Source organism: Jaculus jaculus, chromosome 3, assembly GCF_020740685.1.
Source record: "Jaculus jaculus isolate mJacJac1 chromosome 3, mJacJac1.mat.Y.cur, whole genome shotgun sequence".
NCBI classification, from domain to species: Eukaryota; Metazoa; Chordata; class Mammalia; order Rodentia; family Dipodidae; genus Jaculus; species Jaculus jaculus.
The window spans coordinates 80,959,546-81,103,724 of NC_059104.1; the positions used below are offsets into that span (position 1 = coordinate 80,959,546).

Genomic DNA, 144,179 nt, shown 5'->3' on the forward strand with positions numbered 1-144,179 from the left:
TCAATCTCCCTCCACTAGATCATCCCATACTCACCTTGCTACATTACCGCATCTCAATTATGACCCCTCAAAAATAAATCAGTAACTGAGCTAGCTGCTCCAAGAACCCAGCCTCCCCCGCGTGCCAGTGACCTCCCTCTCCTGAGGACAGTAACAACTCTTCCCTCTCAGGTGGCATCTGCTGAGGCCCATGGCCTGTGCCCAGTGATCCCTGGAAACGTCCTCCAAACATTTGTGGAATCAGATGCTAACTGGTCTCTCCAAATACACACCTTTCCCGCATTTTTACTTCTTTCTGACCCCTAGATGTCAAGGTTACCAACATTCTCTTCAGCATTTCTTTTCTACGCCTTCTTTTTGTTTTTAAGTTACTTTTATTTATTTATTTAAGAGTGATAGAGAGAGAGAGAGAACGGGTGCACCAGGGCCTCCAGCCACTGCAAACAAACTCCAGACGCATGTGCCCCCTTGTGCATCTGGCTAAAGTGGGTCCTGGGAAATCGAGCCTTGAACCAGGGTCCTTAGGCTTCACAGTCAAGCGCTTGACCGCTAAGCCAGCTCTCCCGCCCTTCTACGCCTTCTTTATTGACAACTCATCGAAGTCTATCTTGACTGATGGACCACTCAGGGTTGCCTTGAACTCACAGCGATCCTCCTACCTCTGCTTCCTGAGTGCTGGGATTAAAGGTGTGCACCACCACGCCCAGCTTACATTTTTAAAAATATTTTATTTTTATTTATTTATTTGAGAGACAGAAAGAAAGAGACAGGGAAAAAGAGAATGGACATACCAGGGCCTCCAGCCAGTGCAAATGAACTCCAGACACATGTGCCACCTTGTGTATCTGACTTAGGTGGGTCCTGGGGAATTGAACCTGGGTCCTTTGGCTTTGTACGTAAGTGCCTTAACCACTAGGCCATCTCTCCAGCCCTTTTCACTACATTTCTGCCAGTATCTTACAGATTGTGTCCTCAAAGCCTAACACACTAAATTTTGTCAATGTAATACATAAGAAAACCCACCTTCCATCATCCATCATATAAAACACTCCAAAACCAAATAGAAGATATCAAAACTTAATTTCCTATTTTAAATGGCACAATACCCTTCAATTAGTGAATGAGTGAAAGTAAGCCAGATCCAACATAACAGAAAAGAAATGGTACTGCTATTATGCTGTAAAAGTAATTCATATTCTCTCTGCGGTTCCTAGAGTTTCATCTTTGATCTCAAGAGCTAAATAAGTGTCTTGACCACAGAAAGCGCTAATATGGTCATCTGAATGCATGTGCATTCCACACATTCATTGTACATGTAAAGGAAGAGAAAGATGCTTCCAAGACTCCTTCCTCTGATTACCAAGTCTTGACTATGTAAAGTATATGTGCACTCCTATAACAACTCCATGTGTATTCCTATTCCAGGACAAAGCACAATATACAATGTCAGATGGTTATGAATCTATTGGGGGCCAGGGGCAGAATGTGGTAGCTTAAACGGGTGTCCCCCAAAAGATTCAGGAATTTTATTCAAGTGTGTAACTTGGTCTCATCGTGGGTACATCTAGGTCCAGCCCTAAGGTGCTTAGGGGCAGATCTGGAATTTCCAGCTAAAGATACACAAAGTGCTTGTGCTCTGCCTGGGTTCCTGAAATGTGTTTGCTTGTGCTGCTGGAGGTTGCTTTTCTCCCTGCGTGGACCTGTGGAAGGGGCCAGTTCTTGTGCCATTATGGAACTTCTCCTCAGTCTGTAAGCTGCAATAAATCCCTTCCTGCCATAACTGTGCCTGGTTTGGAAGTTCATCCCAACAATGTGAGACTGTCTAAGACAGAGAGAGAGAGGGAGAGAATGGGCACATGAAGGCCACTGGCTGCTACAAGTGACCTCCAGACACTTGCATCACTCTGTGTCTGGCCTTTTGTGGGTACTGGAGAATCGAACTCAGGCTGCAGGTTTTGCAAGCGACTAACTACTGAGGAATTATCCATGTGTGCCTGGCTATACAACATTGTTTTATGCTATTTTCTACATTTTCACTATACTCATCAGTAAAAAAAAAAAAAAAAAAAAAAATTCTTTTTTAAAAGTAAAGCTTGGCGTGGTTGTGCCTGGCCTAGATTTTTTTTTAGTTTTTCAAGGTGGGGTTTCACTCTGGTCCAGGCTGACCTGGAATTCACTATGTAGTCTCAGGGTGGCCTCTAACTCATAGCAATCCTCCTACCTCTGCCTCCCAAGTACTGGGATTAAAGGTGTGCGCCACCATGCCTAGCTGGCCTAGGTTTTTGTTGTTGTTGTTGTTCAACATTTCTCATGGTAGAACTTTTCAGATCTTAACATGTTAAGTGCATTATAAATTTCTGGATGTGTTGAGAGATGAGAATTGGGAGAAATGAAGCTATGAAATTTGCAGGAAAATGAATAGATCTGGAAAGAATTATACTGAGTGAGGTAACCCGGGCCCAGAAAGCCAAACATCGCATGTTCTCTCTCATATGTGGATCCTAGCTACAAATGACTGGGCTTCTGTGTGAGTAGGAAGAAAACTCAGTAGCATAGGCTAGTAAGCTAGAAAGGAGATAAAAAGGGAATAAAAAAGGAGGGAGGGGGGAACTTAATAGGATGGTATTGTATATATGTAAGTAGAAGAACAGATTAATGAGGCTGAAAAGGTCTAAGTGAGGTCAGGGGAAGAGATTGAGTAAAGGAAAGGTGGGGGGAGGGCTAATCAAAATCTAAAAGGAAAAAGAAACAAAAACTAAAATCTAAAAGGACTGGGCATGGTGGTGCACACCTTTAATCCCAGCACTTGGGAGGCAGAGGTAGGTGGATCGCCATGAGTTCGAGGCCACCCTGAGACTACATAGTGAATTCCAGGTCAGCCTGGGCTAGAGTGAGACCCTATCTCAAAAAAACAAAAAAAAACAAAAAAAAAATCTAAAAGGATATAAATAAGTCACATGGAAACCTAATTTTTTTGACAATTGAACACACATGAGTCATAGATTGTTACTAGAAAATTTTCAGTGCCAGGGATGAGATACCTTTCAGTGAGTTGTTGGCCAGGGAAGTCCCTGATACCCTCCAAAACATTACAGGCCATTGCTGAGGCCATTGGTTTCCCATCAGGAATAGATGGTAAGACCCTATTGCTGAAGACTCCACATACTTGAACTGCAAGGCCACTGAGAAATCCTGCTGGAGCTGAGCTGAGAACCTCCTCCATGTAGACCACCTGACAGAAAGCTGGAAAAAGCTATGCTGTTTGCAGATCAATGGGAGACAGAGAAAAATCACCAGTGAAGATGCTCAACAATGGACACTGCAATCCTTATATTTGGCCAACCAGGCCAAATGAGGCAATGGGTGCAATAGTGGCATGTCTGTTATAGGGGAAACCAACTGCCCTCTAATTTGACTGGAGGCCCACTCCATGGGAGCGACTACATCCCTGATACTGAAAGCCTACAACAGGGGTAGTCATGAGCCCTAGGGGTGTAATGTCTGTGGCTGTCTGGCTAAATATATATACTATACTCACCAAACCACCCAGTAAGCACTTCTCCTAATTTTCATACACATATATTAATGCTACTCTCACTTTCTCACTTTTGGTTAGAGAACCTTCTCTTTTCAGATGGCAGTGACCTTGGGATGACTCAGAAGGTACCATGGTGCTGAGAAGAAGTGACAGAGGAGTGCTCAGCACTGAAATATCTCTATCACACCTTCCAAGGCTCAGGGTCCATTGCACGAGAGGTGGCAGAAAGAATGTAGGGGCCACACATGCTCCTTACAATGTGCTCCTCCAGACATAAAATGGCCTGGATATCCATGATCTCATAGTGCCTGACACTACCTACCATGATAATAGGAGGAAAAGATCACGACATCAAAATACAAGAGTGATTGAGAGGGGGAGGGGATATGATGGACAGTAGAGTTTCAAAGGGGATGTCGGGGGAGGGAGGGAATTAACAGGGGATATTGTTTACAATCATAGAAGTTGTTAATAAAAAAATTAAATAAATAAAATAGTTTAAATAATAGTGATCAATTTTTTTTAAATGAGATAAACCATTTAAACCCTATAACAAGTACAGAAATAAAAGCAGTTATAAAAAATCTCCCAACTAAAGAAATCCAGGCTCGGATGGATTCATTGGTGAATTTTACCAGACTGTCATGGAAGAACTAACACCAAGGCTTTTCAAAGGGGAAAGTGGGGGGAGGAAGGGAATTACCATGGGATATTGTTTACAATTATGGAAGTTGTCAATAAAAAATAAAGAAAAATTTTAAAAAAATTATTTGGGAACTCTAACATATGAATATACAGTAATTTTATCATTTTTTTAACTGACAAACTTTCACAAAAATAGTCCATAAACTTTGTTTACCCCTTTGGAAGTCATGGCAGGTTTAAGTACCAAGTCCATGTCCATTCCTCTAAAACAAAAGTTTCAAAAGATCAAAATCCACATGACCAGATTCATCATGTAGCAACACCCCATTCTTGGTACCAATTCTGTATTAGCCTCATGTTGTTAGGATGAATTTCCAAACCAGGCACAGTTATGGGAGAAAGGGATTTATTGAAGTTTACAGATTGAGGGGATGTTCCATAATGACAAAAGAATCTGGTCCACTTTCACAGGTCCACACAGAGAGGAAAAGCAACCACCACCAGCAAAGCAAGCACGCTCCAGGAACCCAGGCAGAGCTCAAGCACTTTGTATATGTTTAGCTGAAAATTCCAGATCCACCCCCAAACCCCTTATGGTTAGACCTAGGATCCACCCACAATGACACTAAGTTAAAAGCTTGAAAAAAACTGCTGAATCTTTTGGGGGGCATACATTCAAACTACCACATTCACTTTGGCAAATAAATAAACAAATTTTTAAATGTTTTGGATTTTGGATGTTCTTGTATTTTGTAATAGTTGCATTTACACAATGATATCTTCAGGGCAGAACCCATGTCTAATCACAAAATTCATTTCCATTTCATATACAGCATATCCACATAGCTGAAAGAAATTTTATGTGTTGTTTTTCATGTGCCTGCCTTTGGACCATGATACATCTTGGTCAAACTCCAGGTGCATGCATCACTTTCTACATTTTGCTTTACTTGGTCCTGAGGAATCGAACCTGGGTCCTTTGGCTCTGCAGGCTAGTGTCTTAACCGCTAAGCTATCCCCCCAGCCTAATTCTTTCCTTTTTAAAAATATTTATTAATTTGAAAGAGAAAAATATGCTTTCTATCATTATGACAGCTAGGGACCAGGGAAGAGGCTTCCAGTTTATCTACAGCTTGATTTTTCAGTGTCCTATAACTCAAGCATGTGATGTCTTCAGCAATAGGGTCTTACTATTTAGTTCTTGAGGACAATCAAAAGCCTGTAATGGGCTGGGCATGGTGGTGCATGCCTTTAATCCCAGCACTCCAGAGGCAGAGGTAGGAGGATCGTCATGAGTTCAAGGCCACCTGAGATTACATAGTGAATTCCATGTCAGCCTGGGCTAGAGTGAAACCCTACCTCGAAAAAACAAACGGACAAACAAAAGGCCTGTAATGGGGCTAGAGAAATGCTTTAGCGGTTAAGGCATTTGCCTGTGAAGCCTAAGGATCCAGGTTCAATTCCCCAGGACACATGTAAGTGAGATGCACAAGGAGCACATGTATCTGGAGTTCATTTGCAGTGGCTGGAGGCCCTGGAGTGCCCATTATCTCTCTGTCTGCCTCTGCCTCTCTTCTCTCTGTCTCTCTGCTTGCAAATAAATAAATTTTTAAGTCTAATTTTTTTAAATTTTTTTTGTTTATTTTTATTTATTTGAGAGCAACAGACAGAGAGAGGAGGGAGAGAGAGAGAGAGAATGGACGCCCCAGGGCTTCCAGCCACTACAAACGAACTCCAAACACGTGCGCCCCCTTGTGCATCTGGCTAACATGGGTCCTGGGAAATCAAGCCTCGAACCGGAGTCCTGAGGCTTTACAGGCAATTGTTTAACTGCTAAGCCATCTCTCCAGCCCAATAATTTTTTTTAAGCCTGTAATGTTTTAGAGACATTAGTGGCCTCCCTGAAAAACAACTCACTAGATTTTTTTTTTCAATGGGGGCTTGATATGTAGGCCAGGTTAGCCTCAAGTTCATCATTCCACCTTTTAAGTGCTGAGATGATAGGCATGCAGGCATGTAGCACCACATCTGGCCCCACTTCAGCTTTCTCTTTTCCCTTTATCATTTATTTACTGACAATTGCAGATTGTTGTGTGGACTTGTTCTGCTGATTGTGTGCATTCTCATGATGGTGTCTATTTAGTGGGATCCCTGAGCTTCTATATTCCCTGACAACTGTTCTATTGACAAACTTTATCAGAGGAAGGCTTGCTTTCTTTGGGAGGGAACTTACTTTACAGAAGGCAATGGGTTTTTAAGCATGACAAACTATTTCATTTTGTTTTGGCTTTTTTGAGGTTGGGTCGCACTCTAGCCCAGGCTGACCTGGAACTCACTCTGCAGTCCCAGGCTAGCCTTGAACTCATGGCAATCCTCATACCTCCACCTCCAGAGTGTTGGGATTAAAGGCGTGAGCCAACACACCTGACTCAACCTGACAAATTTACCTGGTTGTTTCTTGTTCTATACTGTGATCGCTTTGCTTCAATTCTAAATTCATTAGGGAGTGGAAATAACAGTTCAAATTATCATTCCTTATTTATTTGCTTGATGGAGTCCTAGAAAGTGATATTTCTCATCATCTGTTTGGTTACCTAATGGTAACATTAGTACAAGAAGGAAAAACCAGGGGCTGGAGAGATGACACAGTGGTTAAGGCACTTGCCTGCAATGACTAACCACCTGGGTTCAATTCCTCAGTACCCAAGTAAAGCCAGACACAGAAAGTGGTGCATGAATCTAGAGTTTGCAGTGGCTAGAGACCCTGGCACACCCATTCATATACTCTCTCTCCTTGTAAATAAATAAATTTTATATATATATATATATATATATATATATATATATATATATATATATATATTATACATACATATATCTATATATATATAATTTTTAAAGGCATGTGCCACCATGCCCGAATTTAAAATATATATTTTTTAAATATTAAATTTTAATTAATTTATTTGACAGAGAAAGAGGGAGAGAGGAGAGAGAATGGGTGCGCCAGGGCCTGCAGCCACTGCAAACAAACTCCAGATGCATGTGCCCCCTTGCATCTGGCTAACATGGGTACTGAGGAATCGAACCTAGGTCCTTTGGCTTTGCAGGCAAATACCTCAACCGCTAAGCCATTCCTCAAGCCCCCTAAAATATTTTTTTTAAAAAAAAAGGAGGAAAAGCCGGTCATGTTGGTGCACACTTTTAATCCCAGCATTCGGGAGGCAGAGGTAGGAGGATTGTTGTGAGTTTGAGGCCATCCTGAGACTGCATAGTGAATTCCAGGTCAGCATGGGCTAGATTGAGACCCTACCTTGAAAAATAAATAAATAGGGCTGAAGAGATGGCTTAGCAGTTAAGTCCCTTGCCTGCAAAGCCAAAGGACCTTGGTTCAATTCCCCAAGTCCCACATAAGGCAGATGCACAAGGTAGCGCATGCACCTGGTGTTCCTATGCAGTGGCTGGAATTCCTGGCATGCCCATTCTCTCTCTCTCCCAAATAAATTTTAAAAAACATTAAATAAATAAACCACAACAACAAAACAACAGTCAGTTCTTTCCCTCCATTCAGCTGGTTCCAAAGATAAATTCCTTGACAGCTTCCCAGGGTGTTAAGTCAGTTTCTTGGCACTAGCATATCTGACATACTCAACTGCAAAAGCCAAAGGACCCAAGTCTGATTCCCCAGGACCCACGTTAGCCAGATACACAAGGTGGTGCACGCGTCTGGAGTTCCTTTGTAGTGGCTGGAGGCCCTGGCATGCTCATTCTCTCTATATATATCTGCCCCTCTTTCTTTCTCTCTCTCTCTCAAATAAATAAAAGATGTTTCTCTCAAGTATTTCTCACAGCAACAGAAAGCTGATCCACATAGCTGAAATGTTAATTTGGGAATATGTTGTCAGAGTCTTTTTTCACAAATGTATTTCACCGTGGGCTTATTCATTTGATGCAATCGTTGTGACTTCTTCCCTGTCTACCTCATCAGTATATCTAAATTCCTCTTTCCTTCCAATTAATACGTATAGTTATGGCTCAGCCTACTGTCTGACCCACAGTGCCACGTGGGCTTTTATTAAAATCAAAGTCCACTGACTCATCAGCTTACATGCTGAGCTCAGTGCTCAAGTGAAAACAACAATCATCTGATACAAAGTTAGCCAAGAAAAGTTTAAACTATTAAGACATTGAAATTATCTTTATAATAGACCCCCTCTATGCAGTTTCTCTTTCTTTCCTTTCCTTTCTTTTTTCTTCTTCTTTTGAGGTAGAGTCTCATTCTAGCCCAGGCTGACCTGGAACTCACTCTGTAGTCCCAGGATGCCCTTGAACTTATTGCATTCCTCCTATCTCTGCCTCCCAAGTGCTAGTATTAAAGAAGTGTGCCACCACGCCCAGCACCTTGTTTCTCTTTCTGCAGTTCAGTTATTCTTGGTCAATCATGGTCTGAAATACTAAATGGCAAAAATAAAAATAACTCAAGAAGCCTGTCAAGCAGCCTCTCACGGCTGCCAGGATGCCAGAGGAAGAGGAGAGCAGGAAGGCAGTATGGAGTGGTCTGAGCGGGCAACTGTTTGGAAGGCCCCATCACAAGCTCATAAGAGCTTGAGACAATTTTGACTGCCTTCTGCTCTCATCAGCTGAGAAATAAAAATGATTGAAGCAATCACCCAGGAAAGCTCTTCACTGGTGAGCATCACAAAGAAACCAATGTGAAAGCAGGTTGAATAATGGGGGGTGTTGAAGCTATTTTGATGAAAGATTTTGAAACCAACAAATCAAGACAATTTGCTCATGTCTCCAGTGAAAGTCCAAGAGGTGCTAACGATGCAGCCAGAGGTAAGAGTATCAAGTCCTCAGATGGAGAAGCCATCAAAGTGGAACAAAGCACCAAACCATCATTTGAAAGTACAAGAAGGGGCTGGAGTGATGGCTCACTGGTTAAAAGTGCTTGCTTGCAAAGCCTACAAGCCAGGGTTCAATTCCCCATTACCCATGTAAAGCCAGAGGCAGAAAGTGGCACATGCATCTGGAGTTCATTTGCAATTGCAGGAGGCCACGGAGTATCCATTCATTTCTCTCTCTCTCTCTCTCTTTTACCTTAGTTTTTCTGAGGTCTCACTGGAGCCGAAGCTGACCTGGAACTCAATTTGAAGTCCAAGACTGGCCTCATATTCCCAGGATCCTCTTATTTCCACCTCACTAGTGCTGGGATTAAAGGTGTGTGCCACCATGCCTGACTCTCTCTCTCTTCTGTCAAATAAATAAAAAAATATTTTGGGCTGGAGAGATGGCTTAGTGGTTAAGTGCTGGCCTGTGAAGCCTAAGGACCCCGGTTCAAGGCTCGGTTCCCCAGGTCCCACGTTAGCCAGATGCACAAAGGGGTGCACGCGTCTGGAGGTCGTTTGCAGAGTCTAGAAGCCCTGGCGCGCCCATTCTCTCTCTCTCTCCCTTTATCTGTCTTTCTCTCTGTGTCTGTTGCTCTCAAATAAATAAGTAAATAATTAAAAAAAATATTTTTTCCAAGGAAGGGTCTCACTCTATGCCAGGCTGACCTGAAATTCACTATGTAGTATCAGGGCATCCTTGAATTCATGGCAATCCTATCTCTGCCTCACAAGAATTGGGATTAAAGGTGTGTGCCATCATGCCCAGATTCCAAGAATCTTTTTCTTATTGACAGCTTCCATAATTATAGGCAACAAACCATGGTAACTCCCTCCCCCTCCCACTTTCCCTTTGCAACTCCATTCTCCATCCTATCCTCTCCCCTTTTAATAAATCTCCCTTTCATTTTGATGTCATCATCTTTTCCTCCTATTATGATCGTCTTGTGTAGGTAATGTCAGACACTGTGAGGTCATTGATATCCAGGACATTTTGTGTCTGGAAGAGTGCATTGTAAGCAGTCCTACTCTTCCTTTGGCTCTTACATTCTTCCCACCACCTCCTCCATAATGGACCCTGAGCCTTGGAAGGTGTGATAGAGATGTTTCAGTACTGAACACTCTTCTGTCACTTCTCAGCACTGTGGTGCCTTTTGAGTCATCCCAGAGGTCACCACCAACTGAAAAGAAAAGGTTCTCTAATCCAAAGTGAGAGTAGCATTAATACATGGGTATGGACATTAAGAGAAATACTTACTGGACAGTTTGGTGAGCATAGCATATACATTTAGCCAGTCACCAGCAGACATTACACATTTAGGGCTCATGACTTCCCCACCATAGGTTTTTAGCATTAGGTATGTATTTCCTCCATGGAGTGGGCCTCCAGTCCAATTATAGAGCCATTGGATTCCCCCATAACAGACATGCCCATATTGCACCTGTTGGCTCATTTGGTCTGTGTCCACTGATGACTATCTTCACTGGTGATTTCTCTCTCCCCCATGGAACTGCATGCAGTGTAGTTTTTTCTAGCCTTCTGTCAGCTGGTCTACAGGGAGGAGATTTTCAGCTCAGCTCCAGCAAAATTTCTCAGTGACCTTCAGCAGTAGGGTCTTACCATCTATTCTTGGTGGGAAACCAAGAGCCTTGGCAATGGCCTGTAATAATTTGGGGGCATCAGGGAACTCCCCGGCCACCAACTCACTGGAAGGCATTCCGTCCCTGGCGCTGAAAACTTTCAAGTAACAATCCATGGCTTCTGGGTATTTCATTGTCCAAAATGTAGGTTTGTATATGTTTTATTTGTCCTCTTAGATTTTGATTAACTCTCCCCACCCTTCCTCTACTCAGCCTCTTCCCCTGACCTCACTTAGGCCTTTCCACCCCCATTAATCTGTTCTTCTACACACATAGATGCAATACCATCCTCTTAATCCCCTCCCCCTCCCTTTCTATTCCCTTTATATCCTCTTTCTCGCTTACTGGCCTCTGCTACTTAGTTCTATTCCAACTTACTTACAAATCATATCATTTATAGCTAGGATCCACATGTGACAGAGAAGATGTGATGTTTGGCTTTCTGGGATGGGTTCCCTCCCTAAGTATATTCCTTTCCAGATCCATCCATTTTTCCTGCAAATTTTATAATTTCAATTTTCTTTACCACTGAGTAGAACTCCATTGTGTAAATGTACCACATCTTCATTATACACTCATCAGTTGAGGGACATCTAGGCTGGTTCCATTTCTTAGATATTGTGAATAGAGCAGCAATAAACATGGTTGAGCAACTGTCTTCAAGGTAGTGAGATGAGTCCTTAGGATATATGCCTAGGAGTGCTATAGCTGGGTCATATGGTAAATCTATTTTTAGCTTTCTCAGGAACCTCCAAACTGATTTCCACAATGGCTGGATTAGATCACATTCCCACCAACTGTGTAGAATGGTTCCTCTTTTTCTGCATCCTCACAAGCATTTATTGTTATTTATTTTCATGATGGTAGCCACTCTGACAGGAGTAACATGAAATCTCAAAGTAATTTTAATTTTCATTTCCCTGTGTTTTTTTTAGATGTTTATATGCCCTCTTTATGTCTTCTTTTGAGAACTCTCTATTTCATTCCATAGCCTATGTTTTACCTGGATTGTTTGATTTCTTATTACTTACTCTTTTTAGTTCTTTGTATATCCTGGATATTAGTCCTCTGTCAGATGTATAGCCGGCAAAGATTTTCTCCTATTCCTTAGGTTGCCTCTTTGCTCTATTCACAGTGTCCTCTGCTGTACAAAAGCTTTGTAATTTCATGAGGTCCCAGTGTTGATCTATGGTTTTATTTCCTGAGCAACTGGGGTTATAATCAGAAAGTATTTGCCAAGACCAATATTGGTTTCCCCTACTGTTTCCTATGGCAGTTTCAGATTTTCAGGTCTAATATTAAGGTCTTTGACCCATCTGGACTTAATTCTTGTGCATGGGGAGAGATAAGGACATATTTTCATCCTTCTACAGATACATATCCAATTTTCCCAGCACCATTTGCTGAAGATGCTGTCTTTTCTCCAATGAGTATTTTTTATCATTTTTTATTTTGTTTATTCAAGGTAGGGTCTCACTCTAGCCCAGGCTGAACTGGAATTCACTCTGTAGTCTCAGGGTGGCCTTGAACTCACAGCAATCCTCCTACCTCTGCCTCCCCAGTGCTGGAATTAAAGGTGTGCACTACCATACCCGCTCCAATGAGTATTTTTGTCAAAGATCAGGTGGCTATAGCTACCCAGACTTACATCTAAGTCCTCTATTCTGTTTCATTGATATATATGTCTGTGTTTGAGACATACCAGGTTGATTTTGTTACTATGGCTTTGTATGGCTCTGTTAAAAAAAAAAGTTTAAAATCAGGTATGGTGATACCATCAGTCTTATTTTTGTTGCTCAAAATTGTTTTAGATATTCAAAGTTTTTTGTGTTTCCAAATGAATTTTAGGATTTTTTTTCTATTTCCATGAAGAATGCCATTGGGATTATGATGACGTTTGTATTAAATGTGTAGATTGCTTTTGGTAAGATTGCTATATTCACAATATTGATTCTTCCAATCCAAGAACATGGGATGTCTTTACATTTCCTAGTGTCTTCTGCAATTTATGTCTTGAGTGTTTTAAGGTTTTCTTTTTTAAAAAATATATTTTATTTATTTATTTGAGAGAGAGAGGCAGAAAATAAGAGAAAGAGAGAGAGAGAATGGGCACACCAGGGCCTCTAGCCACTGCAAAGGAACTACAGATGCATGTACCCCCTTGTGCATATGGCTTACATGGGTCCTGGAGAGTAGAATAGGGATCCTTTGGATTTTCAGGCAAACACCTTAACTGCTAAGCCATCTCTCCAGCCCCTGTTTTAAGGTTTTCATTTTAGAGATCCTTCACTTCCTTGGTAGGTTTATTTCAAGTTACTTTGTTTACTTATTTATTTATTTATTTTTGTTTTATTTTTATTTACTTATTTGAGAGCAACAGACAGAGAGAGGAAGAGACGGGGGGTGGGGGGAGAGAAAGAGAGAAAATGGGCACGCCAGGACCTCTAGCCAATGCAAACTCCAGATGCATGCACCCCTTGTGCATCTGGCTAATGTGGGTCCTGGGAAATCGAGCCCTGAACCTGGGTCTTTAGGCTTCACAGGCAAGTGCTTAACCACTAAGCCATCTCTCCAGACCTCTTTACTTATTTATTTTGATGCAGTTGTGAATGGGAGTGACTCTCTGATTTCATCCCTAGCATGTTTGTTGTTAGCATATAGGAAAGATAATGATTTCTGAGTGTTTGTTTTGTATCCTGCTACATTGCTGTAAGTGTTCATCAGCTCTAACAGTGTGCTGGTAGAGTCTTTAGGGTCCTTTATGTATAGAATCATATAATCTGCAAATAACAATTAACTTGATCTCTTTCATTCCAATTTGTATCCCTTTTATGTGTCTCTTGCCTTATTGCTATGGCTAAGATTTCTAGTACTATATTAAATAAGAGAGGGGACAGTGGACACCCTTGTCTTGTTCTTGACTTTAGTGGAAAAGCTTCAAGTTTTTCCACATTTAGTAATATGTTGGCTGTAGGTTTGTCATAAATAGCCTTTATTATGTAAAGATATGTTCCTTCTATTCCCAGATTCTTGTATGACTTTTATCATGAAGGGATGTTGGATTTTGTCGAATGTGTTTTCTGCATCTATTGAGATGATCATGTGATTTTTGTCTTTCAGTACAATTGTATGGTGCATTACATTTATGAATTTATTTATGTTGAACCATTTCTGCATCTCTTGGATAAAACCTACTTGGTCGGATGGATGGACCTGGAAAGTATTATACTAAGTGAGGTAACCCAGGCCCAGAAAGCCAAGTGCCACCTGTTCTCTCATATGTGGATCCTAGCTACAGATGATTGGGCTTCTGCGTGAGAATGAAAATACTTAGTAGCAGAGGCCAGTAAGTTAAAAAGTAGACATAAAGGGAAGAGAAAGGAAGGGAGGAGGTTATTTAATAGGTTGATATTGTATATATGTAGAGCCTGTTACCTTTTGGGATGACTTCCAATGTCACCAATGCTAAGTGCCCACTTTGATCTCTCTCAGTGGTGGGTGCCTGGGGGTGAATGAGTTCTCCAGACCTTCATGGCCCTGACAGTTGGGGGCTGGGAGGCTATTTGATGTGCCTGGAGTCATACTGGAGCTGCTCAGATGGTCCCTGTTGTCTTCTCCATCAGGTTTTTGACTTTGTGAGGAGGCTGACATGAATAGAAAATCCCTTCACCTTGTTTCTGCTTCTGCCACTCTGCACTGCCAGGTGGGTGGGTGGGTAGAGGGGCTCGAATCGGGGCCCTGGAGCCTCTGCAGGATTCAGGCCAGTTTCTTCCTTTCTGGAAGATCGTGGTCTCTCCTCCTTCTCTGGCATGGTTGATAACTTATACACCTTCACTTTTCAGTAGAAGAGTGTATTTTGCTGTATTTCTTTCCCTACCTAGCCTGCTTTAGTGTGGCTAGTATGTTGCCATCTTAACCAGAAGTCCCAAAATTTTTCAACAGTTCTTCCAGGGACTGCTTCCAGTAAAAATGACCTCCCCTCACCGCCAATCTCGTGGAGGAAATCACTAGATTACACTGGTGGAAGTAGAGATATGTCTTTTCTCAAGTGGTCATGAATGCCTTGGCAGACATAAACGAGGGACCCCCTTCTACGGAAAGAAGTATCTTTCTCCACAATTCTTCAGCCACATAGCAAATGAATTCCAGATACATGCACCACATTGTGCAGCTTGCTTTATGTGGATACTGGGGAATTGAACCTGGGCCAGCAGGCTTTTGAAGCTCCTTCAACTGATGAGTCATCTTCTCAGCCCCTTTATTTTTCATAGTTTATTTTTATTTATTTGCAAAAGAGGGAAAAGGAGAGACAGAGAGAATATGCATATAATGGGCATACCAGGGCTTCCAGCCACTACAAAGTAACTAGACACATGTGCCACTTTATGCATCTGGCTTACATGAGTCCTGGGGAACTGAACTGAGGTCCTTTGGCTTTGCAAAGTGCCCTAACTGCTAAGCTATCTCTCCAGCCCTCCCTTTGTTTTTATAGTATAAATTTTGTTGACAATTTTTCATACATCTATACTTTGATCAAAATCCCTTCCCATTATTTTATTTTCTTCTTCTGTTTTATTTTTAGGTAAAGTTTCACTCTAGCCCAGGCTGGCCTTGAATTCACAGCAATCCTCCTATTTTATTTCCATTTCCCGAGGGCTGGGATTAAAGGTGTGTGTGGCACCATGTGCCGCTATAAAATTTAAAAAATAGTTTTGTTTATTTGCAAGGAGGGGAGGGGGGGAAGGGGTGAGAGAGAGAGGATGGGCAGGCACACCAGGAGTTCTTGCCACTGCAAACAGACTTCAGATTCATGAACCACCTTTGTGCCTCTGGCTTTACATGGGTACTGGGGAATTGAACCTGGGCTATGAGGCTTTGCAAGTAAGTGCCTTTAACCACTGAGCCATGTCCTCAGCCACTATAAATTAAACTTCATCATAGGTGTGCCAGTTCCCTTTTCTTTTTATTTTTTATTAACAACTTCCATGATTGTAAACAATATCCCATGGTAATTCCCTCCCTCCTCCCACTTTCCCCTTTGAAACTCCACTCTCCATCACATCACCTCCCCCTCTCAATCAGTCTTTTATTTTGATGTCATGATCTTTTCTTCCTATTATGATGGTCTTGTATAGGTAGTGTCAGGCACTGTGAAGTTATGGATATCCCAGCCATTTTGTGTCTGGAGGAGCAGACTGTAAGGAGTCCTATCCTTCCTTGGGCCCTTACATTCTTTTCACCACCTCTTCTGCAGTGGACCCTGAGCCTTGCAAGGTGTGATAGAGATAGTTCAGTGTGAGCACTCTTCTGTCACTTCTTCTCAGCACCATGGTGCCTTCTGCGTCATCCCAAGGTCACTGCCATCTGAAAAGAGAAGATTCTCTAACCAAAAGTGAGAGTAGCATTAATATATGGCTATGAACATTAAGAGAAGTGCTTACTGGGCAGTTTGATGAGCATGGTATGTACATTTATCCAGACAGCAGCAGACGATACACCCCTAGGGCACATGACTACCCCTGTTGTATGCTCTCAGTATCAGGGATGGATTCCTCCCCACGGATCAGGCCTCCAGTCAAATTACTGGGCAGTCTGTTTCCCATAATAGATATGCCACTATTGCACCTGGCTGGCCAAATATAAGGCTTGCAGTACCCACTGTTGAGTATCTCCAGTTGGCTTTTCATTATTGTAAAATATTGGAGATAAATCAACTTATGAAGAGAAACAAGAAAATTTGGCTCAGTTTTGGAAGTTCCAACTCATGATAGATGGGCAAAGCAGTATAGCATGGCAGAAAGGACACAGCAAAACAACACTGCTCACCTACAGCAGTCAGGGGTTGAAAAGAGGAGGGAGCCAGAGTCCCCATGTCCTTTTCAGGGCATTTTCCAATGACCAAAAGTCTTCCCACTGGACCTCACTTCTTGATGGTCCTACCACCTTCCAACACTGCCAAGCTGGGGTTTAACACATGGGCCATTGGGGGACATAAAAATCCAAATGAAAACAATGGATATGTGTGTACAGGAAAAAACTATACAGGGGCTGGAAAGATGGCTAGCAGTTAAGGTGTTTGCCTGCAAAGCCAAAGGTTCAACTCTCAAGTACCCATGTAAGCCAGATGCACAAGGGAGGGGCACATGCATCTGGAGTTCATTTGCAGTGGCTAGAGGCCCTGGTTCACCCATTCTCCCCCCACCTTCAAATAAATAAAAGATATTTTAAAAAATTAGGTTTGGTGTGATGGTGCATGCCTTTAACCCCAGCACTTGGGAAGCAGAGGTAGGAGAATTGCTATGAGTTTGAGGCCACCTTGAGACTACAGAGTGAATTCCAGGTCAGCCGGGGTTAGAGCAAGACACTGCCTCAAAAAAAAAAAAAAAAAAAAAAAGGGCTGGAGAGATGGCTTAGCGGTTAAGCGCTTGCCTGTGAAGCCTAAGGACCCCGGTTCGAGGCTCGATTCCCCAGGTCCCACGTTAGCCAGATGCACAAGGGGGCGCACGCGTCTGGAGTTCGTTTGCAGAGGCTGGAGGCCCTGGCGCGCCCATTCTCTCTCTCTCCCTCTATCTGTCTTTCTCTCTATGTCTGTCGCTCTCAAATAAATAAATAAATAAAAAATTAAAAAAAAAAAGACCTATCAGAAAGAACAGTCAAAAAGAAAATTGTTAAGATAGTCTGAAAATTTAGTATGTTACAATAAACACAGACAGTGAATCCTACACTCATGCCCTTCCAGTCTATTTTGGGAAACACCTATCTGTTCTTTGCTTTTGTTTTGAGACAGGGTCTCTTGCTCAGGCTGGCCTCAAGCTCTATATAGCCTTTTGCTTCTACCTCCCAGTGCTGGGATTACAGCCATGCAACACCAATCGACTTTATGCAGTGCTGGGGATAGAACTCAGGACTTCATGCAGGCTAGCTAAACATTCTACCAACAGCCACACCCCCAGACCCTCTGGTTGTTTCTTTCTTTCTTTCTTTCTTTCTTTCTTTCTTTCTTTCTTTCTTTCTTTCTTTCTTTCTTTCTTTCTTTCTTTCTTCCTTCCTTCCTTCCTTCCTTCCTTCCTTCCTTCCTTCCTTCCTTCCTTCCTTCCTTTCTCTCTCTCTCTTTCCTTCCTTTCTTTCTTTCTTCTTCCTCCCTCCCTCCCTCTCTTTCTTTCTTTCTTTTTTTGAGAGAGAGAGAATATTGCTGTGTCAGGGCCTCATCCAATGCAATTGAACGCCAGATGCTTGCACCACCTAGTGGGCATGTGAAGCATTGCACTTGCCTCATCTCTGCGGCTGGCTAACATGGAATCTGGAGAAAACATGGGTCCTTCGGCTTTGCAGGCAAGTGCCTTAACCTTAATCATTAAGCCATCTCTCCAGCCCTCAGCTTTTGTTTCTAAATATTTTTATTTATTTGAGAGAGAAGAGAGTGCAAGAGTGAACATGGGCACACCAGGACCTCTAGCCACTGCAAACTTTGTGCACATGGCTTTTATGTGGGTACTGGGAAACTGAACCCTGTCTGGCAGACTTTGCAAGCAAGCACTTGTGACTGCTGAGCCATCTCCTCAGCTGTGTGTGTGTGTGTTTTAAACAGCTTTAAAGGGGGATAGCAGATATACAATAAAATGAATATGCAACCTAAGTTTTGATACATAATGTACTTGTGAAAGTAGTATATCCACACTTAGAACTCTTAAACTCTTTATTTATTTGAGAGAAAGAGGCAGATACATGTCAGATAGGCAGGGGGAGGGAGGGAGGGAGGGAGGGAGGGAGAGAAAGAGAGAGAGGGGGGGGGAGGGAGGGAGGGAGGGCGAGAGAGGAGGGGGGAGGGAGGGAGGGAGGGAGGGATGGAGAATATGAATATGAATGGGTGTGTTAGGGCCTGCAACCATTGCAAACTTTGGCTTTGCAACCACTAAGCCATTTCTCCAGTCCTAAAACTCTCAGTTTTCATAATCAAGTACAGTATTACAACAGTGACTTTAGAACCAGACTACTTGCTCTGTTTCAAGGTTCAAAACACAGCTTAAAAAATAATAAGATACAGCCAGGTGTGGTGGCACACACCTTTAAGCCCAGCACTTGGGAGGCTGAGGTAGGAGGATTGCCATGGGTTCGAGACCACCCCGAGAATACATAGTGAATTCCAGGTCAGCCTGGGCTGCAGTGAGACCCTACCTCAAAAAAAAAAAAAAAAAAAAAGTAAGATAGGGCTGGAGAGATGGCTTAGTAGATAAAGCACTTGCTTATAGAGCCTAAGGACCCAGGTTTGAATCTCCAGTACCCATGTAGCACCTTAACCACTAAACCATCTCTCCAGCCCTGAATTAAATTTTTTTTTTTTTTTTTTTTTGGTTTTTTGAGGTAGGGTCTCACTCTAGCCCAAGCTGACCTGGAATTCACTATGTAGTCTCAGGGTGGCCTCGAACTCACGGTGATCCTCCTACCTCTGCCTCCTAAGTGCTGGGATTAAAGGCGTGCGCCACCACGCCCAGCTAAAAAAAATTTTTTTTTTAATTAATAAGGAGAGAGGGAGAGAAAGGGAGGAGAAAATGGATGTGCCAGGAATGAACTCCAGATACATGCACCACTTTGTGCTCTGGCTTTATGTGGGCACTAGGAAATTGAACCTGGGTTGTTAGGTATTGCAGGCAAGCTCCTTAACCACTGAGCAATCTCTCTACCCCACACATTTATTTTTGTTTATAGTTTCATTTCATGGCCAATTGGTCCTACTGCTTTAGTCCTTTGGTGAGACAGCTCATCATGGTGGGACACATATGGCAAAGGAGTCTGTCCACCTCCTAGAGGCCAAGAAGCAGAGAAGAGGAGGATCTGAATTTCCAAATCTCTCCCAAGGGCACGTATCCAAGTAGGCATTATCTCCTAAAAATACTCTAATATTTCCCAATAGCATCACAAGCTGGAGAACAAGCCTTCAACACATGGGTCTTCGGAGGAATTTAAGATCCAAACCATGGGGCTGAAGAGATGCCACAGGAGTTAACAGCGCTTGATTAAAAGCCTGACTGCCTGGGTTCAATTCTCCAACTACCCATGTAAATAAAGCTGGCACCAATCTTTAGTGGCAAGAGACTCTGGTGTGTATGCACACATCCATCTATCCATGTATAAGCAAGTAAAATAAAAACTAACAGGGAGAGCTTAATTTTCCACTTTATTTTACTTTGAGAGAGAGGGAGGGAGAGAGGGAGAAAACGGATGTGCAGGGGCCTTTAGCAGCTGCAAACAAACACATGTGCCACCTTGTGCATCTGCCTTACATGGGTCCTGGAGAATATAACCTGGGTCCTTTGGCTTCACAAGCAAATGCTTTAATTGCTAAGTACTCCACCCCCCCCCCCCGACCTTTATGAGGTAGGGTCTCACTCTAGCCCAGGATGACCTGGAACTCACTCTGTAGTCCCAGGCTGGCCTTGAACTTACAATGATCCTCCTACCTGTCTCAGTGCTGAGCCTGGCAATTCTGCACTCTTTTAAGTATGGGCCACACATGATACCTTTCCAAGACAGACATCATGGGGGGAGGCAGATTAACTTTAAAGTAGATAAATCTGACGTCACTACTTTAGCAAGGTGATCCAGGTCTCCTATCAACAGTGACCAGTCACTGTTTATTTTGATATCTGATGAGGACAGTTCACTGCACCCTGTAGTCAGGGTTGTAGCTCAGTAGAATATTTGTTTAGCATGTACAAGGCCTTGGGACGTTTTTCCATTTCCAGAACCACAAAATAAAAATTTAATGTCAATAAAGCATAACCCGAGGGGCTTATGAGAAAAATACCAGATATGTTCCAATAGTTGCAAATTCTACAAATTCCTCATCAGTACTTCTTTAAGATAGTCAGGACCATCAAAACAAGGGAGGTTATATTATAGAACAAAAAACAGACATTGGGTAAAAACTGAAGAAATCTAAATCAATAATGAAAAGAGAAAGAAAGAGAATGAGTGCACCGGGGTCTCCTGCCACTGCAAGTGAACTCCAAACACACATGCCACTTTGTGTATCTGGTTTTATGTGGGTACTTGGGAATTGAACCCATGTCACTGAATTTTGCAAGCAAGTGCCTTTTAACAGCTGAGCCATCTCCTCAGCCCTTTCTTTTTGCTGAGATAAGGTCTCCCCGTAGAGTCCAGGCTAACCTTGAGTTCATAATGGTCCTTCCACCTCAGTCTCCAGTATGTTAGCATTACAGGTGTGTGATCATCATCTGACTTCAAAAATTTTTTTTGATTCAACCAGATCGGTTTCTTGGTCACAGCATTCCAGGAGATTCCTCAAGTCATGTCCCATTCACATCAAGGATTCTAGGGGAAAATGCAACTATCTACTCTCTGGCTATCTGGACTAGGCCACAATAGACTGTCTTACAAAGTCTGTGACTAAGAACCCACAGGGCATAGAATAGGTATTACACCCATTTCTTAAGTAATAAAGAGATTGATCTTCATTTTACAAAGGGTCACTGTGCTTTGTCCCAAAGAAAAAGAACCCTTTGCCCATAACCACAGATTGACTCTGCCACTAACAGCAGGTCACCTTGTTGGTCAGGTTTTCAACTAAAGCCATGAAGGTCTATTTCCTTCTATTTAGGACTGAAGAGATGGCTCAGTGGCTAAGGCACTTGCCTACTTCCTATTTGTTTTGTTTATGCCTGTGACTTCTCACATGAAATGTTAACAACAACCTTCTATAAATGGACACCCGGGTCTCCTCAAATCTTAGGGACTCATTACAATCTAGTCTTATCTCCTGAAAATAAAGAGTGGTGTTTAGTTGTCATAGCAACTGAAACCAGAGATCATGTGGATACTGAATCTAGCACAGATCTCAACTGCTGCTGGGCTCGAATTTGCAGCTGAGAGCGGATAAGCAGGTAGGAGGGCCTTCGCACCTGCACAGCTGCCAGCACATCAGGCTCACAGCAAGGAGGGTCATGTTCCCTGGAGGTCACAGTGAGTCACCAAGGGCACAAACCCAGAGATGAGAAAGTTTCTCTTTGCACCCACAAGGGGGCTATGCTGTTAGGGAGCAGAGTGCAGCCAGCTAGGGTGAGGACAAAGGGCAGTTTCTGCCTTACATTTCTTTGGGTGTTTCCTTATAGAACTTAATCAGTACATGGCTGCTATATACACATATTTACTTCTATGGTTTAAGGAGAATGCAATTAAACCAGGTCATGCTCCGCTGAGTGCAAAACAAACTGATCTAGGGTAGAGACACAGGCTGGCTACTAGGATTCCTGCATTCTGATCCAATCCTGGCTGTAGCTGCACCACCCCAGCTGGTCATGCATGTGTCTGTGTAAGTGGAAACCACTACCATCTCACCAATTTTGAGCCACTCGGTGCATCATCATTAGGAGAACCCATAATGAAGAAGTCCAAGGAGCTGTCCAGTTGGAAAGAACTGGACAGATATCAGCTTCTGAAGCAGGCTTCAGGGCCATCATCCAGGGGTTATTGCACATTGGGGGACAGGGACAAATGGGGGACACACTTTGGACAGAGCTGTGTTTGGAAGAGCTCCGGTTTGATAGGAAAACTTAGGGCCTCCAAAGGCTGAGATGACTAAGCTATACACTGCTTATGAAGTAGTGAGCATATGGCAGACATTGAATGAAGCCAGTGTGCTACATTTGGACCAGAACGAATACCAGAACCATTTCCCAGACATTAAGAGTCCAGTGACAACTCTGTATCTCTGATGTGACTGTGCTGTTGGTGTGCCAGACCACTGTGGCAGAAACCACTACAAGAAGTTCCCTCTTGGTGATTCTTGGGCAGCAGGATGTGCTGTTAAAAGAGAACTAGAATGTTGGTGGATCACCACCCCATGTGCTTGCTGACTAAGGCATCATAAAATGGCCACTCCCTATCCCAGTGCCCTAAGACCAATTCCCCACAAGCGTACTTATGAGCACTACACACAGGGACTTGACAGGACTCACATCAGCCCCTGAATTCACTCCCCTACTGGTACATCATTAAAGACCAAGAGCAAACAGCCCTTGGGCAGAGAAGACAGGGCCTCCTAGTGGCAGGCTACTGAAGCTGTAAATAGTTCCCTAAAAATTCAGCCACATACACTACTGTTTCCATTACTGGGGAAGAAGTCTCACATTAGTATTGGCAGCGTGACTTCAATTTTGCCAAATCCCTTGGCAGGCTTTCCTTCATCTTCCTTTTCTCCTGAGATAGAATCTAAGTGAACAATACTGGTTTCAAACAATTCTCCTGCCCTTGGCTCTCAAATGCTAGGATTATAGAGGTTCAACACATGCCCAGGTCCTCCCCTGCTCTTAAAATTTGCAAGCATGGCTTGTGGATGTTTATGTGTAAAGGTCAGGACAATCTTGGGTGCTTCTCCTTGCCTTCCATCTTGTTCAAGGCAGTGTCCTCTTGCTTATGACTGGGTATACACACCAAGCTGCACTTCTAGGAATTCTGTGTCTTCTGCCTTCCATCTTTCCCACAGAGCGCTGTGACTACAGATACTTCCACCCTCTCATCTGGTGTTACAAGTCCTGTGGTAGTCTGAATGTATGGCCCCTTAGACTCAGGACTTCTATTAAAATTGAGATTGCAGCTTCAACCCCTAGCAGGCAGACTCCTATTGAAGATGTGCCACTGGGGGCAGATCTGATTCTAGCCTAAAGGTGTGAGAGAGCAGTTTGAGAGTGAATCATGCTGGCTGCTTTTGGTATTTGCTGGCTGTTTGGTTTTTCTCTCCGCTTGGGTCTGTGAAAGGGAACCAGCTTCTTTTACCATTGATTGAACTTCCTCTGGATCTGCAAGCTTGAAATCAATTCTTTCCTCACATAAACTGGTTTGGATGCCCACACCAGCAACCTGGAACCAACTGTAACAACTGTCTTGTCTGGCTTCATGATTTCTGGGAATCTGAACTCAGGCTGTCACACTTAGATGGCAAGCATTTCATCCACCAAGCTATTTCCCCAGCCCCTTTCTTCTTCTTTAAATGAAAAATGCAATTTGAGCCCAAGAATTAAGACCTGTCTGGGTTGTCTTGTTTTGTCCTCTGTGGAGCAGGTGGTAACCCTTCTCAGGAAGATATCCATCATCCCCAAAGGTAGGAGTAAAAAAAACATCTTCACAGATCACAATGCCAAGGTCAATGAAACAAGGTGTCTCAGTGGAAGTTGAATTATTTATTGATGTGTTTAAATTCTGTACATTCTCCACAGATCACATTAAGGAGTCTGCAGGTGAACTTTAATCTGTGCATAGTGGGAAGAGGCATGGCTAGGGCCAAAGGAGGAGGATGGGAGAAGGGCGTCACAGAAAATAAAAATTAAAAAAAAAAAAAAAATCACAGGTTACCAGAACCTTCAGATTAAAACAACCAACCTCCCCACCCCCCCCAAAAAAAAATTGTGAGCAAAAATAACTACACAAGCATTACAAAGACTTATGTGAAGGAAACAAAAATCTTCAAAGATTTCCACAGTGTCTATAGATCCAGTTTAATGTACAACCTAGAACATTCTTCTTTCATATAAAGAATCCTCCCATTTATTTAGTCTCCTGGGTCCTCAGCTGCCTACTTATTGTGGTCATCTCTGAATGAACAGCAATGAGGCTACTGAGAAGAGTGGGGGTGGAAGTGAGGTACAAAGGGAAGATGGGGGGCCAGTGCTTTGGAGAGAGATGTCCAAAGAGCAAGAGAGTGCACATTTGGACATACCTGGAAAGGGAAGTGGGTAATAAAAAGCTACAGTAAACAACACATAGTGGAAAAACAGCACATACCACTACAGGCTAGTTGCTGTGGAAGAACTGGATTTCAGGGAAAGCAGCAGTGACACCCTCATCTGTATGCATTCGGCTCACTGAAGATGCAGGAACAAAATGCTTTCACCTCCATTTGGTGACAGGGCTGAGGCCTACCAAGGGAAACACTGGGCTTCTGGGAAACTGGTCCTTTAATATCATTTAGTGAGTGTGTCAAGATGTTCTTCAGTGGTTAATTATAGTTCCCTCTTCCACTTAAGTTTCTCAGCATCTTTCTCAAAGTTTAAAAGGAATACTGCCTTTTTACTTTTTTTAAAAATTAAAATGACAGCAAATGAGAACTGACTTATACAATGTAATTGGAGCAGCCTGCATATATAGTCTATCATTGAAGATCAACATTTTGTGTAAATAGAATGTGTGTGAGACAATATAACAGAAGTGGCATTTCTAATTAATTTAAAAAAGGAAACTACATCTGTCAGATATCTGCAATAGATCTTTTTTCATTTCACTTAAGGATTATATATATATTGTTATATTAACATTTTTCACCCATTTAAAAGAATGGAAACTGCAATCCTACAGTAGTACTTTATATAGTCTTAACAATCCAGGAGGTCAAGATGTAAGGGGAGACCTTCTGGCAGCAATTGGTGGTCAGCAGTCGGTCCCAAACGCTGGACATCTTCTGGTTTACCTGCACCACCTCCAACCAGGGTGCCACATGCTTCCTACACTTAAATCTGCATCTGCTCTAGGTATTTGTAGGTTGGGTTTTCATAACCATGGTTCTGCATCTTGTTCAGGTGACGTTCTTCTGGGGTGAGCATTGGGTCAACCTGGAGGAACAAAGACTGTAGGTCACTGTGGTATACTAGAAAAGGGCTTCAAAGTGTTGGAAGATGGAGCTGTTTGGTGAACAATCCCCTGGGATCCAAAGCAGCCCAGCATCCTTTATTCATTTGACAGACCAAACATGAGTTTATGTCAAGGATGCAGGTGGGAGAGAGAAGGGGTCAAAAAGGCAATACTTCTGTCTAAAGCTGAAGTGCTGACCATTTAATCCCATCAAGAGAAACAGCTCATTGGACTTCCTAGAGCCACAGTGATAACTCTCAGTTCTGCTACTGAATCTTTGGGATAGTACAGGTACGTTGTGTCATGCTCAACTATGCAATAAGGAAAGCAGCCAAATGCTCTGATTTTGCCCAGCTATATAGCTGGACTCTATAGCTAGGGTCAGGTTCCAGCACATGATAGAAACCAAAATTTCTATATAAGCTAATCTTCCACAGCTTTTAATATACTTCTGATCTTCCTATCTCTACCTCCAGAATGCTGGGATTACAGGTAGGTGCCACCATGGCTGGTTTTATGTGGTGTTACTTATCAAACTCAGGCTGTTGTACTAATCAAGCACTCTACCAAATGAGCTACACCCCCAACCCTTCCTTATTGTATTAATAACCTAGAGTCAAAACACTGAACATTTCCCACCATCCATTAAAAAATTAGCAGGGTGTGTGGTGGCACATGCCTTTAATCCCAGGCAGACGTAGGAGGATAGCTGAGAGTTTGAGACCATCCCGAGATTACAGGTCAGCCTGAGCTACACACAAGACCCTACTTGAAATACCCTGAGTGGCAAACCATTCCAAGTTGACATCAACCGAAACAGAACAAGGACTGGGAAAATGGCTAAGAGGTGAAAGGAACTTGCTTGCAAAGCCTAGCAGCCAGGGTTCGATTACCCAGTATTCATGTAAAGCCAAATGTTCAATGTGGCGCATGAGCCTGGAGTTTGTTTGGGCAAAGGTCTTTAGTACCCATTCTCATTCTCTCTTGCAAGTAAGAAATATGGGGGGGGGGGGAAGGGAGGGGTGGGAGCTGGAGAGATGTCTTAGTGGTTAAGGTGCTTGCCTGTGAAGCCTAAAGATCCAACTCTCCAGGTCCCATGTAAGCCAGACTCACGAAGTGATGCAAGTGTGCAAGGTTGCACATGCATACTAGGCGGCACATGCATCTGGAGTTTGACTGAAGGCCCTGGCACACCAATTCCCCCCACCCCAAACATTAAAAAAAAAAAAAAAAAAAAAAAAAAAGAAGCAACATGCCTTGGTAGGTTCTTTCTAAATCTCTTGTTCATTTTTAGTCCCCAACATTTTAAAATAAAAGGAGGGGCTGGGAGTATACTCAGTGTAGTTCAGGAATACAGCATTTGTCTAACACACTCAAGATCCCTGGTTTGAGTGTCAGCAAGATACACACAGTGGCCATCTTTTGTTCTTAAATAACTAGCACAGCCAGGCAAGGTGGCACCCACCTTTAATCCCAGCACTCGGGAGACAGAGAACTACAGTGAGTTCGAGGCCACCCTGAGGCTATATAGTGAATTCCAGGTAAGCCTGGACTAGAGTGAAACCCTACCTTGAAAAAAAACAAAAACAAAACAAAACAACAACAAGAAAAAAAACAACAAAAAAAAGATTAAGAAAATACACTGGTGGTTTGATTCAGGTGTTCCCCATAAACTTAGATGCTCTAAATGCTAGGTTCCCAGCTGATGGAAATTTGGGAATTAATGCCTCCTGGAGACAGCGTATTGTTGGGGGTGGGTTTATCGATGTTAGAGCCAGCTTGCCCTTGCCAGTGTTTGGCATACTCTCCTGTTCCTGTTGTCTACCTTATGTTGGCCAGGAAGTGATGTCCACCCTCTGCTCATGCCATTGTTTCCCCTGCCATCATGGAGCTTCCCCCTCGAGCCTGTAAGCTGAAATAAACCTTTTTTTTTCCCCACAAGCTGCTTTTGGTTGGGTGATTTCTACTGTCAATGCGAACCTGACTGCAACAAATACTTTGAGAAAATTGTTTTTACTTTTAAAGTATAAAATAATCTTACAACCTTCTGCTATTCACCCACTTGATTTGAGTAAAACCAAATTAATGCTGAAAGTTGCTTGCAGCCTCTTCAAACAGGACCAGTATAACTCAGTTATGACTGACTCCCAAAATGTGACCTAATAATTCAGTGAGTAATATAATCAATGGTGGCAGCATATCCAGTACTCAAGAAGATAAGGCCTTTCAACCCCATCCACTTTCTACTCTTACCACCGGCACTGACTACGCCGACAGTTCAGAGAAAACCCTCACCAACCTGGGCCAAGGCAGGAGAGAGCCCCACTCCTCACCTCCACAATCCCATGGCTGATGGTGCCATATTGCCTCTTCCTCAGCATCACCAAGCTGATGACAATGACTGTGGCAATGGCCACTGCAATGACCAGCAGGCCAATAAGGGCACTGCTGCTCAAACTGAAGTCATCCCTCAGAGGTCCCATGGATTCCTAAGACAACAAAGCAAACGAGGACAAAGTTCCAGTGATTACCTAACAATTGAGAGGCAAGTTAGCTCAAAAAGAGCAATGGCATGCCTTAAATACCAACACTTGGGAAGCAGAGGTAGGAGGATCATTGTGAGTTCGAGATCAGTCTGAGACTACACAGTGAATTCTAGTCAGCCTGGGCTACAGTGAGACCCTACCTCGAAACACACCCACCAACAAAAAGAAAAAAAAAAAAAACCAAAAAAAAAAAACCCAGATCTTGAGATATCACCTATATGGGGAGGGTACCCCCTTTTCCAACAACCACAGAAATCATTTTTTCTTATCTCAGAAATACAGAGTCGGGCATGGTGGTGCACACCTTTAATCCCAGCACTTGGAAGGCAGAGAGGTAGGAGATTACCATGAGTTTGAGGGGCTTGCTCTAGCCCAGGCTGACCTGAAATTCATGGCCTGGCCTGGCTTTTGTTTTTTTTTTCCTTGAAGGAGGTATCACTCTAGTTAAAGCTGATCTCAAACTCATAGCAATCCTCCTGCCTCAGGCTCCCAGTGTTGCATTAATTAAGGCATCTGCAACCACACCCAGCTATATGTCTCATTTCTCTATGTAATCTGAGAAGATTAATAATAACAGGTAAGACTGGACTTAGGTTCTGAAGCTAAATACATACCGGCTCTTCCTCAAGGCCTCCAACTCTCTCAGCATTAAAAATCATTTCCTTAACGTCCAAAGTCTCATCAATGACCTGAAAATAGTCACAACATCAGCATGTAATTAACTGGCAGGAAGTGGGAATTCAATATTAACATCATTTTGTTTTTATTCCACTTGGTTCTCAGAAGCAGATACCTAACAACCAGTTAGTTCTGTCACAGTCACCCAAATCCAATCTCTAAAGCACCAAGTGGAGGAGTAAAGTATGGATGCAAAAAGACTGCATGGTGGCTGGCCTGGTTAAGAGCCTGCCCTTGCATCTTCCTTTAGGTAATTGACTACTAAGAAGTTACATTTAAACAGCACTTGGCTGAAGGCAGTCCAGAAAGATAAGTAATAGAAAATACCAGAAGAATACAAGAAGGTTTAAACTCTTGACAGTCTAACAATCTTTATTAACTTTATTCTGTTTTCAAGATAATAAATCTCTATGTACACCAACTACTGTCTGAAAAACAGACACAAATATGTACACCTGGAAGCCCAACTCTGTGGCACTCTACTGTGCCCAAAGAAAATGTGTTGTGCACAAACTACAGGCTCACCATATTTTCATCCACTTTATTCTTACTGTTGATCACTTTTTCTTCTGCACCAATTAGTCCTCCATCTTGCTCTCCTACTCCGGATCCTGTGTGGAGAATGGCCACAGCTGAGTTTACCAGGCAGCCCACTTCAGGCCAATCTCACAAAAGCAGCAAAGTCCTGCCTGGGGGCCAGAGAGCCCCCTCACTAACCCCTCTCCCATGACTCCATACATCACTACATTGCCACATTTGAGGATGCACTGTGCTCTACAAGGATGAATGATACGGGCACTTTCAGAGGACCAATGTGTGTAATGAAAGAGGACAGAGTGCTTATTTGTCCCCCAGCAGAAGAAATGGAGTGTGAGCCTTTGGAGACAGTGTTTATTGTAAGACACACAGAAGCTGCGTCTGAGGGTACTCTATTATGGAAAACAACTTCACACCTTCATGTGACCCTAACGAGCACCACAGCACAATTCTTTGGCACCCAGACCTTTCTGCATGGACAAAGGACCACCACCCACTGCTCTGCATGTGTGCTTTGAGCATAATTGTTTATTTAGCAGGCCAATTTTTCCTGCCTCCAATGCCACCCCCAACCTCAAGTCCTCCTATTCGTCCTTCAAGCCTCAGCCCTTGGGAGAGATACTCCCAGACTGTAGCCCTGAACACCACAGTCTGTAATTATGAATCTCCTTCTCTAGTCTCTCACTGGACTACATCCTACTCAGAGCTTAGATCAGAGACTGAAGTACAGGAGAGCCGGAAGAAAGAGGTCATCAGCAATTAATATCAGCTTCTGCTACTGCTGAGCTTGCAGATTCATTAGCTCATTACACTAAGGCCCAAATGAAAGCAATTGTTTTTCTAAAACTTTCACTTTAAAGTCATTCATGACTTGATTCTAGTCAAACAGGGCTAACTTTTGGGCCTCAAAATGGCAAAGAAAGCCAGGTGTGGTGGCACATGCTTTTAATCCCAGCACTAGGGAGGCAGGGGTAGGAGGATCTCTCTGAGTTCAAAGCCACTCTGAGACTTTGTAGCGAATTCCAGGTCAGCCTAGGCTAGAGGGAAACCCTACCTCAAAAAAAGTGTTGAAGAAATAACAATACTGCATGCCGACTATTGAAGGAGCATCTGAAACGGTATTGACTAAGCAAGGGTGCTCATGACCAAGTTCAATAAATTCCAATTCTGAGATCCTTCCACCTTACAATGCCCCTCACCCCAGAATTTTCAAGGTCCCAAGGGAAAAAGTCTCTGAAAAATTACATGGCACTGAATCAACTCACCCAAAGAACTGCCACCAGAGCAGACTTTTTTTTTTTCTTTTTTGGTGGCATACCCCATGTTTCATAGACATTGACCCAAATTACTTTGGTTTCATAAAACATATACAAGTAATGTCAAGAGACCACAAGTTAGTAGCTACGTAGTACCAATGAACAACAGTTTAAGTTCAAAAGCCAGTTATACTTCTTTATAAGCATCTAAGATGTGCAGTAGAGAGAAATGTTAACACAATGATTTGCAAGAAAAGGGACAAGTGAGAAGAACATTCTTAACCAATTAGCATTTACATGTCAATACAATAATTGTCAGAGGAGTTAAACTTTTGGATTTTAAGAATGACTACAGCATAAACCAGAATACCAAATTCTAGGCCAGGAAAACTGGTTTGTTCACCCATCATCAGCCTGCCCACCACATAAGAACAAGATGTGGTTGCATTTACTCTCAATGACCAGACAGAGCACTGCCTAACCACCCAGGAAACTCAACAACTGTCACTTGAGCAGCAGAAGCCTTCATAGGCTCTGCCAGAGCCCTGGGTCCAGACTTCAAGCCTTGACTTCTTACACTGACAGACATGAAGAAGTAAGTCATAATCTCAGAGGTTTCCTCAGCTATGAAATCTATAAAATGCAGTCTTTAAGAGTGGAGACTCACTATTCCAAGAGTTTACCAGTCCCCACTAGCTTTATCATCAGCTTCTCATGTCTGAGGAATGTTATAGCTCAGGGGCACAAACCAAGTAGCACACTCAGAAAGAGAGCTAGAAAGGAGGGGGAAAGTAACTGGGAATAGCAGGAAAACAAACAAAAAAAAAACAAAGAGGGCAAAGAAAAAGACACCTGACTGTTAATGACGCACAGCCTTGACTATGCTAGCAAATCACAACCAATCAGTTAAATTGAACATACTTCTCAGAAATCTACTCAGACAGAGGAAAGCATCTGTTTCTCAGGACAACCCAGAAGGAAAGCTGAGGGTGGCCACACAGTGACTCGGTGCCAGGGAGCTTGTTAGTAACATGAAGATGGGGCTATTCTAGCTCCACTCATAGCCATGGGTGGAAGAAATGAGGTGGGAAAAAAATCAGATGGCAGTATGAAACATAGAATGAAACTTCTAGCACACTGGGGGAGTGAAAAGGAATGGAAGTCTTGAGAGAACATCTTTGACAAACCAACCTTTTTTCATTGGGTGGTACAACTCCGGCTGAGTGTCTAGCAGAAAGGAAAACAATAAAAACAAAATAGCACAAAAGGAGATTAAGAAGGAAAATGGCTTCTTTCAAAGTTCCTGCCTTAGAATTTCTCTATGTGAACAAAAGGCATTTTTCCTTTAAAAGCATGCCTGAAATATCCCATAAACAAATCTCCAATAAGCACCTAAAATTGCTAGACAGCATCCCTGATAAGAGAAAAGTGAAAGAGCATGCCTTTTAAGAGAAATTTTGAGAAGATTCCCAAATTATTTCACTTAACCCATAATTTCTTAGAAAATAGTAAAAAAATAAAGTTAGTACTGACCATGGCTTGTTGACAAAGAGATAACTAGTGGAGCTATATCCCCAAATGCCGACTCTAAACAAGCATAGAGATGTTGTCTGTGCACAGCCACCCTACGCCCCACAAATGAGTTTTAGGAAAGCTAGAAATGGGGTAACATCTTTTTATCCCACTAACTTTTCAGGTGCTGTTTTAGTACTGGAAGGTCAGCTACACTGAACCTCCATCTCAGAGGCTAGGAGTGGTTTCTGTTAAAGTCTAAAGACTAAGGCAAATGCATACCTCTCCCCCAATTTGGCACCTTCCCCAGACCTATTCCAGCACAGAGGTATGTGGCTGCAGCTCAGTACCACAAAAGCTGTCAGCTTGGGTTCAAATGAATCCTGGCTGTCCACCTACCATGGACACGTACTTAACCTGTTCAAACCTCAGAATCCTCAAATGGAATACTCAAAATACCTACCTTAGAGGATCATTCTAAGGACTGAATAAAAAGCACTGAAGCACAATGCTTAGCCTAAAGCTGGCACCTGTTGGCACCATTTTATCATCTGCCATTAGCAGGAGCAGCAGCAGGCAACAAAATCTGATTATAGCACTGGTCTGAGGGCTTGGGTCTCATAGGGTAATGGTTTTTACAGACACTCAGACACCAAGAACCAGCAAGGACAGTAGAGAGGAAAGCATATCTACCAGGAATCAAAGGGCACAGCTTCTTATTCCACTCACAACAGAGGTGTGACCCTTAGTGTCGCAGCCCTGCTCCTATCTGCCTCCCAAGACAAATAGGAAAAGACAACAACATAACTTAACGTGAAGGTTCTATTTAACCTGCAATGTGACCCCCATGTGTAAACGGCATCATACAAGCAGGAAGGGCAGTGGGCTTGAAGTAATCTATGTATTAAATGGGAGGAATATTCCTGATTTCTGGTGATACTGAAGCCAACAACCCTGAAGGACCTAGCACAGTGCCTGAACACAATGGACATTTGAGGAACCCAGTCTCTCTTTCCTTGCATCTCATCAAGAACTAAGACCCTCAAACCCCTGCTACAACTCAACTTAGCTTCAGAAAAATGACTTTTAATTTTAATACCATTCTCCCCTACCCTGCTACCAGAAGAGGCTCGGAGGACCATACCTTCATTCTCAGCTAAGGATGGGAAGGGGTGGAAGGGGTGGAACGGCGGGATCTCCTCACTCTCCTCAGAGCTCACCCGAACGTCCACAGGGCTCTCTGAGATGGAGGCAGTGAACTGGTCCATGTCTGCTCTCTGTTCCTGAAGGAGCTCATCTGACAAAGGCGAACAGGGAACAGATAAGCAGCTTTCAATCAGTAGTTCTAGGTCCAGGACCAGCAGTCTGAAAAATAGCCAATTCTTGACCTGCCAAGTGTCCCACCAGCCTACAAACCAGCTGACCACTTCTGGCTGCCCCTGGCTCATGCAGTGGTCCATCCCTAGACTGACTCGTGTAGATAATTGCAGTCTCACACCTTTTGGATCTATTTTCAAAAACATTCACATATCATGGATATTAAACCTGAGTCCTGAAAGTATCAACCCAAATGCTCATCTGACAAGCCTTCTCTAGACTCCCACTTAACATTCAGGAATGGTGTAGTACAGCTACTTCAATGGGTTTGACATGCCTATCACTGTCTTGAAACAAAGCAGCTGAAACAACCCTCACAAGACCCTTGACATCGGGATGGGATGAAATTAACGAGAACCTCCTGAGATCTCACAGGTAAACAGTTGACACCGGTGGACCTTCTCCATGATGGAGCTGCATGTGAGATCCTTTCAGTAATATCAATGGTTCACCAAGCTAGTGAACCATTGGGTGAATAGAGGTTCCTTCCTGCCAGGTAACAAACACTTCCTGTCTTGACCAGTGTAAGAATGCCCTATTCTCTTTCCTTAGTATGCACTGGGACTACCATCCACCTAACCCACCCACTTAAAGTACCCTTGACGCTTTTTTGGTTTTCAAGGAAGGTTCTCACTCTAGGTCAGGCCGACCTGGTATTTACCAAGTAGTCTCAGGGTGGCCTCCAACTCTGAGCGATATTCCTACCTCTGCCTCCCAAGTGCTGGGATTAAAGGCATGTGTCACCATGCCTGGCTCCTTGATGGATTTTACTCTTTCCCCTAAGCACATCCCTGTACTCTTTCTCTGGAACACATCCTAATGTCATGTGTACTTCTTCTGCAATGTCAGCACATACCACCCCCATCACCATCTTGCCCTTGGACTAGTCTCCAATTTTAATCAGTCAACGGCTTTTCCACATGGCTGTCATGCATTTTTTTCAAAAGTATTATCTGTTTGAAACACATAACAGACCTTATCAATCCCTAAGCTCAAAGCACTCTTAACAGCTTTCCATTATGTTAATCTTCAAGCTCTTTGATTCTGTTTAAATCTCTTTTTAATTTGGACACTGCCTACTCTTTTGGCTTTGTTTCCCCTTGCTATGTTCAACTTTGGGCCTTTGCAGTACCCTTCTTCCCTCTGCTAATAATGTGCTTCCCAAGTGATCTTTGCAGATAGCTCAAACCTATTCAGATCTCAGGTTATTGTCCTCCAGAGATAAAGTAGCCCTGACCTCAGGTCACTTCCCACTACTTCACCTTGATTGTAAGGCTATATCTACCCAGCATTCCTAACCATCTAATATTTGTTTTCCTGTTTCACTATTTATAATAATGCAACACTGTTAGATATTGTGTAGGATATGCCATTTTACTCCTGAATACACAATACTACATGTAATAAAATTTGTTGAATAAATGAAGAGGGAAAGCCGGTGGGAATTTGTGTAAGATAGGGAACCTTGCCAGGAGTGGTGGTGCACACCTTTAATCCCACCACTTGGGAGGCAGAGGTAGGAGGATCACTGTGAGTTGAGGCCATCCTGAGACTACATTGTGAATTCCTGGTCAGCCTGGGCTAGAGTGAACCTTACCTTGAAAAGACAAAATAAAAACAACCACAAACATGATAGGGAACCCTGAAATATATTAACAACTAAAAGGAAAAATGGTAACAGGAAATTTCCCAGGACCCTATAATTTCTCACCCTAAAGTTAACCCAGGGTGAAATTCAAAAAAGTTTAAGGCCCCATGGCTCTAGGCCAGGACATCTGTGTTTGGGGACTCCTTGACCTTGTCATGTAAGCTCTAATCAACTGCAGTCTTCTGAAACCATGCTGTGCTAACACCCCGCATCAGCCTCGCTTGCTCCTATTTCACTTTACCCAGCCATCACTCTTAAGCCTCAGTAAAAAGTCCCAGCTGGCCTTGATATGGTCAGTACCCACCAATTTCCGCTTGGATTTCTTGGGCCACATAAGGAACTTTGTAGAGCAGAGAGAGGCTTTGGTTCCTCCTTTCTTCAATCACATGGAGATGTGTCATCACCTAGAAACACAGTATGGTGGAGACATCTTGTCACTGAAAACCAACAGGCCAGGAGGGAACTGGTAGGCAAAACACCCACAATACATACTTCTAGGGAAACTAGTTCAAAGGATGTATTTGATACAGAATATAGCAGAACAGCTAGTCAAAAGAAATGTACTACTTTCCATGTCATACTGACCTCAGAAGTACAAGATGGTGCCCCTGGATGATATAATTATGTATCTACAAAAGGGCTATAAGTTACAGCCAGTTAATGTTTGGATTTTCATACAAGGCACCCACCACCAGTGTGGTGGTTTGATTCAGATGTCCCCTATAAACTTGAGTGTTCTGAATGCTAGGTCCCAGCTTATAGAGATTTGGGAATTAATGCCTCCTGGAGAGAGTGTATTGTGTGTGTGGGGGGGGCAGGCTTATGGGTGTTATAGCCAGTGTCCCCTTGCTAGTGTTTGGCACACTCTCCTGTTGCTATTGTCCCCCTTATGTGGGCCAGGGGGTGATGTCCACTCTGCTCATGCCATCGTTCTTCCCCTGCCATCACAGAGCTTGCCCCCCTCAAGGCTGTAAGCCAAAATAAACATCTTTTTTTTTCCCACAAGCTGCTCCTGGTTAGGTGATTTCTACCAGCAATGCAAACCTGACTGCAACAACCAGCTATACTGAATTGAAGAGTCCTAGCTTGTAAAGTGCTCAATTAAAGAGGAATAGATAACAACAGCGTTTTACTACTAGTCAGATGACAGAGGTGAATGCTGAAATCACTGGCTACCAACCAAGGATGAGGAAGAAGGGTGCACCATTTATGAATTTTACTTAGTAAAAAAAATCATTATTGGTAAAGACCAGTACTACTTTATTCCCATTTAACTAAATTATTACTGTGCAAAAAAATTCATACTGAGACATAAATAAAACTGATGTTAACACGATGTTGAAGGAAGAGTTATCTATGCTAGCTCATTACCTTTTCTGAATGCAAAAGTTTCAAGGCTCTTTATCTAATAACAACAAACGTATTAAAGGTAGAAACTGAAAGGGTTTTGACAAGCTCACACACACCACCCATCTATATCAAGTTATCCCTTCTGGCTACGCTTAAAGCTTTGCTAAGGAAAATGCTTAAAGCCAGTGGATTGTGTAACCTTGCAGCCATTAACATGAAGGGTCAAAATGAAAGGGAAAAATGTAAAGATGCTTTTACTGTAGATTGATGCGCCTCTGACCTTTAAAAGCAAGCTGAAAGCAATTTAATTTTATATTTGCCATTCTGTCAATCAAATAAAGTGATGGGAAGGCACAAGAGTACTTTAGAGAAAAATGTAAACGGAACAGCAATGGACCACTACACTTGAGCGTGTGCTGATCCCATTTCCTCAGATGAATTAAGGAGGCACTTGAGGGCGCTTTGCACACCCACAGAACAGTAAGAACCACAGGATGGAATAGTGGCAATTTGTGTCTCTATAGTATCACCTCTATGCTACAGACCATGAGGAGTGAGTGAACAACATGTGTCTCATATTCAAGCTGAGCACCTTTAATCCAAAATCTGAAATGCTCCAAACTCTGAACACTAACATGTCACAAGCAGAAAATTAGACATCTGACCCATGTGAGGGTCTTGGACAAAACACAGAAGCACTAAAATCTTGTGTGGGAATTTCCTTAAGACTACGTGTACAAATAAAACAGATGAACTTCATGTTTACACTTGGATCCTGTTCCAGAACATATTATATATGTAGCAAGTATTTCAAGATTAAACGAGAAATATTTGTAGTCCCAACATTCTGGATAAGGGATACTTGTAACAGGCTGAGTATTTTACATTTTTCTAGTGTTCAGAGAACAGAATAAGAAATAGGTAAAAGATTAATGTAATTTGGTGGCCCCCATTTTGCTGGACTCACAGGCTGAGAGCAGACAGGAAATAGCTCATAGGAGAGCTATGTGGTTTTTTCTTTTTCTTTTCTTTTCTTTTTTTTTTTTTTGTTTTTCGAGGTAGGGTCTCACTCTAACTCAGGCTGACCTGGAAGTCACTCTGTATTCTCAGGGTATTCTCGAACTCACTGTGATCCTCCTACCTCTGCCTCCCAAGTGCTGGAATTAAAGGCATGTGCCACCACACTGGGCTGAGAACTAGGAGGTTTTGTTTTTTTCAAGGTAGGGCCTCGCTCTAGTCCAGAGCTGACCTGAAATCCACTATGTATATAGTCTCAGGGTGACCTCAAACTCACAGCAATCATCCTATCTCTGCCTCCCAAGTGCTGGGATTAAAGGCATGCACCACCACGCTCTCAGCTTGAGAGAGAGGTGTTTTTTTTTGGTTTTTTTTTTTTTTTTTTTTCCCGAGGTAGGGTCTCACAGTAGCCCAGGCTGACCTGGAATTCACTATGTAATCTCAGGGTGGCCTCGGACTCATGGCGATCCTCCTACCTCTGCTTCCCAAGTGCTAGATTAAAGGTGTGTGCCACCACACACGGCTTGAGAGCTAGGTTTTTTAAAAAAACTTTTCTAACTTTTAAGTTTTTATTTCAGAGGGAGTGTGCCAGGGCCTCTAGCCACTGCAAATGAACTCCAGACGCCATGTACCACAATGTGCAACTGATTTATGTGGGTCCTGGGGATTCGAATCTGGGTCCTTAGGTTTAGCAGGCAAGTGCCTTAACCACTAAGCTATTTCTCCAGCCTGAGAGCTAGGACTTACCACTAAATTTTCACTTTAGGATGACTGTACTTCCACCTTTATTTAGCATGGCAGTTGGATCTTGACTACAGGAATATTCTAATAACTTAATTTAATGTATTGACTAGTTCCAGGGATACATTTCTCAATAGTAAAGTACTTGCCTACTGTGTCTAAGACCCTGATTTCCACCCCCAGCACCACAAACAAAAATATTCTTTTCTTTCTCTCTCTCTCATATTATATACATATGTATGTGTATACACACAAAGACACACACACACACATATAATTTCTTCTTTTATTTTTTTTTTTCCATTAAGACACAAAAAGTGATCTTTCCAGGGGCCAAATCAAGAACACTTGAGAATACAACCCTGACAAGATCCACTTTTCCACTTGTCTTCCTAAAGGTAGTCCAGGGCTCTTTTCCCACTCTTCAGGCACCATCTATTTATTCCTGCCAAACATTCAACTTCTAACGTAATCTCTACATTTAAGGGAAAGAATTCATCATAATAGTCAATAAAATTAAATTCACTAGCTTGTGAACTACTCAAAGGTATTCAAGGTATTTCACTTTGTATTACCACATGCTACTATGGAAATCTAGCAGGTTGATGTAAAGCTTCTGCCCACCAAAGGGTATAAGATCTGTAAGAAAATTATTTTTTTAATTGTTTTGGTTTTTCAAGGTCACACTCTAGCCCAGGCTGACCTGAAATTCACTATGTAGCTCCAGGCCGGTCTCAAACAGCGATCCTCCTACCTCAGCCTCCCAAATGCTGAGATTAAAGGCATGTGCCACCACATCAGCTAACAAAACCAACTTTTAAGAATCTGATATATGTGCCTAGAAAAGGATTTCAATGTCAGTTCTGGTGAAATTCTAAATTTAAAATAAACAGATATAAACCTGATTTAGAAATTAGCATCTCTTCTTTACAAAATAGTTTGCATACCAAATGTCTTCAAAAATTGTTTTCAAAGGCTAGAGAGATGGCATACCAGTTAGGGCACTTCTCTGTGAAAACCTTTGACTCCAGGTCCCTCATAAGCCAGATGCTGTGATGCAAGAATGCAAAAGACTGCACATGCACATAAGGGGGAGCACATGTCTGGAATTCAATTGCTGTGGCTGGAGGACCTGGAGTGCCAATTCTCCCCCTCCCCCTTGTGAGTGCATTTAAAACACATGTTTGTTTGTTTATTTGAGAGAGAGAGGAAGAGGCATATAGAATGGACATGTCAGGGCCTCTAGCCACTGCAAATGACACTCCAGACAGCTGGGGCCCCTTGTGCATCTAGTTTACATGGGTCCTGGTAATCAAACTGGAGTCCTCAGGTGAACGCCTTAACCACTAAGCCATTTCCCCAACCCCAAAAAGTTGTTTAAGAACTAACAACAAGCACAGTAGCAGTGCTGTCCACCAACAACTGAAAACAGTCTCTAATTGCCGGGCGTGGTGGCAGTGGCGCATGCCTTTAAGCCCAGCACCCGGGAGGCAGAGGTAGGAGAACCGCCGTGAGTTCAAGGCCACCCTGAGACTACAGAGTTAATTCCAGGTCAGCCTGGACCAGAGTGAGACCCTACCTCGAAAAATAAAAAAATTAAAAAAAAAAAAAGAAAGCAAGCAAGAAAGAAAAGAAAATAGTCTCTAAGCTGGGCATGGTGGCACATGCCTTTAATCCCAGCACTCGGGAGGCAGAGATAGGAGGATCACCATGAGTCTGAGGCTACCCTGAGACTACATAGTTAATTCCAGATCAGCCTGGGCCAGAGAGAAACCCTACCTCAAAAAAAAAAAAAAAAAAAAAAAGTCAACAATTTCTATGCTTACTGCACCTGGGATTTCATTTGGGCAGCCTTTTCTGGGTCAACAGCCAGCACGTGTTGGTAATGACGAATGGTATGCAGGCGATCTTTGTTCTCAGCACGGACGTACCTCCGCAAGGCCTGGAGAATACGATGAGGCTGCAAGAGAGAATAGTGCTCGTAAGTCTAGAGACTAGAAAATTCTAAGAAAGTAAGGGAAGGCGAGTTTAAAAGTGGGGCTGGAGAGATGGCTCAGCAGTTAAGGCACTTGCCTGCAAAGCCTAACAACTCAGGTTCAATTCCCCAGTACCCACATAAAGCCAGATGCAGAAAGTGGCACATGCATCTGGAGTTGTTTTTTTTTTTGTGGTGTTTTTTTTGTTTGTTTTTTTTTTTCCAGTGGCTGGAGGCACTGGCGCATCCATTCTGTCTCCATTTATTTGGAGGATGGAAATAGGGAGAATGGGCGCACAAGAGCTATCTACATACTGTTCCAGAATCCCCAGTCCACAGTCTTCCTCTGAACTATGTTTTTTCCTTGCTCAGTCTCTGGCACCTGAATTGCCAGCTGGGTGTCTCTTACATCACTCCTAAGAGAATGACTTCACTCGTTGGTCAAGAAACACACAGATACCCTCCTGCTCAACACTTCACCTGAGAAAAATAAGACAAAGGCTGATACCAAGTTACACAGGAGTTTCAATATCAATTTCTTTTATCCTTGTTTGCTCATTGGAGGTTTTTATTTACTTCTTTTTGAGACAGGGTTTTGCTCTGAAGCTCAGACTGGCCCCACACTCTGAGTCACCATGTTCACCTTTCCCTTTTCTTCATAATCTTACTTCAAAAGTGTTCATCATAGAAATAAGGCTACCACAGAAAACTCCATAATTGTCTACTGACTAGTACATTTACTTGCCTATCTCAGATGCCGAGCTCATATACACAGTTCTAACTTAGTTCCTTTACCTTCAACTCTGCCAAAACTTGTCATAAAAATGCCATGTTTACCAATTTGTATGTCACACTGAGAACACTGATGAACTGGCTGTGATTGCAACTCACCCGAGGTGGGTCAGACTGCAAAGCAGCCAGGTAATTCTCCAGAGCCATCCGGCGGCGATCATTCAGCATGGCCTCCACTCGAGCCAGGTGAGTTTCCACCAGCTGCTGTTTCTCACTGGCTGCTTCTTTCTCTAAAGCTTTAACCATAGCCTGGAAATGCTGAAAGAAAGAGTTCCAGGCGTGATGGCACACACTTTTAATCCCAGCACTTGGGGGCAGAGGTAGGAGAATTACCACGAGTTCAAGACCACCCTGAGACTACACAGTGAATTCAAGGTTGGCGTGAGTTACAGTAAGACCCTCAAAAAAAAAAAAAAAAAAAAGAGAGAGAGAGAGAGGGAGGGAGGAAGGAAAAGAGAGAAGGGGGAGGTGGAGGGGGAGGAAGGAAGGAGGGAGAAAACAATTTGTGGCGCCTGAGTCACCTAAAAAAAATGCCTTTAGAATCCAATGCTTCTCAGCCTAGTGCCTATGTAAGACAGTAAAAGGTTCAGAGTGAAGCACGGGCCAGGGCAAAGTAAGCTGTCTTTGATTTCTTACTTAAAAAGGCAAGTTAAGGGCTGGAGAAATGGCTTAGTGGTTAAGCGCTTGCCTGTGAAGCCTAAGAACCCTGGTTCAAGGCTCAATTCCCCAGGAACCACGTCAGCCAGATGCACAAGGGGGAACACACGTCTGGAGTTTGTTTGCAGTGGCTGGAGGCCCTCGTGTGCCCATTCTCTCTCTATCTGCCCCTTTCTCTGTCACTTTCAAACAAATAAATAAAAATTTTAAAACGGACAAGTTAAATTTCAATATTAGAGGGATGTGACCATTTCTATTTCTGTTACTGAAATTACTAGGGCTACAAATTCAATGTCTTATTTTCTCAATGTGTACTATAGCCTTCCATGTTGTATAATCAGGTCTGCCTTTTGAAAATCCTGAAACCAGTAACCAACAGGAGATGTATTTTGAAACACCCATTAATATAGTAGGTTATACTGAGTCATGTCTGCTAAAGTTGTGAAGGGCAGGTTATCCATGAGCTACCTGGCCATGCTTACAGGTACAGTGAAGACTCATTAGCTAAATTTCCCTGGACAAGAACTAAGATTTTCTGGTTGTGTGACCAAAAGAAGAAAAAAAAAAAAAAGACAGCTGGGCATGGTGGTCTCTAATCCTAGCACTCAGGAATCAGAGGTAGGAGGACTGCAGTGAATTTGAGGATAGCCTGTGCTAGGGTGAGACCATGCCTACAAACAAAACAAGACAAAAACAAAACAGCAAGGGTTTTCCAGAAAAGAACACAAGAAGACAATGGTTTCTAGTTTTCAGTTAAAAACTGATTTAAAATGTAATCAGGATCTGTGTGATACCTTGGCTTCAAGTCTCAGTATCCTCCCCAAAATTAATGTTAAATTAAATTTAATCAGTTTTTCAAGACCAAATCATTTTTTTCTTTTTCCCCCTCCTCTCTTTCCTTTTCATATATATATATAATTTATTTATTTATTTGAGAGAGAGAGAGGAAGAGGCAGAGAGAATAGGCATGGCAGGGCCTCCAGACACTGCAAACGAATTCCGGATGCATGTACCCTCTTGTGCATCTGGCTTACTTGGGTCCTGGAGAGTCGAACCAGAATCTTTAATGCCTTAACTACTAAGCCATCTCTCCAGGGGGACCCCCCTCTTTTTTTTTCTTGAGGCAGGATCTCACTGTAGCACTGGCTGACCTGGAACTTACTCTGTAGCTGCTGGCTTATCTCGAACTGGCCATACTTAGCCTCTCTATTGCTGGGATTAAAGACATGTACCACCAAGCACTGCTCCCAAATCACTGTTATAAATAAATTGCTACTCTGTCCCAAGCAAATCACTTCTACTAAAAGGAGATAATCGTTTGTTGCTATGATTTCTGGGTTATGTTTTTACAAAGTTAGAGATGAACTTTGTTTTCTACCTTTTGACTTATTTTAAGTCCAACACTGTTGCAAAACAAGTTACAGCTCATGAACAAAACTGACAGAGGACTTTTGCCAAGAAAGCAGCATTAACCAATAGCAGTAGAGCTAAGGCTACTTCCTGCATGAATTAGATTGCTCTGGGACAGAGTCTGGTTTCCTTCTACCATAGGTAAGCAATACTAACAGTGACAAAGAAAGGAAAGAGGTCAGATAGAACTTCCTTGTAACTTAAGTCCGATCTGAAAGGTGGTGTCAAATTCAAATTGCCTAGGAGTTTGGCTCTGAGTGTTATTTTCAACCAACAAGGTTGGATACACTGTCCTTAGAGAGGGCATCTTACCTGAATGAGGGTCTGCCTCTCTGCTTTGGGGAGGTTCTTGGCTTGAAGCTCTGCCTCTTCCCATTCCTTCTTTACCTAGAATAAAAGTCACAAAACCGGGCTGGAGAGATGGCTCAATAGCTAAGGTACTTGCCTGCAAAGCCTAACGACCCAGGTTTGATTCACCAGCACCCACATAAAGCCAGAGGGGCAAGGTGGTGCATGCACCTGGAGTTTGTTCACTGCAATGGCTAGAAAGCCTGGTGTGCCCATTCTATCTGCCTTTTTCTCCCTTGCTCTCATTCAAATAAATAAATAAAATAAAGCAGGAAAAAAAACCTATTTCTCAGGACTATTGTGGGTAATACAAGACAGTGAGTATTTTCCCAAGGATAATCCCAATGCAGGTAATGTGCAGGGGGTTGGGTGGAGATCAGGCTCAGCAAGCATTCTTAGGTACAGTTTCTTTCAATCCTGAGTTCAAGGAGGAACCTATACTATGGAATTCCCCTGCTCTAACACTTAGAACCTTTCTCAGTAAAGAAACACCTCTGAAACTTAGAATCTTTTGCCTGCAGTGATATACAGATCAAATGTATTAGTACATGTTCACCTTCATATAATTATTTTTATAGTTTGATGGCAAATGATATGAGTCTTCCAATTTTAAAATGGGGGGGGGGGGAAGTGGAGCCAAGCGTGGTGGCACAGGTCTTTAATCCCAGCACTCGAGAAGCAGAGGTAGGAGGATCTCTGTGAGTTTGAGGCTGACCTGAGACTCCATAGTGAATTCTAGGTCAGCCTAGGCTAGATAGAGTGAGACCCTACCTCAAGAGACAAAAAAAACAAAACAAAAAAGCTAATAGAAAGAGGATTATCATTGATAAGATATGTAAAACCATGTCTACAACATATCTGAGTAATTACACCACCATGGAGATAATTGGTGGAGAAGAGATACTTCGCCTGACAGTTTAGGAACGACGTGTCACTTTTTTCAATTATAACTACACTGCAGGTACTTGCCTAATATAAGCCAGGCCCCGGGTTCAACTCCTAGTATCACAGAACAACAACAAAAACAAAAAAAATCAGGCTATCTTATGCCAATCACAATAAAGATAAGGGAAGAGGGCTGGAGAGATGGCTCAGCTGTTAAATGTGTTTGCTTGGAAGCCTGACTGCTGAGGTTCAATTCTCCAGTACCCACATAAAGTCAGGTGCACGTACCTGAAGTTCGTTTGCAGGGGCAAAAGGCCCTGGCACACCCACATTCATTCCCTCCCTGCCTCTCTCCCTGCAAATTAATAAATAAATAATTTTTAAAATAATAAGGGCTGGGGAGATGGTTTAGCAGTTAAGGCACTTGGCTGGAAAGCCTAAAGACCCAGGTTTGATTCCCCAGTACCTATGTAAAGCCATATGCACAAGGTGGCACTTGTGTTGGGAGTTTGCAGTGGCTAGAGGCCCTGGCACAACCATCCTTTCTGCCTTTCTTTCTTTCTCCCTTCCCTCCCTCTCAAACAAATAAAAATAAATAATAATAATAAAATTGAAGAGACAAGGCTTACCCTGTCCATTCGGTTACGGTGACGAATTTCCAGCTGCTCCTTAGCCTTCTGGAAGCGAGCATGCTCGTTATCATCCGCTGAGGTCTCAAAATACACATCAACATCATTGGTTGGCAGAGGAGTTGGAGGAACTGGAACAAATTACAGGAGGAGTTCTCTTTGGGGATCAGGTATACTGCTAAAACTGCACAGTGCTCTAGGAAGAAAACCAAGCTCAGGACCTGTAGAATGGACTTAGAAGCGCAGGGTACTGCTGTCTGCCAAGACTTCACTTTGTTAGATTACAGTGGGCACTCTTCTTTGCATAATATTCAGACCATGACAGCTTATGCTAATACAGAAATATTTATTGCCAGTGCAATCCCCTGGTATCTTCAGCACCCATGAGGCAGCTACTTTGATCTGCATAGCAGAAAGAAAGACAATTGCTTCTATTCTCCTTCTTAAGTGTTTGAAACTAAAAACGCAGTAAGTAGCCATCCTGCTGCATGTTACTAAGGGCACCAAACAAGAAGTGGGCTGAAACTCACGCTATAGTGGCAATTCCACTACATCTCCACTTTTAAGGAGCAGGGCCCTTCCTGTCTTCAGGATAATCTTAAGGTCCTATCTTACTTGGGGAAACTGGCTCAACTTCATATTCTTTGCATATATGCTGTGTAGTAGAAGTCCAAACCAAGGGTTCAGTGGCACAATGGATAACACATATGCCCGGATCAGAAGATTTGAGAAAGTCCAAATCATTCTAGCTCTAATAGTGAATTTTCATCAATAACAGACTTACACCCACCATCCAGTAACAAAGCTAATGGGGATAAAAAACTAAGTTACTGTTATACTTTCCACTGAAGAGAAAATACTATGCTTTTACTTGATTCATGACACTAACTTGAGGGGTCTTCTAGGTGTCCCCTTGGAGCAAAAAGCCCACTAAACAGATGCCCCTCAATCACCACTGATCAGGTATTAGCTCGTACAGGCCAGAGGAAGTGAATGTATGAACTCTGTCCTAGGGAAAGGACGGGGAGGGCAATTTCACCATCATGATGCATAATTTTAATCCATTAAAACTTTTTAACTGATTAATATAGCTAGAAATTAGCCAGCTGTTCCACAAAGTTTTTCTATCAGAAACAGCTTGCTCCCTTTTGAAAACCTAAAAGCTACATCTAAAATTTTGTGAATATTTGATTCCTACCTAAGTTTAAAAAGGATCTCAACATTTGACATTCAGATGAACAAAATCAGAGCATATTGCTTAGCAAATCACATTTCCCAGGAGACTAGGCTCAGCGGAGAATTTCAAACCACGCATGCCAGTCTGCACAGTCATCAGCAGCACAGACACACAGGACAGAGACTTCGTGCTGTGGATGGCTCCAATCTCTGGGCTGGATAGACACACACACACAAAAATAGAGTGCCTACACAACCCTCAGGAGCAGCAGAAGAAAAGCCCGGCACACCAACAGGCTTACTTCAGATCAGAATCAAGGCCCAGAAAGTCGGCACCCACTGGTAAGAGAGACAAAAACTCAGCCAATGGAAATCTGATGCTTCTAGACCTTCTAAACCCTCCAGCCAAGGGTCCTGAGAGCACATATACACACCGTTTCTTCTTGCCACAGAAAACAATTTTGCAAGCCCTGCATTCATTCTGCCACAGAGCATGAGCTCTCTGAGCTTTGGGTAGAGACACCACTTCATATTCACTAGGTTGTTAAAAGGCCCCAGTTCCTCTAACACCAATCCCAAACCCCATTTTGCTTGCTAATCCTTAGTTTGAGTCATTTTTACAAAGCATTAAATATCATAATATTCCTATCTCACATCTTTCCTAAATAAAGCTTATGTACACAAAGTTCCATGTGGCTCATTCTCTTACCTTTTCAACTTTAGCAAACAAAAGTAGCCTTTCCCTAGTATAGCAGCTGGGAGTGGAACAATGATAACTCACCATATTACAATTTTAAACCTCTTTGCAGAAGAAAGAGGGTACGTGAAGCATTTGATGAAAAATCAGAAGCCATAGCCAAATCCAAACAGCAAAACCAGGAATAGGCAGCAACTCACTGTTCTGATTAATTGCTGAGCAGAAGCCAAGGAAAACTGCCTGGCCTAAGAATTTTCCTAACACACAGGTTAGCACTGCTAGAGGGGTCTAAACAAAGCAGCAAGCAAACTCCTATGTTTAATACAAAACCAACTCCACTGAAGCACTGTTTCTCTGAGACCAAAGCACCCCAACCGAAATTAGCCCCTTACTAAAGCCCTGCATGACTCATTGGGCATAACTCCTGGAGAATAAGCTCTCCTGGCTGCAGAACTCTTCTACCACAGTGGGAAAAAGGGTATTTCAATGCTCTGGAACTGCACAAGCATTCTTGTCAATAGTGGGTGTCCTGATAAGCTACATGCACTGCAGGGTGAGCAACAAAGTTAAGTGGAAGTGAGAGAGGTAAGGTCCAGGACCTGTGCATGAATAGAACTTACAGCTATCAGATCCTCCCTTTCAACCAGAGACTGCCTAAGGGCATGGCTAGATTCCCAATGGGCACTAAGGTACTCCTCCCCCACAGACTGTGGACTCCAAGGACCATGAAAAGTAACAAGACCCCGGCACACCACCCACTACACCATAGAGAGGACATACCACCACCAAGCCTTCAGCAGACACATGGGGACCACGGGACACCAACAACCGAGCTCACAACTGCCAACAGGAAAGCAAAGCCTTGATCGAGAAAGCACAAAGATGAGGGGAAACGACTGACAGAGAGCACCTGCGTCAGCAGAAACATGACAGATGCAGTCACGAGGACAGCCAGGAGAGACAGGAGGCTGGACAGGACGGCACTGCTACGCAGGGCCAGCGCGAGGCAGGACTTACTCATCGCTTTACACACAGCCATACAATAATCCTCAGACTCAAAATTGTTCCTGTTGCCGCCGCAGCCGCCATATATAAAGCGCACGCACTTTCCCTTGGAGAGGTCGAAGTACCAACGAGGCATCACAGCCCGGCAGGGCCCCGTCATCGCCTCCTGGGAGCAGACAGCTGTGTGGAAATGGTCAGAGTATCAGCAGGGCAGAGGCAGGGCTTCAAGTCACAGTGCTACAGGCCAGCCAGGGCAGGCAGGGAATACAACTGGCCCTAAGTTGCTGGCTAACCTCACTCACCAGCACAGGTAGACACAGTCACTGACCAGTGATGAAGACACTTTGAACAAAGGTAATTTAACTTATATTTTCCACTGAGTCTGAATGACACAGAGGAATTCCTTGTCTCATTCTGTTAGCCTTACTCTTCTATCTGTCCAATGGTTACACAGCCTGTTCTATCTACTTTGTTGGCTTCCATCCAAGGCCAAAGTCAATGTGAGTGGAAAGGCCATTTAAAGTGGTGACAGCCATATAAAGGCCTAAAGCATCTGGACAGGTTGAGTGTTTCCACTGCCATGGTCTCCAAGGTGAATCACCTGCTTCTAGACAGGTGAAGTAACAACTTCTCCTAAGATTCTTTAGGTCTTGGTTTCAAATACACAATCAGCAGACTATATGAAAACAGTTCTGGATATTACAGGCTTTTGTTTTTGTTTTTCAAGGTAGGGTCTCACTCTAGCTCAGGCTGACCTGGAATTCACTATGGAGTCTCAGGGTGGCCTCGAACTCACAGCAATCCTCCTACTTCTGCCTCCCAAGTGCTGAGATTAAAGGCGTGTGCCACCACGCCCAGCCCTGGCCTTTTTCTTTTCTTTCTTTCTTCTTTTTTTTTAATTGGCAAGATTCAATTACATACTACCAGCTACAAATGCCTGAGAAGGAAGGAAAGCCTACAGATTGTAACCTACCAACACAGAAAAAAACAAGAAAGGGGTAGGGAGATGACTCAGTGGTTAAATGAACTTGCTTACAAAGCCTGCTGGCCCAGATTCAATTCCCCAGCCATCCACTGAAAGCTACACAGGCATTCATCTGCAGCATCAAGAGTGTGTGTGTGTGTGTGTGTGTGTGTGTGTGTTCCACACACCCAAGGAAGTCATTTTGTTCTCAAAAGTTGGCACTTGAGCAATACTGAAGTGGGAATCTCCCCTTGAGAGGAGAGATCATTTTAGGCTGTCTGTAGAAGAACCTTACTGGAGGGCAGATTACACTTTATCTGTTACTCTAATTAAATCCTGATAATGCAAAGTCCATTTCTCTGGTTCCACTCTGCATCAATCCTGGACATGAGCACCTGCCCCACTGCACTGGAGAGCTGTCTTCTCATCAGCGCAGATGCTGCCTGTCTTTCTGAGACTTACCTGTGATGAGTGACAAATATAATAAAAATCCAAATAAATAATAATGCTGTCGATTTCAGAGCTTTTACATGGGGTTACCTTTAACATCATGAGCAATTTCCTTGTCTGAAATAGTTCCATCACTGCTGGGTTCAGTCGGATTCTCTTCATTGTAGTCATCTCCTTTAAAGTTGTCGTAATAGTAATCACGGTCTTCCACAACTTCCTCTCCTTCCTCTTCCTCATCCTCCACAGCTGCTTCTGTGAAGTCTTCCAAATCTGCTTCAGTAGGGAATTCACTGAAGATCACAAAAAAAGCAAGGAAGTTTAGTACTAATGCCTATGCATAATGATTCACTTCTCTATTCAGAAATTCAACAACAGAGGCAGGAAGCAAGCCTAACTCAAGTAACTGCGCTCCCAGAGCCTTCAGCCTAGCTCTACCAGCAAAGGGGAAGTTGGTGAATGAATTCATTAACCTGCATACAATAATGTGACCCAGAACAATGGAAGGCAAAAGTCATAAATTTTCATATGATCAGGTTAACTAGAATGAAACTCCAGCATAATCAGGAATGCCCACCTTATCCAGCAGTGAGGCCCATGGCCACTGTACAGACAAAATGATTTTGGACAAGAGTTTACCTTTTATAAAGATCATCTTCCTCTTCATCATCCTCATCTTCCTCCTCCTCCTCCTCCTCCTCTTTTGACACAGCAGAGTTAATAAAATCAATAATCTTTGTCTGAGGGCAGCACACATACTCAGTGCCATGGAACTGGTCTACCCCACAGGGCAGCAGCATGCCATAGCTATACAAAGTCATTCCCTGAGTCAGACAGGCCTGAAAGAAACCCACAGACCACATTAGAACACGTTTCACAAAGCCTCTTGGATCCCCAGCTTCATCTGAAATAAACCGTTATCTAATCAGTAGGTAATACATTCTCTTATGGACACTTTTTGTTATGTCAAGTTATGACACTACTATTGACTTTTTAAAAAATTACTGTGTGGCTGGAGAGATTCTTTTTTTTTTATGCCACATTTCTTTTGTATTTTTCTTTTTTAAATTTTATTTATTTATTTTTTTAATTTTTATTAACATTTTCCATGATTATAAAATATATCCCGTGGTAATTCCCTCCCTCCCCACCCCCACACTTTCCCATTTGAAATTCCATTCTGGAGAGATTCTTTAGTGGTTACAGTGCTAGCCTGTGAAGCCTAAACACTCAGGTTCAACTCCCCAGAACCTAAATAAGCCAGATGCACCAGTGGCCCATGCACACAAGGTGGCACACACATCTGGAGTTTGTCTGTACTGGCTATAGCCCTGGTGTCCCAATTCTCTCTTTCTCATAAATATAAATAAATATGTAAATAAAATTAGAAAGTAATTATTGTGTGTTCACGAGTGTACAGTGCATCTGTGGAGGTGCAAGAACAATTCTTGGGCAGTCCTCGGTCCTTGTTTTTTCACCTCATTTGAGGCAGGGTTTCTACCTCCAGATTCTCCTCTCCCAATTTGAGCAGCCAATAGTTTATCCATTAAGTCATCTCTCCAGCTCCATGGCACATCATTTTAAGATGATTTGAAAATTTTACTTAACTTACAAACTCATCTGAGCCTAAAACAATTAGAAAGCCAAACTTACTACTGTCTAGAGGACCAAAGTAAGAAAAGGGGTCCCTCTCCGTGAGAAGCATGAAATGGCTAAGCCTGCCCTGCTGCACATTATCCAGACACAGGGTTTTTAGAGTAGGCAAACTCTGCCTTAGGGCCTAAGAGGCCTTCTTGGAAGTGCTACTGACAACTTACAATGCTTTGCTCAGATACCTCTTATTACCAACCTACTTTTTTTTTCCTTCTCTTTTTCTGTGATTCTTGGACTCAAACCCAGGGCTTACATATACTAGACACTACTTTATGACTAAGCAATGGTGTGTGCATATAATTCCAGTGCCGGGGAGGCAGGCAGAAGGATTCCTAGGGCTTACTGAGTAGCCCTAGAGATGGCTTAGCAGTTAAGTGCTTGCCTGTGAAGCCTAAGGACCCCGGTTCGAGGCTCGGTTCCCCAGGTCCCACGTTAGCCAGATGCACAAGGGGGCGCACGCGTCTGGAGTTCGTTTGCAGTGGCTGGAAGCCCTGGCGTGCCCATTCTCTCTCTCCCTCTATCTGTCTTTCTCTCTGTGTCTGTCGCTCTCAAATAAATAAATAAAAAATGAACAAAAAAAAATTTTTTTAAAAACATGGTGGGGGCTAAAGAGATAGCTTAGCAGTTAAGGCGCTTGCCTGAAAGAAAAGGAACTAGGTTCTATTCCTCCAGGACCCACTTAAGCCAGATGAACAAGGTGGTGTGTGTGTCTGCAGTGGCTGAAGGCCCTGGTGCAATCAATCTCTCACTTTATCTGCCCCCCAACAAAGTAAACAAAAAATGAAAGAATATTTTAAAAATATGGTGGAAGGGCCCAAGAAGTTACTTGCTGCAACAGCACCCTTATAAAATGTCATGTGTGGCAGTGCGTGTCTACAATCCCAGGGCTGGGGAGGAATATACAGAGGGATCCACAGAGCTTACTGGCTAGGTAGTCTAGCTGAATTGGTAAGTTCTAGGTTCAATGAGAGACCCTGCCTCAGTTCATACACATACAAACATGAATCTACAGCATACACACTCACACACACACTGAGGCAAGGCGTAACACAACTGAGAAAACAGCCAATGCTCACCCCTGCCCTCCCCACACATCTGCTCACATACACAGCACAGGCAAATGAAATAAAGTAAGCCCACAAAAGAATTAAAGAAAGTAAATGAAGTGTGATAAGGCCTAAATACTGTGCTACTTTTCAGAGTCACATGTCCCTTCCCTCTGCCCCTTCTCTTACCTCTTTGACTACAGTGTGCCAGTGCTGGTGGTTCTCACACACCTCCATCCGCTCTTTGTGGAAAAACTGGCACTTTTCCGGAACTAGCAGAACATCACTTACAAATTCACCCACTGGAAAAGAGAGCCTTTGTCAGAAGCAAACCATCAAGATTATGAGTCAGGGTGAGAACAACCTTCAGTGCAGACTATCTTGACATTTCCATGGCCAAGTGTACACAGACAGTATACAGCCAGGTGTACAAAAAGATCTTTAATTGGGCTGGCACGATGGCTTAGTGGTTAAGACGTATGCCTGTGAAGCCTAAGGACCCAGGTATAATTCTCCAGGTCCCATGTAAGCTTGATGTATGAGGTGGCATATGTGTCTGGGGTTTGTTTGCAGTGGCTGGAGGCCCTGGCATGCCCATAAACACTCTTTCCTTCTCTCTGTCTCAAATAAATAAAGAAAATAAATAAAATGTTCAAAACTGTATCTTTTAAAAATACGATCTTCCATAGAAGTGGGTTGTATTCTATACTGAGCGGAATAACTGACACGACACTTCCCGTGCTGCTTAGTTTCCTGATGAGCCCCACGATGGAGACTTGAAGATGGATTTAAGAAGTGAAACAAATTAGACTATCAGGTTCTAGTAAACTGTTTCATGTGTATACCTTGCTTAATTTCTGTTCATTAATTAATTTATATCCACCCAATTACATAAAGAAAATCTGGAGGGAAAAAAAAAACCGATCTTCAATGTACATACATAGATGTTGAGCACCCCCAAAATGCACCATTCCATTAGAGACAGGATGCCAGGACCCCCCCCCCCCTTTTTTTCAAGATAGGGTCTCACTCTAGCCTAGGCTGACCTGGAATTCACTATGTAGTCTCAGGGTGGCCTCAAACTCAAGGTGATCCTCCTACCTCTGCCTTCCGAGTGCTGGGATTAAAGTTGTGTGCCACCACACTCTCGGCCTTCCCTAATATTTTGACTATAAGCACTTGCAGGAGCTACATCAATACATGACTGGGGGAACAGGATCCCCCCTCCATCCATGCCTGACTAAGATGCACACAGACAATCTCTAAGATCCCTGTGCTGAATCTTTACACAACACTGTATCAACAATTGATTCAGGTAACATTATCCATGGATGGGTAATTAATTATTAAGGATCAAGGTACCTTTACAATGGGAGACTCTAGCAAATCAGCCTTAACCAAGTGACCAAGATAGTATCTCCAAGGAAGAATCAAGCTGACACATACATCGTCCTACAACAGCATTTTCACATGAAAAGTTAAGAACAGAAACTAGTATGGTAGGCACTATGTAATTGTTACCTCTGACTTCTGGGGCCAGTGTATAAAGTCTTGCATGACCAGTATTACACAAAACAAGCTAAACAACTATAAATACATTATCAAGCAACACTTTGTTTTATAATCCCTCACCTTTTTAGGTACTATTGCAACATTGCAAAAATTTCACTACTAGATATATAAATTCTATACAAACATTAAACAAGCACATATATTTTATATAAAATGGAACTGTGTGTGTGCCCGCACGCATATGCATGTGTATGGAGGCAAGAGGAAACATTGGCTGCTATCCTCAGGAACAATTACACCTCTTTTTGAGACAGGGTCTCTCATAGGGCTGGAATTAAACAATGACTAGACTGGCTAGCTAGCAAATTCCAAAGATCCTCCTGTCTCTACCTCCAAAGTACTAGGGTTACAGCTGTGTGCCACCATGCCCAACATTCTACATGGGTACTTGGGATCAAATAAGGATCTCTTGCCTGAGAGATGTACTTAGTTACTGTACTTGCGGTGACCATATACCTGATCAGAGCAGATAAAGAAAAGAAAGGGTTTTCTTCTGGCTTACAGTTTCAAGGAGGTATGTTCTATCCTGGTGGGGAAGGCATGGCAGTAGAGAAGGCTCAGTGAGTAAGGACACCTGCTTGCAAGGCCACACACAAGGCCTGAGCTTGATTCCCCAGCACCCAGATACACAAAGTGCCACATGCGCCTGGAGATCATTTGTACTGGCAGGAGGCCCTGACATGCAGATATTGCCTCTTTCTCACATAAGTAAATTAAGTATTTCAAAAAACAAAATAGGGGCTGGAAAGATAGATGGCTTAGCGGTTAAGGCATTTGCCTGCGAAGTCTAAGGACTGAAGTTCGATCCCCAGTACCGACATAAGCCAGATACACAAAGATGGGGCATGCATCTGGAGTTTGTTTGCAGTGGCTGGAGGCCCTGGTGTGCCTATTCTTTCTCTAAAATTAAAAAAAAAATTAAAATCAAAATAAAACAGAGTGTGGTGTAACACGCCTTTAACCCCAACACTTTGGAGACAGAGATGGGAGGATTGCCATGAGTTCAAGGCCAGCCTGGGCTACAGAGTGAGTTTTAGGTCAGCTTAGGCTGAAGTGAGACCCTACTCCGAAAAGACCAACAAATAATTAAATAAGTAAATAAATAACAGAAAGAGTATATTAAAACACTCCAAGCATAAGCATGATACACAGTAGCAATGGGATGGTGGTTACCTTCAGAGGGAAGAGGTAAAGACTGGAACACCAAGGAAGGATCAAAGGAAAGGAAGATGAAGCAAACATGCCAAAACACTTAAAATTTTATTTATTTATTTATTTATTTTTATTTTTTGAGTTAGGGTCTCTCTCTAGCTCAGGCTGACCTGGAATTCACTGTGTAGTCTCAGGCTTCGAACTCATAGCAATCCTATCTCTGCCTCCCGAGTGCTGGGATTAAAGGCATGTGTCACCACACCTGGCTAAAACACTTAGTGTGCCATATTATGTTTTAATTTTTCAGGATGCTTAAAATACTTCAGAATTAAAATTTTAAATAGATTTTTGTAAGTATCAAACTTTAATAAAGTCCATATGATCTGTAAATAAATGCCATCAATCTACAGCTATCCCACGACCAAATCAATCTTACTGACCTCAAAAGCACAGAATACTATTAAATTAAAAAACTGTAAGTACAAAGGGGCTAGAGGGATGGCTTAGCAGTTAAGGAGTTTGCCTGTAAAGCTGAAGGACCTAGGTTTGATTCTCCAGGACCCACATAAACCAGATGCATAAGGGGGCCACAAGTGTCTGGACTTTATTTGCATGGCTGAATGCCCTAGCATGTCCATTCTTTCTATCTGGCCCCAAACAGATAAATAAAATTTAAAAAAAGAAAGTACAAGGGTACTCATTCAATCATTCTGATTTTTTGTTTTGTTTTGTTTTTCAAGGTAGGGTCTCAGTCTAGCTCAGGCCGACCTAGAATTCACTCTGTAGTCTCAGGGGGGTCTCGAACTCATGGTGATCCTACCTCTGCCTCCTGAGTTCTAGGATTAAAAGCATGCACCATCATGACCGGCTAATAATTCTGATTTTTTAAAAGTATACCCTAAAGAAGTAAAAAGGCATGTAAACAGGGCCACAGAGATGGCTCTGCAGTTAAGAGCAACTCCTGTATCAGCATGAGGAAGTCTGAGAGACCACTAAATTTGATCCCTAGAACCACATCAACAGCTGGGTATGGCCACTTGTGCCTGTAATCCCAGCCCCACAGGGACCCAGAGACCCAAGAATCACCAAAAGAGCTCACCAAAAGGAAAAAGAATGGCAAGCTCCAGGATCAGTGAGAGACTCCAGGCTCAAGTAAAACCCGGCAGAAGGGCAATGGAGCAGGACACCTGATTCACATTCTGCTTCAGCCTCAGGAGGTGAGCGCACCCTGTCACTGCAGGTAAGCACATGGTCGTCACATGGCATAACACATGTGCATGCCACGTACACATAGCATGTGCATACAGGCAAAAAAAGGTGAAAAAAATATATATATATACATTAGAACCACCCTAAAAACCCACCGAGAGGGAATTAAATGATGGTACCTGAACATGACAGAACATCAAGGGTCATAAGGAGTACAGCTGCACTTAGCATCATGGTTTGAGAATGGTCAAAAATTCATGAAAGCAATAGCTGGGTATAATGGCACAAGCCTTTAAACCTAGCACTTGGGAGGCTGAGGTAGGATCACTGTGAATTTGAGGCCAGCATGAGACTAATTCCAGGTCAGCCTGGGCTAGACCCTACCTTGAAAAACAAACCAACAAAATAAAGCAATAAACATATTCCTATCTTTAAGCGAGAAGGAGGATGCCAGGCTAGTCGATTTCTTAAGGATAAGTCCCTCTCTTAATTATTTTAAGAGGTGTGGAGGGAAAAAAAAAAAAAAACAGCAGGTGTATCACCTTTGAAGTAGCACATAATAGTTGCCTGAATAATGCCAACTTGAAAAGAGAAACCATAGTCTGATCTCATTTAGAGGGGGGAAAAGTATGTATATTTTCATATTATCTGAAAGAAAATATTCTCAGATAAGACAACAAATTTTCATCATGGTTAACTAAATGCAGAAACTTGAAAAGACTGCTTCCACTCCCTGCCTCTATTGTAAGCTCTTCTCAATAAACACTTTTCCAGAAGGGGAAACCTAAAAAGGAAGTAAATTTGAACTTTAGCATGAGCTCTACCATTGTAATTCAATATTTTGCCTTTGTTACAACCATATGTCATAAGCGCCTCTAAGGAGAAAACGTTCCGAGGCAGATCAGTACTTGTCAAGTTTTAAAAAACACTTAAAATGGCTTGGTCTCTTTTTATATGCAAGTTTGTAACAGTCCAAAGTTTGAGTGCTTGCAGGACTGTATCATGGATGGTCTCCTAAATCACTGCACAGAAGGCATGACTTTTACTGCCCAACAGCAAGGCCACTCACAAAACCTACCCTGATTTCAGGTAAGTGGATGTTTATTCTCCAAATTCTAAATTTCCTGAGACTCAGTTTTCTTTTATACATCTCATTCCAGCAAGGCAAGTTGATGGCAGCTTTCCAGGTTTTTTACAGCCTTTTCCAAGTAGTTGAAATTCCTTTACAAATAATAAAGGCCATTTATCCACTTGGGGAAGTCCCCCATACCAAGACCCACATGTGTAAATAACCAAAAACAGAGCTACTACTAGCAGCAAAGAGCCCTCCATGCTCTGTGGGCTCTTGCATAAGGCAGAGACAGTATGATGAGGCCTGCAGGCCTCCTTGGTAAACAGGCATGTTTGACAGAGCTCTAAACTGTCCAGGCTTCTGAATGTTTTGTTTTGGTTGGTTTTTCAAGGTAGGGTCTTGCTGTAGCTCAGGCAGACCTGGAATTCACTATGTAGTCCCAGGGCGGCCTCAAACTCACATCCATCCTCCTACCTTGCCACCCCCATCCTCCCCTCAGAGCTGGAATTAAAGGCATGTGCAACCATGCTCAGCCCTCTGAATGATTTTGGGGGTGTACGTAGTATGTTTGCCTGTAAGTGGTGTACGCATGTGTGTATACAGACTCACACACCCTGTGGAGGTCAGAGGAGAATGTTGGGTGTCCTCTTTTACCACTATTCTGTCTTGTTTTCTTGACGGGATCTCTCACTGGACCCATAGCTCCCCATTTTGCAGTTAGATTGAGTAACAAGCAAAATCCAAGAATCCTCTTGTCACCAGCCACCTCAGCACTGGGGTTACAGGCATTTGCAGCACCACCTGGCTGGGTGCTGAAGATCAAACTCAGCTCAGCATGCTTACACAGTAAGCGCGCTTACTTGCCAAACCATCTCCTTGGCCCCTTAAGTATGAGCAGGAACCCTACATAAGGATCCTTACTCATCTCTCTGGCCTCCACATGTGTGCGTGCACAAACACACACAACAAAGAATTTTATGCATGGGGGGATATAATATAGATTTTCACTTTAGATTACTAAGGACAACAGATTGGAAACACAACCAAGAAGCATGTCTAGAAGCTGCTGCCACAGTCCAGAAAGGAAGTAACAAAAAGCTGAATTAGAGCAGTTAAGAATCTAGTGGTAGATGTAAGCCAGAAATTCATATATTTTTTTAAAAGTATTTTTACTTTTTAAAATTTATTTATTTGAGAACATGAAAGAGGGGGAAGGAGACAAAAAGAAAGAGAGAACACAAGTGAGCCAGGGCCTCCAGCTGAACGTACCACCTTGTGCACCTGGCTTACATGGGTCCTGGGGAATCGGACTAAAGTCCTTTGGCTTTGCAGGGAAAGTGCCTTAATGGCTAAGCCATCTCTCCAGCCCCTTAAATTTTTGACTCCATATCACCCTCAATTTTTTCACAGCTTCTCTAGGTCAAAATTCTAATATAACCATAAGATAAAAGCTAATCAAGTTCAACAGCAACATAATACCGTGCTCTATCACCTCAGTGCAAGTTGGCACTGGAGAACAACCTTCACAGTGCAATCAGGCTGAATGCCCTCTCCTCTATTTCTTCTTTTCCAGGGATTTTCATGATACCTTTTATTAAAGGAACCAATGAAAACACAGCTTCATTTAAAAAAAAAAATGAAAGAGAGAGAAAGACCAATGAAAGACACAGAACACTGAAAATGAGAGCTGCTCTCATTCCCGTTTTGTTTGAGAATTTTACAGAGAGCAGATGAAACTTACAGGCACAGATTTTTCAGATGACAGGGAAGAGCATCCCCACACCACATCACACAGATATCACAGTTCACACTACTGCTGGATGCTCAGTTCTAAAGTAAACGTGTTAAGCATACAGTGTCCCTCTTCCCCCTGGTGAATGCTGCTACAGCCAAGTAAACTGCTACAAAACTTCAACGCTGTTCATTATGCTCTTCCTGTTACTTGGCTTTCTTTCTTTGTGAAACTAAGAAAAGCAACACCCTCCATTCTGTTGCTGTCTGCAGTTGAAGGAATGGTTTACATGAACAAAAGGAAGTTTAAGTAACATCTATAGAACCTCTCGACATACCCATGTTAATTTACTTTTATTTTTTGGTTTTTCAAAGTAGGGTCTCACTTTAGTCCAGGCTGACCTGGAACTCACTTTGTAGTCTCAGGGCGGCCTCGAACTCATGGCTATCCACCTACCTCTGCCTCCCAAGTGCTGGGATTAAAGGTGTGAACCACTGCGCCCAGCTGCCATGTTAATTTTGTCAAGGATCATCTAAAATAAACTAGTTTCCCCTTTCAAGCATCTATGTGACCAAATCTGTTCTTCCCCCCCCAAATCTGTTCTTGAATCACCCAGACAGACCCCAGATACGTAAGTATAACATGGATACAGTTGGCAAGGAAGGGTTAAGACAACCACATTCACTAAACAGCAACCCTGCTTCTGAGGAGCACAATGTCACAGTTTTATTCAAGTTGGCACTAAATGTTATCACCACCAGTGAAATGACAATGCTTGGGTCAACCCCAGGTCGTTTAGAGTGGCAGGCCTCACAGCATCTGGCTCTAACACCTGTCCACATGCAACAGGTAGCTTTCTCTTTTCCACAAACAGCCCAAGCAGTCTGGTCTGACTAGTAGTGCAATTACATGCAGAACGAACAGAAGACTCTTCCCTGGGCTGCATCCGTTAGCACTGTCTTCCTACTAGTTTTGATAACACAGATTTCAAATAATGAGGGTGAAGTTGAATTGCTCTGCAGGTAACGTTCCTGTCAGTACCCTGGAAAAAGGCTTATCGTCCAAAAAGAGAGCTGTTCTCAAAGGGATAATACCCACCAAATAAGTCTACCAATGACACAAAAAAGCACTATACATCCATAGGAGAATTTCCCCAATAATTTCATCCTAACAAACGTACATACTTCACTATGAGCTCGGACTAAAGTTTGTAAGAGGGAGGGACACTATCCAAACAGCAATTTAAAAAACAAAACAGCCGGGCGTGGTGGCACACGCCTTTAATCCCAGCACTCGGGTGGCAGAGGTAGGAGGATTGCCATGAGTTCAAGGCCACCCTGAGAGTACAGAGTGAATTCCATGGTTAGCCTGAGCTAGAGTGAGACCCTATCTCGAAAAACTAAAACAAAACAAAACAAAACACTTACCAAGACATTTGAAAGGTATGACAATGTGACTCTTGCATTGCTTTTTGTCTCTCCGGCACCAACTGTCAATACTGACTGGCTGGTTTGCTTCCATCACATTTGTGATCTGCAGCTCTGGATACATCTGTGTAAAAACCAAAAAAGCCCACACAATAAATCAACATGCAAGTGGATATGGACTTTCAGGTAAGGCTACTCATCTACGTTCACTAGTTCCACTCCACTAGCCTTTGTTCCAACTGCGATCACGAAGCAAAAAGACATTGAACTACTGTTTTGTTGTTGTTGTTTTGTTTTGTTTGACAGATCATATTTCTGACTGCTCCCATGGTTCAACTTAAAAAAGGAATTTGTGGGCTGGAGAAAATGCTTAGCGGCTAAGTGCTTTCCTGGAAAGCCAAAGGACCTAAGTTCGAATCCCTGGACCCACGTAAAGCCAGATGCACATGGTGGCGCAGGCATCTGGAGTTTGCAGCGGCAAGAGGCCCTGGCATGCCCATTCTCTTTCTCTCTATCTGCCCCTCTCTCTTTCTCTCTCTCTCTCTCTCTCTCTCTCTCTCTCCGAAATAAATAAGTTTTTTTAATGAAAAATAAAAAAAACAGAATTTGTATTTGAAGACAAGTGCTGCAGATTCTCAACACAAAACAAACCTGATTAGGTATCACATTTGCTTACAGTGCATATGTAAATTCCTGAGTTCATGAACTGAACCTTCAACATTAAGGAAGCAAGTTCATGGAAGTTCTGGCTCTGCAAGTTGGTCTTAGCAAATTCAAATATCTCATACCCTTTTGTTATCAAACTGAAAGGCAAGTTCAGTCAGAGCTGAAATGACCCTTTAAAACACTGGCAGTTTTGTATGAACAACTAGAAAACACATGATAAACTTTACACTTTCCACCTTCATAAGGTCAACAGGAAGCGAGAGAACTAGGCATTTGCCACACTTTTGGAATAGTCCTTTCACAAAGATCTTTGTGAAAGCTTGTAATACAAATAGTCAAAACTTCTTAGACATTTAAGAACAAAGGGCCTGGGGCTCCAGTTGTCTGTATTGGGTCCAACAACAACAAAAAAGGTAAACAAATTATACACTGGCCCAGTTTTAACTTTCTGGTGGAAACCTTACCTCCTGACAGTACTGTAGAACTTCTTCTTTTGTTCCAAAGCAGCTCTTGGTACCTGTTGGGTCAGGTTCCCATTTCCCAGTCTGAATGTTCACATGCATGTTCAACTTCCCACAAAACATTGCAATCTGAGGCTCAGCAACAGCAAATCCTGTCCCAGCATTGGCTGCAAGAGCCTACCAAGAGAAAGAATAAGAATGTCAGGTTTACCCCAAAAAAGTTGGCACACAGGCACTAACCACTCAAGGGTTTATACAGAGGTGATCATCTGACGATGGCTGGAATACCCAGTACAGTTGTGCTTACTATGTATCAAGAAAGATATGAAAGTTGGGGGGGGGGGGTCGCCGAGAAAGGATACCTCACATGACCAGAGGGTGTGTTGAAGGTGCTATAATATGAATGCTGTTCAAGTATTTTGACTCTGGTCTAAAAAGATTAAGAGGATTATCAAAAAGTACAAGCTGGGCGTGGTGGCACATGCCTTTAATCCCAGTGAGATCAAGGCTACCCTGAGGCTACATAGCAAATTCTAGGTCAGCCTGGGCTTGAGTGAAACCCTACTTCAAAAAAACAAAACAAAACAAAAACCCTACATGTGAGATGCAGTGAATGTAAAATGTCCACCACAGCCTCAAGTATTTGTGATTAAGCCCCAGATTCAATCCTTGGCTAGAACAGTCTTTGGGAGATAGAATATGTTACTGAGGGCAGGCCTTAAAGTTTATTACTCCAATCCTACTCATTCAGACTACTCCCCTTCCTGCTGGCACAGAGATTTGACAGGCTTCCTGCTCAAACCACTCAAACTTTCCACACTGAAAACTCCCCTTCAACCCAGGTTTGATTCCCCAGGATCCACATAAGCCAGATACCCAAGGTGGCTCATGCATCTGGCTTTACTTGGGTACTGGGGAATTGAACCCAGGCTGACAGGTTTACAAGCAAGCACCTCTAGCCACCGAGCCAAATCTTCAGCTCAAAATCTTCTCTATTTTTTTTTGTTTTTGTAATCCCTGGAGACTGAAGCTGGGACCTGTCCCATGCTAGGAAATCACTCCATCTCAGCTTTACATCATACTCTCAGCCTGATATACCTTTTCTGTTGTTTTTCTGAGACAGGGTCTTGTGATGGCTTAAAACTCTGAAGACCAAACTAGCCTTAAATTTGTTGTGATCAGCTAGAGGTGGTGGCACACGCCTTTAATCCCAGCACTCTGGAAGCAGAGGTAGGAGGATTACTGTGAGTTCAAGGACAGTTTGGGACTACATAGTGCATTCCAGGTTAGTCTGGGCTAGAATGAAACCCTACCTCAAAAACAAAAAACAAAACAGGGCTGTAGAGAGGGCTTAGCAGTTAAGTGGCTTACCTGAGAAGCCAAAGGACCCAGGTTCAACTCCCCAGTACCCACGTAAGCAAGATGCACAGGGTGAGGAATGTGTCTGGAGTTCGTTTGCAGTGAGTGGCTACAGGCCTTGGTGTGCCCATTCTCTTTCTCTATCTGCCTCTTTTACTCTCTCTTAAATAAATAAATAAAATAAAATAAAAAAAGACCGACACAAAGTTCCCCTTCAAACTGTAAGCGGAACTTTCCTCCCATCACTGCCCTTGGGTGGGAGTTTTGTCCCTGCAATGAGAAGGTAACTGTGACAGAACAGAATAACTGAAACTCCTGTAAGTTTGAAAGTAAGCACTTCAGGATAAATAAAAGGAAACCCAACTTTGTATTTGCAGTAATTAATTCCTAAATGCAAACGGTTTTATGGACAGATCTGCGACAAGCTACAGATAGCCAAGGGCTCAACACTAGGGAGACAGCACAGTATCTAGCATGCCTTGTTGGTCCGTCTCAGGCCGCACAACATGGGAAAAGGTGTGGTCCAACGTAACCTTTTTCTTGGCAATCTTTTTTTTTTTAAGTAATGAATGGACTTTGAAAATCTTAGGCATCTTTTTTTGGGTGGTACTGTACTGGGGATTGAACCTGGGCCTCACACATGCTAGGCATGTACTCTACCACAGAGCGATATCCAAGGCTCTTTTATGTGTGTGGGGAAGGATGCCTGTTGGCACGCAGGTGGAAGTCAGACAACTTTTGGGTGCTGGACCTCACCTTCCACCTCTTTCGAGGCAGAGTCTCTTGTCTGTTCTATTTGCCAAGCTACTTGGACCATGGGTTTCTAGGATATTCTCATTTCCCATTTTACCAAAGGTATACTGGGATTACAGAACGTGCCACAGCTTTAAGCTTTATGTGGGGTTTGGGGACCCAAGCTCACAGGTAAGCATGTTTGTGTGGAGAGCACTTTATCCACCGAGCCATCTCTCCAGTCCATAATTTTTTATGTTGAGACAGATAAATTACTCAGGCCAGCCTTAAATTCCTACGGTCGTGGCCTGCCAAGTAGCTGGGATTATAGGACTGTGCCACACCTCATCTTCAAAACAAAATGTGTCCCAAGAAGTGCGTCAGAAATTTTTAAAATGATCTTTGGACATACAGGACAAGATGAAAGGCTAATGGCAAATCTAACCTTCACTTCTCACCTGGGATGACCCAAACCTGGAGTCTATTCTGATACAAGCAAATCTAATCATTCCTTCACAAGTGAAACCACGAAAGCAGAAAGGTTTCAATTTTACTTAATTCACTCATACAATGCAAAATCCATACCAATCAACTTTTTGTAAAACAAAAGCTAAATGCTTAGGACATAACAGTAAGCAAGAAGTCATGACAACCCACTCTGAGGGCTCCTGGCCTAGTGCCAAGTCAAAATTTACAGAAAAATGTGTAGCAGTGTTCCCAGTTCTAAGGAAGGGTCAAAACACCTATGAGGTGAAATAATCCTTTCTTCTTTTGAAGTGGATTGTCCCAGGCATTTCGTTATAGTAACACAAAGATTACACACAGTTTGCAATATTAAATGTGGTCAGTCACCTGCCAATAGCCCCTACTAATACAGGAGGCTGTGGCTGGAAGGTCACATGAGCCTAGGAGTCTGGGGGACAGCATGAGCAACATAGCAAGCACTTTAAAAACACACTATGTAGGGCTGGAGAGATGGCTTAGCAGTTAAGCGCTTGCCTGTGAAGCCTAAGGACCCTGGTTCAAGGCTCGGTTCCCCAGGTCCCAGTTAGCCAGATGCACAAGGGGGCACACGCGTCTGGAGTTCGTTTACAGTGGCTGGAAGCCCTGGCGTGCCCATTCTCTCTCTCCCCCTCTATCTGTCTTTCTCTCTGTGTCTGTCACTCTCAAATAAATAAAAACACACTATGTAGTCCCAGGCTGGTCTTAAACTTGCAGCAACCCTCCTACTTCTGTCTCCCAAGTGCTGGGTTTAAAGGTGTGTGCCACCCACCTGCCGTAAATAATCATTAGTAGGGCTGGAGAGATGGTTTAGCCATTAAGACGCTTGCCTTTGAAGCCTACTGACCCAGGTTCAATTTTCCAGGTCCCATGTAAGCCAGATGCACAAGGTTGCACATGTATCTGGTGTTTGCTTACAGTGGCTAGAGACTCTGGTGTGCCCATATTCATTCATATTCTCTCTCTCTCTCTCTAATAAATAAATAAAAATAAAAACTTAAAAGTATAACTAAGAGTTCATCAGCTTGAATTTTTTTAAAAAATCACTATTAAAGCAGTGTTACAACAGTAACCTTTCATCATTGGGACAAACATTCAGCTTATGGAGAAAAGGGTTTATTTTAAGCTTACAGAATCCAGAAAAAAATCATCAATGGTGGAAGAAGCTGGCTCCCTTCCACAGATTCATAGCACAAACACACCACCAAATAGCCAGCAAACATAAGCAGCCATAACTCAAACTGCTCTTCTCACACACTTTAGGTCTAGGCTAAAAGATCCTCCCCTCCAGTGACATCCCACCAGCAGGCTGCTGGATACTTAAGTTGCAAGCTCAATCTTCATCAAAAATCTAGGCTATGGGAGACATACATTCACATTTAAACCACAACAAGCTGCATGTGATTTTTAGATACCTGGAGAGGGCTGGGGCGATGACTCAGAGGTTAAAGAAGATTGTTTACAAAGACTGCCAGCCTGGGTTGGGTTCCCTATTACCTCCTACATTAAGCAGATGCACAAAGTGGCACATGTGTCTAGTTTGTTTGCTGCAACAACAGGCCCAGAAGTGACATACTCACTCCATCAGTTTCTCTCAAATAAGTAAATTAAAAGTATATTTTTTAAAAGAAGCAATGACTTATATGAGCTCACCAGGCCACACAGCCTTGGAATGACCTATTTTAGAGTGCAGGCAGCCATTCATTAGCACCAAAGATTATGTTCCACGTGTTTCTCATTATGGTTGTTGGCTAAAAGACCACAAGAGTCCAACTGTATCAATGCCCAGTTTATGGGTCAACCACAGAGGTCAATATCAGTGGTAAGTGCATTTGATTTCTGCATTGAGATGGTCAGTGCTACCTTCCCCGAAGAGACTAAAATACCAGAGGTTAAAGCAACAGGAAGAGGAGTTGCGCAGCAACAGATCCTCACATCAGTTACCACCAAGAAAGAGGAGAGTAATTGGAATCAATCCAGACAGCTAATAGGCTATAGTGATTCACTTCTAAGTTCAGAAAGATTAATCCTTGTGGTCATGAGAGACTTTCTAGAAGTTGTTCTCTGAAATATAAAAAGCCTCTGCGGGCTTTGTCTAGGAATCAAGTAATCAAACATACTCCAGGCTTACCTAGAATATGATAGGGTCATTTTTTTTCCTATCACGTTTGTATTTCTTAGCTTGGAAATGTTCTTATTTAATGTGCTGTCCATTTTCTTAAGCACCCCCTGTTCCTTGATCCATTACATCTACATAGAAATCAATCTGCCTCCTAACCTAACATGTTACAGATGGGACTCCACTGCCGTGTCAGCACATCTCACATCCTGTGCACCTGGGATCCTGAGAGAAAATTAATGCCCCGTGTGTTGGCACTTAAGCCAGACCCTGTGATCTACGCACACTACAGCACTTTGAAAATAAACTGCATCAATGGCTTTCCCAGCTAGTGCTTCCCCTTTGCTTAATAATTCATTCTTTTTTTTTTTTTTTTGGTTTTTCAAGGTAGGGTCTCACTCCAGCCCAGGCTGACCTCGAATTCACTATGGAGTCTCAAGGTGGCCTCGAACTCACAGCAATCCTCCTACCTCTGCCTCCCTAGTGCTGGGATTAAAGGTATGCGCCACCACGCCCGGCTATAATTCATTCTTAAAAACAAATTCCACTTTATTAATTTGGTTCAAGGAAAAAGAGGTCAGCTATCTAAGGAAAGGAATTCAACTTGGTAAAAAGTGTTTCTAATAACTTGATTGAAACTCTGATATGCCTATAGCAATAAATAGGCAAATATAATAAATCTAAGCCTGAACCTATACAATAAATCAGGTCCTTTAATCCGTACAACTCTGAGGCCACTAAAATATTACCTCCCTTCACAAGGCCACTCGGGTCTCCAGCTCCAAGCCAGCATGTGAGCTCTAAGGTCACTAAAATGTTATCTCCCTTCACAAGGCCACTCGGGTTTCTATTCCCAGGCCAGGATGTGGGCACAGTCACTTCTTTCCTGTTGCAGCCACTGCCCTAGAGTCAAATCTGGCTCCAGGGCTTATGAAAGGGCTTGCTGGACATGTCTTGGAAGGAAAGGCATTGCTTACAGACCACCCAAAAACTGGCTCAAGAAAAAAAGAAAAGAAAATTGGGGGGGGTGAGTAAATTAGCAGTATAACACTCACCTAGCATGCAGGACACACTGGGTTAGATTCCCCAGCCCACCAAATGATCGAATGTTTTTAAAAATCCTGTTCTATCTGCCTAGGTTTCATTGAAGGTAATAATTTTGATCTTAAAAGTCCAATCTGTCCAAAAAAGACACATTAAGCATGGTGGCTCCAGCAACTGGGGAAATTGGGACAGGAGGGTTGCTTTAGCCCAGGAGTTTGAGGCCACACTAGGTAACATAGCCAGATGCTAGCTCAAACACTGTGTGCATGGGAGGGGGAGGGGAATAAGATGGGAGGAAGGGAAAGAAAATACACTTTTAGGTCAGACAGCTAGTAGGAATAATCAGAGCAGGATCAATACCATGCATCCTAATGTAGTATACAATGAATAAATGCTTTACATTTTATTTCCCTGTAATGAGAGGACTACTACAATTCTGGCCCCAAGTTTAACATACAGAAACTTCACTTTGGTTGTGTCAGAAGGGTGACTATGAGCAGGGCATGGTGGCGCACGCCTTTGAGGTAAGAGGATCATCATGAGTTCAAGACTACACTGGGCAAGGGCCTTCCGCAAGAAAAACAACAACAAAATGGTGTCAGGTTGATGGGATTTCAAGTCACCTAGAGGACACTCCACAGGGCGATGTCTATGAGGGTGTTTCACAGGACCCAGTTAGAATGTGGGTAGCACCATTCCAAGGACAGCGGCTCCCAAGGGAATGAAAAGGAGAACACATGAACACCAGCATTCATCACACCAGCTTCCCTAACTGCCACATGGCCAGCTGCTTCCCGCTCCTGCGGCCACAGCTAGGGCTGCATACCAGCCACATCTTTCCTTTGATGATGGACAGCACCCTCGAACAGTAAGACAAAATAGAACCTTATTTGTCAGAAATTTTGTCATAGTAATGAGAAAAGTAACTGATACACTATGACATACAATAATCTTCAAGAGCAGAGAAGGGAAGATTTGAACTTTAATTTTTTTTATTGATTATTATTACTTTTTTCTCTTGAGGCAGAGTCTCATTCTAGCTCAGGCTGACCTCAAACTCACAGTGACCCTCCCTCCTTTCTCTGCCTCCCAAAGGCTGAGATTAAAGGTGTACACCACCATGCCTGGCCATTAAAAATAAAAAATCAGGGCTGGAGAGATGGCTTAGCGGTTAAGCGCTTGCCTGTGAAGCCTAAGGACCCCGGTTCGAGGCTCAGTTCCCCAGGTCCCACGTTAGCCAGATGCACAAGGGGGCGCACGCGTCTGGAGTTCGTTTGCAGAGGCTGGAAGCCCTGGCGCGCCCATTCTCTCTCTCTCCCTCTATCTGTCTTTCTCTCTGTGTCTGTCACTCTCAAATAAATAAATAAATAAATAAATAAATAAATAAATAAATAAAATAAAAAATAAAAAATCAGACTGGAGAGAGAGCTTAGCGGTTAAGCGCTTGCCTGTGAAGCCTAAGGACCCTGGTTCAAGCCTCAATTCCTCAGGACCCACACTAGCCAGATTCACAAGGGGGCGCACGCATCTGGAGTTCGTTTGCAGTGGCTGGAGGCTCTGGTGCGCCCATTCTCTCTATCTGCCTCTTTCTCTGTCACTTTCAAATAAATAAATAATTAATTAAAAATCCAGTCTTTAAAGCATTTCAATCCACCATTTGACAAAAGTGCAGGACTCTTAAGGATGTTCTGGGTTAGGGGCTGCAGAGATGGCTTAGCAGTTGAAAGTGCTGGCATGCAAAGCCTGCTAGTCTAGGTGTGATTCTCTAGTATCCATGCAGACATGCAAATAAATAATTTTTAAAAATTTTATTTATGGGCTGGAGAGATGGCTTAGCGGTTAAGCGCTTGCCTGTGATGCCTAAGGACCCCGGTTCGAGGCTCGATTCCCCAGGACCCACGTTAGCCAGATGCACAAGGGGTCGCACGCGTCTGGAGTTCGTTTGCAGTGGCCGGATGCCCTGGCATGCCCATTCTTTCTCACTCTCCCTCTCTCTGCCTCTTTCTCTGCCTGTCTGTCACTCTCAAATAAATAAAAAATAAGCCAAAAAATTAAAAAAAAAATTTATTTATTCATTGGCAAGCAGAGCGACAGAGAGAGTATGGGCACACCAGGGCCTCCAGCTGCTGCAAATGAACTCCAGAAGCATGTGCCACTTTGTGCACCTGGCTTTACATGGGTACTTGGAAATCTAACCCGGGTTGTTAGGTTTCGTAGGAAAGCACCTTAACTGCTAAGCTATCTTTCCAGCCCAATAAGTCTATTTTTTTAAAGAATGTTATAGCTGAGCGTGGTGGCACACACCTTTAATCCCAGCACTTGGGAGGCAGAGGTAGAAGGATTGCTGTGAGTTTGAAGCCACCCTGAGACGACACAGTGAATTCCATCCAGGTCCTCAGGGAAACCCTACCTCAAAAAAAAAAAAAAAAAAAAAGAATGTTATAAATGGAATCACGTCCAGCAGTATATGGCATTTTACATTTCATCAGTGGTGTATAAAAAACAACTTTCTGGGAAAGTGTGGGGGTGGGGAGGGAGGGAATTACCATGGGATGTATTTTATAATCATGGAAAATGTTAATAAAAATTTTAAAAAAAAAAACTTTCTTAGCCAGGTGTGGTGGCATACACCTTTAATTCCAGCACTCAGGAGGTAGAGGTAGGAGGATCTCCTTGAGTTCGAGGCCATCCTGAGACTACAAAGTGAATTCCAGGTCAGCCTGAACTAGAATGAGACCTACCTCAAAACAAACAAACAAACAAAAACAAAAGCGAAAAGAAGCCAGCGTGGTGGTGCATGCCTTTAATCCCAGCACTTGGTAGGCAGAGGTAGGTGGACTGCAGTGAGTTCAAGGCTACCCTGAGACTACAGAGTGAATTCCAGGTCAGTCTGAGCCAGAGTGAGACCCTACCTCAAAAAACCAAACTTTATATACTAATAAACATTTGATATTTTTGCTGCTTTAAAAAAAAAAAAAGAATGTACTGGTTTTAGCAGCAATTAGGGAAAAACAGCCCCCAAACCTGTTTTTGTTGTTGTTTTTTTTAAAGAGAGAGGGAGGGAAAGAGGCAGAGAGAGTTGGGGGAAAATGGGCACACCAGGGCCTCCAGCCACTGCAAAGAAACTCCAGATGCATGCGCCACCATGTGTATCTGGCTTAACGTGGGACCTGGAGACTTGAACCTGGATCTCTAGGCTTCATAGGCAAGCACCTTAACCACCTCTCCAGCCCAAAACCTGTTCTTAAAAATGGCAATTGGAGGGCTGGGGAGATAGCTCAATGTTGATAAGCACTTGCTATGCAAGCCCGAGTACCTGATCAGGTAAAGCCTGATGCTATAGCAGGCATCTCTAATCCCAGCATGCCTAGGCCAAGATGGGAGCCAGATCCAGGAGACTTCCCTAAAAGTACCAAGGTTCTCCTTTGACCATTGCATGGACCTGGGCCCCACACACCAAATGGCAATTGGTATCACTACTGAAACATCTTCAACTTAATTTATATGATTTCATTTCCAATACTGAAAACTGTTTAGCCCATCTCCAGGGCTTTTTATAGGAAACTGATAATTTATCTCTCTGGATTACACTGGCAAAAATCCAAGCACCATGACTTAATACAAGTCTATCTTTCATACTGTTTTACAGAACTCTCTTTTATAATAGAAGTTACTTAAAATACACTAATGCATAAAACATTCTTGTTTAAAAAGATACAGAACTGTGTTTATTGAAATGCTTCTGTCCAACTGCCATTAAAATACAGGAAATTTGAGCTAGAGAGATGGGTTTAGAGGTTAAGGTGTTTGCCTGCAAAGCCAAAGGACCCCAGTTCAAATCCCCAAAACCCACGTTAAGCAGATGCACAAGGGAGCACATACATCTGGAGTTTGTTTGCAGTGGCTTGAGGTCCTGGAGCGCCCATTCTCTCCCTCCCTCTCTCCCTCTTTTTCTGTCAAATAAATTAATTAAAATATTAAAACTTTCCTCTGAAAAATACAGGAAATTTAAGAAACTGATTTCCAGAGGTATAGTCATGAGGGACTTGTCTTGGACAATTAGCCTTCTCTTCTGTGTTCTGGGCCTTGGAGGAAGTGTATGAGGGGAGGTGGTAGCTAAGAAAACAGCTTTTAAGACCCTGGTAAAACATGATCAGTTCCACCACTAATTAGATAGCTGTGCTCCCTCCAAAGTTCACTCCACTCCTGTAAGCCTGTTTCCCTATTAAAATGATGAAAGGTGTGGTAGCTCAAACAGCTGTAGTCCCAATACTCTAGAAGCTGGGGAAAGAGGACTATCAGTGTGTTCCAGGCCAGCTTGAGGTGTTTTTTTAAAGAAGAAAAATAGAGGCCAAAGAGATGGTTCAGTGGTGAAGATGCTGTCCTACAAAGCCTAAAGACCTGGGTTTGATTTCCAGTACCCACACAAAGCCAGATGCACACAAAGTGCTACATGCATTTGGAGTTCATTTGCACTGGATAAAGGTCCTGGCATTGCCCATTCTGTCTCTCTTCTCCCTCTCAGATTGCAAAAAGAGGCTGGGGAGATGGCTCAGTGGTTCAAAGTGCTTGGTGTTCAAGACCAACAACCAGAGTTCAGATTCCTAGAACCCATATAAAGCTAGAGCCAAGTAGAACATGTGTCTGTAATTTCAATGTAATTTCAGCAATAGGAGGCTGAGTGAAGAGAATCCCAAAGCTCATGGGACAGCTAACCTAGCATTCACAGTGGGGGTGGTCTCAAACAAAATGGGAGGAGAGGAGTGACACCCTGAGGTTGTCCTCTGACCTCCTCACCCACACATATACATGTAAAAAAATTTTTAAATAAGCTTTGTGACATTACATAAGCTGTAAAATATTTAACAATGACCTTCAATGAATAAAGGGTTTCTTTTTAAAAAAATATTTTATTTATTTGCAAACAGAAAGAGAATGAATGAATGAATGAATGAATGAATGAATGAAAATGAATATGGGCACACCAGGGCCTCTAAGTGTTGCAAAAGCAAATGTACTCCAGATGCATGGGCCACTTTGTGATCTGGCTTTACATGGATACTGAGGAATCAAACCCAAGTTGTTAGGCTCTATAGACAAGTGCTGTAACTGCTGAGCCATATCTCTTCAGCCCCCCTTTTTGTGTTCTATGTGTGGGCGCATGTGTACATGCATATGTGTGGAGGCCAGGTCAATGTTAGCTGTCTTCCTTAACTGTTCCCTACCTTACAGATAGGTCTCCCACTGAACCTGCAATTCAGTGACTGTGCTAGACTAGCTAGAATCCCTGGTCAGCCCCAGAGATTCTGTCTTTACCACCCCAGCACTGGGATTACAGGCAAGTACGTCTTTATGCTCAGCTTTTACCAAACCCATTTTTTTCCCTTTGGTTTTTCTTTTTTTTTTTTAATTTTTTTGTTTATTTTTATTTATTTATTTGAGAGCGACATAGAGAGAAAGAGAGAATGGGCGCGCCAGGGCTTCCAGCCACTGCAAATGAACTCCAGATGCATGCGCCCCCTTGTGCATCTGGCTAACGTGGGTCCTGGGGAATGGAGCCTCGAACCGGGGTCCTTAGGCTTCACAGGCAAGCGCTTAACCACTAAGCCATCTCTCCAGCCCTTCCCTTGGTTTTTCAAGGTAGGGTTTCATTCTGGCCCAGGCTGACCTGTAGTCTCAGGGTGGCCTTGAACTCACGATGATCCTCCTACCTCTGCCTCTCAAGTGCTTGGATTAAAGGCATGCGCCACCATGCCCAGCCAAACTCAGTTCTTATACTTGTATAGCAAGCAGTTTACTGACTAAGCCCTCTCCCCAGTCTTCAACTGTTGCTGGCTATTATTATCATCAGGATTTAAATTTCTTCATTTGTAAAGCAGGGCTACTAACATACTGAATTCCTCTCAGGCTTTTTAAGGATTATATTAAGATAATGCACAGAAGCACTAAGTGCAATGCCTGCCACAAAGAAGCATCATGACCAGCGAGCTGGCTCCTGAAGATTTAATTCTCGTGTCTGCAGCTACACAGAACTGGGCTTAAACTACATGCACTCAAGTAAAGGACACATGAGGATCCCACATGATTACATCCTTCCAAAATCCAGGATGGCATGAAACGGGTTAAAGACTGTGAATGATTTCTTTACATACTGAAACTGGACATGGATAAAGCGGGTTGCATCAATGCTCCTATCTTATTCTGTGGGAATTCAGTCATCAGATGTTTACATGAACAGTCCTACCATTTAAAAGGAAACTGCCAGAGAGCTGCTAGCTCCCTGGCTCTGCTCCACATTCCTGCTGGCTGGGAAGTGAGGTCAAGATGAATCCACGGTTACTGCTGAGGCACTTGTGTGATGAAAAGCACTGTGCAAGTTACTAGTCTGCATTTTTTGTTGTTGTTTCTCTTTTTGTTTTTGGTTTTTTGAGGTAGGGTTTCACTCTAGGCCAGGCTGACCTGGAATTCAGGGTGTAGCCTCGAACTCATGGTGATCCTCTTACCTCTCCCTTCTGAGTGCTGGGATTTAAGGACAGCATCACAGCCAGCTTGCATTTGTTTTCTTGACCACATTCCAATTATTTACTGGCTATATAACCTCATGGAAGTTAATCACTCTTAACCTTAGTTTTAAATTTTATTTATGTATCTATTGGGAGAGAGAAGCCTTGAGACAGGGGGGGAGAGGGGAGAGGGGGAGAGGGGGGGAGGGAGGGAGTGAATGAACATGCCAAGGCCTCCAGCCACTGCAAATGAACTCCAGACACACGTGTCACCTTGTGCATTTGGCTTGCATAGATACTGGGGAGTCAAAGCTGGGTCCTTAGGCTTCATGGGCAAGTGCCTTAACCGCTAAGCCATCTCTCCAGGCCCAGTTTTAATTTTTTTAAAATATTCTATTTATGAGCAAGAGAGAGTATATGGGTGTGCCAGGGGCTCTAGCCACTACAAATGAACTCCAGATGCATGTGCCACCATGTGCATCTGGCTTACATGGGTTCTAGGAAATTGAACCTGGGTCCTTAGGCTTTACAGGCAAGTGTCTTAACTGCTAAACCATATCTCCAGACCTCAGGGTTTTGTTTTTTTTTTTTTACTTTTATATAATGTAAGCATGATGCTACTCAAATTTTAGTTTATTGCAATAACTGAGAAACCTACAATTCAAAGTGTAAAACTCTGATTGACATTACAACAGATAAAAGTCTATTTTCCTAAAACTTCTAATGCATGAGAAATATGCCCTTAGAAACAAAAACAGCCTTCTCACTGAGTTACTTGTTCTGTTACAGCCAAGCAGTCATCTGTAATGCTTTGCACTGCAGAGGCCAGGATGCCAGGAGGCTAGAGTATTAATATAAGATGAGCTAAATGGTATGAACTTGGCCTTGATCTTTGAACTCACTGGCCAGCATTACTTCAGACTGAGGCAGTCAATTAGAGAGTTATTTAAGCAGCATGTTCAGGGTTACGTCAAACCCAGAGTAATAAACTTGCTTAATCTTCTTATAGGGTGGAAATAATTTCAGGTAATGAACACCTAGGAGAAAATACTACCTGTGATAGTTTAAATGTGTATCCCCCATAGACCCAGGTGTTTTATTAAAGCTTGTAACTTGGGTCTCCCAATCCTGGGGTACAGACCTAAGGTGTGTTGGGAGGCGGATGTGAATTCCAGCTGAAGGGCGTGCTGAGAGGTCTGGGCTCTGGGGGTGCTGCTTGCTGTCCGTGTGTGTGCACGCTACTTTTTGGTGTTTACTGGCTGCTGGTCTCTCTGCTTGAATCACAGAAGCAGCAGCTTCTGCCACTGATGGAACTTCCCCTCTCCCAGTCTGTAAGCTTGAAATAAATCCCTTCCTCCCCTAAATTGTGCCTGGTTTGAATGTCCATCCCAGCAACATGGTGCTGTCTGCTACGCTACTGATTAAATATTCATAATGAAATATGTTCAGTCAAGCTGCAGAGATGGCTCAGTGGGTATGGTGCATGCACATAAACCATAAAGACTAACCACACAAGTTCAATTCCCCAGTACCCACATTCAGCCAGACAGATGCACATTGGCACATGCGTCTGGAGTTCATTTGCAGTGTGGCTGGAGGCCCTGGTGTGCCCATTCTCATTTCTTTCTCTCCTTCCCTTCCTCTCTCCTTCCACCCTTGCTGAGCATGGCAGCATGTGCCTTTAATCCCAGCATCGGGGAGGCTCAGGTAGGATCACTGGGAGTTCAAGACCAGCCTGGAACTAATTCCAGGTCAGCCTGGGCTAAAGCAAGACCCTACCTCAAAAAAATAAATTATGTTTGATCAAAATCATTCTTGGGCTGGAGAGATGGCTTCTGCAGTCAAGGCATCTGCCTGCAAAGCCAAAGGACCCAAGTTCATGTAAGCCAGCTGCACAAGGTGGCACATGCATCTGGTGTTCATTTGCAGCAGTTGAAGGCTCTGGCATGCCCATTCTCTCTCTCTGTGTCTCTCTCTCTCTCACACACACACACATATTCTCCCCCCCCCTCTCTCGCTCTCCCTCTTCCTCTCTCCCAAATAAAATAAATAAAAAAATTTTAAATGCACTCTTACTGACTCACAAATGTTAAAAATAACACTAGCAGTAGAAGGATTTGCAGGACAGCCAAACACTAAGCTGAGAATATTTCCCAAATTAGCCAATCTAACACTCTGTGTTTTGTTTTTACTCATATCAAGTCATCTGTCATTTAATTTTTAGTATTTTAAAGTATTTCATGTTTTCATAATAAATTTTATATTTATTATATATATACTTATTTATTTGAGAGACAGAAAAGAGAATGGGCACATCAGGGCCTCTAACCACTACAAACTCACTCCAGACACATGCACCACCCTTTACGTGCACCTAGCTTTAAGTGAGTATTGGAAAACCAAACTAGGTCCTTAGGCTTTGCAGGCAAGTGCCTTAACTGCTGAGCCATCTCTCCACCCCATAATACATATTTCTTAAAATAATCAGAGGATAGGAAGATGGCTCAACAGGTAGTGTTTGCTGTGCAAGCATGAGGACCTCATTTTGGATCCCTAGCACTGATATAAAATGTAGGCATGGTGTCCTAACACCTGTAGCCCAGGAAGCAGACAGGAGGGCTCCTGGGACTTGCTGGCTATTGAATCAAATTGGTAAGTTACAGCTTCAGTGAGAGGGGAATGGCTCAAGGGGAAGGGTACTTGTTGCACACACATGAGGACTTGAATTTGATCCTCAGTACACCCTCCCCCCTCCAAAAAAAGAGTGGTTTCAGATGTCCTGTTTTGTAGAAGAATCCCTGGAGCTCACTGGTCAGCAAGTCAGTTCTAGGTTCAGAAAGAAACTGTTTCAAGGAAATAATGTGGAAAAGCAACACTGTCCGCCACATGGATGCATGCATGCATGCAAAAAAGAAGGGGTAGAGATGTAACAGAGAAAAACACCTGATGTCAACTTTTGGCCTCCACAAACACACATATACACATACACACTCATAAGAAAACATTCTATTCATCACTCTACTAAAATATACAATTGGGGCTGGAGAGATGGCTTAGTGGTTAAGCGCTTGCCTGTGAAACCTAAGGACCCTGGTTCAGGACCACGTTAGCCAGATACACAAGGGGGCGCATGTGTCTGCAGTTCGTTTGCAGTGGCTGGAGGCCCTGGCGCAGCCATTCTCATTCTCTCTTTCTCTCTGATGCTCTCAAATAAATAAATAAAAATTAAAAATATTAAAAAAATAAAATATACAATTGTATGATTTTACCAAGGTTGAGAAACTATCCAACATGTCACTTTCAACTAAGATACAACATTCATCATTTCAAGACTTTATAGTGTGAACAGTGCCAGAAATTTGAACTTTCCCTTTGATAGAGCTCAGAAAAAGAAAACCAATCCATGTAACTGAAAACACTCATGGTTTCATATGTAAGATCATTTTTATGGTTTTTGTTTTGTTGTTTTCAAAAGTAGGCTCACTCTAGCCCAGGCTGACCTAGTACTCACTCTGTAGTCCCAGGATGGCCTCAAGCTCACAGCAATCCTCCTACCTCAGCCTCCCATGTGCTGGGGATTACACCATTTTTATGGTTTAAAGCACAGGTTCCCTAACACCTATTGGGGAGCAAATAAGGTCTACAATTTTTTTTTTTCAATGGCATCCTGAAAATGACAAATACAAGGAAGCTGGAGGCTGGTGGTGTAGCTCACTGGCAGGATGCTTATACAAGGCTTTACATGGGTTCAACTAATACCATTGTTCCCTCTCCCAAAAAAGCTTGGGGGAAACAAGGGGTGCCATCAGTGTGTGCACGCATGAATGTATATGGGAATAGAGCCAGTAGCTGGCTTCTCTTGAAAAACAGCTTTCTTTTTTAGATTTTTATTTATTTATTAGAGAGAGAGAGAATGAGAATGAGAATGAGAATGAGAATGAGAATGAGAATGAGAATGAGAATGAGAATGAGAATGAATGGGTGCACCAGGACCTCCATGGATCTCAGAATCGAATCTGGATCCTTAGGATTTGCAGGCAAGCACCTTATTCGCTAAGCCATCTCTCCAGCCCAAAAATATAGCTTTCTTGACAAATGATTGTCCAATTCTAAAACTATCTTCTTTTCCCTTTTGTTAGGAAAAATATATTTCATATATTTTAATAGGTAATGCAATAGTAAGATAATCTTATTTATTAACAAATCACTTAAATGTCTAAAGTCCATTACAAATGTGAAATAAGAAAAATATGAAAGTGTTCCACCCAATTCAAGTTCAAAGCAAGTCAAAAGCTATCCTTCTTATGATTTATGTAGCATTAAAATTCAAAAATTGAAACAGACTGCATTATCAGCTTGCACCAGATCTGCTTTCAAACAATAATTCTTCCTGTCTTGGACCAATGCCCATGTGCATTATTGTAATTATCAGCAGTTGAAAAAAATAAAGTAACAAAGCTAGTATATGCTGCAAGTCAGTACATTTACAGCTTGCTGCATGGACCATTAATCAGTCTTCTTTGGTTCAAGTCACCTAACTACTAAATAAACACATCACAGACAGCAGGAAAACCTACACTCAAAGAATGAGTAAGGATGAAGACATGTGTGGACACCCCCACAGTAAGGAAAGTACAACAGCACTTTTGTTCTGCTGGTCAGGTGGCCATGGGAGAACCGGTTCTTGGCCCCAGCATCCTGTCTCCACCCAGTACTGAGTCACCTCCAGTCAGAACTCACTACAATCCCACAGCATTATCAGCGAGATTCTCATTCCCTGGAAGACACAGCATGGAGCAGGCCCCAGCCTCTGCCTGAGTCCATCTCCCTAACTGCTCCTGCAGCACCATCTGCTAATTAATGTCAAGTCCAAGCGAAGGAGCCTTACCCCATCAGGTCTTCACTTATCCTGTTCTCCCTCCTTAAGTAGGTATGTTCTCACCACCCAGGACACAGCTCTGTGAGCACCCTCAGAGACTATGATGACCTCATCTACCCTAAGGCCCCTCTCCAACCTTACTCATTTGCCTGCTCGGTCCATTTCTAGACATCAGACCTCCTGGTCCTCTTTTTCTAACCATTCTTTAGCAATAGCACCTAGAATATATTATGTAATCATTTATTCTTAGAAAATACTGCCAGGATCTAAAATCTGAGTTTCTTTTTGTATTCTTGTGTTGTTTTCTTTTCTTTTTCAACGTAGGATCTCTATTTGGCCCAGGTTGACCTAAAATTCACTATGTAGTCTCAGACTGGCCTGACACTCACAAGGATCCTCCTACTTCTGCCTCCAGGTGCTGGAATAAAAAGTGTGTACCACGACCCAAGCTCTTATTTCTTCCAGACATTTCCTTAAACTAATGTCAATCAACAGTGATTGTTATTTTATTTATGCACTTATTTGCAAGGGGGGTAATAAACGACAGATGTGGGCCAGGGCCTCTAGCCTCTTCAAACAAAGTTCAGAAAAATGCACCATTTTATGCATCAGGCTTTACATGGGTATTGGAAAATAGAACCCAGGTCATTAGACTTTGCAGGCAAGGGCCTTAACCGCTGAGCCATCTCTCCAGTCCACCAACAGTGATTTCTAAATCACCAACAGTATATCAGTTTGCATTTAAGCAGATCCACAAAAAATGACAAATGAGATTAAGAAACTTATGCAGGATGTTATGCTTCAATTTTTAAAGCTGTCATCTTACCCAAACACTGCAGATACATAATTTGAAAAGCCACATATACAAGGCAAAACAATACACCAGAATGGTCTGATTCAATACAAGTACTTCGGAGGCAGTATTTCCAAGGTGGTCAAGGCCTTCCTTCCACCTGTTGCCTCTACATTTCTTTCCTTCATTCAATTATTTGTCTATTACTTATTTTATTCATCCAGTATCCATCCATCCATTCATCTGCAAGCTGAGACAGTATATTAGGGCCTCTTGAATGTAAACAAAACACTTTGTGCATCTGGTTTTAGGTGTGTGCTGGAGAACTGAACCTGGGCAGGCAGGCTTTGCAAGCAAGCAGCATCTTTAAATGCTGATCCATATCCCCCAACTTTAAAGTTTCTTTTTAAAAATTACTTACTTGCAAACTGAGAAGAGAGAATGGGCACAATAGGGCCTCCATCTACTACAAACAAACTCCAGGTACATTTGCCAATTTGTGCACCAGGCTTTATATGGGTACTAGAGAATAAAACCTGGGTCATTAGGCTTTGTAGGCAAGAGCCTTAACCACTGAGCCATCTCTCTCGCCCTCTACATTTCTTAAAAAAAAAGAAAAAAAGCTGAACACGGTGGTATATGCCTTTAATCCCAACACTGGGGAGGCAGAGGTAGGGGGATCTCCGTGAGTTCGAGGGCACCCTGAGACTACATAGTGAATTCCAGGTCAGCCTTGGCTAGAGTAAGAGCCCACCTCAGAAAAAAAAAAAAAAGTTTGATATTTTATTTTTATGTATTTGAGTAAGTGAGATACAGACAGGGAAAGAAAAGGGCACAGCAGGGCCTCTAGCCTCTGCAAACAAACTCCAGATCTCCAGATGTATGCCACCATGTGCATCTGGCTACTAGGGACTCAAGCTTGGGTCCTTAAGCTTTGCAGGCAAGTACCTTAACTACTAAGCCACTTCTCCAGCCCTACATTTCTTTTTTTTTTTTTTTAAATTTTTATTAACATTTTCCATGATTATAAAATATATCCCATGGTAATTCCCTCCCTCCCCCCTACATTTCTTAATAAGCTGTATTTCTGGGCCTTTTTAGCCGAGCCATTATCAATTTTATTTTTTATTTTTTAAATCTTTGACCACCAAACCCACCATCTTAAACCATCCACTCCAGGGCTAAAGAGATGGTTTAGTTGTTAAGGCACTTGCCTGCAAAGCCAAAGTACCCAGGGTTCAACTCCCCAGGACCCACACAAGCCAGATGCACAAAGTGGTCCATGCATCCGGAGTTCATTTGTAGCAGCTGGAGGCCCTGACATGTCCATTCTCCCTCTTCCCCTCCCCTCCCTTTCTCCCTCTCAAATAAATAAGTTTTTTAAATCATCCACTCCAATGTCTATGGGTCAAGTCTTATATCCATTTCAACATACACATGCACTATTATAATACCTTTCTTGGGCATCTATTTCTCCCTAGAGTAAGCAATTACATCTTTTCTTTTACTTGCTTGGTAACAATACAGATTGTAAGTTCCCCCTGAAATTGTTAGAAAGATCTAAAAAGTCCCTGAAGTACCTGCACTCTAAAGATCAGCAGACTTCATTTCCTTCTTTCTCTTCCAGTTCTCCTGGTTCCTACTTCATCTGGACCCAGTATTCTGCCTCTGAGACTGAGGTCATCAGTCCTGAAAATTCCTCCTGCTTTTCTCTGACTTCCTATTTTTCTCTTTTTAAATTATTTTTATTTTATTTTTGAAAAAGAGAGAAAGGATGATCATGCAAGGACCTTTCAGCAGCTGTGACCAAACTCCAGATGTATGCAAACCCTGGTGGTGCATTACAACAATGCATGCTTGTGTCGCTTTGCATCTGGCTTACGTAGGACCTGGAGATTCGAACATGTGTTCTTAGGCTCGCCGACAAGTGCCGTAATTGCTAAGCCATCTCTCCAGCCTTATTTTTCTCTTTCTTGACTGACTTCTGCTTTTAGTAGCTCACAGCTTCCTCAGAAAGAAGCAGCATATGAACAGTAAATTTCAAACATAGTATCTCAAAAGGGTTTTGACTTGATGCACTGCTACTAACTTGTATTAGTATTCAATTGGAGGCTGGAAATGCTTTTCCCTTACAATGTGACAGCTCTGGGCTTCTGGTTTTGCTGTTGATAAATCTCAAGCTAATGATTCCTAAACCTCTGGGCAGGCCTGTTTTTTTCTTATCTTCCCATTCATTGGTAATAATTTCAGTATACGTTTTGGTGTGGACCTAGCTTTTAGTGGGCTAAGCAACTACATGCCATTTGTTTCCATTGCACTCTTCTTCAGATTCTTACTAGCTAAACTTGGACCCCTAAAGTGAGCCTTCAGAGTTCCATTCTAGTCTCCCCCCACTTTCTTTTTCTGGTTGATTTAATTTTTTGAAGTCTTGGGCTGGGGTGTGGCTCAGTGGTAAAGGACAGGGTCAGCATGTATGAGGCCCTGGGTCCCCATCCCCAGAAACATAAAACAAAAAAATTCCAGTACCCTATTTCAAATGTGCCCAATTAAAACTGGCCCTAGGCCTAGCTTTCTCCTTCCTCATCAGCAGGGGTCGGGGGATAGAATATGTCCTGAACTTTATTAAATCCTGTGATGAATGTACTGATATTTTAACATAGTGTGTTGACTTCCTGAAAAAACTTATTATGTACATCTAGTTTTACAGCCACTCTGGCCATTTCTATTTCCTGTCTGTCTCTCTCTGGTTAATTGGGAGCTATAGTATTAGAAATCTCTTAACCACTTGCTGGGGATGTGACAGTAGAACGCTGGCCTGAGCGTATAAAAAGCCCTGAGTTCAATCCCCTCCAACACACCAACTGGGCATGATGGCACATGCTTATAATCCTGGCACTTGGGAGATGGGGACAGGAAGATCAGGAATTGAAGGTCTGCCTCAGCTACATAACAAGTTCAAAGCCAGCTTATAGGGGAAGGAGGTACATAATAGGTAAATTAACCTTAAGGTTAGCCAGAGAATTGAGGGCACTGAGGACAATATGTGAGATGCTCTGTTGGCATATATGTCACATGGTTATATGAGACCTTATCTCAAAAGAAGAAAGAAGAAAGGTTAATGAATTGTCCCTGGGAAATCCAAACAAGGACGTATCTTCATTTCCTAAATTTTCATGTGTCAAAATAAGTAAGATATTAGTATTTTAGATTAATCCAGATTTGCTTTCTATGAAAATCTAGTATCTGGATTGTTTTCCTTTTCTCATGGCTTAAGGAGTAAGTATTGATAAAGAATGATTTGAATGTAATTTTGTAAATGTGTGTGGAGAATATAAACCAGGAATTTAGCCTTAATAAGGGTAATTATTCTGACATATTGTTAATCTCCATTTGTATCCTCGTGTGTCTGCACCGTTACTTTGAGATGTCATACTGCACACTGTATTGTAAAAACAAAAATCAAATTAAAAAAAAACTGACCCTAGGGCTGGAGAGATGGCTTAGTGGTAAAGGCGCTTGCCTGCAGTCTAAGGACCCAGCTTTGAGTCCACTGAACCCATGTGAGCCGGATGCACGTGGTGGGGCACACAACTAGAGTTCGTTCACAGTGGGGCTGGAGGTTCTGGAGCATCCATTCTCCAATAAATAATTATTTTAAACATGGCCCTTTAGCTTGTAAAACCTTCCACAGAGAGTAATGCTGGGGAGAAGATGTGAATAGATGGGTGTTTTTATGTCTCCTAAACAACTCTCCAATTGTGCCAGTCCCTAGTTCACCAGCCTTGTACCAGTTGTCATCTCATCCAACGATAGCTGTACGTGGTGACAGTGGCCATAGCTAACTAAGTCACTTGGCATGTTTGACTTTAGAAAATAAAAGTTGTTTTGAGTTTTGTTTTGATTTCCTAAAAATTATAGAATGTCAGAACCTCACTTTTTGTTATTGTTGTTGTTTTGTGAGGTAGGTTTCACTCTAGCCCTGGCTGACCTGGAATTCTCTATGTACAGTCTCAGAGTGACTTTGAACTCACAACGATCCTCCTACCTCTGCCTCCAAAGAGCTGGGATTAAAGGCATGCACCACCACACCTGGCAATGAACCTCACTTTTTATATACTAGTATATGGCTATTAGTATTTTACAGAAACCATAGTTCTTGGTAACTGCGCGCACACAGACATAGACACACATATTTGTGAGTTTTGCAAACTAAGTGCTGTTTCAATGTTACAATCATTTTAGAGTTATTGTAACCAATGTGAACCTCATGGTTTTCAAATCTTCACTGAGCCCAGTGTTTGCTTTGTGAACATATGTGTATTGTATATATTCTGTATAGTTACACTGTACTGAATACTAGTTTAAGGAAAGTGTATGTATTGAGTACCTTTTTGCTAGCCTGATAAAATGTTTAAGCTTTTAAAAAAACTGCTTAAAGTTGCCTTTATTATATAGTCATAAGATTGTGGTTGGAAGGGATGGACAGGGAAAAACTAGTTCTGAAAGAGAGAGAGGGAGGGGGAGGGGGAGAGGGAGTGTGTGTGTGTGTGTGTGTGTGTGTGTGTGTGTGTGTGTGTCTGCCTTCCAAGTGCTGGGATTAAAGGCATGTGCCACCATACTCAGCTTAGTTTTGAATATCTTTGAATAGAAACATGAGACTGTTTGCTTTTGTTTTGTTTTTTTCCTCATTAAAATATCTTACTGAGCTTTGTGTGTGTGTGTGGGGGGGGGGAAACGGCCCTAGATAATGTACAACAGTTGCCTCATTCATACATATTGTGACAGGTTCAGCCTCCCCAACAGCTATGCATCACACACACACACACAAAATGCCGTGCAATGGCTGTTTTGGTGAGGAGCTTACCAGGTCTGAATCCATGCTTTGCATTTAATCTTTTAAGAGCAACACTTAAGATATTTTAATCTGTCCTGAATATTATTCCTATTATTTTTAAAACACTAAGTAACATTCAGCTTCCATAACTTTTATCAATTCACCAGATTAATCTTTCAAAACAATACTCCAAAAGGATAGTTGTTAATAATGTAGACCCTGAGGAGATACTAACAGAGTTCCAAATTATCATTTTTCTAATAGCAAATGTGAAAGAGAAAAGGGGGAAAAGTGTGCTGCGAGAAAACAATTCACATAAACCTAAACAGAAATACTGTTGATAATGGGACAGGGGAGCCTAGCCAGAGACTCTGCTGTGACCTGACTTCTCATCCGCATAAAATTTGCTATGGGGGCCGGCGTGGTAGCACACGCCTTTAATCCCAGCCCTTGGGAGGCAGAGGCAGGAGGACGGCCAAGAGTTCAAGGCCACCCTGAGACTACATAGTGAATTCCAGGTCAGCCTGAGGTAGAGACTGACCCTATCCCCCAAAAAACCAAAATAAATAAAGAAATAAGCTTTCTATGGGGCTGGGGATGTAGCTCAGTGGGAGAGCACCCAACTCTCATATGCAAGGCCCCAGGTTCAATCTCCAGCACTGCAAAGATAAATAATAAAATGTCAGTCGTCCTCCATTATTTGGTATTTCATCTTCCATGATTTCAGTTACCTAGTCAATTGTAGTCTATAACTATCACATGGAAATTTACAGAAACAAACAATTCTTAAATTACGAACAGCATACAATTCTGAGTTGCAAAATGAAAACGTCCTGTTTCAGCTTGGATCCAAGTCATCCCTTTGCCCTACAAACTACCTACCTGTTAAGTCAAGTCACCCAGTAGCTAAAACAAGTGTCAAACTAACTTGTGGCACTGGAGCCCTGGGTTCCAGAGATCTTCATTCCACTTAATAAGCTTCCAAGTACAAACGAAGTGATGGTGGCAAATACAGTCTGCTCAAGAGAAGGCATAAAATGTGCATTTTTAAATGAATGATGGCTTTGAGGAGCTCGGCGTGCTTCTTTCATGAACCTTCAACTATCAAGAGAAGGTGACAAGGATTCCTGCAACTTTACATTATACGATTTCATTACTTATTATCACCTACTGTGTCTATTCTGGAAACTTTATTATAAGTGTGTGAGTATAGGGAACAGCAGTATATACAGAGTTCAAAGCTTTCTGCGGTTTCAGGAATGTACTTGGAATAGATTTTGTAAAAAATTCAGGGGAACTTTGGCAAATATGATAGTTTGATCCCAAGAAATCATTTCAAACCATCTTTCTCATCTTTCTTTTTAATAAAGATTGAAAACTCAACAACCTACACATAACAAACATGGAACTAGGTAAGTGGAGGTGCAAGGAAAGAATGGCAAGCTGCATTCGGCCTCCTACAGGAGGCTACAAAAGTTCTCTTCGTCCCCTAAAGGAAGCCCGCCACTGCTTTGCCCTTGCTCTTAGTTATCCCCTTATCTTCAAAACCTAAAGAGAAGTCAGGCATGGTGGTTCATGCCTTTAATCCCAGCAGAGGTAGGATCACTGTGAGTTCCAGGCCAGTCTGAAACGACATATGGAAACCTACTTTTTTGGATAATGGAACACTCAGAAGCCATAGATTGTTACTAGAAAATTTTTAATGCCACAGATGGGATGGATACCTTCCAGTGAGTTGTTGGCCAGAGAGGTCCCTGATGTCCCCAAAACATTACAGGCCATTGCCAAGGCCCTTGGTTTCCCACCAGAAATAGTAAGACCCTACTGCTGAAGATACCACATACTTGGGCTGCAAGGCCACTGAGAAATCCTGCTGGAGCTGAGCTGAAAATCTCCTCCATGTAGACCAGCTGACAAAAAGCTGGAAAAAGCAATGCTGCATGTAGTTCAATGGAGAAAGAGAAATCACCAGTGGACACTGCAAGCCTTATACTTGGCCAGCCAGGCTTAATGAGCCAATTGGTGCAATAGTGGCACTTGTTATGGGGAAAACCAACCACCCTCTAATTTGACTGGTGGTCCTCTCATGGGATGGACTACATCCCTGATACTGAAAACCTACAACAGGGTAGTCATTGAGCCCTAGGGGTGTAACGACTGCTGCTGTCTGGCTAAAAGTATATCTTATGCTCACCCAACTGTCCCGTATGCACTTCTCTTAATGTTCATACCCATATATTAATGCTACTCTCACTTTTGACTACAGAACCTTCTCTTTTCATATGGCAGTGACCTTGCAATGACTCAGAAGGCACCACCATGGTGCTGAAAGGAAGAAGTGACAGAGAGTGCTCACACTGAAATAGCTCTACCACAACTTCCAAGGCTCAGGGTCCATTGCAGAAGAGGTGGAGGAAAGAATGTAAGAGCCAAAGAAAGGCTAGGACTCCTTGCCACGTGTTCCTCCAGACACAAAATGGCCTGGATATACATGACCTCACAATGCCTGACACTATCTACACAAGACCATCATAAAAGGAAGAAAGGGTCATGACATCAAAATAAAAGAGACATTGATTGAAAGGGGGAGGGGATATGATGGAGAGTGGAGTTTCAAAGGGGAAAGTGCGGGGGGGGGGGGGAGGAAATTACCATGGAATATTGTTTACAATCATGGTTGTCAAAAAAAATTTTTTTAAAACCTCATTTTGGAGGTGGGTGTGGTGACACATGCTTTTATTCCCAGCACTCGGGAGGCAGAGGTAGGAAGATCACTGTAAGTTCAAGGCCACCCAGAAATCCAGGTCAAATCTGAAATCCAGGTAAAACCCAGGTCAGCCTGAGCTAGAGTGAGACCCTACCTCAAAAAAAAAAAAAAATCATCTTGGGCTGGAGAACAGGTACAGTTAAGGAGCTTGCAAAGCCTAAGGACCCACGTCTGACACTCCAGATCCCACGTAAGTCAAATGCACAAAGGTGAAGTAAGCGCAAGGTCTCACATGCTCACTAAGGTGGCACAAGCATCTGGAGTTCAATTTCAGTGGCTAAGGCCCTAGCGCACCAATTCTCTCTCTCTTCCCCCCTTTCTCTCTCTAAAATTAAAAAATAAAAGTAAAAAAATCTTACTTAGAAATGGCACAACAAACTCTAACTGGTAAGGACAAAATAAAACAGTGACAGGCCCCATCATTCAGTCTGGAGGCTGCAAGTTTTCTACCTCAACTTTATGTATCAGGGTGAAGAGTTAACAGTTTTAGGCTAAAATAATAAATTCACCAAACTCAAAATGCATAATATAAACTAAAATTGATTGTTTCCTGTTCATTATGAATTTACTACAATAAATAACTTTAAAGATCTCAACTGGAGAGTAGGTACTTAGAATGCACAAGGTTCTGCTGGGTTCACCCCAAGACCCCCTCCCCAAAACATTTTGCATTTGTGGATTAGAAAACTTATTATTAGGATGATTTTACTACCCAAAGCAATCTACAAGCCCGGCAGAGGTAGGAGGATCACCGTGAGTTCGAATCCACCCTAAGACTACATAGTGAATTCCAGATCACCCTGGACTAGAGTGTAACCCTACCTCCAAAAAAAAAGCAATCTACAGATTCAATGCAGTTTCTATTAAAAATTCCAAAAAAGGGCTGGAGAGATGGCTTAGCGGTTAAGTGCTCGCCTGTGAAGCCTATGGACCCCGGTTCCAGGCTCGGTTCCCCAGGTCCCACGATAGCCAGATGCACAAGGGGGCGCATGCGTCTGGAGTTCGTTTGCAGAGGCTGGAAGCCCTGGTGCGCCCATTCTCTCTCTCTCTCCCTCTACCTGTCTTTCTCTCTGTGTCTGTCACTCTCAAATAAATAAATAAAATAAAATGAACAACAACAACAAAAAGACCTTGTTCATTACAAAAAAAAAAAAAAAAAACCCACAGAGACAACAGAAAATTCATTATGGTGTCTTATAATCTTAAAAGAATAAAGGTAGAAGACTGCCAATTCCTGCTTACAGTATTTAAAAAATAATGTGATTTCCAGGTATGGTGAGGCATACCTGGAATTCCACTGCTTTGCAGGTTCGAGCATGATGATTAAGGTCAAGGCAAGCTTAGGCTACACAGTTAAGGCCCTAACTTTAAAATTAAATAAATTTTCCCAAAGAAATGCTAAAGTGAAAACATGTTTAATATCACTTGTTACTAGGACTAATGCAAACCAAAACTGTAACAAGATACTAGGCCACACACAATTATTAAAATGTAACTTGGGGGGAAGCAGAAGAGTTGGAAAGGATATGGAGATACTCAAACGCTTGTACACTGCTGACAGGAATGTGAAATGTATAGCCGCTGTGTAAAACAGTTTGTCAACTCCTCAAATTCTAAAACAGAACGACCATGTGACCCAACAATCCTGCTTCTAAGTATATACCCAAAAGAAATGAAATTATGATCTGAAAAGATATGTACACACTCACTTGTTCATGGCAAAATTACCACAGCCAAGAGACAAACACCATAGCTCAGTGGCAAAGAGCTTTCTTAGCACACACAAGGTCCTGTTTTAATGCCAAACACACAAAAACCAAAAGATACGAAAACAAATTACCAGTAGGTGAAGAGATAAAATACCGCATCAACTGAGGACACTGCCATAACTCCAGCGCGTCGGAGACTGAGACAGGAGCATGGTAATGTGATGAAGACCAACCTGAGACCCTGCCTTGATCAAACAAAGGGGAGGAGCAGCCAACAGTGCACAGTGGCTCATGTCTTCCATCCAGCCAACATTTGGGAGGCTGAGGTAGGAAGATCATCAAATTTCAAAATCAGCCTGGGGTTACAGACTGAGTTCTAGGTCATCAGCCTGGGCTAAAGATCCTGTCTAAAAATAACAACAAACAAATAAATAAACAAATAATGAATTAAAAAGAGGTGGCGGGAGCTGGAGAAATGGTTTAGCAGTTAAGCGCTTGTTTGTGAAGCCTAAGGATCCCGGTTCGAGACTGGATTCCCCAGGACCCACGTTAGCCAGATGCACAAGGGGGCACATGCATCTGGAGCTCATTTGCAGTGGCTGGAGGCCCTGGCGCGCCCATTCTCTCTCTATCTGCCTCTTTCTGTGTGTCGCTCTCAAATAAATAAATAAAAATAAAACAAAAACAAAAAGAGGTGGTAGGTAGAGAAGCATGATGGCACATGCCTGTAATCCCAGCACTTGAGAGGTAAAGGCAAGAGGATCAGTAGTTCAAGCACAGCCTGGGCTACATGAGACCTAAGGAGAGAGTAAGGACTATTTCACAAGATTATCTCAAAAAAAACAGGGAGGAGAAGGCGAGGAGACACTGCCATACGTAACCTGATGGATGAACATGGAGGACTTCATACTAAGTAAATAATTCCACTAAGTGGTTATCTAAAAAAGTCACATTCACAGAAGCAGGGCATAAAATTGTGTGTAGCCAGGGGTTGGAGGTTGGGAGAAAAGGGAATTTGCTATTCAACAGGTCAAAAGTTTCATTTATATAAGATGCAAAAGGTGTGGAGATCTGCTATGCAACACTGTATTTATAGCTAACAATTTGTACACGTAAGTTACATGGGTGGATCACCACTGAATGCTCTTGCTGTTGCTGCAATAAATAATGCTAACGTGGCTATGAAAGTGATAAACTTTGTTATATGCATTTCATTACAAACTTTAAAAAGACTTAGACTTTCAGTTATGCAATTTAGAGTTTTATTTATTTGAGAGAGATAAAAAGAGAGGCAGATGGTAGGGGAAGAGGTTGGGCATGCCAGAACCTCTAGTCATTGCAAACGAACTCCAGATACAAGCGCCACCTTGTGCATCTGGTTTACGTGGGTCTTAAGGATTCAAACCTGGGTCCTCTGGCTTTGCAGGCAAGTACCTTAACTGCTAAGACATCTTTCAGCCATAAAGAACTTTTGCATCTTGTAATTGGTATAATCATGAAATAAACTCCTTATGTCAGTGTAAGAAAACATAAACCAGATTAAAATAATCTGTATTTTAAAAATATGGCTGGAAAGATGGCTCAGCAGTTAAAGTGCTTGCCTGTAAAGCCAAAGGACCCAGATTCAAATCCTTAAGACCCATGTAAGCTAGATGCACAAAGTGGCACATGCATCTGGAATTTGCACTTGGTAGCTAGAGGCCTTGGTGAGTCCATTCACTATCTCTGCCTTTCTGTCTCTCTCTGCTTGCAAATAAATAAATAAATAAAAGATTTAAAAGTAGTAGTATTAGCTGTAGCGGGGCATGGCGGTGCAGGCCTTTAATCCCAGCACTTGGGAGGCAGAGGTAGGAGGATCGCCATGAGTTCAAGGCCAGCCTGAGACTACATAGCAAATTCCAAGTCAGCCTGGGCTACAGTGAGACCCTACCTCGAGGAGAAAAGAAGGATTACTCATTTCCATCTCAGGAACTTTCGTGCCTTCAACTACAATGCTATTTGTTCTGCTTCAATGCCTTGCACAGCAATCCAACCAATGTTTTCTGATAATGTTTAACTTCAGAAAACCAAGTACTATAAAATATCTTCAACTTTTGAGCAAATTATATCTAGAGGTTCTTTTTATGTCAAATTTGAGTTGCAGCCAAATAATTTAAATGTTTTAAGAGACCAGAGACAGAGAGAGAGAGAGAGAGAGAGACAGAAAAAGTGAGTATGGGCGTGCCAGGACCTCCTGCCACTGCAAAGGAATTCCAGATGCATGCACTATTTTGTGCATGAAGATTTACATGGGTCCTAGAGAATCAATCCCAGGCTGTCAGGCTTTGCAAGTAAACTCCTTTAACTGCTGAGCCATCTCTCCAGGCCCAGCTACAGGATTATTATTAATTTTGTTGTTGTTGTTTTTTAAGGTAGAGTCTCAATCTAGCTCAGGCTGGCCTGGAATTCACTTGGGGTAGCCTTGAACTCCCTGCGATCCTCCTACCTCTGCCTCCCAAGTGCTGGGATTAAAGGCATGCACCATCACAGCCAGCACCATAGGATTTTTAAAAGCATGATGCCTTTACTATAGATTAGAAACACATGTCAACTCAAAAACAAATGAAATAAACTGCAGCACAGATGGTCCTCTACTTCTACAAATAAAGCAACCCAGAAAACAAGCATGAGCTGTCGGTGGCCCACACTTATAATTTCAACCCTTGAGAAGCTGAGGCAAGAGGATAAAGTCTGAGGTCAGTCCCAGTATATGGCAAGAACCCGTTCTCATTAAACAAGCAAAGAAACACACAGGCAAGCTACAAAGATATGGGTGTCATCTGAGTATTCTGCCCCATGCTAGTAATTATCAACTCTAATGCTTTAGGAGGAGAAGTAATCCGTCAACACATAATCTCAACCGTTTTATAAAGATTCCAATGTGACTGATTCTCGGAGTTTTGTGATCACCACAGGCCAAGGAACCTCTACAAAGACAGAACCATCTTATCAAATCATGTGCTTGTACTGGTAAAACACTTTCCTCTCCCATTTTTCTTATAAAAATGAGGACAAAACTGTCTCAAAAGTTCCAACGTATCTGCAAGTACCCAACCACTAGTTGGCAAGCAGGTGTCCCTATCCAAAGTGGGCCCAAATAGTTGTGTAATAGTGTTAGTGCCCAAACCAAATTCAGGGTATAAAAGGCTATTTTAGGGGAGTGAGTATCGTTCATTTAAAATTTTAGCAAATGTTGGAAGTGGTGACTCACATAAGGAGGGACTAAGGAGGGAAGGTAAGTTAGAAGCCAGCCTGGGGCTACATCGTGAATTCCAGGTCAGCCTGGGCTGGGATGAGACTCTGCTTTTAAAACAAAATAAAGAGGGATGGAGAGATTACTCAGTGTTCAAGGCACTTGCTAGCAAAGCCTAATGTCTCAGGTTTGATTCCCCAGGATCCGTGTATAACCAGATGCACAGGGTGGCACAAATACCTGGAGCTCATATGCAGCAGCTAGAGGCCCTGATGCGCTCATTCATATTCATTCGTTCTCACTCTCTGATTGCAAGTAGGTAAATAAAAATTAATAACTAAAAGAAAATAAAATTTAGAGGGACTGGAGAGATGGCTTTGAGGTTGAGGCACTTGTTTAAAGAGATGGCTTTGAGGCCGGGCGTGGTGGCGCACGCCTTTAATCCCAGCACTCGGGAGGCAGAGGTAGGAGGATCGCCATGAGTTCAAGGCCACCCTGAGACTACAGAGTTAATTCCAGGTCAGCCTGGACCAGAGTGAGACCCTACCTCGAAAAACCAAAAAAAAAAAAAAAAAAAAAGAGATGGCTTTGAGGTTGAGGTGCTTGCTTCCAAAGCCTAAGAACTGTTCTAATCCTCCAGATCCCACTTATAGCCAGATGCCAACAATGACGCAAGTATGCAATGCCACACATGCCCACAAGGGGACGCACATGTTTGGAGTTCATTCACAGCGGCTGAAAGGACCTGAAGCACCCATTCTCTCTCTCTCAAAAAAAAAAAAAAAAAAAATAGGAGGCTGAAAGTCTCAAACCATGATACATGCTTCAATTAAAAGTGATGCAAGCCGGGCGTGGTGGTGTACGCCTTTAATCCCAGCACTCGGGAGGCAGAGGTAGGAGGATCACTGTGAGTTCAAGGCCACCCTGAGACTACATAGTGAATTCCAGGTCAGTCTGGGCTAGAAAGAGACCCTACCTTAAGAAAATAAATAAATAAATAAATAAATAAAAGTGATGCAAAGCCGGGCATGGTGGTGCACACCTTTAATCCCAGCACTCAGGAGGCAGGGGTAGGAGGATTGCCTTGAGTTTGAGGCCACACTGAGACTACATAGTGAATGCCAGGTCAGCCTGAGATAGAGTGAGAACCTATCTTGAAGAACAAAATATAAAAACAACAACAAAAAAAAGTCATATGTGGGCTGCAGAGATGGCTTACCAGTTAAAGTGTTTGCCTGCAAAGCCAAAGGACCCAGTTTCAATTCCTCAGGACCCACGTAAGCCAGATGCACAAGGTGGTGCATGCAACTGAAGTTTGTTTGCAGGCCGTAGGCCCTGACACACCCACTCTCTCTCTCTGGGTCTTTCTCCCCCACTCTCAAGTAAATGAATGAATAAATAAAAAATAAAAAGTGATGCATATAGGAAGAAGTCTATTCCTTTAGAATAAAGATGTACAGACAACAAAATTGGTAACGCAAAATAGATATCTGATGGGAAATTAAAGTTGTTTTTCTTTTTTTTGCTTACCAGTATTTCCTAAATTTTTCAAAATGATTACATGTTTCTTCTCTAACAGGACATATGGCAAGAGGCACCAAAATAATGGTTTGAAGAGTCTTTTAGAATCAAGATTATATACACATGTACCCACACAACAGGAATTGAACTCAAACATGCTAAATACATGCTTTACCACTGAGCCACACCCTTAAGGCTATTTATAAAACATTATTAGGGTAGCAAGATACACTCATTAGGTCATAATGAGCAAATACTTAAAATTCCTTAACATATTAGTTGACTTGGTGATGGGCAAAGACTGTGAAAATTGTTTTCCCTTCATTTTCTGATTAGTAATAATTGCCTAAATGTGAAGGGCATAAACAGTTCCCTTCTCCATATGCCTTTGGGGCCCCCATGCTGCTCTGAGATATCCTGTCCTCCAAGCCATCTGTTCTCTGGTTAGCACAAACTAGAGTGAGTTCACTACTTACTCATTTGTGACTGGGTAAGTTACTGTGTCCTTACATGCCTCAATTCCTGCACCTGTAAAACAGATCATCATAATTCCTATCTCAAGAGGGCTATTCTGAAAACTCAGCATGTAACAAACATCAGCCACAGTAACTATGCCATAGCCACCATCACCTTTATTACTGCCACCATCACAGAATGTACGACTAGATGCCCTCCCAACTTCTCTTCTCCCCCAATTACTTAGTTTCACAGTAGGACATTCTTCCTCTGAAGAAGTTAATATTCTGAAGAGGAGTTCAGGGAACCTTCTGACAACATAAAAGGACTAGAGAATATTAATGTCTGAAATCAGTAGTCCAAACAGTCTGCACTAGAAAGGCAAATCGGAGTCACTGGTTGTTTCTGAACATCTCACTCAAGGAAGTGAGAGTGACCATCTGACTTGCTACTGTCTACAAGCTCAAGAAGCAGATGAGAAATGGTCACTGGGAGAGAACATTAGCCTAGGCTAATTAATCTGTAAGTATCTACATAAATGTTGAAATAATAAAAAATAAATAATAAAATCACTGGAAGAAAAATCACACTAAGGAGCCTGGGAAGACAGCTCAATGGATAAAAAGCTTGCCTCCCAAGCATGAAGCCCTTGGTTGAGATCCCCAGTACCCCCATAATCAATGAAATGAGCCTATAACCCCAGTACTGGGCAAGCAGAGCCCCAAGGGCTTGCTAGCTAGCTAATCTAGCCAACTCATTGTCTCCAAAATTAGGTGGCATGTGACTCAGGAAGACACCTGGCATCAACCTCTAGCCCCTCCCCCCAACACACACACATATCACATACTTACAATGCAATGAAAAGGATCATATGAACGAAAGCCAACAAAAACAACAGGAAGAAGCCAGGCATGGTGTACATGCTTTTAATCCCAGCAGTCAGGAGGCAGTGGTAGGAGGATCTCCATGAGTTTGAGGCCCCCCTGAGAGTACATAGTGAATTCCAGGCCAGCCTGAGCTACAGTGAGATCCTACCTTGAAAAAGAAAAGGACTAGATCTACAGAATTTTAAATGCAAATTTTCAAGTATTCTTACCAGGTTCAAAGATACAAAAGCCAAGATTGAGAATTTCAACTGTGGTCTAGAAAGAATAAAAAGAACTACTGTCTACTGGCAATAAGCAAAAGATGAGTGAAAAGAAAAACCATCAAAGGAGACCCACAATATACAACGGTAATGTTTTAAGATATTGTTTGGAGAGGCTGGGAAGATGGCTCAATGGTTAAAGGTACTTGCTTGCAAAGCTTGCTGGCCCAGGTTTGATTCTTCAGTAACCATGTTAAACCAGATGCACAAAGTGGTGCATGCATCTGGAATTTGTCTGCAGCAAACACCCAGAGGTCCTAGATGTGTCCATTCTCATGTTCTCTCATTCTCTCTTTTAAACATACACACAAACAATTTTGGGGGGTAGGGGAGGCTTCTCAGAGCCATTTCTTTTTTTCTTTTTTTTTTTTTTGCACGTAGAGAGAGAGAGAAGGGAGCACTCAGGCCTCTAGCCACTGCAAATGAGCTCCAGATGCGTGCACCACATTGTGTGTCGGGTTTTATGTGGGTACTGGAGAATCAAACCCAGATTGTTAGGCTTTGCAACCAATAGCCTTAACTGCTGAACTCTCTACAGCCCTGTAAATAATTTTTTTAATGTTTTATTTGAGAAAAAAGAGAAAATGAGCACCAAGGGTCTCTAACCACTGCAAATGAACTCCAGATGCATGTGCCACCTCATACATCTGGTTTACATGGGTACTGGGGAGTCAAACCTGGGTCCTTAGGCTTCACAGGAAAGTGCCTTAACCACTAAGCCATCTTTCCAGCCCACAAATTTTTTGTTTTTTGAGGTACAGTCTCACTGTAGCCCAGGCTGACCTGGAATTCACTATGTAGTCTCAGGGTGGGCTTGAACTCACAGTAATCCTCCTACGTATGCCTCCTGAGTGCTGGGATTAAAGGTGTGCACCACCATGGCTGGCCACAATTTTTCTTAAGGGCACAAAGAAAAGAGCCACAGATGACCTTCAAAGAACAATTACTAACAGCAAACTCCAATAAGTGATTTGTGACATTCAAATCCATAATATTCAACAATAAAAGCTTAAAAGTAGACAGTAGAGACTGGAAAGGTGGCTCAGCAATTAAAAAGCTTGCTCTCAAAGCCTGCCAGCCCAGGCTTAATTCCCCAGCCACCAATGTAAAGCTGTGAGAGGGAGTAGGCAGTTAGGGTGACTGAGGCCCTAAAAAGTAAAAGAAAATCTGCACTTGCAAGAAATAATTATCCCACTTTTAAAAAATGTTTTGAGAGAGAGGGAGGGAAGGAGAGGATGGGCATGCCAGGACCTCCAGCAGACTCCAGACACATACACCACCTTGTGCATCTGGGTTTATGTGGGTACTGGGGAATCGAACCTAGGGCCTTTGGCTTTGCCAGGAAATGCCTTAACCACTAAGCCATCTCTCCAGCCCTGATCTGACTTCCTATCTCTTGCCTAGTTCCCTAGACATGTTTTTCCACAAACAACCAGGACCACTCCTGGGAGGGAAATCTTTTGCAGAATTTAAACATTGTGGTCGGTCAAGCTCAGCCCCTGGAATTTGGTGTCAGGTCTAGTCTCTTCCTGAGACAACCCCTATCCCTAACCAACCAGTGGTCCCTCTGGTTCACCTGAGCCAGAAGACAGCCCACCACTATAAGGTTATAAATACTTTTGTAAGGGGAGAGCAGGCTGTCTGACCACTTGATAACTTCCAGCTGTGGGTGAAAGAGATGGCTTAGTGGTTAAGGCACCTACCTGCAAAGCCAAAGGACCCAGGTTCAATTCCCCAGGACCCATGTAACCCAGAACACAAGGAGGCACACGCATCTGGGGTTCGCTTGCAGTGGTTAGAGGCCCTGGCACGCGCTTGCGCACATGCGCTCTCTCTCTCTCTAAATAAATAAAAATATTTTTTAAAAAAATTAAGAGTCAGACATGATGGTGCATGCCTTTAATCCCAGCACTCAGGAGGCAGAGGTAGGATGATCGCCATGAGTTCAAAGCCACTCTGAGACTACATAGTGAATTTCAGGTCAGCAGGAGCTAGAGCAAGACCCTACCAAAACAAAACAAAAAATTAGAAATGAACCTAGGTTTGAGGTTCAAGGACTTTCCTGGACCCCAGCACCTTTATAGCTGGACACCAAAAGTGGAACCAAGTGTCCTGGTGTAAATACACACGCATACAAATAAACATTTTTTCTTAAGTACACAGAGAAAAGGGCCACATACAACCTTCAAAGAAGTAACAACTACTAACAGCTAACTCCAAGAAGTGACTTCTGACATCCAAATCCAAGAATACAACACACTCTTTAAAAGGACAAAAACAAATTCTATCCAAGTCTATGTTAAAAATAATAATTCAGCACTCAGGAGGCAGAGGTAGGAGGATTGGTATGAGTTTGAGGCCACCCTGAGACTACATAGTTAATTCCAGGATTCCAGGTTAGCCTGGACTACAGTGAGATCCTACCTTGAAAAACCAAAAAGGAAGAAATAAAACAACAATAATAAATAAATAATAACAACAACAATAATAATTAATTGGGGCATGGTGGCTCAAAGCCAGATGCACAAAGTGGCACATGCATCTTGAATTTCCTTGCAGCAGCCCCAGCATGCCCATTTCTTTCCTCCCTCCCTCTCCCTGCTTGTACAGTAAGAACAAGTTTTAAAAAACAGTGAGTTCCAGGTCAGCCTGGACTGGAGTAAGACCTTGCCAGAAAGAGATAGTAGAGCTGGGGAGATGGCTCAGCAGTTGAGGTGCTAGCTGGCAATGCCTGGCAACCGAGGTTCAATTAATTCCCCAGTACCCACATAAAGCCAGATGCACGAAGTGGTACATGCATCTAGAGTTCCTTTGTAGAGCCGGCACACCCATTATCTCTCTCTCTTTCTCCCTAGCTTTCTCTGGGTGTTTACAAATAAATATGTAAAATAGAAAGGGCTGGAGAGATGGCTTAGCAGTTAAGGCACTTGACTGCAAAGCCAAAGGACTCTGGTTTGATTACCCAGGACCCATGTAGGCCAGATGCACAAGGTGGCACATGCATCTAGAATTCATTTACAGTGGCTAAAGGCCCTGGCGTGCCCTTTCTCTCTTGCGCTTGCGCACTCTCTCTCTCTCTCAAATAAATAAAAAGTTTAAAAAAAAAAAAACAATTTATTTGAGAGAGGGAAGTAGGCAGGAAGAGAGAGAGGAGAGAAGAGAGAGAATATAGGCACGGCAGGGTCTCCAGCCGCTGCAAATAAGCTACAGATGCCTGTGCCCCCTTGTGCATCTGGCTTACGTGGGTCCTGAGGAATTAAACCTGGATCCTTTGGCTTTGCAGGCAAGTGCCTGAACCTATACACCATCTCTCCAGCCCAATAAAATGTTTTTTAAAAATAATAATAGGGCTGGAGAGATGGCTTAGTGGTTAAGCGCTTGCCTGTGAAGCCTAAGGACCCCAGCTCGAGGCTTGGTTCCCCGGGACCCACATTAGCCAGATGCACAAGGGGGCGCACGCGTATGGAGTTCGTTTGCAGAGGCTGGAAGCCCTGACGCGCCCATTCTCTCTCTCTCCCTCTATCTGTCTTTCTCTCTGTGTCTGTCACTCTCAAATAAAAAAAAAATAAATAAATAAAAATAAATAATAATAATAAAGTGAAACAGCTATTTGGCACCACGTAGTTTGTGCCTTATTTGGGAGGCAGAAGAAAGTTCAAGGTCAACCTGGGCTATATATCAAGACTCTGCCTCAAAAATAAAGGGACAGGGAAATGAAGCCCCCCAAACAACACAAACTATTACCATGGTAAGACCTATCACAGAAGATACTACATCCTTTGGTTGCAGGACACTGAAAAACCAAGCTGGAACTGAGCTGTAAACTTTCTGTCAACTATCTGGCATAGTGATGGAAAGTACCATGAAGGCAGCCAAGGGAGAAAAGACAGTCTTACCCAACAGTGGGACTCTGTGACTATACAACCAACTTGGCAACAATGTAGTGCGATAATGGCATGACTTAATGAGCATAACCAACTGCTCTCTGACTGGATCTGAGGCTCACTCTACCGGAGGGAATTCATGCCTCATACTGAAAATCTAGTCAAAAGCCTTTGGTTGGAGAGGTCATAAAGCTAGAGGGGGGCAGGGTGTGGTGGTGAACGCCTTTAATTCCAGCACTTGGGAGGCAGAGGTAGAAGGATCATCATGAGTTCAAGGCCACCCTGAGACTACAGAGTGAATTCCAGGTCAGTGTGAGCTAGAGTGAAACCCTACCTCGAAAAATAAAAATAAATAAATAAATAAATAAAAAACTAGAGGGTAATAGTGACAGTTGATTGCTTTGCACTAAACATTCAAAGGCTCTGGAACAGTACAGTAGAGGTTGCAGAAAGAATGCAAGAGCCAAAGGATGGAGAGGAGTGTTTTGAAAGATTTGTTTTCTGGACACGAACTGGCCATTGCATTCATGAACTCACAATGGCTACTGTTACCTGCACAATATCAGACCCATCTACATGTGATGGAGGAGACAGAAAAATAAGCAAAATAGAAGAGGGGAAAAAAGTGGGAAGTGAGAAAGAAGGGGTTCAGTGAAAGATAGGGAAGGAGGAAAAAAGGGGCTGAAGGAACAGGAAGTTAAAGGGTCTGTTTAGATCATAGAAGAGTGAAAGTATTTTTAAAATATTTTTATTTGCAAGCAGAGACAAGAGAGAATGAGAATGAATGGCCATATCAGACCTCCTGCCACTGCAAATGAACTCCAGACACGTTAACCACTGTAGCACCAGCCTCACATTGCTGGGATGAACCAGGCACAGTTATGGAGGAAGGGATATTTATTGAAGCTTACAGATCCAGAGAAGTTCCATAATGGCAGAAGAAGCTGGACCGCTTTCACAGGTCCAAGCAGAGAGAAAAAAGACCAACACCATCACCAGCACAAACAAGCATGCTTCAGGAACTCCAGGTAGAACTCACTCTGCCTATCTTTAGACTGGAATTCCAAATCCACCACCACAACCCTTAGGGCTGGATCCTAAGATCTACCCAGTGACACCTCCTCCAGTCAGGTGAATGCATATCTAAATTACAAACTTTAGTAAAATCCTGAATAAATTGGGGCCACACAATTAACTTCCACAAACACTTTGTGCATCTGGCTTTACGTGGGTACTGGGGAATGGAACCCAGACTAGCAGGCTTTGCAAGCAAGTGTCTTAAACCACTGAACAATTTCCCCAGCACCTGAACAACTTCTTCTGAGCTTACAATGTTTATGAAAGAAATATGCATGACAATGATGGCATAAAAGTTGAGTGGTGAGCTGGGTGAAACAAAACAAAACAAAAATTTTGGAGTCAGCATAGAGGTGGCTGGAAATAGATCTGTTCACAAAAGGAAGAAGACGACTCACAAGCCAGGCAAGGTGGCGCACGCCTTTAATCCCAGCACTCAGGAGGCACAGGTAAGAGGATCGCTGTGAGTTCGAGGCCACCCTGAGACTACATAGTTAATTCCAGGACAGCCTGGGCCAGAGTGAGACCCTACCTCAAAAAAAAGGAAAAAAAAAAAAGTTGAGTGGAGGTCAGAGACAATGTGTTCTAAAGTCTTTGTAACATGTCGAATGACAGTAGATGTACCAAAGACATTATAAGTGGAAGATATAATCCTGATGGCCTGAGTTCAATTCCCCAGTATTCACATAAACCAGATGCTCAAAATGGAACATGCATCTGGAGTTCATTTGCAGTGGCAGGAGCCCTGATGTGCCCATTCTCTTTTCTCTCTCTCCTTCTACTGCTTGCAAATAAATTTTTTTTTCACAATTTCTAAAATAACTAAAAGGATATTGAAATTATTGTTTGTTTGCTTGCTTTGCTTTGTTTTTCAAGGTACGGTCTTACTCTAGCCCAAACTTACCTTTAATTCACTATGTGGTCTCAGGGTGGCCTCAAACTCATGGCAGAACTCCTAACTCTTCCTCCAGAGGGCTGTGACTGAATATGTGTGCCACTATGCCTGGCTGAAATTTCTAAAGTAGCTACTAAAGGGACAATGAAAGGTCACACAAAACCAACAGACTGTAAAAGAACTTGCTCCAGGACATGTACAGCCTTATTACCTGGTTCAAGTCCAAAGACTAAGGGAATGTAAGAATGCTCCCGCCACCACCACCACAAAAAAAAAAAAAAAGCTGGGCATGATGGTGCATGTCTTTAATCCCAGCACTTCAGAATCCAGCACTTACTTAGGAGTCAGAGGTAGGAGGATCACCATGGGTATGAGGTCAGTCTGGGACTACAGTGTGAGATCCAGGTCAGCCTGATCTAGAGTGAGACCCTACCTCAAAAGTAAAAAATAAAAAAAATTTAAAAACATCAATGAAGAAAAAACCCAAAATAGATTCAAACGTACTTCCTTTACAATAAAGGTGGCAAGATAGAGCAGGAGGGAAGACCCCTAAATAAAGGTGGAACAGGCCTATAATCCCAGCTACTCAGGAGGTTGAGACAGGAAAATCAAAAATTCAAGGCCTGCTTGGTCTACTCAAGGCTGGCCTGGGTACCACCTTATCAAGACCTTGTTTCAAAATTAAAACTTAAAAAAAAAAAAAAAAACTAAATGGGCTGGGTATGGAGCCACACACCTTTGATTCCAGCACTTGGGAGGCTGAGGTAGGAGGATTGCTATGAGTTTGAGGCCAGCTTGATACTACATAGTGAATTCTAGGCCAGCCTATGCTAAAAGTAAGACCCTACCTTGAAAAATCAAGAAAAAAAAATAAAAATCTAAATGAGCTGGGAGTATAGCTCTGTGACAGAGCACATGGTTAGCATGTATAAAAGCTCCAGTTCAGTCTCTAGTGCCACCACCAATAATAATAATTTAAGACAATCTTGACAATAAACAGGGTAGAGTGGATATTTATGTACTAAGTTAACTGCTGGATATCTTTATAGAAAAAATCAGAAGTTCAATCCCCAGAGCCAAAGAAAAAAATTTTCAACAATGCCTCAGAGAAAACAACATTATCTTAACCTTAAGCTGGAAACAACTCAAATGTCCACAAGTTGTGGTTTATTCACAATACAGCAAGGAGAGGAGAGAACCACAGCTATGCTCAGTACAAACAACTCTCAATCTATGTTTAGTGAAAGACACCAAATACTTAAGAATGCACTGAACGAAATGTACGTGAAGTAGGGGGTTTAAAAAGAGGGCTGAGTGGTTAAGCCATATCAAAAAGCGAAGGGCGAATGTCAAGTTGCAGAGGACAGAAAGGAGACAGGCCATGCTCTTTTTCTTGAGCTTGATGGTGATTTATGAAAATACTCTGATCTATTTTTGTGTAATTTATATTTAAAAGGCTCTAAAATACTCCAAAAGTGTTCCATGTCAGTTAGGGAGGTAAATAAAGTCTTTGACACCTTGACATGTGACTATCTTTACGTTCAGCTCAAGTATCTTCATATTAATGTCCTCTAAAATCATCACATATGCTTGAATAATTAGCACACTCCATTGAGGAACAAACCACTCATTACAACTCTAATGAAAGTATCAGCAGGTTTCTTTACTCTTTTTTTTGAGGCAAAACCAACAGACTGACCTTTTTCTTAAATGGAAATTGGTGAGAGAATTGGTGTGCCAGGGCCTCCAGCCCCTGCTATTGAACTACAGGTGCATGTAGTACCCCCTTATGTGCATGTGTAACCTTGCGCTTGCTTCACCTTGTGCATCTGGCTTATGTGGGACTTGGAGAGTTGAACATGGGTCCTTAGGCTTTGCAGGCAAACACCTTAACCGCTAAGCCATCTCTCCAACCCACGCATCAGGTTTCTTGAAAACCTGAATGCAAATTGCAAGGCTTCCAACTCAATTTAGGAGTTACTTGGAAAGTTCAAGTGAGGCCTTTATTTGTATTGTGTTATCTTTGTTTTGTTTTGTTTGCTTACTGTTTAGGCTGTCCTTAACTCCTGATCCTCCTGCATCTGCTTCCCAAATGTTGAGATCACAGGGTGCAGCTTCATACCCCAACTTTTAGGTCGTATAAGTTCCAGTCTCCTGCCTCAACCTCTGAAGTGCTAGGATTACAGAAGTGTGCTACCATGCAATGCTAGGTTTGTCATATTCTAGGCTAAAGCAAACACAATATTAAGATGAACAAAATTGAAAAGAGCAGCGCCGGGTGTGGTGGTGCACGCCTTTAACCCCAGCACTCTGGAGGCAGAGGTAGGAGGAGCGCTGTGAGTTCAAGGCCACCCTGGACTAGAGTGAGACCTTACCTCAGAAAACCAAAAAAGAAAAAAAAGGAAAGAGCAGTAGACTTAGAATGTGATGGACAGCCCTGACCAAGCTGTGTGATTTTTATTTATTTTTAATTTTAATTTTTTTTTGGTTTTTCAAGGTAGGGTCTCACTCTAGCCCAGGCTGACCTGGAATTCACTATGTAGTGGTGGCTTTGAACTCATGGAGATCCTCCTACCTCTGCCTCCTGAGTGCTGGGATTAAAGGCATGTGTCACCACGCCCAGCCAAATTGTGTGATTTTTAATCCTTGACCTCTAATGGACTCTCAATTTTTTTGGTGGGGATAAGAATGCTTAATTCACCAAAATGTGAGGGGGTTGGGGAGCTTCTGAAACAACATCCCACATGTTGCCTGTAAGAATCAAGAAATCACATGCAAAGGCATTTCATGGACTAACAAGAACCACCCACATTTCTTTCCTTGCTTTCTTTCTCTTTGAGAGAGGCCTTCAAGCGGGCACAGCAGAGCATCACCACTCACTGCTGTGGGCCACGTCCCAACACCCTTCCGTGGTCAGGGGCTTTCCGCCCATCCTGCCATACCTCTCTCAGCCTTTGTGCAATGTCATCTTCCTGGGACCACTTCCTTTTTTTATTTACTTACTTATTTACAGAGAGGATGAAAATACATGGGTGCGCAGTGCCTACAGCCACAACAAACAAACTCCAGACGCCATGTGCCACCATATGTATATGACTTATATGCATTCTGGGGATCAAACCTGGGTCCTTAGGCTTTATAGGCAAGCACCTTAACCACTAAGCCATCTGGCCAGCCCACCACTCACATTTCTATGTAGTCTCAGGGTGGCCTGGAACCACCTACATTTCTATTGCTGCACTGTTGGCACGCAACACAGAACCATGTAACATGAAGTCAGTGTCAGCTGGATGAATAACAACTAAAAAGGCAGTTTCCTCATCTTCCTACTTTAAAAGATAGATTAGTTATGTTTCAGAAGACTTCACTAAAAAATAAACTGGGATATGGGGGTGGGGAGGGAGGGAATTACCATGGGATATATTTTATAATCATGGAAAATGTTAATAAAAATTAAAAAAAAATAAATAAATAAAATAAACTGGGATAAATCAGGCAAGGTGACGCACGCCTTTAATCCCAGCACTCTGGAGGCAGAGGCAGAAGAATCACTGTGAGTTCAAGGCCAAAGCCACCCTGAGAATAGTGAATCCCAGGTCAGCCTCAAAACAACAACAACAACAAAAACAAAAACAGTCCTGGGCTTAGAGAAAGACTCCTCAAGAAACAACACGGAAAAGTGATAGCAGAGGATACTCAACTTTCTCCTATTGCCTCCACACGTGTGCACAAACGCATGCATGTGCACCCCTTACATACATACCACACACGGCAGCTAGCAGTACAGCTCAGAGGCCTGTGTGCTTACCTGGCATGCTAGTGTAGGGCACTAGGTTCGCTCCCCCAAACAGCAAAAAATAAGCAAAATACTTAATGTTGTGTTAGAAAAATTCTCTCAGCAGAAGTAATTTTTAGTTGTATTTTGAATCCATTTCTATCTGAATGCACCTACATGATCCACTTTCCATTTCAGGCCATAAATCAAGGAAGAGCACACTAAATTTAATTAAGCTTCAAGGTAATCTAAAACAACACATGAGAATTGAGTTACAGGCAATTTAGAACTCTCTCTCAACTCACCCTTCCACAGCCACTGCAATTATTACACAGAGATTTACTTCACTTTCAGCCACACAGAGGTTCTTTGCTTAGAGTAGTTCATTTCAAAGCAATCCAAAATAGTAACTGTTAGATAACACTTGAATATGTAGGGCACAGAGGTTAAGGCGCTTGCCTACAAAGCCTAACAACCTGGGTTTGACTCCCCCCTACCCACGTAATGCCAGATGCACAAAACAACACATACACTTGGAGTTTATCTGCAGTGGCTGGAAGCCTTGGAGTGCCCATTCTGTCTCTCTGCCTGCAAATCGCGCGCGCACGCGCGCGCACACACACACACACACACACACACACACACACACAAAATGCAGGATTGCAACCTTTATGAAACTTCTACTCATGATAAATCTAGAAGGCTAAATATCACCAAAATGATATGATTTCAAGTTATTTTTCATTTATTATCTGTATTCTTAAATTATAACATGCATCACCTACATGATTTTTTCTTTTTTTAACCTCTATAATTTTTGTTTTTTCTTTTGTTATTTTAAAAAGAGAATACAAGCAAGGTGGGGTATCTTATGCCCATAATCTCAGCATGGGCAGGCTGAGGAGGATTAGGAGTCTGAAGTCAGCCTAGGCTAGAATGTCTCAAACAAAAAGAAAATTTGTAAAAACTTAAGCCTTCAATAACAGTGAATACAAAGAATCTTGAGGAGGGCTGGAGAGTTGGCTTAGTGGTTAAGGCACTTATCTACACAGCTAAAGGACCCAGGTTAGATTTCCCAGGACCCATGTAAGCCAGATGCACACAGTGGCACATGCATGTTTGCAGTGGCTAAAGGCCCTGATATGCCCATTTTCTCTCTCTCTCTCTCTGTCAAATAAGTAAAATTAAAGCCAAAGGAAGGGTAGAACTCCTTACAATACACTCTTCCAGTCACAAAATGGATATCCATGATCTTGCAGTGCCTGGCACTACCTACACAAGACCACTATAATGGGAAGAAAAGATGATGACATCAAAATAAAAAAGAGACTGAGAGGAGAAGGGAATATAATGGAGAGTAGAGTTATAAAGAGGAAAGTGGAGGGGGAGGGAATTATCATAGTTTATTGTCTATAATTATAAAAGTTGTCAATAATAAAATAAAAATTGAAAAAATAAATAATTAAGGGTTCAACTTGAAAACAAAACAAAAATATATAAATAAATCTCTCTCATAAATAATTTAAAAAAAAAAACACTACTGCAGGTTAAGGAGATGGCTCAGTGGATAATGTACTTGCCACACACTGAGTACCCAAGCTGGGATTCCAAGACCCTACAAAGAAGTGTGGCTTCTAGAATTACAGTGTGCCGAAGGCAAAAGGGAAGCAGAGACAGAATTTCCCAGAAACTTGTGAATGGAGACAAAGCAGTCAATAATGAGATACCCTACTTCAAACAAAGTGTTAGGGGTTACCCACACTCTCACACACACCCCAAATAAGTAAATAATTTAAAAACTAATTTAAAATTTAATAGGTAAATAATTTAAAAAATGAAAGACTGGACAAATGGCAAACTGATATACAGAGAGGCTTGATTCAAGTATTTTATCTATGAAAAATTCTTACTGATGTAAAAGAATGCCCTTGTTCTTAAAAAATACACGTTAAAGCCAGGTGGGATGGCACACGCCTTTAATCCCAGCACTCGAGAGGCAGAGGTAGGAGGATTGCTGTGAGTTCGAGGCCACAGTGAGACCCTACCTCGAAAAACCGAAAAAAAAAAAAAAAACGTTAAGTTTTCAGGAGTAAAGTGGACAATTTATGTTCAGATTTGGCAAAAAAAATACAAAAATGGAGCCAGGCATGTTGTTGCAGCATGCTTTTAATCCCAGCACTTGGGAGGCAGAGGTAGGTAAATTGTGAGTTCAAGGCCACCCTGAGAGTACATGGTGAATTCCAGGTCAGCCTGGACTTACAGTGGGACCCTACCTTGAAAACCCACCCCCTCAAAAAAATTAAATTAAAATAAAATACAAAAATGGGAGGTGGCTCTGTGGTTAAAAAACTGGCTTGCAAAGCCTACCAGCCCAGGTTCAATTCCCCAACACCCACCACAAAGCTGGATGACAAGTGGAGTGTGTATCTGTGCTCCCGATGTTCCCTATGACAATGGGAAGCGGAGCTAGGAGAATCCTAAGCTCATGGGCTAGCTAGTATGACGTTTGTTTGCAGTCTAGCTAGCAGTTTGTGGTGACAAGAAATCCTGTCTCAAAGGTAGAGCAGAGAAAACTTGAATTTGTCCTCTGACCTCCACACCAGTACCACAGCAGACAGGCCCATACACACATGTACAATATAGACATAAATACATATTTTTATTTATTGGCATGCAGAGAGAGAATAAGACAGAAGGAGTGGGTACACCAGGGTCTCTTTACCATTACAAGTGAACTCCAGATGCATATGCCATTTTGTGCATCTTGTTTTACATAGGTACTGGGGAATCAAACCCATGCCATCAAGCTTTGCAAGCAAGCACCTTTAACCACAGAAGCATCTCTCCAGCCCCAAACAAGCATTTAAAGAAATCCAATAATGGTAATAGAATGAATGATAAATTCCCTCCTGGGTGCTAGGGATCAATATGCAAACCAGCGCACTCTGCTACCAAGCCACACTGGGCCATGGGAGAGCAGAGTCTCCAAATGGGAAATGTTAATGGTGAAGGCAGGCTGACCTAACGTTCAAAATTGTGCTCAGACACTTAAGATCACATTGGACCAACTCCAAGCAAGACTTCATTGGGGAAAGCTAGCAACATAACCAAAAATCATACTAGTGTAATAACTGCACATGCAGCCAACACTGTCCAAGAGAAACATAATGAACAGAGGTACTTTACATTTCCAAGTAGCCACAATGGGAAACAGACATTTAGTTAGCCAATGTTAACAATACAGAAATTGAGGTATTTCAGGATTTTTTTTTTGCATGTGTATGTGTGTGGTGTGCATATGTATGTGCATTCCTGTGGAGGCCATATGTCAATGTTGGGCGTCTTTATTATTCTCCCCATCGTATCTTTTGAGAAAGGGTCTTTCTTACTGAAGGGGAGATCAGTCGCTGATCCAGCTAGACAAGCTAGCCAGTTAAACCTCAGGAATCCTCTAACCCAACACTGGTTTTCCAGGTGTATGCCACCACACTTGGCATTTTATGTGCGAGCTAAGAATCCAAACAAGTCTTCATGCTTGTGTGATAAGCACTTTACCCAGTGAGCCATCTCTCCAGCCCTGTTTTACAATTTTTATACTAAGTCATCAAAACCTGGTATTTTATACTGCATAACACATCTCAAATCATATGAAAATCAAATTTACAAAACAAAGTCTGCTTCAAAAACGTTTTCCAAGCTGGGAGAGGTGATGCACGACTTTGATTCCAGCACTCGGGAGGCTGAGGTAGGAGGATCGCCATGAATTAGAGGCCACCATGAGAATATATAGTGAATTCCAGATCAGCTTGGGCTAGAGTGAGACCCTACCTCAAAAAAAAAAAAAAAGTTTTCCTATCTACCTTTTTTTTTTGGTTTTTCAAGGTAGGGTCTCACTCTGGCTCAGGCTGACCTGGAATTCCACTATGTAGTCTCAGGGTGGCCTTGAACTCTCGGCAATCCTCCTACCTTACCTCTGCCTCCCAAATGCTGGGATTAAAGGCATGTGCCACCTCTCTTTTTGAAATAGGGTCTTTAGTTAAACTGGAGCTCACCAGTTAGGCTAAACTAGCTAGGTAGCCAGCCAGCTCCAGGGATCCTCCTGTCCCTGCCTCCCCCAGTGCTGGGATGCAGCATGCCAGCATTTTATGTGAGTACTGGGAATTAAACTCAGGTCCTCATACTTGCAAAGCAAACACTTTACTTGCTGAATTTTGGTTTTTTTTTTTTTTTCAAGGTAGGGTCTCACTCTAACCCAGGCTGACATGGAATTCATTATGTAGTTCCCCACTGGCCTGGCACTCACAGCAGTCCTACTCTTCCTCCACAAGTGCTGGGATTAAAGGCATGCACCACTCTGCCCAGCCTGATTCATTTTTAAATGTAAAATTTAATTAGTGAAAAATGTATTCCTCATTAGTTTAGGAATATAGCAGGTACAACAGCCACATGACTGACTAGTAGACACACTATGGGATGCCCAAATTTGAATAAAGACAGACAAGATTCTTTCTCCAGAAGGACCTGGTTGATTAAACCTGGTTTATCCTATTATGAACACTTTTTAAAACTGTAATGGCAGAAGCACTTACCAAGGCACACCCTCGCCCCAGGTCCAAGTAGAATCGAAAATTACAACACAAAGCCTTTTCTTTTCTGCCTGGGTTGTCACACTCTGAGTTTGCAAGCTGGCAATCCAGTGGCTCTCTTACTTTCAGATGTGTCAGAACAAGTGCAAGCTCTGGCTCCCTGAAGCCTAAATATCCACTGTAAACAGTGCAAGGTTTCACCACAAACACCATGATTCCCAAATGGGAACAAGACAAGAGAACTGGTCTCGGATTTATGAGAGGAAGTGACCCTGAGAGGCGTCTCTTTTTTTTCTTTTTTAACAGGTGTAAGAGATTAACTTAGTCAACACCAAGCAACACTATAAAGATTCACCAATCAATAATTCTGTGCCAAGCAACTTGATCAGGGATTTGGCCAGAATCCCTTTGGCTAATCTCAACAGGGGCCTTCCCAAGACATCTTGATTTAGTCCATCTTCTTCTAAATTAAGGCTTAAGCAATTCCCTGCCTGACAGCAAATAAACAAAATCAAGTTATGTATATATGTGAATAAAATTCTGACAGCTGACAAAAGGCAAATTTTGAAAGATAACACGTTGTAGTGGTTAAAAAAAGTTTCAAATAAAAATTATCATGAAATAGCATCTTACAGAACTGCTTAATTCTTACTTTGTTTAGCTGGAAGGGCTTTACAATTGAACCAGGTGCTGACAGTCAAATCTAATCAAAAACAACCAAATATGACGTTGCCTTTTCTTTTCTTTTTTTTTTTTTTTGGAGGCCTATAGGCGCTAATGTGTTCCTTAAAATGGATCAACCCTTTCTCGTGAATTTGCCATTGCCAGAAGTTTCTCCTACCACGGGGAAGTGAGGTTTGAGCATGAACATAGGCTTTTGACACCACCTTCCACAGTATTTTTTTTAACCCATCCCTTTTTATCCTGCAGCTTCTCATTCAACCTCTTATCCTGGATCATAGATCCCTACCCACTATGTAGAGGCTAAAATAATCTTAAAAGTCCATGTAAATAAACATCAACTATTCCTCTTGAGATTCAGCTCCTTGTTTTAAGCTGTTCCATCAGAGCCCCCCCCCCGTTAGATTTTTCACTAGTGGAAATATTTACAGGCTCTAAAAAAGTGAACACACTCTAAGTTAGGGTTTTATCAGGAAACCTCAGGTAATGCCTTACTTAAATCAAATCCAGTGTGACATTGGCTCACCTCGCAAAAACCAAAAGCAATTTTAAATATAGCGCATAGGCACAAGAAATTAAGTACACCAGAAACACACATTCCAGTCCAACAGTTCAAGCACTATTTCGAGAAAGCAAGTAAAAATAAAGTCCCACGTCTCCTCCGGGGACGGAGGGCCCCAGCAGGGCGGCTAGGTGCGGCAGAGCCCGAACCCACGCCGTCCCCGGCCACCCGGCCTCTCCCAGGAACCTGAACTCCCGCCCACCGCCAGGGACCCCAGCCGCTCCATCTCCGCCAAGCAGAGATGTTTCCAGGGTCACCTCGGGTGCAGAGCAATCACTGAGATTCTGCCACCGAGAAGGCAGGACTAAAAGGTAGCTGTTGCCTTGTATATATTCCTGGCTAGATCTCCCCCCATACAGAATCCTCCTCCCCACCCTCCCCCCGCCCCATAAAAAAAAAAAAACAACAAACAGCAGACGGCTTCCCTAGTTTACCAGGCTAGGGCAAAAAGCTCCGAGGCGGTGGAGAGCAGAGCACCCCGCGGACCAGACGGGCGCCTCCTCCCTCCCTCCCCGGCCTCCCGGCCGCTCGCCAAGGGCCGGAGCCGCATCTCCACGGCCAAGACCACCTGGCCGACAAAGGCAGCGCAGCGACCGGCAGGTGGGCGCCCCGGAGTCCAGGCCCGGTGGCCGCAGGAGGAAGCGAGAGGCCGTGCGCCCCCAGAGCGCAAGCCGCGGACCCGGGCGGGCGGAGAGCGCACGGAAGAGGCGCGCTTTGTCCCGGGGGAGGGCGGGGCGCGCGCCCAGGCGGCGCAGGGTCCCCGAGGAGGTGGCGGCGCCGCGGGCGGGGAGGGGGCTGGGGGCAGCCGAGGCGGTCCCGTGCGGCCCGGCAGCCAGCAGCCTCGACGCCTTTCATTTGGCCTCTGCGGCGGTGGAGGCGGCCCGACCTCCAGCGCTAAGCACTGCGCCAAGTCGGGGCGGGCGGGGGAAGGAGGGCGCGCCAGCCTCGCCGCAGCGCCCGAAGCCCGCACCGCGGACCCCGCTGCCCGCCCGCCCGCAGGCCGCGCTCCCTACCCCCTGGCCGGCAGAGCAGACGCCGCTCCGGGGCCCCGGCGGTCCTCACCTCGATGTAGCCGGCCAGCGCCGCAGCGGGCGCCGAGAGCCCAAGCAGCAGCACGAGGAGCAGCTTGCCCGTGGCCGCAGCGGCCGCGGTCCCGGTGGTCGCCATCCCTCGCTGGGTCGCTCTAGCGCTGGACTCTCGGGCTCGCAAAGGCGCCGCGATCGGAGCGCCTTTCCCACCGCGACCCAGAAGCATCTGAAGCCAGTTCGCCGCCGCCCCGGGGGTTTTACACCAACCGGAACTGACTTCACAAAACCACATCTTCTTCTGCGGTACCCAATGCGGACCTGCAGGACTGACCCAAGGCACCGCCCCCTGCTCAGACCGTGTCCAATCAGGACATGGAAGAGCCTGCTCCTCCCTCCCGCCCGGCCGCGCGCCCCCGCCTGGCTCCGCCTCCGGCCGCAGGCAACCCCGCCCACGCTTCGGACCCAGTGGCCGCAAGGCGCCCGGGTGTGCGTGGGGTGGACCGCGGGCTGAGGCTGCGAGGCGACGAAGGCACCTTCGTGCTCATCGGTCGGTTCTGGGCTGGTTCATCCCTTGGCATCCTCAGGATTCGGGCACGCCCCGTTTCCCCGCCCTTTGCCGGTATTTTTTAGACTCCCCTGGGTACCGCCCTCATTGGGGTTCTGGAAAATGTTTTTAATTAAAGATAGGATAAATTGTTGAGAGTTCTAGATGCTTACTGAGAGCCTATCCCGGGGGGGCAGGAGCAGGGGCAGGACGCAAGCAGGTAACCTTCCTGCTGTCCCCAACCCTGCGCGGAGGGCGCGCTCCTCCCCTAGCGTGCTTCGCCCTTGCCTCGCCCCTGAGCCCCCCGGGGTTTCCACGCTTTTAACCTCTGGTCCTTAGGTCTCTTCCTGCTCCTTCCCAGGGACCTCTCCTGCTAGCCAGAGCTGCATGGAGACCAGAGGTGCAAGGAACGCGCTGAGCTGAAAAACCAGGCCCCCTTCCTTATGTGTATTTCAGGAAAAGATACTGGCTTTCTACCACCATCAATTGAAGACCTGCTTTCTTGTTCTTTTCTTGCTCCACTGCATCTCCACTACCGAGAAAGCGTTCTGTGGCCCCATGTCCCAACTGGCACCTTGTCTACGCCATCACGAGGGCTCTCCCTGGCTTTGTTTCCTTTCGGTGGCCTGTGATTTATGTTCTACCCTCTGCAGAGACCGGGACTTCTGTCTTCAGGTTCAACGAAATAGGGAACCGGTTCCCTATTCCCTTGGAAAGCGATAGTGGAAAGAAAGCGACAATGTCCTCAATGGACAGGGTGCAATGGTAAGAACCACTCTTAGCTTTGCAGCTGAACTCTGTGCCACATGCCTACGTGAGCAGTTCCCTGTGGTTAAACTGGCTCTGCTTCATTCTCCCAAGCTGACAGGCACCTTTCCATTTCTGATCCTGCTCCATTCTTACAATGTCTTCCACCCACTGAAAGCATTTTCACTCCTCTGCTTGCGTAGATGTCGTTTTATGCACATCGCCATGCTTGGAGAGTTGCTTCTTACTGTAATCCTTTCTCCTACTTATTTCTCTACCTCTCATACCACTGACAAGATGGGTGTGCTTTGCTACAGCAACTCACAGTGGAGGCCTCAACAAATGTTGGTTCATTGTTAATGATCCCAATAGTCCTGGCCCTGGGCGCTAGGCCTAATTGATCCCAGTGGGCCTGGGTGTTAGTTCTGGTCCTACAACTGGTATGAGTCTAAAGTTGAGTTTTGTTCCTGCACCCCCATCATTTGTACTGTGGACATGTATTTGTGCATGGGGCCTTTGGGAGATAATTAGGTTTAGATGAGCTCATGGAAGGCGGGAGCACCTCACGATGTGGTGCTTAGAAGAGGCAAGGACATTAGAAAGTTTACCATTCCCTCCTCCCAGTTTTCCTCCCTCCTTTGTGAAGACAACAAAAAGTTAGCCATATACAAGTCAAAAAATGGGCTGTAGCCAGGCATGGTGGTGCACACCTTTAATCCCAGCACTTGGGAGGCAGAGGTAGGAGGATCACCATGAGTTCCAGGCCGCCCTGAGACTACATAGTGAATTTCAGGGCAGTCTGAGCTAGAGTGAAACCTTACCTAGAAAAAAAAAAAAAAAAACGAAATGAAACGAAAAGAAAAAGAAATGGGTTGTCACTGAGAAACCAAAGTACTGCCTTGATCTTAGACTTCACATACTTTATAGAACTATAAAAAGCACAGTCTTACGGAAGTTCTCAATAAAAAGGTTTAAAAACCAGTAAAAATCCAGTTGTTACAGCAGCTGAAATTAACTAATACCGTTCCATAACAATGAACAAGTTACTTCATTGCTTGGCACTCTGTCAAGAATTAATAGTAGGGGGGCTGGAGAGATTTGCTTATGGGTTAAGGTGTTTGCCTGAAAAGCCAAAGGACCCAGGTTTGATTCTACGGGACCCATGTAAGCCAGATGCACAAGGGGGTGCATGCATATGGAGTTCGTTTGCAATAGCTGGATGCCCTGGCATGCCCATACTCTCTCTCCCTTTCTCTGCCTCTTTCACTCTCTCAACTAAATAAATAAAGTTTAACAAAAAAATTAATAGTAGGTGCTGGGGACCTAACTCAGTTGGTAGAGTGCTTGCCTAACATGTACACGGAACCTAGACTTCCATCCCCAGCCCTGCAGAAACAGCCTGGAGACACAGGTGTATTGTTGTAGCACTCAGAAGATGGAGGCCAGGAGGATCAGGAGTTCAAGGTGGAGTTTGAGACCAGCCTGCACTGTATGAGAGCCTATCACACACAAATAAGTGAATAGTAAAGTCTATGATCATTTTACCAATCTATGTCACTCAATGAAAAATAAGGCATAGCCACAGTGGGGCACACCTGCAATCCTAGCACATGGGAGGTGGAGGCAGGATGATCAGGAGTTCAAAGTCATCCTCAGCTACATAGTAAGTTTGAAGCCAGCTCATAAGGAGTTTGGCTACATGAGACCTTTATTCAAAAAAAAGGGGGACTGGGCTTAGTGGTTAAGGACCAGGTTTGACTCTCCAGGTCTCATGTGAGCCAGATGCACATGGTGGTACATGCATCTGGAGTTCGTTTGCAATAGCTAGAGGCCCTGGTGTGCCCATTTTCTCTCTCTCTCTGTCTCTAATAAATTAATAAATGAAAATAAAATCTTTTTGTAAAAAAAGGAAGCAAGTAAAAAGATTTCTAATAGATGGGAGGAAAAAGAAAATACAGGAAATGATTTAAAGGATATTCAGTCTAAAATAGATAGGTCCAAAAAGAAGTTTTTTTGGGGCCATTTAAAAGATTGTGAGAATGGATTAGCCCGTTCACTAATGTTCTAGACTTTAAAATGTTATTCAATTTTTATTAATGATACTGTTGGGAGTGTACCTAATCTTGCATTTCTCAATCATTTTTTTAAGCCCAAATATGTTCCTATGAGTGACCAAGGTTTAAAACTTCCATGCCAGGCATGGTGGCACATGCCTTTTAATCCCAGCACTTGGCAGAGATAGGATTGCAATGAGTTTGAGGCCACCCTGAGACTAGATAGTGAATTCCAGGTCAGCCTGGGCTACAGCAAGACCCTACCTTGAAAAAAAAAACTTCCATGTTTGAGAGAGGAACAGATGGCTTAGTGGTTAAGGTACTTGTTTGCATTAAAAGCAAAAAAAGGGGGCTGTAAAAATGGTTTAGCAGTTAAGGCATTTGTCCACAAAGCCAAAGGATCCCAGTTCAACTCTCTAGGACCCATGTAAGCCAGATGTACAAGGGGGCACAAGCATCTGGAGTTCATTTGCAGTGGCTGGAGGTCCTGGTGTGCCCATTCTCTCTCTCTGTCCTTCTCTGTCTTTTTTCTCTCCCTCAAATACATTTAAAAAAAAAAAACAAAACATGAGAGGAAAACTAAAAAAAATTAACTAAAAAAAATTTCCATGTTTGGGCTAGAGAGATGGCTTAGCAGTTAGCACACTTGCCTGCAAAGCCAAAGGACCTAGGTTCAAGTACCCACATAAAGCCAGATGCACTAGGTGGGACCTGCATCTGGAGTTGACTGTAACTTAAAAAAATTTTTTTTAAACTGGGCGTGGTGGCGTATTCCTTTAATCCAGCATTGGAGAGGCAGAGGTAAGGGGGTCAAATGAATTTGAGGCTACCCTGAGACTACCTAGTGGAATTCCAGGTCAGCCTGTGCTAAAAAAAAAAAAAAAAAAAAAAAATCATTTAGAGGGCTGGAGAGATGGCTTAGCGGTTAAGTGCTCCCCTGTGAAGCCTAAGGACCCGCATTTGAGGCTCGATTCCCCAGGACCCACGTTGGAGGCCCTGGCGTGCCCATTCTCTCTCTCTCTCTCTCTATGTCGCTCTCAAATAAATAAATAAATAAATAAATAAATAAATAAAAATTATTTAGAGAGAGAGAGAAAGAGGCAGACAGAGAGAGTGAGTATGGGTGTGCCAGAGCCTCCTGCCACTGAAAATGAACTCCATATGCATATGCCACTAGTGCATCAGCCTGGGCTACAGCAAGACCCTACCTTGAAAAAAAAAACTTCCCTGTTTGAGAGAGGAACAGATGGCTTAGTGGTTAAGGTACTTGTTTGCATTAAAAGCAAAAAAAGGGGGCTGTAAAAATGGTTTAGCAGTTAAGGCATTTGTCCACAAAGCCAAAGGATCCCAGTTCAACTCTCTAGGACCCATGTAAGCCCAGATGTACAAGGGGGCACAAGCATCTGGAGTTCGTTTGCAGTGGCTGGAGGTCCTGGTGTGTGCTAAAAAAAAAAAATCATTTAGAGGGCTGGAGAGATGGCTTAGCGGTTAAGCGCTCCCCTGTGAAGCCTAAGGACCCGCATTTGAGGCTCGATTCCCCAGGACCCACGTTAGCCAGATGCACAAGGGGGCTCACGTGACTGGAGTTCGTGTGAGCCCATGGGTACTGGGAAATCGGACCTAGTTTATCAGGCTTTACAAGCAAGAACCTTCAATCACTAAACCATCTCTCCAGTCTCATTTTATTATCTTTTGTGTACAAATATAAAAGTTCCTAAAATAATCTTTTTTAAAACTTTCTTAAGGCCAGGCATGCTGGCTTTAATCCCAGCACTTGGGAGGCAGAGGTATGTGTATCTCCATGAGTTCGAGGCCACCCTGAGACTACATAGTGAATTCCAGGTCAGCCTGGGCTAAAGTGAGACCCTACCTCAAAAAAACAAAATAAGTAAATAAATAGAACTTTCTTAAGGATCAGACTTTCTCCTAAAATAGTTATCTTCCATGTACACTTAAGATATATTCATCTCATGGTTCAAAAAGCAGAAGCAAAGTTCATATTTCTGTCTTTATTCTTTTGGGGGGTGGATGTGGGCAACACGTGTATCTGGTGCATGTGCATGTATGTGCATGTGGAGGCCAGAACATGATATTGGATGTTTCTGTCACTCACCTCTCTCTTTTTTCATGAATAGCATACTTCATTCATCTGGCATGTTGTATCCAACATATGTGGTAGGGGGTGGGTTGCCTACGACAGTTCATCCCAAATTAAGGGTTTTTTGTTGTTGTTTTGTTTTTTGAGGTAGGGTCTCACTCTAGTCCAGGCTGACCTGGAATTCACTATGTAGTCTCAGGTGGCCTCGAACTCACAATGATCCTCCTACCTCTGCCTCCTGAGTGCTGGGATTAAAGGTGTGCACCATGCCCAGCCACATTAAGATACTTGTATATAAGGCTGAGGTGTGGTGGTTTCAATCAAGAGTCTCCCATAAACTCGTGTGTTTTGAATGCTTGGTCCCCAGCTGATGGTAATTTAGGAGGCAAAGGCTTGCTGGAGGAGGTGTGTTGTTAGAGCCAGCTCTCCATTGCCAGAACTCAGCTCACTCTACTGCTGCTGTTTTCCACCTGCTGTGGCAGAGGTGATGTCCAGTCTCTGCTCATGCCATGCTTTCCCCTGCCATCATGAAGCTTCCCCTCAAGACTGTAAGCTAAAATAAAAGCCTTTCCTCCCATCAGATGCTTTTGCTTTTTTAATTTATTTATCTATTTATTTGAGAGAGTAAGAGAGGGAAAAAGGCAGAGAAAGAGAAAATGGGCATGTCAGGGCTTCCAGCCACTGCAGATGAACTCCAGACTCATGTGCCCCCTTGTGCATCTGGCTTACGTGGGTCCTGGGAATCCTTTGTCTTTGTCTTTGTAGGCAAGCGTCTTAACCACTAAGCCATCCCTCAAGCCCCCATTTTTGGTCGTGTTAATTCCAGCAACAAGAAAGAAAATACGATATGGGGTGAATGGGGTGACCTAAGGAAATATATACATATTCCCTTTAGGGAATTCTAATCTGCTAATATATGTATATATACATTTTTTGGTGGTACTGAACCCAGGACCTAAAACATACTTGGCATGTACTCTGTCCTCAGCTTAAATCACAGGCTGCCAGTGCTCTTGAGAACCAATACTCTAAAATGGCAGCTGCTTGATTCTTGGTTATCATGGACAAGAAGATTAAACAAAAAAAATTCCGGGTGTGGTGGCACACACCTTTAATCCCAGCATTTGGGAGGCAGAGGTAGGAGGATCACCATGAGTTCGAGGCCACTCTGAGACAACATAGTGAATTCCAGGTCAGCCTGAGCTAGAGTGAGACTCTACCTCACAAAAAAAAAAAAAAAAAAAAAAAAAAAAAGCCTGAAGAAGAGGCCAATAGGTATCTACTATGATTCTGGGGGAAGGATAAGTATGGGCAGATCTGAGAGATGCAATGGGAATGGATGGAGACAGATGCAAAGGTATAATCTCTAGTCCTGGCCAGTTGCTGACCTGGGAAAGCCACTTGTAGTGTGGAGATAAGGAACAGGGATAAAAATAACTGCAAATGTCCAAATATGGTTCATAGGATAACATGGTGATTATGATGCCATTGGCAAAAATAATAGGATATATAGGGATAGAAAGATGAAAACATGTAATTACAGTGATATTCCCAGCATAAGATGCTTAGGCCTACTTGGGATGGGAGCAGGAAGGAATGCTTAGTGAAAAATTGGAATCAGAATTAGGATTTAGGGAGTTATCAAACTAAAGGTTATCAGTTCAAATCTCCATGATAGACAATGTGGACTGCAACAAGAAAAAAAGAAATTAGAAAGAAATGTTATTTCTCTTTCCATCCCATATTTTTTTGTATAGCAGCATAGGGTAGAAAACAAAGCCACATAATATCATAATATAAAGACTAAGAAAGGAACATTGAGCTTGCTGACTAGTCATTTCTTTTAAAAAATATTTTATTTTTATCTCTATCACACCTTCCAAGGCTCAGGGTCCATTGCGGAAGAGATGGCAAAAATAATGTAAGAGCCAAAGGAAGGGTAGGACTTCTTACAATGTGCTCCTCCAGACACAAAATGCCTGGATATCCATGACCTCACAGTGCCTGACACTACCTACACAAGACCAACTCTCTCCCTCCCTCAAATATATATTTAAAAAAACAAAAAGATTTTTAAAAGTTACTTGTGGACTAGAGAGATGGTTTAGCAATTAAGGTGCTTGTCTGCAAAGCCTAAGGACACAGGGGTTCGATACCCCAGTACCCACAGAAGCCAGGTGGGGTTCATTTGCGGGGACTAGAGGCCCTGGCACACACATATTCTCCCCCCCCCCCGTCTCTATCGCTCACTGTCTTTCTCAAATAAATAAAACTTTTAATAAAAAATAAATGAAAGCTGCTTGTAAGAAATGAAGACACAAGTGGCTTCTCTGGCATAAGAGCCAATAATAAGTATAATCACCTTTTCTCCCTGCTTAGTGTATTTGTGTGTGTGCGTGTGTGTGCATGCACAGACACGCGTAAGAGAGAAAGAGAGTGTATGGGCATGTCAGAGTGTCTTGCCACTGCAGAGGAACTGCAAACTCATGTGCTACTTTTATGCACTTGGCTTTACATGGGTGCTAGGGAATTAAATCTAGGATGGCAGGCTGTGTAGGCAAGTGCCGTGTAAGCAAGTATGGCGCTATCTCCCCAACTCTGTTTAGTTTTGACTTAGCAGAAGGTAGTTTAATAAATCTGTCAAGTGACACATGAACATGTATCAATAACTTACGTTTCTTTATGGTTGTATTTTAATATAGCTTTGTGTAAAATCACCCTTCTAATAAACAGTGAAAACACTATAAAAATGTGACTCATAACTTTGCAGAGTGGCATTATTACAGCCAGAGAGGTTTCTCTAAGGCATAATTGTTGCTAATTTAAAATGTGACTCAAGAGGAGTTAGAAAGTTATCTAGCTATCCCATCTTTCCCTCCAGCTTAAAAGGCTTCTATGTTCTGTCCGCCACTGAGGCTGAGCAGGTGAAATCACTTCTCAGAGAAGCCATGGAGCTGCTTGAAGTAGAACAGGCTTAGCCTTGTGAATCACAGCTTTACCACATGAATAGATCATTAAGATCTTAAAAAAATTTATTTTCGAGGTAGGGTCTCTGGTTCAGGCTGACCTGGAATTCACTATGTAGTCTCAGTGTGGCCTAGAGCTCATGGTAATCCTCCTACCTCTGCCTCCCAAGTGCTGGGATTAAAGGCATGCCCCACCATGCCTGGCTTAAAAAAATATTTTTTAATTTAATTTATTTATTTGCAAGCAGAGAGAGAGAGAGAGAAGAGAAGAGAGGCAGACAGAAAGAATGAGCAGGCCAGGGTCTCTAGCCACTGCAAACGAACTCCAGATGCATGTGCCCCTGTGCATCTGGCTTACATGGATCCTGAAAAATTGAACCTGGGTTCTTTGGCTTCGCAGGCAAACACCTTAACTGCTAAGCCATTTCTCCAGGCCCCAAGAGCTAAAAATTTTAATTTACAGTTTTCTTCCAACTCCTGCTGGTCTAAACTAAAACAAGGATTTATAAAAACAAGTAGACAGGGCTGGAGAGGGGGCTTTGCAGTTAAAGTGCTTGACTATGGAGCCCAAGGACCCAGGTTTGATTCCCCAGTACCCACAAAAGCCAGGTGCACATGATGGCACATCTGAGTTCCTTTACTGTGGCTAGAGGCCCTGCATGCCTCCCCTACCCCTTGTAAATAAATAAAAATCTTCTCTTACTTGGGAGGCAGAGGTAGGAGGATCGCCAAGAATTCAAGGCCACCCTGAGACTACATAGTGAATTCCAGGTCAGCCTGGGCTACAGTGAAATCCCTACCTCAAAAAGCCAAAAAGAAAAAAATAAATAAGTGCTTAAATCAATATAGAGCCCCCAAATTTGAAGCCGTACATGCATGTAAATATTGCTTGTTTGGAAAGAAAACATTGCTCAAACTGATAATAATCTAAACATAATCTAGGTATGGAGCCATGTTTGAAAATAAACTTTTTAGGGCTGAAGAGATGGCTTAGCAGTTAAGGTGCATGCCTGTGAAACCTAAAAACCCAGGTTTGAGTTTCCAGGTCCCATGTAAGCCAGATGCACATGGTGGCACATGCATCTGGAATTCATTTGCAGTGGCTAGAGGCCCTGGTGTGCCCATTCTCTCCCTCTCTCTCTGTCTCTCTGTCGCTCTCTCTCTGTCTCTCTCTCTCTCTGTCTCAAATAAATAAATAAACAAGTATCTTAAAAAAAAAAAAGAAAAGAAACCTTTTAAACGTACTCTGCAGATGCTGTTTTGTTTTGCTAGTAAGCTAGCTTGCAGGATTAAAGCAAAAAAAATTTTGGTTATATATTTATTTATTTTTTTCATGTATGTGAATATGTGTGCTCCAGGGTCTCTTGCAGTTGCACATGAATGCTCATCTGGCTTTACATGGGTGGCTGGGAAATTGAACCTGGGTTGGCAGGCTTTTCAAGCAAGTGCCTTTAACCTCTGAGCCATCTCCCCAGCCCAAGCAAACAGGTTTCTTTTAAAGACCATCTTGAATGAGATTGCTAGGGTTCTCACCATGGCTTTGGAGGGAACAGAGGCAACAGTAACCTTGAAGTATAATGCTTAATTCTCACGACCTCTGCAGAAAATCTGCTTCTGGCTACAAGTCATGTGTAGAGGGGTGGTCAATGTGTGTGAGCCTGCCTAGCTTCCTTTATCTGCTCTTGTCCCCAGGTCTTCTTTGAAAGAAGGTATCCCATTCCTTATATTGTAATTGGTTTGTTCTTCCTCCATGTTGTGCTTATTTTTCTTAAATGCCCATAATAACATTGCTTTTTGTTTTCGTGATCTTTTTAGGTCTTTCTTGGAATGGTTCTTCTGCCATCAGTACAGAAATAAAATGATGAAACTGGATATGTATCAGTAGAAGGATGAAAATAGATTCTTCTCTCTCTGCATGCACAAGAATTAAGTCCAAATGGATTAAAGACCTTAACATCAGACCTGAAACTCTGAAACTGCTAGAGGAAAAAGTAGGGGAAACCCTTTAACATATCTGTCTTGGCAAAGACTTTCTGAATATAACCCCAGTTGCTTAGGCAATAAAACCACAGATTAACTGGTGGGATCTTATGAAATTACAAAGATTTTTGTACGGCAAAGGACACTGTGAATAAAGCAAAGAGGCAACCTACAGAATGGGAGAAAATCTTTGCCAGCTATATATCTAATAGAGGATTAATATCTAGGATGTACAAAGAACTCAAAAAATTAAATTATAAGAAATCAGTCAAACCAATTAAAAAATGGGCTATGGAACTAAACAGAGAGTTCTCAAAAGAAGAAATATGGATAGCATATAAGCATCTGAAAAAATGTTCTGGAACCGGGCATGGTGGCGCACGCCTTTAATCCCAGCACTCAGAGGCAGAGGTAGGAGGATGACCGTGAGTTCCAGGCCACCCTGAGACTCCATAGTGAATTTCAGGTCAGCCTCGGCTAGAGTTAAACCCTACCTTGAAAAAAAAAAAAAAATCCTACATCCCTAGTAATCAAGGAACTGCAGATTAAAACTATGTTGAGATTCCATCTCACTCCTGTCAGATTGGCTACCATCATGAAAACAAATGACCATAATTGCTGGCAAGAACGTGGAAAAAGAGGAACCCTTCTACACTGTTGGTGGGAATGCAATCTGGTCCAGCCATTGTGGAAAGTGTGGAGGTTCCTAAGACAAATAAAAATAGACCTACCAGATGACCCAGCTATAGTACTCCTAGGCATGTATCCTAAGGACTCATCTCATTACATGGAGATACTTGCTCAACCATGTTTATTGCTGTTCAAGTCACAATAGCTGGGAAATGGAACCAACATAGATGTCCCTCAACTGATGAGTGGATAATGAAGATGTGGCACATTTATACAATGGAGTTTTACTCAGCAGTATAGAAAAATGAAGTTATGAAATTTGCAGGAAAATGGATGGATCTGGAAAGGATTATACTACGTGAGGTAACCAGGCCCAGAAAGCCAAGTGTCGCATGTTTTCTCTCATATGTGGATCCTAGCTACAGATGATTGGGCTTCTGTGTGAGTAGGAAGAAAACTCAGTGGCAAAGGCCAGTAAGGTAGAAAAGAGATATAAGGGAAGATAAAGGAAGGGAGGGGGGTACTTAATAGGATGGCATTGTATATATGTAAGTAGAAGAACAGATTAATGGGGCGAAAAGGCCCAAAGTGAGATCAGGGAAAGAGACTGAGTAAAGGAAAGGTGAAGGGAGGGCTAATCAAAATCTAAGAGGATATAAATAAATCATATGGAATCCTACTGTTTTGGACAATGGAACACTCAGGAGCTGTAGATTGTTGTTAGAAAATTTTCAGTGCCAGGGGTGGGATACCTTCCAGTGAGTTGTTGGCCAGGGAGGTCCCTGATGCCCCCAAAACATTATAGGCCATTGCTACGGCCCTTGGTTTCCCTCCAGGAATAGATGGTAAGACCCTATTGCTGAAGACTCCACATACTTGGGCTGCAAGGCCACTGAGAAATCCTGCTGGAACTGAACTGATAACCTCCTCCATGTAGACCAGCTGACAGAAATTTGAAAGAAGCCATTCTGCATGCAGTTCAATGGGAGAAAGGGAAATCACCAATGAAGACAACAGTGGACACTGCAAGCCTTATATTTGGCCAGCCAGGCCAAATGAGCCAACAGGTGCAATAGTGGCACATCTGTCATGGTGGAAACAAACTGCCCTCTAATTGACTGGAGGCCTGCTCCATGGGAGAAAATCCTTGATACTGAAAACTTAAAACAGGGTATCATGAGCCCTAGGGGTCTAATGTCTGCTGCTATCTGTCTAAATGTATATACTATGCTTATCAAACTCCCCTTAAGCACTTCTCTTAATGTTCATACCCTATGTTAATGCTACTCTCACTTTTGGTAGAGAATCTTCTCTTTTCAGATGGCAGTAACCTTTGGATGATGAAGGCATCATGGTGCTGAGAAGAAATGACAGGAGTGCTGGATATCCATGACCTCACCGTGCCTGACACTACCTACACCAGACCATCATAATAGGAGGACAAGATCATGACATCAAAATAAAAGAGACTGATTGAGATGGGGAGGGGATATGATGGAGAATGGAGTTTCAAAGCAGAAAGTGGGGGGAGGGAAGGTATTACCATGGGATATTTTTTATAATCATGGAAGTTGTTAATAAGAGTTAAGAAAAAAAGAAAATGATGACAAAAACTCAGTACCAGCAACTGCCTACATTGTAAGTTCTTATTGTTGACGATTTCTATATGGCACATGCTTTTCAGAAATGCTGATGTGGGCTGGAGAGATGGCTTAGCGGTTAAGCGCTTGCCTGTGAAGCCTAAGGACCCCGGTTCGAGGCTCAGTTCCCCAGGTCCCACGTTAGCCAGATGCACAAGGGGGTGCACGTGTCTGGAGTTCATTTGCAGTGGCTGGAAGCCCTGGTGCGCCCATTCTCTCTCTCTCCCTCTATCTGTCTTTCTCCCTGTGTCTGTCACTCTCAAATAAATAAATAAATAAATAAACAACAGAAATGCTGATGTGAGGGCTGGAAAGATAGCTTAGCAGTTAAGGTGCTTGTTTGCAAAGCCTAAAGACTCAGTTTCGATTCCCCAGGACGCGCATAAGCCAGATGCCCAAGGTGGTTTATGCATCTGAAGTTTGTTTGCAGCAGCTGGAGGCTTTGACGTGTCCATTCTCCTTACCTCTATCTGTCTCTCTCACTCTCCATCTCTCTCTGGCAAATAAATAAAATAAAAGGAAAAAAAAAGAAATGCTGATGAGAAATTACTTAGTTTGAGATGCACCAAATCAAAGAGTTTAAGGACATTTGGGTCATCTCTCTACCCTGTGCACTAGTCTTCTCTACAATATGCATAATGGAGCTGGGCTTGGCATTGCACTCCGATAGTCCCAGCTACTGGGGTGGCAGGAGAATTACTTGAGCACAGAAGTTTGAGACTATCCTGGGCAACATAATGAGACCTCCATCTCAAAAAAAAAAAAAAAAAAAAAAAAGTGTGATGCTACAGTGTCCCTAATGAAAGGACAGAGGAATCCATAGCTTCAATAGCTTTAAATTTTTTCTATAAAAGTTTCCCATGTATCCCCAGCTGATCTTGAACTTTAAAAAATATTTTATTTTTATTTATTTGATAGAGAGAGAATGGATACACCAGGGCCTCCAGCCACTGCAAACTCCAGATGCATGCACCACCTTGTGTATCTGGATTATGTGGGTACTGGGGAATAGAACCAGAGTCTAGGACTTTGCAGACAAGCACATTAACTGCGAAACCATCTCTCCAGCCCCAGATCCTGAACTTTTTTTTTTGTTGTTTTGTTTTGTTTTTCGAGGTAGGGTCTCACTCTAGCTCAGGCTGACCTAGAATTCACTATGGAGTCTCAGGGTGGCCTTGAACTCACAGCGATCCTCCTACCTTGGCCTCCTGAATGCTGGGATTAAAGGTGTGTGCCACCACACCTGGCACACCAGCCCGATTTTTAAAAAGATTATTGTATTTTATTTTTATTTATTTGACAGATAAAGGAAAGAGAGAGAGAGAGAATGGGCATACCAGGGCCTCCAGCCATTGCAAACAAACTCCAGATGTGGGTGCCACCTTGTGTATCTGGCTTACGTGGGTCCTGGGGAGTCGAACCTGGGTCCTTTGGCTTTGAAAGCAAATGCCTTAAGCACTAAGCCATCCCTTCAGCCTGATTTTTTTTTTTTTAAGGCAAAGTCTCATGATAGCCCAGGCTGAACTGGAACTCACACCAAACCACCTACCTTAGCTACCCAAATGCTGGGATTATTGGTATGAGTCATGATGTCTTGCTGGAACAAAGACTTTTTAAATATTTTTATTTACTAGTGTGTTTAAGAGAGAAGGTTGGGGGGAGGGGAGAATAGGTCTGTCAGCTCATCTTGCCACTGCAAAGGGACTCTAGACACATCCTCCACTTTGTGCATCTGATTTACATGGGTACTGGGTATTTGAATCCAGGCCACCAGGCTTTGCAAGCAAGCATCTTTAATAGCTCAGCCATCTCCCCAGCCCTGGGACAAAGATTTTGCCATTTATTTTGAAAGCTATGGAAAACTATTAAATGATGGTTAGATGTATATTTTAGTAACATCATTTTGGGTTAAAGGACAGGTTAGGGGTGGGCCAGACCACAAGATATTGCAGTAACCAAGGAGCTATACAGAAAGAGTATGAATCAAGAGGGAAACTGCCAATACTCCATGTCTTCAAGGATGCAGAGGAAATGCAAAGGCTGGAGGTCTAGCTCAGTGGTGATCCCAAGCCAAACACAGGGTGGGACAGGACAGCTGGTCACAGGGTAACTTCACATTCAAGTCAGGACAGGACTTAGATCCTGGCTCTTTATCATTCCTGGCTGCATGCCCTTAGATACTCTAATTTTACCTGATGTCAGTGTTTTCTTTATAAAACAGGATTCTATCACCTTCTAATCAGGGGTCTTTTAAAAAAAATACTTTTTTATTGACAGCTTTCATATTATAGACAATAAACCATGATAATTCCCTCTCCATCCCCACTTCCCCCCTCACAAATCCACTCTCCATCATATCCCCTCCCTCCTCTCAATCAGTCTTGCTCTCTCCTTTCTCTCTCTCTCTTTTTCCCTTGAATTATTATTATGATTATTATTATTTGGTTTTTCAAGGTAGGGTCTCACTGTATCCCAGGCTGACCTGGAATTCACTGTGTAGTCTCAGGGTGGCCTGGAACTCACAGCAATCCTCCTACCTCTGCTTCCCAAGTGCTGGGATTAAAGGTATGCACCACCACACCCAGCTAATCTCTCTTTTATTTTGACGTCATCATCTTTTCCTTCTATTATAATGGTCTTGTGTAGGTAGTGCCAGGCACTGTGAGGTCATGGATATCCAGGCGATTTTGTGTCTAGAAGATTGAAATGTAAGCAGTCCTACTCTTCTTTTGGCTCTTACATTCTTTCCACTACCTCTTCTGCAATGGACCCTGAGCCTTGGAAGGTGTGATAGAGATGTCTCAGTAAAGCAGGGGTCTTATAAAGACTAAACATGATGATGGAGAAAAGGAGTGTATTTAGCTTAGCACACAACATGTACTAAGTGCTTAGTTGAAGATGGTAGGGAGATGTAGTTGGTTGCTTAGGGTAATAGAGCAAGTTTTGGGGGAAGAGAGACAAGAGTACAAGGAGAGCTCATGTTTGTATGGGGCTTTTCAATTAAAAAAATTATTATTGACAAGTTCCATAATTATAGACAATAGACAATGATAATTCCCTCCCGCCACTCTCACCTTCACAACTCCACTATCCATCATATCTTCTCCCCCTCTCCATCAGTGTCTCTTTTATTTTATTTATTTATCTGAGGAGGGGGAGAGAAATAGGCAACGAGAGAGAGAGAGAATGGGCACACCAGGGCCTCTAGCCACTGCAAATGAACTCCAGACACATGTGCCCCCTTGTGCATCTGGCTTACATGGGTCCCGGGGAGTCAAACCTGGGTCCTTTGGCTTTGTAAGCAAGTGCCTTAACTGCTAAGCCATCTCTCCAGCCCTTTTTCATTTCAGTTATTTTATTTTTTTAAATTTCAGTCTTTCTTTTATTTTGATGTCTTCATCTTTTCCTCCTATTATGATGGTCTTGCTTTTCAATTTTCTAATTTCTTTTGTATCCATTATCTCACTTCATATGCAGAAGTATCTTATAAGGTTCACTGATTTTATTCTAGGACTCAATCCTAGGAAAAATAATCCAAGATAAATGATGAAAAATTTATTTGAGCCAGACATGGTGGCACACACCTTTAATCCAGCACTTGAGAAGCAGAGATAGAAGGATCACTGTAGTTTGAGGCCAGCCTGAGACTACATAGTAAATTCCAGCTCAGCCTGGGATAGAGTGAAACCATACCTTGAAAAGCCAAATATAAGGCTGGAGAGATGCCTTAGTGATTAAGACAATTGCCTGTGATGCCTAAGGACCCAGGTTTGATTCCTCAGAAGCCATGTAAGCCAGATGCACATGGTGCCATATGTACCTGGAGTTCGTTTGCAGTGGCTAGAGGCCCTGGCATGCCCATTCTCTCTCTAATAATAAATAAATAAATAAAACCAAATAGATGATAGATAGATAGACAGACAGACAGATAGATAGGTGATCATATTTGAAAGATGATTGATGGGTTGTATTTGTCATTTTAAAGACAGAAACCAAGGCCTTGTATATATGCTAGGAAAGCACTATGTCAGTAAGCTAAATCTTGTGCCATTGGTTTTCCTAAGACTGAGTGGTACTATGTAGCCAGGCTGGCTTGGAGTTCACTGGATAGCTCAGGTGGGCCTCAAACACATGGTCCTCCTGCTTATACCTCTTCTTGCTGGGTTACAGAAGTAAGTCAATATACCCAGTGAGATAGGATCAATCACTTAAAAGCATGGTGCAAATTATGTACATAGAATAATTTTTACACATATGTGTGATGTATGCACGTGTGTGCTGATGTATATGCCCCATGCGCATGGGTGTGGAAGCTAGAGAACTTTGAATGTCTCTCTCTCTCTCTTTTCTTGGTTTTTCAAGGTAGAGTCTTACTGTAGCCCAGGTTGACCTGGAATTTACTATATAGTCTCATACATTAAAGATGTGTGCCACCATGCCGGGCGTGGTGGCACATGCCTTTAATGCCAGCACTCGGGAGGCAGAGGTAGGAGGATCGCCGTGAGTTCCAGGCCGCCCTGAGACTCCATAGTGAATTCCAGGTCAGCCTGAGTCAGAGTGAGACCCTACCTCGAAAAACCAAAAAAAAAAAAAAAAAGATGTGTGCCACCACGCTTGGCTCTTTTCTAATTTTACAAACTAATTTTTCTTTTTTTATTTGTGTGTGCATGTGTGTTTGTATATGTGGGGGTCCTTGCCAGGGTCTTTTGTCCATGCATATGAATGCCAAGTACATGCACCATTTTTTTTGTTGTTGTATTTTGAAGTAGGGTCTCTCTCTAGCCAAGGCTGACCTGGAATTCACTATGTAGTCTCAGGGTGGCCTTGATCTCACAGCAATCCAACTACCTCTGCCTCCCAAGTGCTGGGATTAAAGGCATGCGCCACCATGCCCAGCTCATACACCATTTTGTACCTGGCTTTAGGTGAGTAGCTGGGAAGTTGAGCACAGGGCCTCACTCTGCCACTGAGCTTTGCAAGCAAGGCAGGCAGGCAAACCTTGCAAGCAAGTGCCTTTACCCGGTGAGCTGTCTCCCCAGCCCCTTGTATATATATATATTTATTTTTTTAAAAAAATATTTATTTATTTATTTATTTGAGAGCGACAGGCACAGAGAGAAAAACAGATAGAGGGAGAAAGAGAGAATGGGCGCGCCAGGGCTTTCAGCCTCTGCAAACGAACTCCAGATGCGTGCGCCCCCTTGTGCATCTGGCTAACATGGGACCTGGGGAACCGAGCCTCGAACCGGGGTCCTTAGGCTTCACTGGAAAGCACTTAACCACTAAGCCATCTCTCCAGCCCATATTTTTATTTTTTTATTAACAATATTTTGCTAAGTAGATAGGATAATTGTATGATCTCCATTTAAAAATTCTCAGGCTTTCATCAATGATACCTATAACTCTCTATATTTTCTATAAGTTCTATAATTAGAACTTCCTACACACAAGGCATTGTCCCAAGTATCTTACTAGATAGTACTCATTAGAGTGCATTCAAAGAATTGTAGACAATTCTTGTGTCATTTGATGTTTTTAGCTATAAATAATAGAAAGGTCTACTCAAACTGACTTAAATAAGAATACTGGGGGAGGGGAAGAAGAATAATACTGGCTGGGAGTATAGCTCAGTGGTAGGAGTAAGACCCTGGGTTCAACCCTCAGCACTGATGGGGTGGGGGGGGAGAACAAAGAACAAAGGAGAGAGAAAGAGAAAAGGAAGGAAGGAAGAAAGGGAGAGAGGGAGGTAGGGAAGAAGGGAGGGAGGGGTAAAAGAAGGAAGGAAGGAAGGAAGGGAGGGAAGAAGGGAGGGCATTCATTGTCTCATCTATCAGCAAAATCTATATACAAAGGGGAAGAGACCGGACACAGTTCCAACAAAGGCTTAAGTTCGCATCCATCATCCCTTAGTCCTCCTGATGTGGCTGAGTTTCCAGTCCTATTCGACATCCCCACAGGAAATCAAATGGGAGAAATGGCTTCTGCTAGCCTTTAAACAAGAGTCCTGATATTCTCTGGTTGAACAACTTTGGTCACACATCAACCCCTGAATTACGGGTTAGGGTGGGAGGAGAGAGTGGAAACAAGATGTAACATAGCTAACATGCCATATTCTCATGGCACGTACAGGCAGTGTTTGTTAGCTGATGATCTCATTAAAAATTGTCAGCAAATAAGCACAGAGTGGTTCACAGGAAGAGCCTCACAGAGTAAGGACTAGGAAACCCCAAGGTCTATTTCTACCTTCTTGTTTGTTACTGTTTGTTTTTTGTTTTGCTTTGTAGATAATAGCTTTATTGAGATACGTTAATATACAAGCATCTCATGCATTTAAAGTATACTATTCAATGGCTTTGGGCATATTCACAGAGCAGTGTAGACAGCCATCACCCTTTAATTTTAGAAGCCTTTCCTCACCCCAGTAAGGACCACTGTGCTCATTAGCCATCACTTCTGGGACAGGCATGAAATAGAGACAAGTGGTCGACCATTGAGCTATACCACTACCATATTTCCTGCCACTTATTTATTTATGAGAGGGAGAGAGAGAATCGGTGTGTTAGGGTCTCTAGCCACTGCAGATGAACTCGCCACATGCATTACCTTGTGCATCTGGATTACGTGGGTACTGGGGAATCAAACCTGGTTCCTTAGGTTTCTCAGGCAAGTGCCTTAACTGCTAATCCATCTCTCCAGCCCTCCTGCTTTCTTATTGCCAAATAATATTTCATTATATAGAAATACCATTTTAATTTATCACTGTAGCAGACAGCTTCAAGTTCACTGAGATGAACTTCCAGACCAGGCACAGTTATGTAGGAAGGGTTATTTTTTGAAGCTTACAGATCCAGGGGAAGTTCCATAATGGCAGAAGAAGCTGGTCTGCCTTTACAGGCCCAAGCAGAGAGAGAGAGAGAAGCCACAAGCCCAAAAGCCACATAGCACAGCACACTTCAGGAACTCCAACTAGGCACTCTGCATATCTTTAGATTGGAATCTCAAACCCACCACCACACCTGAGGGCTGAACCCTAAGATCCACCCAATGACAGTGCCTCTAGCCAGGTGGCTGCAGATGTGAACTACAAACTAATAAAACACTGAATATATTGGGGGCCATCTATTCAAACTACCACAATCTCATAAGCAGTTGATGACATTTTGGGCTGTTTCTACTTTTAAGTTATTAAAAATAATGTGTTAGAGGCAGGAATATTGGCACATGCTTGTAATCCCAGAAATTTTGAATTCCATGCTGACCTGGGCTACATAGTAAACACCTGTCACACACATGCATACACACAAGTTTCCTTCTGGGGCTGGGAATGTAACTCACTAGGGCAGCATTTGTTTAGCTTACATGGGGCAATGGTTTGATTCCTGAGCCACACCAAAAACAGTGCTATCTCAAGAGATTACCATATAGAATCGATTTATACCAACAAATGGAGATTAAGATTTCAAGAGACTATAACACTCATACTAGTTACTTTGGGAACAACCCTCACAATATTACAGTATCAGGAACTGGAAAATTGACTTTTAATTTCATACCCACAAAATTCCCTGAGGCTTAAATAAAATAATTTGTTCTACATTGCATAGAAACTATGTGAAATGAACTCTGAATTTGAATCCAACTCTACCACTTTCTAGAATTTCTTTCTCTGAAGTACTAGACTAGACATCTGCTGGTGAAGCTCCACCAAATGGGTTGGGGAGATCGATTAAGGGCTTGCCTTGTAAGTATGAGGACTGAGCTTAATCCTGGGACCAGCATAAAAATGTCAGATGTGGTGACACATACCTATAATAATCTCGGCATTGTGTAGATGGAGACAGGAGGAGTCCTAGGGCTTATTGGTCAGCCAATCTAGCCTAATTGGTCAGCTCCAGGCCAGTAAGAGACTCTGTCTCAAAGGAGGTATACAGTGATGACACCCAAGGTTGCCTTCTCACCTCCTCATGCACATGCATGCACATATATGCACACATGTATTTAAAAACATAAAACACCATCAGATACTTGCCCAGTTATTGGAAAAAAGTGTTTCATGAATTAATTTTCATTTATGACTCAATTGCTTCTTGAAGGTGGCTGCTTGAAAAAAGCACATGCTAAACCTCAGTAGTGCTACTCTCAAATGGTGACCTCCAAACTCTGGAGGGCCTCCATGTGCTTCTCTGTGTCCTGACTTCTGGGAGAGCTGCTTCCAGATTGTGCTTTCTGGAAAGCCTCCTGAAAAGCACAGTCAGCAGCACGCAGAGCAGTCCTGGATGCTTGCCCTACTGGGGCTTTTAATGATGTCAGTACTTTGGCTTTTGGTTTTTCAAGGTAGGGTCTCACTCTAACCAAGGTTGACCTTCAACACACAGCAATCCTCCTACCTCTGCCTCCCTGTACTGGGATTAAAGGCATGTGTCACCATGCCTGGCTGTCTGTACTGTTTTGGGATAAAAAGGGTTTGACTTTCAACAACCTAGAAACACTCTAACTTCAGCTTTTAAAGGCCTTTGTTGCGCTGCATCTTACACGGAAGACTTGAGTTGTTTCCAGGCCTGCTACAGTAAGCCGTGTCTCACTCCAGTTGCGGTGAGTTGGAGATTAGGCAAGGTATTGGCCACCCTGTGATGACTAACACAAGCCTTCAGATATTACTCATCTTGAAATGTCTAGATTTGCTCCAGATCTTTTCTGAAAACCTGAGGTATTGTCACCTGTGCTCTGCTGATATTCACGCACTGAATTATATGGGTAAAATATAAAATTAAGACTTATCTTGAGAAGTTTTGTGGAATTTGTAAAGATGGCATGAGGAATACTAGTGTGTGATTAAATAATACTTTCTGGACTGGAGAGATGGCTTAGCAGTTAAATGCTTGTCTGTGAAGTTCAAGGACCCCAGCTTGAGGCTCAATTCCCCAGGACCCATGTCAGCCAGATGCACAAGGGAGCACATGCATCTGGAGTTTGTTTGCAGTGTTGGGAAGCCCTGGCACACCCATTCTCTCTCTCTGCCTCTTCCTCTGTCTGTCGCTCTCAAATAAATAATTAAAAAAAAAAACTTAAAAAAATACTTTCCCTTCTGAGATGCACACTAGAAAGCATTTAGGAGTAAAACAAAGAAGAGGAGAACTCTTCTAGAAAAGAAGACAAAAGAATATTTAACATAGGCAATTTAAAAATGAACACCTGTTTCTTGAATCACTCTGAAGATATGTGCAACCTTTCAAATTTGATAGAAGTTATTTACATGGGAGTGCAGTAAGACAAACTATATAAGCCATATGTATGAAGCTGGCATATTAGATGATACTTTGATATTACAAGATCAAGTTAACGTCACCAGATAAAAAGATGATAACTCTTTTGAGTCATAAAACTGATGTATGGGGTAATAGCCTATCCTTGCAAGGAGAAGTTATTCTTCTAGTGTTGTTTTTCATCTTGTGCTCTTGGCTGCTGCTCTAGAGAGATTGAGGTTGAAGCTTTTAAGATCTATGAGGTTGAATTTATAGTGACAGAGCATGTGGTGCCAGCAGACCTAAGGATTTCTGCCTTCAAAAATAGGTAAATCATGGCTTTCCATCTAATTCTTCATCTATCTGCCAATTTGCTTTGTTGATGAGAAACATTTCTTTGGTGTCCAATCCTAAATTCTGTTGTTTTTCTATGAATTATGTTATATGCTAGTTGTGAACTTAAGTACAGGATGAAAAACAGTCCACATTTAACCATCCATCTGTTTTATGTGTTATCTAAGACCTCTGTCTTTGTTTCACAACCTGCTAACCCTCTTTTTAGCCATTCCCTTGAGGAAATACAAGGACTGTTATTTTCTGCATCTACTTTGCCACTGCTTGAGCAAGCCTGGTAAAAGGGCATTGGGGCCTTCTGAGAGGAAGGAACACAGCTCCGACAGAAAACATCACAGTGAGACAACTAATGAAAGTGAACTCCGGGGGTTGGTTGTGGTTTTCCATTCTGGAAATTTCACCTCTTACCAAAAACAATCCCAGTGCGATTTGTTTTCGGTATGTTCAATAAACACTATAAAATGGCCTCAGAGTTAGTGGTTATTTCTTCCTGCCACTAAATCACTTTGAATCATTGGGAATTAATCAACACTAAGGCAGGGCGTGGTGGCACATGCCTATAGTGTCAGCACTTAGGAAGCAGAGGCAAGAGCATTGTGAGTCCAGGGCCAGCCTGGATCTTAAAGTAAGACACTGTCTCAAAAATGGGCTAAGGGCTGGAGAGATGGCTCAGCAGTTAAGGCACTTGCCTGCAAAGTCTAATGACCAGGTTCGATTCCCCAGTACCCACAATAAAGCCAGTGGTGTCTGTGTCTGGAGTTCATTTGAAGCAGCTGGAGACCCTGGCATCCCAAGTCTCTCTATAGATCTCTCTTCTCCCTGTTTTCCTGCTTGTAAATTTTAAAAAAATTGGACTGAAGGGATGGCCCAGAACCCACATAAAAAACTGGGCATGAGCCAGGCATGGTGGCACACACCTTTAATCCCATTATTCAGGAGGCAGAGGGTAGAAGGATGGCTGTGGCCATGAGATTGAGGACAGCCTGGGACTACACAGAGAATTTCAGGTCAGCCTGGGCTAGAGTGAAACTCTACCTCAAAAACTTGCTTGCTTACAAAGCCTATGGGCCTGGGTTCAATTTCCCAATACCCATGTAAAGCTATATGCACAAAATGGTGCATATGCCTGGAGTTCATCTGCAGTGGCAAAAGGCCTTGGTGAACCCATTCCCTCTCTCTCTCTCTCTCTCTCTCTCTCTCTCTCTCTCTCTCTCTCCATAAGGGGAAAAAACAAACAAACATGTAGTAACAACAAGAAGAAGAAATAAGAAAGAAAAGGAAAAAAAAAACCCACAAAATTAAGCTGGGCATGGTGCATGCCTTGAATCCCAGCACTTGGGAGGCTGAGGTAGGAGGATAGACATTAGTTTGAGACTACATAGTAAATTCCAGGTCAGCCTGGGCTAGAGTGAGACCCTACCTCTTAACCCTACTGACCTCCAAAATAAAAACCCACAACATTGAGGAAAAGTAGGCATTCTGACGCAATTGCTGATACCTTAAATGCTGACAAGTTGTAACAAATTTTGGACCAAACCTTCTATATTTGGTGCCAGATATGGCAGTACATTGCAAGTAATTCCAGCCCTTGGGAGGTAAAGCCAGGAGGATCAGGAATTCAAGGTCATCCTTGTCTACATGGTGAGTTCAAGACTAGCCTGGACTACATGAGACACTATCTCCCCTAAAAAAAAAAAAATCTTTATATAGCAATTACATTTCCTAAAACTAAAATTGAGACATGATCTGATAATGAGATGTATTTTTTATACTTATTTATTTATTTGAGAAAGACATATATATATAGAGAGAGAGAAAATGGGTGTACCAGGGTCTCTAGCCACTGCAAACTAACTCCAGATGCATGTGCCACCTTGTGCATCTGGCTTTACATGGGTACTGGGGAATTGAATTCCGGTCCTTAGGCCGAAGCACAAATTTGCCTTGGCATAGTGGTTAAGGTGCTTGCCTGTGAAGCCTAAGGACCCAGATTTGGCTCCACAGAACCCACATAAGCCAGATGCACAAGCTGGAGTATGCATCTAGAATTCATTTGGAGTGGCTAAAGGCTCTTGTGTGCCCATCCTCTCTCTCTCTCTCCAACAGATAAATAAAAATATTATTTATGTATTAGAGAGAGAAAGAGAGAGTATGGGCACATCAAGGTCTCTTGCTACTGAAAATAAATTCCATACTTATGCACCACTTTGTGTATATGGCTTTACATGGGTACTGGGAATTGAATCTGAGGTAACAGGCTTTGCAAGTAAGTGCCTTTAACCACTGAGCCATCTCCTCAGCCACACCATGCATACTTGAGAGTTTTAAAAAAAAAAAGCTGGGCATTGTGGCACACATTTTTAATCCCAGCAGAGGAGCAGAGGCAGAGGTAGGAAGATTGCCATGAGTTTGAGGCCGGCCTGAGATTACATAGTGAATTCCAGGCCAGCTTGGGCTAGAGGGAGATTCTACCTTGAAAAACAAACAAACAACAACAATGACAACAAAAATCCCTTTTACTCTCTATGTATTATTGCTTTTATTGTTATGTATTTTGGAACTTTGGCTTTCATCAAACACTTCCTCTAAGATGGTAATCAACACAAAGAACATGGGTCACTTGTTATTGGATTGGAGGAATCAATATTGTGAAAAGGCAAACTTACCAAAAGCAACCTACACATTTAATACAATCACCATCAAAATTCCAATGGCATACTTTATGGAAATAGAAAAAAATCCTAAAATTAATTTGGAAGCACAAAAAACCTCAAATATCTGAAACAATTTTTTTTTTTTTTTTTTTGGTAGGGTCTCACTCTAGCCCAGACTGGCTTGAAATTCACTATGTAGTCTGAGGGTGGTCTTGCCTCATGACAATCCTACTTCTGCCTCCCGAGTGCTGGGATTAAAAATGTGCACCACAGGCTAGAGAAATGGCTTAGTAGTTAGGTGCTTGCCTGTGAAGCCCAAGGACCCCAGTTCAAGGCTCAATTCCCCAGGACCCACATTAGCCAGATGCACAGGTAGCGCGTGCATCTGGAGTTCATTTGCAGTAGCTGCAGGCCCTGTGTGCCCATTCTCTATCTATCTGCCTCTTTCTCTCTGTGTCTGTCACTCTCAAATAAATAAAAATAAACAAAAATGTGCACCACCATGCCCAGCTTCTAAAACAAATTTGAGCAATAAAAATAAGGCTGGTGGTTTTGCCAGGCATAGTGGTGCAAGCATTTAATCCCAGCACTCAGGAGGCAGAGGATCACCATTAGTGCAAGGCCACCCTGAGACTAAATAGTTAATTCCAGGCCAGTCTGGGCTAGATTGAGACCCTACCTCAAAAAGCTAATAACAATAATAATAATAAAATAAGGCTGGTGGTATCACCATACCTGATTTTAACCTATATTACAGAGCCATAGTAACCAAAACAGCATGGTACTGGCACAAAAATAGACATGTAGATCAAAGGAACAAAATAGGGGACCCAGATATAAGTCCTGGTAGCTACAGCCATCTGATCTTTGACAAAAATGCCAAAAATATTCATTGAAGAAAAAACAGCCTCTTCAGCAAATGGTGCTGGGAAAACAGGATGTAGAAGATGCTGTAGAAGGGTGAAAATAGGAGAATGAGACCCTACCTCGAAAAAGCAAAAACAATAAAATAAAGAAAATTAATCCCTTCCCCATGTACAAGAATGAAATCCAAATGGGGGGCTAAAGGGATGGCTTAGCAGTTAAGGCATTTGCCTGCAAAGCCAAAGGACCCAGATTCAATTCCCCAGAACCCACGTTAGCCAGATGCACAAGGGGGTGCATGCATCTGGAATTGATTTTCAGTGGCTGGAGGCCCTGTTGCACCCATTCTGTCTCTCTCCCTCTTTCTCTGTCAAATAAATTAATAAATAAAAATAAAATATATAAAAAATAATTAAGTCCAAATGAATCAAAGACCTTAATATCAGACCCGAAACTCTGAAACTGCTAGAGGAAAAAGCAGGGGAAATCCTTCAGCATATTGGTATGAGCAAAGACTTTCTGAATATAACCCGTTGCTCAGGAAATAAAACCACTAATCAACAGCTGGGACCTCATGAAATTACAAAACTTTTGTTCAGCAAAGGACACTGTAAATAGAGCAAAGAGGCAACTTATAGAATGGGAGATTTTTTCCAGATATTAATATTGGCAAAGTATTAATATCCAGGGTACACAAAGAACTAAAAAAAAACAAATAATATGAAATCAAGCAGAATGGAATTTCAAAGGAGAAAGTGTGTGTGTCGGGGGGGGAAATAACATGGGATTCTTTTTATAATCATGGAAAATGCTAATAAAAATTAAAAAAAAAGAAATCAAACAACCCAATTAAAAATGGGCTATGGAACTAAATGTTCCATAAGTTCTCAAAAGAAGAAATACAGATGGCACATAAACATCTAAAAAATGATCTACATCCCTAGTCATCAGGGAAATGCACATTAAAACTATGTTGAGATTCCATCTCATTCCTGTCAGATTGGCTACCATCATGAGAACAAATGACCATAAATGCTGGCAGGGATGCGGAAAAAGAGGAACCCTTCTACACTGTTGGTGGGAATGCAATCTGGTCTAGCCACTGTGGAAATCAGTGTAGAGGCTCCTGAGATAGCTACAAATAGATCAACCATATGATCCAGCTATAGCACTCCTAGGCATATATCCTAAGGACTCATCTCACCACCTTAGAGATACTTGCTCAACCATATTTATTGTTGCTCTATTCACAATAGCTAGGAAATGGAACCAGCCTAGATGTCCCTCAACTGATGAGTGAATAATGAAGATGTGACACATTTACAGAATGGAGTTCTACACAGTGGTAAAGAAAATTGAAATCATGAAATTTTCAGGAAAATGGATAGAGCTGGAAAAGATTATACTTAGTGAGATAACACAGGCACAGAAAGCCAAACATCACATCTTGTCTCTCATATGTGGATCCTAGCTATAAATGATTAGACTTGTAAGCGAGTTGGAATAAAACTCAGTAGCAGAGACCAATGAGCTATAAACTGGGTATAAAGGGAATAGAAAAGGAGGAGAGAGCCAGGTGTGGTGGCTCACACCTTTAATTCCAGCACTCTGGAGGCAGAGGTAGGAAGATCACTGTGAATCTGAGGTCATCCTGAGACTACATAGTGAATTCCAGGTCAGCTTGAGCAACAGTGATACCCTACCAAAAAAAAAAAAAAAAAAAAAAAGAAAGAAAAGAAAAGAAAAGAAACCTAAAATCATATAATTCATATGGAAACTTACTTTTATGGACAATGGAATACCCAGAAGCCATAGATTGTTAATAGAAATTTTTCAGTTCCAGGAATGGGATACCTTCAGTGAGTTGTTGGCCAGGAGGTCCCCAATTCTCCCCCCAAAACATTATAGGCCATTGCCAAGGCTCTTAGTTTCCCACCATGAATAGGTGGTAAGAACCTATTACTGAAGACTCCACATATTTATGCTGCAAGTTCACTGAGAAATCCTGCTGGAGCTGAGCTGAAAACCTCCTCCCTGTAGACCAGCTGACAGTAATGCTGTATGCAATTCAATGAGAGAGAGAGAGAGAAATCACCAGTGGAGATACTCAATAGTGGACATTGCAAACCTTAAATTTGGCCAGCCAGACCAAATGAGCCAACAGGTGCAATAGTGGCATGTCTGTTATGAGGAAAACCAACCACTCTCTAATTGGACTGGAGTCCCACTCCAAGGGAGGGAATGCATGCCTGATACTGAAAATCTATGACAGGGGTAGTCATGAGCCCTAGGGTTGTAATGTCTGCTGGTGTCTGGCTAAATGTATATACTATGCTCACCCAACTGCCCAGTAAGCACTTTTCTTAATTTTCATACCCATATATTAATGCTACTCTCACTTTTGGTAGAGAATCTTCTCTTTTCAGATGGTGGTGACATTGGGATGACTCAGAAGGCACGACTGTGCTGAGAAGTGACACAGGAGCGTTCAACACTGAAACATCTTTATCACACTTTCCAAGGCTCAGGATCCACTGTGGAAGAGGTGGTGGAAAGAATGTAAGAGCCAAAGGAAGGGTAGGACTCCTTACAAAATGCTCCTCTAGACACAAAAATGACCTGGATATCCATGACCATGCAGTGCCTGACACTATCTACACAAGAACATCATAATAGGAGGAAAAGATGATGGCATCAAAATAAAAGGGAGACTGATTGAGAGGGGGAAGGGGCATGATGGGGGGTAGAGTGGCAAAGTGGGAAGGGGGAGGGAGAGAATTACCATGGGTTATTGTCTGTAATTATGGAAGTTGTTGATAAAAAATAAATTAATATATATGAAAAAAACATAGGGTCTTCTGGTTAAGATGGTGATGTAGGAACCATGCCAAAGCAGACTAGGGGAGAAAAAGCCAAAAAAAAAAAAAACCCAAAAAAACAGTAAAATACACCCTTCTACCAAAAAGTGAGGTGTAGAAGAAATTACCAATGGCAGCAGAGAAGTAGGAGGGATCCAGAGCATCCAGAGCCCACACAGGCAGGCAGAAGCCGCTCCAGCAGCAGCAGCACCAGGTCTGTGGGGCCACAGCTACAAGGCTCAGCTTGAGCTGCAGGAAAAGCCAGGTGAGGGATTTTACACTCACCCCAGAGCACCTTGCAAAATCAAAAAACGTGAAGGTCAGCCGGGCGTGGTGGCGCACGCCTTTAATCCCAGCACTCGGGAGGCAGAGGTAGGAGGATCACCGTGAGTTCGAGGCCACCCTGAGACTACATAGTGAATTCCAGGTCAGCCTGAGCCAGAGTGAGACCCTACCTCGAAAAGCTAAAAAAAAAAAAAAAAAAAAAAAAAAAAAAAAAAAAAAGTGAAGGTAGGGCCGCAGCAAACAACAGAGGACCAGACCACAACATACAGGATCACGTGGACCAGGGGGAGAACTAGTGCCATCATCCACAGCCTCCCCTCCCCCACCACCAGCAGAAGCACCAGAAACCAGGGGAAGGGAGGTCACAGCACCCAGCACCATCGACCAGAGCAGCAACCCAGCAACCCAGCCAGCTTACCTGAACCCACAGCACACCAAAGAGGTACCCAAGCAGGAGCGCAGCATAACTAAGACCAAAATCATCCCAAAAGGGAAGGGTCTCACTTGGTCACACAGCTGACTTGGAACCCTCAACAAACCAGAAATCTTAACCTCCTAGTTGACAGGATTTAGGGTATGGGGCAACACATACCCTAAAGGACAGCGACTTTGTTAGAGGACCTGGTTGTCATAATACCTACTCTTGCATAAATACTGTGCTGTTTTTTATTGAATGTGTACATTGTTTAGTTCAATTTTAGAATGTGCCTGTATTTTGCTCCACTCAGCTTACTTCAATACTCTCATAGCAGGCAAACCCAACGTCCCAGGTCACTTTTGTAGTTACTCTGAGAGTCTTAAGAGCCAAACCTAGCACTTTAAACTCCTACCTTGATGATATATAACATTAGATTGATTGATATATCTAATAATACTTCAGCTAATTAGAAAATTCAAGCATTAAATTAATCCAAGATGCAAAAGTATGTGCATTATAACACAAGAAACACAAAAAAAATCAAGACAATATAAATCCACCAAAAAGTATTAATGCATCAGAAATGACCTCCAGTGAGAATGAGTTACAGGAAATGCCTGAGAAAGATTTCAAAAGAATGATTATAAATATGTTAAAAGAAATCAGGGAGGAAATCAAAGGAATCAAAGAAAGACACAGGAAGCCCATTTAATGAAATGAAAAGGTCAATATAAGACATAAATAAGGAAATGGAAATAATAAAGAAAAACCAGTCAGAATTACTAGCAATGAAGAACACAGTCAATGAAATATAAAACTCTGTAGAAAATCTCACCAGTAGAATGGATGAAGGAGAGGACAGAATATCTAAACTGGAAGACCAGGTGGCAGATCTAATACAGGCCAACAAAGAGAAAGACAAACTAATAGGAAGTATGAATGGGAATTTCAAGATATTCATGACACTATGAAAAGATCAAATATAAGAATTTAGGGTGTAGTAGAAGGAGAAAAATTTCACTCCAAAGGCATAGTAGGTGTTTACAACAAAATCATAGAAGAAAACGTCCCCCAAATTGGAAAGAGATGCCAATGTAGATACAGGAAGCCTCTAGAGCACCAAATGGACAAAACTTGGAAAGAACCTCTCCTCACCATATTATAATTAAACTACCAAACATACAAACCAAAGAAAATGTATTGAAAGCAGTTAGAGAGAAAAATCAAGTTACACACAAAGGCAAGCCCATCAGGACCACAGCAGATTACTCAACACAAACTTGAAAGACACAAGGGCTTGGAATGATGTAATCCAAGTTCTGAAATATAATAACTGTCAACCAAGGTTACTTTATCCTGCAAAGCTATACATTCAAATAAATGGAAAAATAAGGACATTCCACAACAAAAGCAGGCTAAAGGAATATTTGAAGACAAAACCAGCTCTACAGAAAATATTTGAAAGGATCCTCCATGCTTAAGAGAAAGAAAAACACACATATAAGGAACCTGGAAAAAACAAACCATACTCAAATACAAGTTAATACAAGAAATCAAAGGTAAAACCAGAAGAACTACAAACCAAGAAAAATGTCAAAACTAAATACATACCTTTCAATAATAACTCAGTGGCCTCAATGCCCCAAACAAAAGACATAGGTTTACAGACAGGGTTAAACAGCAGGATCCTTCAATTTGTTGCCTCCAAGAACCTCACCTTTCTACAAAGGATGGACACTATCTTAGGGTGAAAGGTTGGAAAACGGTGTTTCAGGCAAATGGGCCTAGAAAACAAGCAGGGGTTGCTATCCTAATATCTGACAAGGTAGACTTCAGTCCAACATTAGGAAAGATCAGGAAGACTACTTTATATTGATTAAAAGCACACTCCAACAGGAGGACATTACAATCCTGAACATATATGCACCTAACATGGGGGCTCCCAACTTCATCAAACAAACACTATTAGAACTAAGGTCACAGACAACACCAAACACAGTGTTAGTGGGTGACTTCAATACCCCACTCTCTCAATTAAGGTCATCTCGGCAAAAACTAAACAGAGAGGCATCTGGATTAAATGAGGTCATAGAAGAAATGGATCTAACAGATATCTACAGGACATTTCATCCAAAGTCTGCAGAATACTCATTCTTTTCAGCAGCACATGGAACATTCTCTAAAATAGACCATATATTAGGACACAAAGCAAATCTTAACAAATACAAGCAAACTGCAATAATTCCTTGCATTGTATCTGACCACAATGGAATCAAACTACAAGTCAATAGCAAGAAAGGCTATAGAGCATACACAAAATCATGGAAACTAAACAATGCACTACTAAATGATGAATGAGTCAATGAAGAAATGAAGAAGGAAATAAAAAAATTAAAAAGGTCAAATGATAATGAGAACACAACATACCTAAACCTTTGGGACACAATGGACAGTCCTCAGAGGGAAATTTATAGCTTTAAGTGCCTATATTAAGGAATTAGAAAAAGCCGGGCATGGTGGTGCACACCTTTAATCCCCACGCTAGGGAGGCCGAGGTAGGAGGATCACCATGAGTTCGAGGCCACCCTGAGACTCCATAGTGAATTCCAGGTCAGCCTGGGCTAGAGTGAGACCCTACCTCGAAAAACCAAAGGAGGGCTGGAGAGATGGCTTAGCAGTTAAGCGCTTGCCTGTGAAGCCTAAGGACCCCCGTTCAAGGCTTAATTTCCCAGGACTCACGTTAGCCAGATGCACAAGGGGGCACACACATCTGGAGTTTGTTTGCAGTGGCTGGCGCGCCCATTTTCTCTCTATATATCTGCCTCTTTCTCTCTCTGTCTATCATTCTCAAATTGATAAATAAAATTTAAAAAAGAAAAACCAAAGGAAAAAAGAAATTAGAAAGGTCTCAAGTAAATGACCTAATGCTCAGGGTCCATTGCAGAAGAGGTGACAGGAAGCATGTAAGAGCCAAAGGAAGAGTAGGTGTCCTTACAATGTGATCCTCCAGACATAAAATGGCCTGGATATCCATGACCTCACAGTGCCGGATACTACCTACACAAGACCATCATAATAGGAGGAAAAGATGATGACATCAAAATAAAAGACTGATTGAGAGGAGGAAGGGATATGATGGAGAATGGATTTTGAAAGGGGAAAGTGGGGTGTGGGAGGGAATTACCATGGGATATTACTTATAGTCATGGAAGTTGTTAATAAAAATAAATAAATAAATATTAAAAACAAACGTGTCAAAGGAAAAAGAAATTCCCATTAAGTAGTGCAAAATAATTGGAAACCAGGCTCCTTCGATATTTAATATTCTTCTATGAATGTTAGTTCATTATTTTTTTTTTAGAGGGAGAGTTAATTGGTGTGCCAGGCTTCAGCCACTGAAATCAAACTCCAGACGCTTGTCCCACCTAGTGGTCATGTGAAACCTTGCACTTGCCTCCCCTTTGTGCATCTGGCTTAAGTCGGATCTGCAGAGTCAAACACTGGTCCTTGGACTTCACAGGCAAGCCCCTTAACTGCTAAGCCATCTCTCCAGCCCAGGTCATACATACACACACACACACCCACCCACACACACACACACACACACACACACACACACATATATATATATATACTTGCAAGGAGAGAGAGAGAGATAGAAGAGAGACAAACAGACAGAATAGGTGCACCAGTGCCCCTAGCCAGTGCAAATGACCTCCAGATGCATGCACCACTTTGTGCATCTGACTTTACATGGAGAATCAAACTCAGATT

The 144,179-nt window shown here is 42.7% G+C and overlaps 1 protein-coding gene across 4 annotated transcripts; it reads right to left on the bottom strand.

The window, feature by feature from the left end:
* Positions 1 to 23,887: 23,887 nt before the first annotated feature.
* Aplp2 (amyloid beta precursor like protein 2) lies at positions 23,888 to 111,295 on the bottom strand. 4 transcript variants are annotated; one of them, XM_004665489.2, is made up of 18 exons: positions 111,106 to 111,295; positions 60,991 to 61,164; positions 59,861 to 59,984; positions 51,886 to 51,998; positions 49,637 to 49,836; positions 49,091 to 49,290; positions 47,599 to 47,766; positions 44,709 to 44,839; positions 43,159 to 43,233; positions 40,879 to 41,037; positions 39,844 to 39,972; positions 35,209 to 35,308; positions 33,024 to 33,176; positions 31,559 to 31,594; positions 29,100 to 29,185; positions 28,511 to 28,585; positions 27,684 to 27,839; positions 23,888 to 25,331 (listed from the first exon to the last, which is right to left on the bottom strand). In XM_004665489.2, the coding sequence occupies exons 1-18, from the start codon at positions 111,208 to 111,210 to the stop codon at positions 25,230 to 25,232; spliced, it is 2,286 nt and encodes a 761-aa protein (XP_004665546.2). In that variant the 5' UTR covers positions 111,211 to 111,295; the 3' UTR covers positions 23,888 to 25,229. The 4 variants fall into 4 exon arrangements, with proteins under 4 accessions (XP_004665546.2, XP_045001065.1, XP_045001064.1 ...); XM_045145130.1 differs by lacking the exon at positions 47,599 to 47,766 and having other exon boundaries at positions 111,106 to 111,294; XM_045145129.1 differs by lacking the exon at positions 31,559 to 31,594 and having other exon boundaries at positions 111,106 to 111,294.
* Between the last annotated feature and the right edge of the window lie 32,884 nt (positions 111,296 to 144,179).

Coding starts and splice junctions, on each gene's coding strand:
- Aplp2 (XM_004665489.2), bottom strand. CDS start 111,210: ATGGCGACCACCGGGACCGCGGCCGCTGCGGCCACGGGCAAGCTGCTC. Junction 49,837..51,885: donor GGCACACTGTAGTCAAAGAG/GTAAGAGAAGGG, acceptor GGTTTCTTTCAG/GCCTGTCTGACTCAGGGAAT. Junction 31,595..33,023: donor ATCCTTAGCTGAGAATGAAG/GTATGGTCCTCC, acceptor CCTTTCTGCTAG/ACACTCAGCCGGAGTTGTAC.